This window comes from Mauremys reevesii, linkage group 3 (assembly GCF_016161935.1).
Source record: "Mauremys reevesii isolate NIE-2019 linkage group 3, ASM1616193v1, whole genome shotgun sequence".
NCBI lineage: Eukaryota > Metazoa > Chordata > Testudines > Geoemydidae > Mauremys > Mauremys reevesii.
This window is the reverse complement of record NC_052625.1, coordinates 68,230,755-68,374,933: the sequence shown is the minus strand read 5'-3', so window position 1 is coordinate 68,374,933 and position 144,179 is coordinate 68,230,755. Positions and strand designations below refer to the sequence as shown.

Genomic DNA, 144,179 nt, shown 5'->3' with positions numbered 1-144,179 from the left:
GGGAAAAGACAGACAGTTAAGATGGAGAGCCAGCAGGAGAAATCCTGAGCAACAAAATATGGGGAGGGAGGGCAGAAAGATTAAGAAACTTACCCAAGGTCATGAAGTACGTTACTGATTAAAATTCAGAAATTCCAAATTATCTGTGTAGATTCTTATTCAGCATCCATCACCATAGTATATTAGCACCTTCCACGATAATGAAGTGTCCCCAGAAAAGATATTTCATTCACTCCCTCATCAGCAATTGACAGTTCCAATGGAATGTAGCTGCCATAAGAGAATATGATCATATAGTCAAGTTGTCCCTTGGGTACCTTGGCCTGTACCATGGAGGGCTTTGAAGATGAGGACTGAAACTTTAAATGTGACATGGTACTTACTAGGAAGCCAGTGAAGATAAAGGTTCTAGGGAGACGTGCTCTTTTTTTTCCTCATTGTTGCTGAGCAGACAAACTAATGTTCTGAGCCAGCTATATCTTTAGGTGGGTGGTTTCATACCTGGTTAATCAAGATTGAAGGTCTATAGAAGAGGGTTTATTTTTCTTGGCTGTGGTATTTGGGTATCCAGAAGCTCGGAGGAGTCATGGTGAACACCAAAGTTCTGCCTTGTCTTAATGATCTGAGAACATATGTGCTCAACAGAGAGCAATATCACACAGGTGATGAGTTCTTCTAAGTCGGGGTGGGCAAACTTTTTGGCCTGAGGGCCACATTGGGGTTCCGAAACTGTATGGAGGGCCGAGTAGGGAAAGCGGTGCCTTCCCAAACAGCCTGGCCCCGTCCCACATCCCACCCCCTGACTGCCCCCCTCAGAACCCCGACCCATCCAAGCCCCCCTGCTCCTTATTCCCTGACCGCCTCCCCAACCCCTGCTCCCTGTCCCCTGACTGTCCCAACGCCTGTCCACACCCCCGCCCCCTGACAGGCCCCCTGGGACTCCCACACCTATCCAACTGCCCCCTGTCCCCTGAGTGCCCCCCCGGACCCCCAGTCCCCCACCCCCTTGCTCTGAGTGGCATGGTACCAGGACTGGCAGCCGTGCTGCCAAGCTGGAGTCAGCCACGCTGCCGCACAGTCTAGAGCACCAACACAGGCCGGCGGCTCTCGCAGCTGTGCTGCCCGGCAGGAGCTCACCGCCCAGAGCGCTGGCAGCATGGTGAGCTGAGGCTGTGGGGCAATAGCAGGGGAGGGGCCGGGGGCTAGCCTCCCCAGTCCAGAGCTCAAGGGCCGGGCAGGCAGGCCGCAGTTTGCCCACCTCTGTTCTAAGTTCCTCCCTCTCCCCATCACTATCAGCTCAGTCTTTCCAACACTCAGGTTCAGCCAGCTATGAACTATTTGAATGAAGAGGACTGGAGGCTGATTACAATGAGTTAAAGAAAAGGAAATCAATGCAGTGGTCATAAAACGGCCTTTTCAAGTCACTTAGAGGTGAAAGAAAGAAGGAGGGTTCTCGAGAAAAAGAAGCTGACCTATTTCCACAGGAAATGTATACACAGTGTAATGCTTATTCTCTTTCCTCTCACAGTATGAATTACTTTTTTATTATTTTGAATTCTGTTTATTGGAGAAGTTTTTCAGTCTTTACTTTTAACAATAACTCATTAAGACATCCCAGGCAACCACCCAAAGAAACAGATATGTATAGCAGCCTGGACAGATTTCTGTCTTTTAAATTTGTTACTCAATCTCCATTTAACTATAGAGGTTCATTTGTGTTTTGCATGATCAGTGCAAGTATGCTGTCTGGTACTGGAGTTCATTTGTACCAAGCTAAAATTAAATTTGATTTTAAATCCCTGGAAATCTTAGAGAGAAATAAAGTGAATGATTGTGCTATAGAACACACTGTAGACAAGCCTGGCCTACAGTACTGTTCCTCTAAAAAATGGCTTGTATTATTAAGCTTATTTTTTTGAAAATGCATAAAAGTGCCTACCAACCTCAGATTTTGCCAACTTGGCAGTGTCTAAAAGATGCCAAAAGTTATCTAGATGAAAATGTGATTGTCTCCTTTGTGTATGGTTCTGATTAGGGTGTAGTAAAATGTGTCTTATTTGAATGGATAAGTATTCAATCAAAGGCAAAATTTGAGATTCACAAAGTAAATACTGATTCATGATTTCTGGAACTCCCTTTTGATGTCAGTGGGGATCTGTGCCTGGGGGGACAGTAGAATACCAGAGCTGCAATTTCAGAGGAGAACATTGCTCTAAGACTTTGAGACCACACTTTTTAAAGGCCAGCTCTGATTTGGGGTGCCTGAGGTTTTTGAATGCCCAACCTCAGACATTGTAGCTGTGTTGGCGGCGGGGGGGTTGGGGGGGGACATCCAAAAAATGGAGGCACTCCACAGCAGAGACTGCTTTTGAAAATTTGTCCTAAAGTGACAGTTGTTGTGAACACTGTAATGTGCCTTAAAGGACAATCATTTTCAGATTATTTAATTCCATAGTCTGCACCCTCCAACAATAAAGCTCTTTACTTGGTCTGAGCTTTTATATTTATATTAACATTTTCTCCCCTATTATTTTAATAGTATATAGAGGTGATTAAATTATATAACATTAATAAATAACTTGATTGATTTAGCCCATTTTTCTATTCTCAAACGGTTCCTCATTTCTGCAAATGTTTGTGATTTGAAAATATACACTGAATATTCTGTGCAAATATATATCAACCTATGAGGTGTTCCGGAACTGTTCACACAGGCTATTGGTGGTGTCTGATTGGTTACCTTAGTCTCATGATATTGTTTCTGATTGAGGATTTGATGATGTCTTCAACCTTAAAAACAGGAAAATAAAGCATCACACACATTTGATAATAAATAGTCCTGATCACAGGTGAACAGCGTTTTTGCATGTGAATGTAAGGTTTTTATGTAAACAACAGCAGTTGCCTCCCACACTTCATGAAAACAAAGCCCTGTGCAAGTGTCAAAATGAACAAACTTCTTGGGCCAGATTCTCAGGTGGTGTAAATAAAGTACAGCAAGTTATATCAGCTGTGAATCTGGTTCATGATCTTTCCAGGTGCATAGGCTAATTCTGTCTTGACAAATGAGTGACCCTGCCTATCAATTCTTCCAGCCTCATTCAATGAAACAAAAATGCACCACAGGCATCAATATTTCTTCAACCTTGTAGGAACACATAGCTTTCTTCATGCTCCACAGTATGGGTGTACCTGGGTCAGGATTTGGCCTTTTTTTTAAAAAAAAATTATTTATTTGCTGTGTACAACACTATTCACTAAATAAAAAAAAGTGATATTTTTGCTCTTATGTTGGCTCTGCAAATCTGCTTGCAAACCACACTAACTATTCATGAGTATTTTTGGTATTTGGAAACTTTAACAGAATATCAAAAGTGAACAAATGAATTATGTAGGAAGTATATAATGATGTTATTCTGTATTTGAGCTTCCTCTCACACATATGCTGTAAGTAGAATACGTTTTCTACCTCATGTATATGTATTTGAAATGGAGTACATGTATTTGACAAAATTGTGACCAGTTTCAAGGCTTTGCAAATTGACAAATCCTAAACACTAATGACAAGCCAAACTGAAGCTGTATCATTTGCAAATATTCACAATATTTCCCCTAGCATTCAACAGCACTAGTATCTATTCAGTGTTGGCGACCTAATAGACATACTTCCCTAACTTTTCTCTGTGGAATCAGCCCCAAATTATGCAATATTTTCACATGAACCAGGAGCGCACAACCCAGAAAGCCATTAGAAATACTGAAAACTTTATATTTTTGCCATATTGTGTGGCTTTGTTTTAGCACCATCTGATGCAGTTTCAACTTTCAAATCCTATGTACAAAAATAAGGAGGTCTTGATTTTTGGCTACATTAATTTGCACTTTTACAGAGTAAAGTTTTGGATTTGGAATTCTAACTCCTAGATGATGCCTGTTTAAGCCAGATGAGGAACTATTGAAGAAAAAAAATCAAATATTTAAAATTATACTCTGAAGAGGGGTGAGGGGGAAAAGCAGCAATAGCTTCTGCAAATCCTGTTATTTATTATGTAAATCATTAGGCAAAACTGCTTACTGGCCTAACCCCATCGTTACACCAGGAATGAATTTTGCCCATTAAATTTTAATAAGCTTTAGTCATAGTTTAAGAAATCGAAGCACTAAATGGGGATGACATCACTGACATGTTTTCTGTCAGCAATTAGTGTATTGTGTTAGAACTGTTTGAGGATTCTGCAGCTGTGTAGCACACACTCAAATTCTTTGTACAAACAAAATAGTGGGGGATTTGGATGATCAAGAATGACAGAGCCAGGCTCTTTTAATCAGGATAAGGGAGAAGGAGAAACAGAAAAATGTAGCTGAGTGGCAGTCTGGTTTTGTACTGTGCTCAATAACTTAAGCAGGTTAGATAGTACAAAAGCATTTGAATCAAGCCCTTTATAACACATGGGAGATACAGTCCCAGTTTTCTTACAGTGTTTAGCCATTGCAAATTTAACATGGGATGGAAGTACAAATTAACTAAATGCATATTTTGTTGTTTGCAAAAGCAAAGTTGCAAATTTTTAACCTGCAGTAATTCAATCACCAGTTTATTTCATTTTATTACTTAGGAACATTTACCACGTATAGTCAAAACACTGTTTTGCCTAACAGGAACAAATGCAGTATGCAGAACAATTTTAAGGAAGGAAAGTAAAGGAATACCAAACTGAATACAAACTATTTCAAATCAGTTCCTGCTTTCTTATTCATGAAGATTTACAGATTATATTATGCATGTTCATACAATGTTTTCATTAAATACAAAGTAATAATGTGGCAAAGAAAGAAGCAAACAGAGCTGGATGTTCGCCCGAGGGACTGGTTTAGAAATGTTCTGTTAATCTTATTCATGTGTTTGCTAAATATCTCTCAGTTGTAGGCTGACCAGATCTTTTTCTCTTTTCTGTAGAAGATGGGGCACCTTTTTTACCGCCATCATGGGACAAAAGACACAGAGATTTGGGTCTTCAGAGAAGGAGAGAGGCACTTGTCATTGGGGGTTGTTTACTTATGGCCTTCTCCCCACCCCCCTGGATCATCCATTGTCCTTCCAACCTCCCTGTCGCACAATCTTAGGATACTCCATACTTCTTGCTCCCACTCGCTGCGGCCTCTGCCATATCTCCCACTAATCGTCCTCCCTATCGTTAAAGATTGATCTAAATTATGCCAAGTTTAATTAATGTTCCTGTTTATTTATACTTAATGTGGCTTTTCACAAGTAACATTCCATTTATTCTGTGAATTAGAAGAGACTCCTGAACTTGACTTCGCAGCATCCATCTCTAGAATTTGTTTTGAGAGCAAATTAAAAAGGAGGGAAATTTTAGTAAGTAAGGTATCCTCATACACCAGATTAGATAGCTCTAGCCAAATATCTTGAGACAAGCAAAATGCCACCTTCTGAGCTGGTTAAAAATATTCCAGCCTAAAAAGAAAAGACTCCTCTGGATGTACCTGTAGAAAATTACCATTAGCAAAACAGGAAACAAAACCAGATACGTGTATTTTAGGAACTTTTCAAATTTACAACTATCAAAATAATGTTTATGTAAACAGCTTTTTTTGTTTCCAAAGACTTCATGATATGAAGGGCTAGTCCGAAAACAATGGTGACCTCCTTGAGGCAATACAAAGTCCAAAACTACACCCTCTCGGTTTGGTACTGCCCTCCAGGAGAACCTTGGGAATTTTGTAGTTTAATGTATGGGGATGTTGAGACTAGCTTTGCTAGAGTCTGCATTTTGAAAGAAATCCCCTTTGCTGACAATCATCTCATAGTCTTTCAGAATGTTCAAGTGAAAAATTGAGCCCCCATAAAAAAGTTTTAGAGGTTTTACAATTAAAATGAATCAGAAATCTTCAGAGTTCCTAGATAGATACCTTGAATGTGGAATGTATCCAATGTCCTGTTAGGTTTCCATTTTTCACCACTTCTGGAGCCTGACCGTATAGTTTACTGGACTTCTTGCTATAGTGCTAGGCAGGAATCCCTGTTCTAAGTTTAAGTAAGCAGCTGATCATTTAATTGAACAACTTATTGAGGATGATTGTGTCTCCTGTAAAGCCTCTGTGAAAAACTGAGCAGCTTATTAACATAAGCCTTCCCATGTGGGGAAGGGATTCAAGATCTTGGTTATAGGGATCTGTCTGTTCTCACCTGATGTCATTTTAAAGGTGTAGCTGAAGAACTTATTCACAGATGTATAAATGCCAATAGGAAATAGTATGGGTGAATATTCCTATCCTTAACAAAGGAATTTCCAGTGGATAAATTCTGTATCTTTGAAAATGTTCTATATAAATAATATTTAAAGGGGAAAAGCATATTTGACTGTGTGGTATTTAGGAAACCAGAGAAATGTTGGTATTCTGTGAAGGGGGGAAGCATAATAAAGGAAAATAGAGAATTTTCAGCCTGAATCAGTAACTTCATGATGAAACAGAGATTTTTGAGTGATACCAAATCACTCTTTTAGTGTCCCTCTTACCATCTTTTAAGCCAAACTTTCAGCACTATTGGCTGGCTGATATTTGCTTATTTTGCATTTTTTAGCATTACACTCTACAGAGCACCACTTAATACGAGGAAGTCAAATTTATTATAGTTAGCAAACGTTTTAGGAGATGGAACAGAAAAGTGATTTAAAAGGAGTAAACATTTTAGTAGAGAAGGTGTTTTTAGTTTGTGTGTGTTTGTTTTTAACTTTACTATCCAGTTGTAGAATAGAAAAAAAAATAGAGGATTAAGTTAAAAAAAGAATAACTGCCAGTTTTTTCTCTTCCTGTATTAACACAATATATCAAAGGTTTAAACCATTTCAGAAACTATACAACTACTAGTGGAAGAGAATAATATGAAAGCATTAGTTAGCACTGAAGTGCCTGCATATTTGTTAGCTTTTAGAATGACAGGTAATGGCTTGAGTGATTGTCCATGTCTATAATGTCACATGCAAATGACGTGACTAGTAATAAGTCAGACTTTGGGAAGTTTGGCACTGGATGTGAACTTCATGGCACAGGCTCAATTCTAGACATGACAGATTCTATGGCCATGATATGACCCTTGCAAAACTGAAAACAACAACTTACTAAACATCATGATCCCAGCAGAGAAAGCTACTAAAAATCTGGTAACTCATGCCACTTTTGAGCATCAAAGACTCTTTTTTATGAGGGATCTTCTCTAATGGAAAGAAAGGACACACAGTACCTAATGAGCTAAACTGGGCAGCACTGGCCCATGCTGAAGGCAGTGCAGATCAAGGAGAAGCTTGGAGGGAGACTGCTCTGCAGAGAACTCTAGAGCACAATGGGTGTGTTGTACAACTGGCACTGTCCTTTTGTAGGTTAGCTTAAGACACCAAATGAGAAAAGAAAAAAAGATACAAAGGGGATGAGGCACCTCTGGCTCTCAAGCCATAAAGCACCTTCTTGAATTACAAGGATTTACAAGTTGAAATTTTCAAGCAGACAAATGCAGTCTCTATCTAAGTTCTAATGCTGCACTTATCACCATAGCCTGGTGGTACCTGAATGAACAGGTGATTATCTCTATATTTCCATCCTGATACTCAAACTATTAAAGTCTCCCACCCTCCTCAGGTGTTTTTACAGAAGAAGCAGCTAAGAGTATTCTCAGACTGTGGCCCATCTAAATGCTAACCTGGTAACCAGGACCAAACATATTTATTAGAGCTGGGCAGGAAATGGGTTTCCTGTCCCGTAAAAATTTCGGAAATATGGAAACATTTTCCCATCCAAAATTTGGACAAAAAGTCAAAATCTCAAATTTTCACAAATCAAAAATCTGAAAAAAAAATCAGTTTGAGTCAATCACAATGTTTTCTTTCAATTTTGATATTTTTAAATTTAAATTGTGTATATGATGACCTTCAATTTCAAAATGAAAAGTTGTTTTGAACCTAGAAGCCAGAATTTTTCATTTTGGAAATGTCAAATCAAAATGTTTGTCAATCTCTGGACTTTTAAAAAAAATGTTGAGTCAAAAAAAATCATCTAAACCAAACTTTTTCTGCAAATAATTTTGGTTGTGACAGTTCAGAATTTTCTGATGTAACATTCCTGACCAGCTCTAAAAATTATCACGTATTAGAGAGAGACCAGTGACGGTAGCTAGAACTGGAAATCTGGGTAGGCCCCAACTTTTGGGGCGGGGTGGACAATGATGGAGGGTAAGGGGACGGAGGCACAGAAGGGATGGGGGCCCGTCTTCCCCCACCCCCTCCCGCTGGTGCTTACCACTCAGCAGGCACCAGAAGATGAGGCTGCCTGGGGCACACAGGCTTCAAGGCATGCCCATCGGGCAGAGTGGGGTGGGGCTCGAGCTCCACCTGCCCCTTCCAACCATGGCTTGATGTCTGGCCACCCGCCCAGCCGCATCCCTCTGTCCTGCCAGTGCTGCACACTGCTGCCTCAGTCTCTGGGCCCTGCTCATGCCCAGCCCAGTCATGTACCTAGGCACCTTGCCCAGCTCTGCTCTGGCCCCAGCGCTAGCCACGCCCAGACCCACCCCCATGAGGCACACCCCTGGCCTAGGATGACTCATGCCCTCCCAGCCTGTGGATTCGGGGGGCTCCGGCCCTGTCCTCTCTCTGGCTCAGCTTTAGATGGGCCTGGATGCTAAGTGGGTGGGCAGGCCCACCCGTGGCTATGCCCCTGAGAGGGACTCAGAGCTTTTTCTTTTAAGGCATCCACTTGCTGCCAGTTGAACTGTAATTTACAATAGCTCTTACAATTTATTCATCCCAGCCTGAATTTATATATCTGCAATGTCAAAAAGAGCACTGAGCAATGTACACTCTGAGTATAAAATCCAAGCTCAGCCTTTTATAGAGTCAGATACCTAAACAGGCCTGACAAATTGCCAGGTCCCACCTCCAAATATGCAGCCAGGAGTAGGTATAAAGATTGACAGATCAGCTGACAAGCATTAAGAATGCGGTTGTACCTGGCACACATTATAACATTTGACAACAGTTGGCACACTGTAATATCCATCACTGTGAACTAATGCAGCTTAAAAAGGGTAACATATTTATACATGCATAACTTTCTTGTTTTCAAACCAAATCTTTCAAAACATATCACATGTACTTGTCCTCATCTAAGATTAGCTGCACAACAAGTCTGAAGTGTTAAAACAAGCTTTGTTTGAGTTCTGGGAAAGCATATCCAGGCCCACAATGCTTTTAACAAAGCAGAAAAGTTTGCTGCTGCTTAGCTCAAAGCTAGATTGCCTGATTGTCTTGAAACTTTCCCAGAAATATTCACCTGTGCTTTGTGACTCAGCATTAGAAATTTTCAGCCTCAAAGGAATTTTAATGGGAATGTTATGAGGGGTGAAAAACAGAATTTAAAATGGAATAGCTCCTGCAGTTTTAATTACGGATTCACAACTGCAACTCCATAATTACGAGTCTCATCTAGTATTCTGCTTTCTTTCAATGCTTTACTTTACATTATATGCATGTTTTCAGTTCAGAGTAAGGACACTGTGTTTCTAAAGGCTGTTTACCCCTTCTCAATAATTGCAGAACGGTACTTACATATCTTCAAATACACATGCTGTGGCCATGAAGTTGTCATATACTGAAGAGTCCAGTTCAGTTACTCTTTAGCTTGCATAAAATTAGCTTGGACATCTCACTAGACAGGCATGATATTTGTCATAATTATGTGACCAAAAATGATGATAAAATACTTCTGTAGACAAACAAAATAACATTTATCACTGATCGCCATCTCAACTATTTGGCTGGAATGAATTTCGGCAGTTTTGCGTGCATGTTTGTTTGCAAGAAATGTTCTCCTTAACTATTTTCAAACAATAAAGAAATTCCTTCAGGTGCTGGTGATTCTGTTACTGATTTTATGGTTGGGTACATGCTAGCCTTAGTTTGATTTGTTCTACCAAATTAGCTTTATGTCTCTTAACTGCAACAACTTAGATACGTTTTTACTTTCCTCCTGATGATTTTTTCAAGCTATACTTTTTATTACCTCTTATTCAGTTCTTCAAACCTTGAGTTTCATTTTACTTTTCTACCTTTTTTTTTTAAATAGCCTAAGGACTGGATTGTGATTTGGAATACACACTCATGCAAAGGGAAGTGGGAAGCCCCCAATTTACACTTCTATGTGAACTACCCACTCCTTGGGTCTTGTTGAACAAGAATATAAGCAGAGCTACTTGCTTGCTTAATTCCTTAGGGTATGTCTACACTACCAGATTAGTTCGATTTAACTTAATTCAAATTTGTGGAATCGACCTTACAAAGTCGAATTTGTGTGTCCACACTAAGGACACTAATTCGACTTTGTGAGTCCACACTAACGGGGCAAGCATCGACATTGGAAGCGGTGCACTGTGGGAAGCTATCCCACAGTTCCCGCAGTCCCCGCTGCCCATTTGAATTCTGGGATTTCCCCACAATGCATGCTGGGGGGAAAAATGTGTTGAGGGTGGTCTTGGGTAATTGTCATCATTCAACGTGCTTTCAGACATCTCAAGGGGAGATGGAGGAGCTTACTGACTCACTCGGATCTCAGCGAAACCAATATCCCCATTGTTATTGCAGCTTGCTGTGTGCTCCACAATCTCTGTGAGAGCAAGGGGGAGATCTTTATGGCGGGATGGGAGGTTGAGGCAAATCGCCTGGCTGCTGATTACGCTCAGCCAGAAAGCCGTGCAATTAGAAGAGCCCAGCGGGAAGCGCTGTGCATCCGGGAGGCTTTGAAAGCTAGGTTCCTCAGGGAGCAGGGTAACCTGTGACTGTTCAGTTTCTTTACAGAGAAGCTGAACCTGCCCCTGCTTCAGTTACTGTTGACTTTCTTCTGCGGTTACATACCCCGTTCACCATGTTTCCCCCCTTCCAACACATGTTTAAAAATAAAGTTAATGGAACATTGTTAATTAACAACGTTTTCTTTATTAATGAATTCGCGTTAAAGGGTTGAAACAGGGACGCAAACTGTGGTGGGTAGGGTGTGCAGTGATGTTAACACCGCTTCTACACTCAAGGAATGACAGGCTCCTGCTCCTAGAGCGGTCTGCAGTGCCGGACTGGTTGTTTCAATGGAGCCGGCCATCCCTCCTTTTCAGGACTCTGTGTGCGGGGGCTATGTGACCTTGTGGCGGGGGAGGATGGTTACAGATTCTCCTGCTGCGTGGCTCTGTGGTCCGGGACAAAGACCGCTGCGTAAGTTCTGTAACCGCCCTCCCATGCCACAAAGTCACGTACCCCCCCACCCACACAGAACATGGAAAACACCTCCCAGACTGACCAGGGTGCCTACTGACTGCACTGTGTGTGTGACCTGCTGTTGATCCTGCCCCCATGTCTGTACCCTGGTAAAGGTGACTGTCCTATGCAATTAACAACCCCCTTCCCCCCCTCCCCCCTTCACAGACAGTCTTCTGTAGAAAAACTTGACGGAAATAGTAATTAACAGCAAACTACTTTTAATAATCAACTACACAGTTAGGGGATGAAACTGGGATTGGGGCTTCGGTGAGCCAGGAAGGGAAGGACTTCTCAACATTTAGGGAATGAGAGCCTTCTTGTATTTGTGCATTCTGCAGGGGTGCAGTGACAGTTTTCACGGCCCCTGTCGCCCCTCCTTCTTGTTACTTTGGGTGAGGGGGGTTTGGGACTTTGTGGCGGGGGAGGGCGGTTGCAGATACAGTGCAGGGGGGCTCTGTCCTCCTGGCTGCGGTCCTGCAGAACATCCACAAGGCGCCGGAGCGTGTAAAATTTTCCCTGGGCATTTCCTGTGTGGCTGGTCAGAACATCCAAACTCGGACTGCTGTCCAGAGCGTCAACAGAGTGGTGCACTGTGGGATAGCTCCCGGGGCTACTAAGGTCGATTTCCGTCCACACATAGCCTAATTCAACATAGCCATGTCGAATTTAGCGCTACTCCCCTCGTCGGGGAGGAGTACAGAATTCGAACTAAAGAGCCCTCTTGGTCGAACTAATTAGCTTCCTGGTGTGGACGGGTGCATGGTTAAGTCAAATTAACACTGCTAAATTTGACATAAACTCCTAGTGTAGACCAGGCCTTATTGGAGCAGGCAGACATGGAGTGGGCAAAGCCATGGCTCTAGTCATCTACTCATTGATCAGAGCAGCTGAGCCATGGGGAAGAGGGCATAGTGATTTACTGCAGGTATAGGCCAGCAGTAAATTACTATCCCCCTAGAAGTAAGGAAGAAACAGGGGAGGAATTACAAATCACAGGTTTGTCTCTGATTCACAATCCCGCTCTGCATAGCTCCCAGGGCAGTTTTCACACCAACTCTTCCTCAGGAATCTGCCAAAAGTTAAAATCCTAGTCATAAAGCCATAGTTTATTTTCACATAGCTAATCAATTTTTTCTTAAGAAAACGTAAAGGAAAAGATAAGATGTTTCCTCTTTTTGAAGAGCTTCCCAAAGGAAAACACAATGTTATGTGTAATGAAGTGGACTTTTAAATCTGCAAATCTCAAAGTCTGACTGAGCTGTTAATAAACCCACCCACAAGCCAATTAGAAATCACATAAAAGTAGGTCAGAGGTAGGCAAAGTTGTTATATTTTTATTTGTTTCCCAGTGTCATTCACATCATTTTTCAAGGAAATAACTAACCCTACTCACAGCCAATCCCCTCTAGAACTACCTATGTGGATAATTAAATTTGGTTCATTTTAATAGAATGCTGCATGTTTCAGAAATATGGGGAAAGCTGAGACTTGCAATCAGCACATATATGACAAGATGTGTACTGAAAGACATGGAAGCTAAGTGGGATTCATTTGACATGTGAGGAAACTGCATCACCAAAAACATCATAAAATGGGAAGTGTGAAGTGAATTCATGCAGGAAAGAAATCCAAATAAAGAAGCCATTTCAATAGTAATCATTCCCTAAGTCACCTTGCTTTTTATGTTCACTGCTCCTCCATTCATTTTCTCTCTTCCTTTGGTATTTTCTCTTCTTCAAAAAGTAGAGAAGAGCCTGATTTGGCCACCCATAGTCATCCTGAATAGCATCTTATTGCACAAGTGAGCCCACTGAACCCAGCTTCACTACTCATGGAAAAGGAGTGACAAAAATCTGGCTCAAATGAGGTGCCTTATTCGGAAGAAATGTTCTGTGGACTTCACACTAGACCATATATCTAATTTCTGCACCTGACTGAGCTATTCACCATGCTCAGACTGAGTTGCAGAAATACAATTTTTTAAAGATACTTCCTCCAATGAGCCAAAAGGAGACCAGAGTGTAACAACCAAATCTGTCCCCGCTGAATATAAATCCTGACTGACATAAGCCCCATATTTTGCTTTATTCAGCTTTGGAAGCTATTGTTGGGTTTTTTAAGTTAATCCTGCTCTTTTGCTGGAGTAATAATGACATATTATCCCCTTAACCTTATGCATGGATACACTTCACAAAGGGAATCCTGCCATTGTAATTAAAATTGATCCACCTACTAGTTCTTTTGCATGCCTACACTCTTTCCCATCTGTTAGGGGGGAATTATGCCCACTTACAAGGTAGAAAGCCAGTTTCAACTGGGCATTAAAGCCAACCAAAGATAAGCTTAGAAATAAATCCTCCAGAACTCAGCAAGTGCCATATTTTCTGCCAGTAGGACCTTCTGTTTGCAAACAGTGCCAGTCAGAGCCAAACGTTTCATTACATAGGATTATATCTGTAGTCACCGTGTGGGCATTATACAATGAACAAATACCTTTCTTCTGGCTCTAGTTTTCTTATCAGTCCAAGCACTTGGACTTGTACTTTTTAAAAAAAGAGAAATCATGGCATATTACCATCATTAGTAATATTTATTGTTTTGGTAATTCCCATTATATGCTAGACCCTTTCCAATTTCTATTAATCCAGTATTTCCTTGATGGTCTCCCTCAGTGAATCTGAGCATACCAACTAAAGAAGGCTCGCAGCTTGGCCACCCTCTCCTCGGTAAATCATAATTGTTCTGTGCATGTCTCATATCTCTTGGGGAAGATTCAGGAAGATAACAAAATAGACCCCGAAAAAGTTAGTTTTATGTAATGCCTTCATGGAGTGTGATCAGTTTAGGTTCTGGCCCCTAGAAGAATGCACAATGAAGGTGGAGGGAAGGTTGCAGAAGTCTTCCCTTCTATGCTTGCAGGCCAGATCTGACAGTTTTCTCAGAAGCCTTCTCATAGGCCACTTCAGGATAGTGGAATGAACTCCTGCACTGCCTCAAGAACTTCCTAAAAGCTCCCAATTTCCACTCAAAGAGCTTTTGCTAGGACAGTGTATGCATAAAATCCCACACGATTTCTCCCTAGGGAGAGGAAAGGGCGTGGGGGGGGTGTGGAAATAGAATCACATGAGACAGATGCTAGTCACCTTGTTTAATTTTCTTCTGGAAGGTGTTCAGATACAGTGGTGATGAGGGAAGTATAAGAACCTGAATAAAATAGAACAGGCTCACAGACCCTGCTCTCAGGGCATTGCTGGGACTACTCCCTTCTGCTTTCCTCAATGCCCACAACACTCCAAAGGGAACACAAAGCAGGGTGGAAGAGGTGGGGCCAGAGATCTATACAATGACCAAAATGGTCTACGTAGCATTACTATTTGCTATGGACACTTCCAACAGAGTGCATCCTGGGGTTACCTCAAAGCAGTGCATTTTGGCACCACCTATTTATTGTGGGTTGTGGCTACATGGTATGATCTACCCCGTTCAAGCAATTGGAACAATTATCAGCAACAATTTAAAACCTATTGTATCGACACTCTAACACAGGGGTTGGCAACCTTTCAGAAGTGGTGTGCCAAGTCTTCATTTATTCACTCTAATTTAAGGTTTCACGTGTCAGTAATACATTTTAATGTTTTTAGAAGGTCTCTTTCTAGAAGTCTATAATATATAACTCAACTATTGTTGCATGTAAAATAAATAAGGTTTTTTAAATGTTGAAGAAGCTTCATTTAAAATTAAAATAAAATGCAGAGCCCCCCGGACCGGTGGCCAGGATCCAGACAGTGTGAGTACCACTGAAAATCAGCTCACATGCTGCCTTCGGCACACGTGCCATTGCATCCTTCATACTGCCATATTAAAAGCGGATATGTTAGTGTGTTCCTATGGTTTGAGCCCAAATTTTAATATGGAATTTCTGGCCCAGAAGCAAGAGTGCTCCCAACTAAATCATATTATGAGACCAGACAATGGGTCAAATTTTCAAAAACACCTAATTAAGTTAGGTCCTAAATCCTATTTTCAAAAGTGACTTAACAGCACTTAATACCACTTGACTTATGATCCAAAGTGGCTAAGTACCTAAGGCCTGGTCTATACTTAAAACTTATACTAACATGGCTATGTTGATTAGGGGTGTGAATTTTTACCAAGATAACTCTGCTAATATAAGCCCTAGCTTACACACAATTATACTGGCATAAAAGTGCTTTTGCCAGTATAGTTTATGCCTTTTGGGAACTGGTGTAAATTATGACGGGCGAAGCACTTTTATGCTAGTATAAACTGCATCTACCATAGGAAGATTTGTCAGTATAGCTGTGCTAACAAAATTTTTCTAATGCAGACAAGGCTTAAGTCACTTTTGAAAATGAGACGTCACTTAAGCACTTTTGAAAATTTTATTCCATGAGATTAATTGCCTTTGACTAGTTGTGTCTTCAACATCCTCTAATCTCATGTTACCTGAGCAAAACTATCTTTTGAAACTAGTATGATCCTTAATGAGCAAGGATATAGCAGGACACTCAGACTTTGCTTTCAGGTTCCCTACAATTATCTCTTTTTAAAAATTAATTATTTATTACTTGTAGTGCCTATACGCTCCAGTTAGGTATCAGGGCCACATTATATCAGTTACCATGCTCAGACATAACGAATGAGCACAAACGTGCTGTGCTCACACTCATTTTAAAAAGTGGTTAGTGCTATAAAATGCCCTCTAGCCATTCCCAACTGGCAGATCTGGCAGCAGGCCTCCCACAGAGAATTTGGCCCTACATTTGAAGCAATTGAATACATAATTTAATTAATTAATAATTGATTATTTTTACCACTTCAAATAATTATTTATTAAATTGCTTCAAATTTAAGGCCAGATTCTCTGGAAGACAGGGTAATGTCAAGGCGGTTATGGTTCCTGGATTCAGATCGGTTTTGCTCCACTCTCACCCATGTGGTTTTTAAAGCAGCCTAAGGGCCATCCTCCAGTGGGGTATGGACATAGGTGCTGGAACTAAGGGTGCTGGGGGTGTTGCCGCATGCCCTGGCTTGAAGTGGTTTCCATCATATACAAGGTTTACAGTTTGGTTCAATGGCTCTCAGCACCGCCACTATACAAATTGTTCCAGTGCCCCTGAGTATGGGCTGAGGAGCATGTTTAATAGTTCAAATTGCATTTCTAAGTATGTGAGAGTGTCAGTAGCTAGTGCAGTATGACCCTCATTAGGGCCTCTAATAGATATAATTGTAAGGGGCAAGTGTTTTCAACATTTTCTTATCAGGTGTCCTGAGTTGACTGGTGATTGAAGCAAGGAGAAGATTGCTGCATTGAGGCAGCCATGATACCATAGAGAGGAGAGGCTTTGAGTTCCCAGAACTGTTTGCTGTAATGAAAGGCAAACATTTGGCAAACATTCTTGCCTGCATATTTATACCTGCCTCTGGAAATTTCCATTACATGTGTCTGACAAAGTGGGTATTCACCCACGAAAGCTTATGCTCCAATACATCTGTTAGTCTATAAGGTGCCACAGGACTCTTTGTTGCTTTTTACAGATCCAGACTAACACGGCTACCCCTCTGATATTTGGCTTCGAGAGACCCATTTCAGTAGATGGCAGATGGACCCCTTGGTTCCAAATTGAAAGGATTTAATGGAAGGGCTTTAAAACAGGAAGTGTGTATGGGAAGACTGAGTGTTTTCCCTTTTTACCGGCCCTTCCTGAGGTAAACACACCCATTGATTTCAATTCAAGTTTTTCTTGAGTAAGGACTGAGTAACAACTAAAAATGTGTTCACGTTTTTAACTGCATTTGACAATGATCATGTGTCTACAACTTCCCTTGGAGGTTTTCTTCATTTCCTGGTTGCTCTTACAGATTACATGGGGTGAAATCCTAAGAAAATGTTGAACATCTCTTAGGATTTGGCCCATATTTTTCTCCTAATATTTAATCTATTTTTCCTGCTGCAATTTAATCCCATTACTTCTTGCTCTGATTATTACTTCCTATGTGAATGACTTTGCAGTTATCCTTATTGAATCCCATTTAATTGATTTCAGACCATTTCTCTAATGTATGATGATTAGACTGCACTTTAATCTTATTCTCCCAAGAATTTACAGTCCTTCCCTGCTTTGTGTCATCTCCAGATATGATTAGCATACGCTATACTCCATCCTCCAAGTCATTAATGAAAATATTCAATTGTATAAGGCATGTGGGATGCCCTGCAGTGAGGTAGAATGGACAACGAGATAGAGAACCACCAAAATAGAATCTGTGTCAACAGCTACAAAATGAGGAAGTCAGAAAATGGATCTGATATCTGAAGCATGTTCCTGAGCCTCTAGACATGATTCATCAAAGGAATAACAAGGAAGTGTTGTTGATTTCTTCCTGCTTGTAATCTATCCACTTTTAATTAGAGATAGTTGCACTCTTTGTGAATGTTCAGATCAGAATCTGGAAACAAACTTTTCAGCTTGGGCCTATCTCAGCTTTTTGTATCAATGTAAACTGTTATAACACAGCCATTTCTCGCACGAGGGGTGGGGGGTAGCTGAAATCAGTCATTGTTTAAAAGCATAAAGAAAATAGTTCAGGTAAAGCTTCAGTCTCTCTGGGAGTAAATGTAGAAAGTATCTCAAAGAGTGTATCCTATCAATGCATCTGGGTTCTATTTTTTAAAAAAACGCTAGCAGAAGCCAGTTGAAATAGTTAATTAAATAAAATGGTCCACTTTACAGGATAATTGCAGTTTCTAAAGAAATAGTTACTTTGGCCCAGATTCTCAAAGGTATTTAGACTCCTAACTTCCATTGATTTAAGTGGAAGTTAGAAATCTAAATACCTCTGAGGATTTGAGCCTTTGAGATCAATTGTACCAATTATAAAATTTCAAAAAATGGCTCCAGTGATCATTGTATCTGAATTGCTACTGAAAAATCAAATCTTGATTATTTTAAACAAATTAATCTAGAAAACCAGTAATTAGAACTGGATTTATTTATTAAAATAAAAAACCTCATAAATAACATACTAAAATTTTAAAAAGCACAGCACAAAGTCTCCCCTTTAATACAATCTTTTCTATCAAGTTACAGGTGAGGAGAACAACACTATGGTATTTGCAGGAATTTCCATCTCAAAGCTGCCAAACTATTGATCCACTGAAATTAACAAAATACAATAGCCTCAAAATAGTACCAACCAATAAATATTATTTGACCACATAACCTTAGATATGTGTTGTTGAACATGAACACAAAAAATAGTAATGGAGATAGGTTAAAAAAAAAATCAAGAAAAAACTGCATGTTTTCTTGGTATGGGTCTGTGTCCAGCAAAAGTACTAAATTCTAAGGGTGAGGTTGTCCCTGATGCAGCCCCACCTGGGCTCCCATTCATTATGTGTCACCCCTAGGGAAGCTTGTGGGGGGATTTTCTATCAGGGATATACTCCCCTCTTGCTCTTGCTGCCCCAGAACTGCTCAGGGTCCAGAGAAAATATGACCCTAAATCGGAGATGACGTTTTTGTCAGATGACTCCACATCTTAGTAACTTGTGGGTTGCTGTCATCAGTACTAGTGAAAATGCCAGGCAGTTGATGCCTGTGTACTTGTAATAATTCCTATGTATCTCACTGATGACTCATTGATTATAGTCAAGATCCATCAAAGATATTCAGCATTGTATTAAGTGCTTGTAGGTCTTATGAAGACATGTTTCTGTGCAACAGTCAGTGTCTGCCTTGTGTTTGACAATTCCAATCCCTGATCAGCGTTGCATTTCCGCTTTAACTTTCTGAAACCAAGGTTCAGTATAACAATCAGCAAATATATTGTTTAGCAGCAAGGCGAATGAAGACTCACCATGATTCTTTTAGGGCATGGCAGGTGAAAGCACTGGAGTCTGAAAAGAAAGCTCTGATGCTGGACACTATAGCAAGAAGAATGTATCTGTGCATTGACAATAGCACTGAATTAAAATGAAACAAACAAGGCCAATCAAACATTATCAGACCGGCAGCCACAGAGAGCCTTAGGAAATGGTGAGCCACCAGTGGCAGAGTGATGTTTATTTCTTGTTCTTCAGTGCCACACAGTGTATGGAAACTGAGCTGCTTTATACACAAAGATCTTGGCAGCAACAATGTGAGCCCCCTGTGGTTTCAAGGTTTCTCTTTTCTATCAAAGTTTTACTTAGGGAACATTGTAGGTTCCTCCTTCTTCTGCATCAATGTTCCTCAGATTCTCTCCACAAACACATACACATCGGTTCTGGATTCTAGATACCTATTCTGGCATTCTCCCTTCCCATCTGCGTTTAGTATGACTGCACCACCACCTATAGCAAGCAGGGTGTTAGGCAGTAAGGGGAATGGAATTGAATGGCTTTATAAGGGCCTACGGTTATTTAGCATCACCCCTCAATAATTAAGTGCTTTCCACCAGACATCCTTCTACTGTGGGTAAGTGCTGCATTCTACTTTGGGCTGAGGCATAGTCATCTAATGCGCACCTCTGAAACCAGCCGAAGGTGAAAATTTTCCACAATCTGATAGAAACGCACATGGATGTTCTAGACTTATTTGTGAGAGTCGTTTTCCAAATTCAGAGGAAGACTTAATCCAAACCCATGAAGAACAGCATAGGAGATTTAACTACCAGGCCTCGTTTGAAGCAAAGACACATGGTATGATTTTTGTTGCTGCTGTGGAGAAACACATTAGACCCTTTGGGAGATTTGCTATATCTAGTGACCCATCCAATCAGCTTCCATGAAACTCTTGCATGGGCTGTCTATTTGCCACTGCATACAGAGTCAACTGGAACAAATGTTAGTTTTATGAATACAGGGTGTGCTTGATGGGGAGGATTGTTATAGTTGTGTTCCTTCAACCAGCTACACAGAGTAACCATGAAACAGAAAAAAAGAACTAAAACCATATTTCGCATCTTAGTCTGTTCTCCACTTGAGTTCATTTTAAAGCTGCAAATGTTTGGGTAAATATATCTGGCATACAGACCTAAGGAACCAAGAATGAGCTTAATAAATGTTCCCAGACAAAAGAGTTCATTAAGATGAAGTTAAGGCTGCAAGTGCATATTAGTAACTCAAGAGTATAAATCCGTACAAAAACATTATTTGGGTTGAAATCTCTTTGGGGCAGGGGTTATCTCTATGTAATGTTTGTACAGTACCTATCATAATGGGGCTTGTTCCTGTGGGCACTACTACAACTGATTAATAATACTTAAAAATAAATGTTTCAGTAATTGAAAAACCATTAGAGAGCCAACACCTTAACTCTGCCTTCATAAAGACACTAGCCTCCCATCTTCCCTTCTTTGCAGGTGGAGCATCCACAAATTGCACCCAGGGACAGTGGCCTTTTTCATTTGTTTCACATACATCTGACAAAGTTGTATGATGGTTTGTCACCACACTAATCTTTGCTCTTTTCATGTCAGTGCTGTAAGGTCATGATCTGGGAAGTTTGCACATGGACATATGTTATCTTTGTATCTAATGCTACTTGGATAATTGACTGGCGTATGAGATCACGGGGTCCAATTCTGCAGATGGCATAGAACCTCTCAGGATCAGGCCCTTACTAAGTGGTTGGAATGATCATCTTCATTGTGCCCATGAGCCATTTAGGATTTTTACAATTAAGCAAGGAATTGTTGTGGAATGTATCTGATCATAAAGAAGACTGGACTTGGAATAACTGGTGTATGGTTAAGAATAAAGCATTCTGGTTTTTTTTGGTTCCCTGTTTAAATGAAAATATTTGTTATGGATGACGAAGATACATTTATAAATCCTGAGAAAATCATAGAAGTAGAGTAATTCAGCTTTGGCCCTAAACCTAACCTACTTGTTTTGGGACTGATGTTTGAAACTGATATTTGAGGATTTAGTAGGGAGGATACAAAAATCAGGTTTACAATGGAAAGTTGCATACAAGTGGATACTGCCACTCCAGAGTAATGGAGACATTTTTCTTCCCACTCCCAAATACTCAAGCCTCACCCACAAGTTGTATGTGATACTTTGCAGTGATTCAGAGACTCGGTGGCATGTATTTTTGTCCTCTCTTTATTGCAAGCCTGATTTACAAAATTCAGGAACTGTACATGCTTGAGAAACTGAGCTTAAAAGTTCAACACTCAGACAAATTGGGACTGCAGCTCCAGTCATTCTGTATGCATGGCTAGAGGAGAACAAAAGCAGAATAGAAAAGGCATTACTTAGTTAAATGTTTTTGCACATTGGACTTGAAATATAGGTGACCTCTAGTGCAATATTCAATATCAAATGAAGTTGGCCTAAATATCATTTCAGATTTTCTATGGGTGTCTGTATGAATAGCTCTCTCCTCATGAAAAGCAAAAGCAAACCAAGTGAAAGCTGTCTAGTGATAAGTAAAGCAGGTGATAATGTTCCACATACCCAAGGAGAATGAGTTCAATTCATGGCTCATTCTTAATCTCATGGACTAGAAGTGGTACAGTATGTACAACGTACAGCTGACATGCATTCCAGAAGGAGAAGGTATTTGACTAACTCATCAGGCAATTCCAACCAAAAGGGTTAGCACATAAAAAATAAATTCTGGATTCCTTTGTGTAACAAATATTGATACTCTTTTAGGTCACAGAAGGAGTAATCAAGGGGATCTTAAAGTTTTCTCACTTCCATCACAGATTTTAAAAAGGCAATATATTCCTTTAACAGTGCTGGTCAACATGTCAAATTTTAATTTTACCTCTTGTACTCCCATTGATAAATTTTAATCCTCTGTTAATCAAGGACGACACCTGGCTGAGCTCCTAGTGTGAAACTGTGACTGAAATAACGAGGAGTCCTTGTGACACCTTAGAGACTAACAAATTTATTTGGGCATAAGCTTTCATGGGCTAAAACTCACTTCCCACAAAAGCTTATGCCCAAATAAATTTGTTAGTCTCTAAGGTGCCACAAGGACTCCTCGTTGTTTTTGCTGATACAGACTAACACAACTACCACTCTGAAACCTGTGACTGAAATGTTAGTTGGATACAAGAAAGGTGTTAAAGGGAATCATGAGCCAGGACTAGAACATAGTCAAAAGGTTTTGAGTGCTAGCAAAAAGACCTGCACGATCAAATTTACTTTGCTTTCGTGAAGTTTCTCTGTCCAGCTGGTCTGGGAAAGGTATTATTGTGAATATCTCTCACGTTTGGTACTAGGGCAGAAGTATATGATCCATGACATCAAGGAAGGGACATCTTAATTAAATGCTAATATATATTGTAAAATAATGACTTCATCTTAACAACTATTTTAACCATAACCAACCTAGTTGCCAGGTACACTTAATATTCCTGCACAAGCCCCTTATAGAAAAAGTCCTATTAATTTAATATGGATCAAAAGGATTCTATAGAAACCAAATTATTCTAATGACTTACATAATTTAACAGAGCACAAGATCCTTTTGTAGTTTGTCTGGGTATTTTTTAAACTATCATAGAATTCAACATCAGGGATATAATTTTCTATCATATTATATAAAATACCACATAAAGCTATTATTTTCTCTTATACAGCTCTTCCAACTATTAACATCAAAGGCTTTACAAAGGAGAGTTAGCACGAGGAAACTGAGGCATACAGAGGCAGAGGATTCCCTACGGTCACCCAGCAGATCCTCAAAGTAGTCAGCAATAGAATCAAGGTTTTCTTGTGACTTCTTGTCCACCTGACCTTGCTATCTTTTTGTGAGAGGCCAGGTCACACTGGAAGTTCTGACAGTCAGAGGGGAGCACCAGTAAAATCAGTGCCTGGTTAACCATAATGGAAGTTATTAGGCAGCTTTTATTAAACTTCTTTTCCCATATAAATAAAGTCTAGGAACATATGAGGACATTTTTCAAAGAGTCCATTTTCATGCTTTTGAAGGTTGGCTATTGTCAGAAAAGAGAATATGTAAAAACTGGCACTTTCTTACCCAAGAGATTTGCTTTTTGTGCATATTCAGAGCCATATCTGCTTATCATAAGGACAGCCACATGTCTTCATTTCCTCTTACTCTTATTGGCAGTGCAGAATCAATACAGTTATGGGAGCATAAAGTAGATTATTTTGTGGTTTATAAATCAGCAGAATTATTAGAGTGTGCAGCTGTAGCCTATCTCACCTCACAGCGTACAGCTGTGCACCTCAATTGAACCTTTAAGTACATAGTGCATCATAGCTGGGTGATGGTTCACAAGCCAGGAAGAACACAGCTTGACTTCCATTCCAAATTCCATTAAGAACATAAAATAAATACTTGAGAAAAATCAAAAGGCAAGGGGAAAGATCCTGAAGATGTTTACTTGTGATTCAAGGAAAAGCATCCATTTCTCCTTCCTGAACTCTGCTACGCACCACACATCAACCACTAAAACAAAAAGTAACAAAAATGTTAAAGCAAAACAAAATCAAAAATAAGAAAGCTATGCAGAGGGACTTTGGTAACCGATTGATAATCTCAGTGTGGTGGCACGTTCAGACAACACAGATGGTCACAACCCTTTAGTTTAATTATCTGTTCAGTGTACTCCCATTGTAGTTTTCCCCAAGATGTATTAAGCTAATACAAAATAGTTACAGTTTTTATAGGGGGCACAAATCACCCCAAAATTAAACTGAGTAAAATGCATTCAAGCAATTTGTGATGGTGGGTGTGCAAAACTTAAATCTGTGTACTACAGTACCTGACATATCAACTCAAAGCTACTTTGTCAGCAAATGCTGTTACTTTGGCTGTGGATGGTAAAGCCCCAACTGAGCTGTCTTGTTTATGTAGGATTTAAGATGTATGCAGTCGCTAGACTGAGCTGCCTGGGTAAACGTTGATGGTAAGTATAGGGTGGTGGTGGGTGATGTCAGGTAGTCTGTTGTTTATCCTTTCTTTGAACCAAAAGTGTTTGAAGGTTAACGTTATTGAAGGAACTAGATGGTGGTGAAGAAGGGAGCATTTAAGGTTGTTTAAGGTGACTTCAGAGTACCATACTTCCCAGCATTCGGTTTTTTAAAAGTGTTCTACCTTACCATAAATGTCCAGATTTTCCACTTAAGGAGATTACATTTGAAAACAGGGCAGCATAATCTATTGACAGTGGAACCAGAATAATATCATCCCAAACTAGCATGCCATCTGAATATGAATTTCCAGCTCTTTTTAGCGATTGTATGGTTGCATTTATATGCACATTTCAAGAAAAATGGACTTTATCACCTCTGCTCCATTTATAAATTACCCATTTTTCTCTCTTTCCTGGCCTGTCTTTCAGCATAGTAGATTCAGCCATATACTCCTTGACCATATAAATCCTCCTTCCTGATGGGCTTATATTTTCTGGTTACTATTGACTCTTTAACCACTCTGAAATCCAGAGGGTCTTTGCCAAAATCCACTGAGGAAACAGTTTTTAATTACATTTTTGCATTGTTCAGGCCTATTGTAAAGCTTCCATAGTTTGGGAGCCATTAACTTGTGATGGAATCCACTCCTTTAGACTCCTCCATTTGCTCTGTTGACGGTAAAACTATTAGTTGAGTCCCCACGTCCTGCCAACTTATAATAAAAAGGACATGTTTGCTCTCTGCTATCAATAAGATAAAATGTCAGCTGTGTGGGTCTACTTTCATCTGGAAACATTTCCCAGAATACCATGTTATACGAAAAAACATTATAGCACAAAATTCTTTACACAATTCATAATCCACATACGCTCCTCTTTCAAACACACACATATAAACACCCTCTGAGGATCTCAGCCATCCAAGGACAAAGTAATGCTGCATCCTTATGGTATATCTTGCCTGCCAGAGAAGATAATTGTAGCGTGCAGAAGGGCTGTGCTGTTACTGATGCACATCTGCACATTCCTCCCCACCCCAAGTAATGCAATTCCCTACACTGTTAGTGGGGGCTTTATAAATGAGTAGGGCTGTTAGAGAGGAGACAAAGAAGAAGGGACATACTAGAGGTATACAAAATAATGAGTGGAAATGAGAAGGGAGGGCTTTCTAGTTACACAAGAAAAAAGGGGACATTCTGAAATATCTGATACGGGTCATTGTCCGACACGAGAGTAGCCTAGACCAGAGCATTCCTGTGAACCGCTATGGCAATGCCTATGTTTGCTTCATGTAATCACTGTATGGTTATTTCTCCATAACCACATTGTAAAGATGCAAATCGCTCGACTCTGACTGACTACTATAATTACTTTGCTCTGACTGCCTCCTATTCTGAGAATTTGCAAACCAGCAACAAAGGCAACACTTCAGCTTCTCAATCCCTTCCTCTAAGACAGAGCAACTCCAAGATTCACATTAAAGCATGGTGATGGGGGAGGGGGGACAAGCTGTCAAACTGCAGAAAGGGAAATCGATAATAAATAAATAAATTCTTTGAATTTCTTCCTTCCCAAGGAAGGCTCTTGTCCCCACAATAACTCATTATATAATATGCAGGAGGTGGGCGGGTTGTTATTATTATATGGTGCCTCAAGTATATTAATTCTTTCCAAGCCTGCAATGACTTACACATGTGGTTAAAATAACATACTGTGATTAATCCTGTTGTTTTCACCGGGACTAGTTACAGTGTCTAAAGTTAAGCACATGCATGAAACTTTGATGGATCGGGTCATATTTTTCATTGGGAATTATTTATCTGATTAATTAAGGCCTTTTTTTCTGTCCACAAATCTTGAACAGACAGGCTGGGATGTTTACAAGCATGCTCATTGTTTTCTATTTTCCAATATATATTGTGCAAACAAATTTTGGCTGTGGTTTGTGTTCCCTGGTCTTTGCTCATGACAAATATTTGGATTCCAAAGAAGTACATTATCATTTCTGGTCCTTGACTGAATGGCAATAAACATGATACACAGACATCATCCCTTTTTCTGTTTGAAAATTATCTACATACATTCATAATTTTTCAATGACTCTATTGTGTTAATAATAAAAAAGGTGCTTTTTTCCAAAATCACCAAGTCTGCATTATCTGTGAGAATAGCCTCATGGATATTTATTTGTGCTAGTATTCACAACACATTTGATTTCAGAAAGCATTCCTGTGACTAAAATTCCCTCAGCTGGATGCTCACAAATAAAGAGGTGGTAAATACTGTGTAAGTGAATTGGCAGATTGTATTCACAAGAATATTCATGTCCCTTAGGCAAACTGCACTCCCTTGTGCCCAGTAGATAAGCTGTGCAAAGGGGACAGGTTTCACTCCTGGAGAGGACAGGCAGTGGTACCTTGCCATCCATTGGAGTCTGTAAACTGGGCGGGGTGGGGTGGGGTGGGGTGCTGAGAGGCAGAAGCATTAAATTAGAGCTGCAGTTCCACAAGAGACTCACTGGTGGAGGCTGTCTCAAATCTTATGCTGAAACATCTCATCTGCCAGCCCACCTGGTATTGCCCAGTTCCTGGCCTAACCAGTCTGCTCCTGGTCCACTGGCTTTTGCTGCTTCATCCATCCCTCCAGAATTTCTGTCACAGGGGTCTATAGCCTAGGTCCTGCCACTGATGGACTCTAGCCACTAATCCAATTAGTCCACACAAGTTCCCTATAAGATAAGCATTATTAACACATTTTGTAGATAGGGAAATTGATTATGTGCAGTCAAATACTTTTCCTAAGGCCACAGACAAGGTGTCAGTGCCAGGAATAAGAAATCAAGATTTACTAATGCTCATTCCCATATTTAAACCACTAGCCCAAGTGTCAGAATGGATAGAAAAAGGAAAGAACAAAAATCAAAACAAGTACAACTACTGTTTGTATCAGTAACAACATACCTATTGGAAACACAGACCAGACTATGAGCTGATGTGAATCAACATCACTCCACTGATGTTAAGGATTTAAACCAGTTGAGTATCTGACCCACAATGTTCAAAGTTAAGGTATGATTATCTTCCTATGCCCTTTGATTCTCACCTTTGACATTCCAGATTTTGCCTTGGGCATTCCACAGGGCACCAAATCTAGATGGAAACACAACCTTTATTAGTTTAAGCCCTTTCTTCAAGAATACACATTTCATATCATTTTAATAAGTGACCCAAAATCAGAATCTCCCAAGACTTGACTGGCATAAAACATCTAGAATTGGCAAAAGTCTTCTGCGCCCACGTACCTGAAGAACTACTGCAAATACACCTGAGATACATTTGATGTAAATCAGCTTGTGGACAGCTTGTGCGTGGGAGGGGGCGAGAACAGTTGAGTTATTTATTTATAATACTGACGGAAGCTGCAAAAAGTCCATTCTCATGTTACGGGCTTTTCAAAAGAAAGCCTATCAAATAGGATATAGCTTAAGAACACAGTGTACAACAGAGCATCCTAAGATCTGCTCACAAATCAGTCTAAAGACTGGTTGTGCACAGAACATGAAATGGCACCCTCCTCCCCCCCAGCAATGACTAATATATATGTATTCTGAGGTTACTTATACACGTGAAAGCTGGACTAGCTTGACAATTAGAAGCAGGCTTTCAGAGACAGCCCACCCCCAGGGAACCTCCAGTGTTCTCTCTCTTCCATGAATCACCAAACTCCTGAGGAAGTCTCTCCTCCTCGTATGATACTGGCCTGTGAGCATAGGGCCAGGTTATTGCATTATGATGCAGACCTGTGGCAGGGGACCCCAGTGGATAAGCATGTTGGGGTGACTACATGGTGCACTTTTTTAGGATGCTTTCCATGCAAGGGTCCAGTACCCATTAGATGGAGCAGAAGAGGAAGTAGCCTCATCTCATTCTCTCTTTTCCCCCATTTCTGCCGTAGCCATTGCTAGTCTGCTGCAAGGGTGTAGGGATATTAAAGAGGGTACTAATTGTGATTTCCCCCAAGTGACAGTGACCCCCCCAGTTTCACCAAGTGCAGAGGTCTTTTAGTTCTTCTGTTGGGGCTTGTGGGCTCCTGTCTGCAGAAAACACTGATTGTATCTGTCCCGTGAAAGATACTCTATTACTATGTACATAAGAACGGCTGTACCGGGTCAGACCAAAGGTACATCTAGCCCAGTATCTGTCTACCAACAGTGGCCAATGCCAGGTGCCCCAGAGGGAATGAACCTAACAGGCAATGATCAAGTGATCTCTCTCCTGCCATCCATCTCCATCCTCTGACGAACAGAGGCTAGGGACACCATTCTTACCCATCCTGGCTAATAGCCATTTATGGACTTAGCCACCATGAATTTATCCAGTTCCCTTTTAAACATTGTTATAGTCCTAGCCTTCACAACATCCTCAGGTAAGAAGTTCCACAAGTTGACTGTGCGCTGCGTGAAGAAGAACTTCCTTTTATTTGTTTTAAACCTGCTGCCTATTAATTTCATTTGGTGACCCCTAGTTCTTGTATTATGGGAATAAGTAAATAACTTTTCCTTATCCACTTTCTCAACATCACTCATGATTTTATATACCTCGGTCATATCCCCCCTTAGTCTTCTCTTTTCCAAGCTGAAGAGTCCTAGCCTCTTTAATCTTTCCTCATATGGGACCCTCTCCAAACCCCTAATCATTTTAGTGGCCCTTTTCTGAACCTTTTCTAGTGCTAGAATATCTTTTTTAAGGTGAGGAGACCACATCTGTACACAGTATTCGAGATGTGGGCGTACCATGGATTTATATAAGGGCAATAATATATTCTCAGTCTTATTCTCTATCCCCTTTTTAATGATTCCTAACATCCTGTTTGCTTTTTTGACCGCCTGTGCACACTGCGTGGACATCTTCACAGAACTATCCGTGATGACTCCAAGATCTTTTTCCTGACTCATTGTAGCTAAATTAGCCCCCATCATATTGTATGTATAGTTGGGGTTATTTTTTCCAATGTGCATTACTTTACATTTATCCACATTAAATTTCAGTTGCCATTTTGTTGCCCAATCACTTAGTTTTGTGAGATCTTTTTGAAGTTCTTCACAATCTGCTTTGGTCTTAACTATCTTGAGTAGTTTAGTATCATCTGCAAACTTTGCCACCTCACTGTTTACCCCTTTCTCCAGATCATTTATGAATAAATAAATTAAATAGGATTGGTCCGAGGACTGACCCTTGGGGAACACCACTAGTTACCCCTCTCCTTTCTGAGAATTTACCATTAATTCCTACCCTTTGTTCCCTGTCTTTTAACCAGTTCTCAATCCATGAAAGGACCTTCCCTTTTATCCCATGACAGCTTAATTTACGTAAGAGCCTTTGGTGAGGGACCTTGTCAAAGGCTTTCTGGAAATCTAAGTACACTATGTCCACCGGATCCTCCTTGTCCACATGTTTGTTGACCCCTTCAAAGAACTCTAATAGATTAGTAAGACACGATTTCCCTTTACAGAAACCATGTTGACTATTGCTCAACAGTTTATGTTTTTCTATGTGTCTGACAATTTTATTCTTAACTATTGTTTCAACTAATTTGCCCGGTACCGACGTTAGCCTTAACGGTCTGTAATTGCCGGGATCACCTCTAGAGCCCTTTTTAAATATTGGCGTTACATTAGCTAACTTCCAGTCATTGGGTACCGAAGCCGATTTAAAGGACAGGTTACAAACCTTGGTTAATAGTTCCGCAACTTCACATTTGAGTTCTTTCGGAACTCTTGGGTGAATGCCATCTGGTCCCGGTGACTTGTTAATGTTGAGTTTATCAATTAATTCCAAAACCTCCTCTAGTGACACTTCAATCTGTGACTGTTCCTCAGATTTGTCACCTACAAAAGCCAGCTCAGGTTTGGGAATCTTCCTAACATCCTCAGCCGTGAAGACTGAAGCAAATAATCCATTTAGTTTCTCCGCAATGAGTTTATCGTCTTTAAGCGCTCCTTTTGTATTTTGATCATCAAGGGGCCCCACTGGTTGTTTAGCAGGCTTCCTGCTTCTGATTTACTTAAAAAACATTTTGTTATTACCTTTGGAGTTTTTGGCTAGCCGTTCTTCAAACTCCTCTTTGGCTTTTCTTATTACACTCTTGCACTTAAGTTGGCAGTGTTTGTGCTCCTTTCTATTTGCCTCACTAGGATTTGACTTCCACTTTTTAAAGGAAGTCCTTTTATCTCTCACTACTTCTTTTACATGGTTGTTAAGCCACGGTGGCTCTTTTTTAGTTCTTTTACTGTTTTTCTTAATTTGGGGTATACATTGAAGTTGGGCCTCTATTATGGTGTCTTTAAAAAGGGCCCATGCAGCTTGCAGGGATTTCACTTTAGTCACTGTACCTTTTAACTTTTGTTTAACTAACCTCCTCATTTTTGTATAGTTCCCTCCTTTTGAAATTAAATACCACAGTGTTGGGCTGTTGAGGTGTTCTTCCCACCACAGGGATGTTGAATGCTATTGTATTATGGTCACTATTTCCAAGCGGTCCTGCTATAGTTACATCTTGGACCAGCTCCTGCGCGCCACTCAGGATTAAATCTAGAGTTGCCTCTCCCCTTGTGGGTTCCCATACCAGCTGCTCCATGAAGCAGTCATTTACAGTATCGAGAAATTTTATCTCTGCATTTCGTCCTGAAGTGAAATGTTCCCAGTCAATATGGGGATAATTGAAATCCCCCACTATTATTGGGTTCTTAATTTTGATAGCCTCTCTAATTTCCCTTAGCATTTCATCATCACTATTACTGTCCTGGTCAGGTGGTCGATAATAGATCCCTAATGTTATATTTTTATTAGAGCATGTAAAACTTACAAACAGGTTAATTGACTTTGTTCTTGAAGTAAACACTATGCTAGCCTTAAGATGTAATTGATACAATGTAAACAAACAGACTCCCACCCTCTGTGATTACAGGGCCGGGAATCTCATAGGAATTAACACACACCGCAAAAGTGGTGGAGACAGTAAATTAAAATATGGTTAAGATATGGAATGTATGTTGCTGAATGTTTGATGCACGTGAATGGTTAGGGAGGTGCCAGCCTGGAAAGGATCCATTGGCCGAAGACTGTGTCAAGTGGACCACCAGACAACCCCCGGAGGATAAACTGGGATCCACCCCAAACACCTGGAAGGAATGTGCCACTTTAGACAGTGTGGAGCCACCAGGAATGTGACAGCTCCCATAGACTAACATAAGAATTAATTCCTATAAAAATGGACTCTAAAGACTGAGGACTTTGAGTCTCTGGTTCTGCTGCCAACCTCCAGGAGAATCAGGTGCATCTGACACAGACTCGTCTCCATCCTCATGACCAAGATACCTGGCCAGTAACTTGGCATGAGCAACTTCTAGGCTGGTAACTATAACACCTATACAGAACTTGAATGAATGATTGTGTGAATGTATATATATATATATATATATATATATATATATATATATATATATATATATATATATATATATATGTGTGTGTGTGTGTGTGTGTGTGTGTGTATAAGAAATAAGTAGTGATAGGAATAAGTAGTAAAACAACATTGTTTGCTTTTATCTTTTGCCTTATTATTATATTTACAATAAATGTGGTATCTTTGCCTTATCCCTCTTAATAAGATCCTGATGGTTTTTATTATATTGGTATAACAAGAGCTGTCCTTCACACACCTTTTGTGGCTGGCTCCTTGTGAAGTTGTGAAAGGAATGAGGAAGTCTTCTTGGACTCTCAGTTCCTCTTGTGTTACTGGGCTGGACCAGACCCAAAATGACCCTCACAGTAAAAATTAATGACCCTCGGACCCAAATAACAAATCCCACCCTCACTGGTAGTCTGGCTCAGCCTAAAGTTGTGCCATACCATAGGTAAGGAAGTGCTGATTAAGAACTTATTTCCTGAAAAGACCTCTCTGTAAAATGATCTGCATAACAGTACTGCTCAGAGAACCTGTTTGTATTCTTCCCAGCGGATTCACTTCTGCGCATCTCTGAATAGGAATGGATGATTACTGGTATTGGTTACCTTGCCTTTTAATTAAATGAAAAGCCAAATAAAGAAAAGAAAGGGAGGGAAGAGAGATTAGAAGATGCAATAAAAAGTTTAGTTTTAACCTGGAGTGAATTTGGCCCACTGGATTTCGGATGGCGGCAGAACTTTTAGACATGTCAGAAATACAGTTTAGAATGTGAGATTGCCTGGAAAGCGTAGTAAGTGAACCGGAATAGAACATACACCATGACAAATGGCTCATCTCACCATCTGGAAGGAGACTCTTTCCCCAGCCCCTCCATATGCCACATCACGCTAATGCATACTCTATCCCATTTGGAGAGGTTTCCATTGGGCGACTGCCCATCACCTGTTGTAAACAGCTGCATACAAGTCCCAGGAAGCTTCCAAAGTTCTCTTGGCTGGCTTGCCTTGATAAACAACCTTGGACAATATCTGTTTAGGTTGCAAACTCAGGGTAATACACATAGAACCTCTCAAAAAGCTGCTTTGATCAGCATCCAGTCTTGTGGTCCATACACTGCCCAGAATGCAGATACCTCAGTGGAGTCAAAATGGAAATTCTTATATAGACCAGTAATAGAAGAGAGCTCAATTAACAGCATAGTCATCTGCCAGCCAAAGTGGCCAACTTCTGGTTCAGCCTTCAGTTACATTGCTTCGCCTCTCCATTTGTCATAAGGTAGTAAATGTAAGTCCACACCTTGTAGAAGCCCAGCCTTATAAAAATCATTTATAACTAAGTTATTCAGTGAATTTATCCTAATTTTTTATCACAAAATAGCCAAAGAAGATCTTGATTTCCTAGAATCTACGCATCATTGAAATCTCTTCAATAAATGTTTTCTATTTCTTTTTCACTCTCACGATTGATTGTGAATATTTTTAATACAAGCTGTTTTGCTTAGTTGCAACTGGATAGACAAGTCATGGTATTGTTTCTTTTTCCTGTTTGGAGGATCATGCAAGAATTTCTGGTGCAAATTCTTGTGGATGTGAATTTAAAATTCAATTCTCTGAATAGTCCTGTGGAATTTTGAGATTCTTTTTCTGCATGTGATCTCTCAAGGGTTCACAGGAGCTCACAAGGGGGCAAGCATAGCTGGAGATAATTAAATTAAAATTCACATCAGTATTAGCAGAAACTTTTGTGTGCTATTCATCTTCTCTGCCTGGTATGTACTAATGATGGGCAAACCTAAAAAGGTAAAGAAGCTTGGGTTTAAATTTTATATAATTACCCAATACTTACCTGAGCAACAAAGGCATTTCGGGACTGCACCCGGAGCCTTCAGCTCCCATACCTGGTGTTTTGTCCTTTTTTGGGAGCGGGACTAATAGCTGACTGGTATAGTAGTAGTAGCAGTGATATAGGATCTGATTCTGGCCCAGATGTACTATTTTATAGGATTAGCAAGGGTGGCCTACTGCATGCTGGGCCATGGGACTCAGTTCCTCTCTCTCATTCAGTGATACTTTTCCTCTTAATAATACTACTAGAAAATCAGAATACCGGACTGAGATTCAGGAGACTTGGGTTCTATTCCTGGATCTGCTACTGACCTGCTGGGTGACCTTGGGCAAGATACTTCACCTCTCTTTGCCTCAATTTTCCAATCTACCAAAAAGAGATAATGATACTGAACTCCTTTGAAATCTACTGAAGCTATATGTTAGATATTATTACTACTTATATGTCCAAAACACAGTACATATATTATCCAATTACTACCCACAACACAACTGTGAGGCATGTGGATAAGTAAGTGTTGTAAGTATTATTAGCCTCATTTTATCAAGGGGAACCCTAAGAGAGAAAAGTAAATAATTTGCTGAAGGTTACGTGCTGAGTCAGTGATAAAGCCAGGATTTAGAATTCAACACCTCCTGACTCCCAAGCCTATGCTCATTTCTTCAGACAAGGCTGCCTTCCCACTTTTTTTTTAATATGAAACATACAGCATGGGAATGTGCAAGACATCTTTTCCTCCTTTCCTTTCTGAGACAATATTCATGTTTCAACATGTAAAAAGCACTCTTACTCACTGAGGACTACATACATGCCAAATCTGAAATACATCTGCTGCATCTAAACAAAAAAGGACATTTTTTTCCTTAGCAGATGAAGAATGTTTTAATTTACAATATGCCAGGATAACTCAAAAATAGCAGAACAGTTTTTGATGAAACTTGACAGTTACATGCTTTTATGAGTTGATATTTCAGGCCTAAAACTAAGGCTCTTCAATGACTAGAAAAAGGAGTTTAGAATGAAAGTGTAGAACTGCTGTGATGCTAGAGTGCATTGCTAATTGTCGTTTAATCACTGACACATTATTGCTACAGCTCAGAGATGTAGCACAATATACTGTACTTATGTGGTAAGAACCTTTTGTCACTTGGTGACAGTATAGATGAATGGAGGATTATTCAATGGATTACATTAATCTTTATTATACCAGAAAAAAAGAAGATTCATAAAAGAGGAAGAGGAAGAATGTGAGAGAATGATAGGGAAAGAATTTTTCCAAAATTTTACAATGGTTTCAAATAATTGTCTCATATTTCATATTCTTTCCCATATACCTTCCTTTCACCTTTACAAGACTGAAGGCCTGATCCAAAGCCCATTGAAATCAACAGAAAGATTCCTATTTACTTCTATGGCTTTAGAACAGGCCCTAAATGATGGTTGTTTCCTCACTCTTCAGCACTTTTCTCGTTTTTCTCCTTTGTTCTCCATACAAAGAGAAAATGCAATTGGGTTTGTGCATCGTAGGGCTTTACCCTCCTATTCTATTCTGTTTAATTCTATTCAGGTTCTTATACACCCTCATCAACAAGTATCTGAACATCCTCCATGTTGCTCCTCTTATGAGTCATTCAATAGTTATTAATGCTTAATGGCAGCTAAAAGATTGGATGTGAGACCAAAGACAGTGTGCCACAAACATCAGATTTTGCTCAAGAGAGAAACCTGATGACCTCTACTATTTCTCTTTTTATTTTCACTGTGCAGGCCAGGAACCCATTCATTTTTATTTAATGTATATGATGATGACTTAGAGTAAAACAGTACAAAACAATGAAAAATTCTTCCCTAGGAGTATTTGCTTGAGACAGCAAATAATGTGTTAGCACTAGAATTTCCTTAAAGAAAGGTCTTTAAACTTATAATGAGTTCCTTTTCAATTTGGGCGCAAAATACACCAGTTCAAATTGCAGGCAAATATCTTTTATTAGGTTTCCCCTAAGACTGCCTGAACATAGCGCCCTGAGGTCTTTCATACTGACTTTCAGGCTGTCCTTCGGTGCTAGTAAAAACATTTAAAATTTAAAAGAGGAAAAATCATTTGTACATTTTGCAAGATGAGGAAAGAAATCCTACTTGGTGTGATTTGCTATAACGACATATTTATCAGAAGCTGTTCATTTTCTCTGCTGCAGAACTGCTCTTTGATGGCATTAATCTACAGTAATGATTACAGGGAAGTAATTCAAAGCTGTTCAGAGGGAAAGATGGCATGAGGCTTTCCTTCTATTTGCTGAAGGCTATGTCAGATCCTTCAATAAATTTAGACTTTTAGAGGGAAAAATATGGTGCATGTACTGGTGTATGTTTACAGGAAGCTGGAAACTTAAAGCAATGAGAAAAGTGCTGTGATTTCATAAGAAAAATTACATATTTTATTACTGTTGCTACTATAAATTCCAGGAAGAAAATCTTTAATGGATGGTTTGGGAATCAAGTATCTCTGAAATTTTAGAGATTTTTTTTTAAAGTCTAGACCAAAATATGTTTTTTGTGAAATTATTCTAAGATGAATCACATATTACTAGGCAGTTAATGATTCATAATATTGTGGGTGACTTGAAATACTTTTTTTTGCTGAGTCTGACCAAAATAAGAAGAGCGTGTCAGAACCTTGGAAAAAACAGAGAAAACATGTTTCACAAAATACAGTATAGACTGATATTTTAGATACATATAATGTGCTGTATAATGAGTGTTAAGAAAACTGCAGGGTGCCTCAAGCATGGTATCTTACTATTGGAAAGATTCCCATACCCCTCTCCTAGTTAATTTTAGATATTTGATAGCTCCTGAGTGCCAGAGCTATGTTGTCCTAATTTTTAAGTTTAGACCAGGTCTTATGTTCCCACTGTGGGATATTTACACCCACTTTAAGGCCCTTTATGTACTCCTAGAGCCGTGTAAAGTACCTTAGTGTAAATGAGAATCAGGCCCTTTGTATTGGTCCTTTCTTTAGCTGATGTTTTCCTTAATCTGGATGTAAAAAATCAACAAGACTGAAAAAAATGCAAGGCCTGATTTTCAGAGGAGCTGATCACCCACAGCTCCAACTGGTGCTAGTGAATGGAGGGTTTTAAAAGTACCCAGCATAGATATAACTCTGCTCCTGTGGAGTTTTACTATTAACTTCCAGGAGGGCAGAGTTAAGCGAAATCAGAGGGCTTTTGAAAATTCCACTGATGGGAATCAAGGGTGCTCAGCACCTTTGAGAATCAAACCTGAAGGTTTTCCTCCTTGTGTAAGGGAAAATACAACCCCAAAAAGATGTGAGAATGAAGATGGGATTGAAAAATAACAAAGCGCTCAGAGGAAGTGAGAAGCAATGGAAAAATGTTCTGTTAAAAAAGAAGAAAAAGATAAATGGTAAAATACCCATTTACAGAAATATATAAAGTTTCTAGTTTAATGAGGAGAAGGAAGAATCTGAAGCCTATTTTCAGAGGCTGGGTACTGGATACTCTTGAAGATTGTGGCAAGATCTTTTATTTCTGATCAATGTAGTGGTAAAATTGATATTTGCTGTACATAGAAAATAGAACAGCACCACAGCTGGTTAGTTACGTAAGTACATACACCACGCCAGGAAACTGTAAGAAGAAAGCGGCAGAAAGTAGTAGGATGTGTGTTTTGACTGGACCAGTGCTTAAAATAAAACATAGAACCATTATAATTGTCTGAAGTCTATGTTGTTCACAGAGTTGAACAGAACATTACGCTAATAATAATATCATCTAACTCTTTTATAGCATTTTTCATCAGGTCTCAAAGCACTTTACAAAGGAGGTCAGTATCATTATCCCCATTTTACAGATGGGGAAACTGATGCACAGGACTTGAAGTAATTTGGCAAAGGCCAGCCAGTAGACCAGTGGCAGAAGCGGCAATAGAATCCAGTTCTCTTGAATCCCAGTTCAGTGCTCTACACACAAGGTTATAGAGCCTATTAAACATGTTGGCTTTAGCTTTAGAGTGTATAGGCTCACTCTCAGTTTGTCTTATACTCCTTAAACTCATGCTTCGGGACCAGCGGACCCTCTGCAGGCAAGCCACCGAAGGCAGCCTGCCTGCCGTGCTTGGGGCGGCAAAATGCCTAGAGCTGCCCCTGGACACATTGGCCAGCGTGGCCAGGGCTCTGAGGTGGCAGTGAACACTCTCTCATGTGCGTGGCTGGCTGGTTCTTGCTCACATACTCAGGGTCTATTTGCTCACCATATGAAGGATTGGGAAGGAATTTTCCCCTAGGTCAGATTGGCAGTGACCTTGTGGCGGGGTTGCCTTCCTCTGTAGCATGTGGGTGTAGGTCAATTGTCAGGATTATCTGGGTATATCTCACTTAATTATTTCCCTGCCATTGTGGGGCCTTTGAGCACTGCTGCACCATGGTCCCTCCTGTTCTCTGTCTGTGGCGCATAATAGTTTAGTCTCCTGTGGGCTGTAATACTTTGGTCTAATATCGGTTGTTGGGTTTAGTGTGCGGGTGCTGAGTGGATGTTGGTGCCTGTGATATACAGGAGGTCAGACTAGATGATCTAGTGGTCCCATCTGCTATGATTCTATAACACAATTCAGTCCTCCATACTCGGGATGACTACAAACGTTTCATTCATGTGTTTCATAGATGAGCTTGTCCTGTCCTGCATTGAAACAGCTCATGTGGTTATTTTGTAAAGCCTCCTTGTTTGAAAATGTTGTGGATGTAAAATAAACAGATTTTGTTTCCTAATTCATGTGTTGGGGTTAAAATGCAGGGGGAAACTTCCCTCTCAGACATATGTGCAGGAAATAGACAGAATCTTGCCCTATACAAAATACCAATGAGACTTCCTGAACACAGGAGGCTGGGAAGCCTCAACTCTGACAGTGACAGTAGATGGAAGCAAGGACCTGACCATGTCCTTTCTCTGCCATTTGTCAGGCCTATGTTGGTGCTGGAGGGAATAGGGGAGGGCTGCACTTAGGGTTGCTAACCCTCCAGGATTGCTCTGGAGTCTCCAGGTATAGTAGTAGTAGTAGTTAACAAATTCAGAAGAGTTTAGGTTTTTAGTACTATAAAAGAAGTAGTTAACATCTTTTTAAAAAAATGGACACCAGAACTGGACACGGTATACCAGTAATGCTCTCATTAATATTGAATACAGTGGTAATAACTTCTCCTTCTCCTATTCCCCTTCTTACACATCCAAGTTCACATATGCTCTTTTAGCCACCATACTGCGCTATGAGCTCATGTTCGGTGGGTTATCCACCACAATACCTAAGTCCTTTTCTAAATCCATGCTTTCCAAAATATAGACCCCCATCCTATATGTGTGACCTGCATTATTGGTTCCTAAATTTATGATCTGGCATTTAGCTTGAACAAACATGCTGTTTAAAAGAGCACAGCTTATAAATACTTTATGTTTAGGATTTTCAAAGGGGCCTACAGGGTATAGATGCCCAACTTCCACTGAAAACCAAATGGAGTTTGGTGTCTAACTCCTTTAGATCCTTTGGAAAATACTGGCATAAGTCACCAGCTTTTCTTAAATATATTGCTGTAGCTCCACTGTTGGAGAATTCAGGGGTGAAAGACTTAACTCAATTTTTTTTCCAGCCACACAAATGAGAGGTAGGTGGTGGCAGTGCACCATGGCTTAACATAGGAGTTAGACCCTACCTTCATTATTTAAGAACCTGATTCTACACATCTTACACTAAGTAGCACTTAGTCTCATGAGTTTTCCCACTAACATCAGTGGAACTGTTCACAAGAGTAGGTACTATTTGCTAAGCCTTTCAGAATCAGGACCTAAGGTAGGAAAGGGGAGTCAAGATTGTCAGTCCTAAAACCTTGAAGTTCTAACTCATGTGGCTGGGACCCATTGAATTGCTGCCCCACTGAGGTCCCCTTTCAACACAATTTTATTAAACCACAGAGAATGGGTTGTTGGGTTTGTTTTTTTTTTATATCGCAACTATTTCACAGAAGACCTAGGGTCTGATTCTCCTCCCAGAACAAATCAGAAATAACGCTATTTAAGTTAATGGAATTATATTAATACAGGATGATGTAAGTTGGGCCTGAAGTCTGGAATCTTGGAACAAACTACAAGGTTTGGAGCATGTATATTTTCCCACAGTGAATTTTATTTTACAAATATCCACCCAGATTTTGTTATTCATATTTGTAGTTGATAGTTCTTTACCCTGAAGTATTTACACAGAATGTTTCTCCCATACAATACTGGAGCTTTCTGATTTTATATATGTTTACTCAATTGTTGCTAGTGGATATCTTCATAGTAGGTCAGCTTTTCTTCAGCGTTCTTTCATTCATAGAGCAGACAACGAGCCAAACATTGATTGGCCTGCTCAAGTCAATATTATGTATTCTGAATTAAAACACGAGATACTAAGAGAAAAATGTTTCCTCAAGGTTTCCAGGTTTTTAAAAAAAGAACATCGGAGTAGATCTTTCTAAATGCTGACTGCTACAAATATTTTATCAATGAGTGTGCAATGTTAAACACTCTTTGGAAAAATGGTGACTCTGTAGAACTTCAGCTTACCCCAATTTGTAGCAGTCACATCATTGATCTCAAAAACAATTAGAAAGAAAAATTGGCAAGCAATCCTCTCCAATTATTTGTATCTAAGGTGTATAATAAAATGTAACATGAGGTAAATTAAAGGTGTCAGGAAAAGAATATATATACAGATAGTGAGAAATGAGAGCATTTCAAAAGGCAATAAGCTGTTTAAAATTCCCACCCTATTAAAGTCGCACTTGGATTTAGAGTGTGTGACTAAAAAGACAATATATATGAATCAGTACTATTTTAACTATTTTTGTTTAAAAATTTTGAACACTGTGGAACTCATACGACAAAATTAAGGTCTTCAGTTCTACACAGCGTATAGGCTAAAGATCAGCAGATGCTCTTCCAAAAAACATTGGCATTACTGCAAATGAAATATACCTCTGCAGGAGGGAGGGGTGTTTGGCTGGTTAATCCTCATAATCACTCTCCACCCCATATGTCCCCAGCTTCAAAACAAAATCTCCCCAGCATGCTGGAGGATAGAGCCCAAATAGAGCAAGTATTAGAGCAGTGGCAAATAATGAAGAGAGCAGGTTACTGATACAGAGCAATCTAGATTGTTTGGTAAACTGAGTGTTTGGAATATATGCCATGCTTTGGGTGTCAGCTACACCAGTAGTCATCCTGGACAACCTCTTATTGCTAGCAAATATCTCTAGCTAGTCTAGTAAATAAAGGTATTCCAAAATCCAATGGCTGGAAGTTGAAACTAGACAAATTTAAACTAGAAATAAGGTGTAATTTTTTAACAGTGAGGATAATTAACCATTGGAGCAATTTACCTAGGATTGTGATGGATTCTCCTTCACAGGCAATTTTTAAATCAAGATTGGATGTTTTTCTGAAAGATAGCTCATACAAGAATTAATTCAAAGATGTCGTATGGCCTGTGTTATACAGGAGTTCAGACTAGATTATCACAATGGTTCCTTCTGGCCTTGTAATCTATGAATGAGATTGTTAAAATAATGATTTGCTTCTCAAGGACAGAAAGGAATGGTGCTAGGCGCATTTTTTAAATGCAGGGGCAGCAGGGGGTTGCTTGTTTGTTTTGTTGTAATCAGCCAGAATATTTTCAGCCTTTTGTGAATTCACCATTGAATGGCGGGTGCTAGAGACCCCTACCTACCAGATCAATGAAGAGGAGTGGCACAAGAGCTGCAAACATCAGAAACGGTGTTAGGAGCTTAACCTTTAGCAACCAGATACCGCTGTGGACAATATTTGTGAACTTTGTACACCATGTACATTGTACATGGTTCTGAAAAATGGGAAATATAATATATCCATCCTGGGAGCGTACAGCTACCTATATGATATACATGTGCAGTGCAAGCAGGATATATTGTATTGCATCTCAGATTGTTCTACCCTACCAGCTAATTGTCCTAATCTTTCAGAGCTGATCAGACAATTACATTTTCTTGCAAAACTTTATAGTTTTGTAAAAAAGTTCATTTGTATTGGGGGGGAGGAGTTTAAAATGAGATTTTTTTTTACCACCTCAAGTATGGTTTTATTTTTCAATATGTGATTACCACTTATTCATATGCTCTGATTTACTTTACTTATTTGCTGTTCTTCTTAATGCATGTTTTTTTAATCCAAGTCTATTAATTTTACTGTATTTACACTATAATTATTCTTAGTTGTATCATGAACTTTCCAACTCTGGGAATTAGTGATAATTACAAATATCAAAAGACATAACTACAGTGTAATTACACTGTTATTGCAATATAACTATACTATTCTTGTACAATATGACCCATACATTATAGGTGATAAAAGGAGAGATAAGGTTGGAGCAGAGGCCACTAGAGGCAAAGAGGTGGAGCCAGAGGAGGCTGTGAAGTGGGATTTGGGTTTGTCACAGTCTGGGAGATAGGAGTGGGAAAACGTGGGAGGGAGAAAAAGGTGGAGTTGGCAGAAGTACGATGAGGAGTAGACCATAGGGGAAAGGTGTGGGGAAGTAGGAGAGGGAGGCAGAAGGAATGCAGGGGAGTGGTGTGGTGGTAGTCAAAGGGAGTAATAGCAGGCTATGGAATGTATACAGGTAGGAAGTCAGTTAGGTGGCAAATGAGGCAGGCAACTGCATAATTAAACTGTTAAACAAGCCCACAAATTAGAAGTTGCTAAAAAGGAAAATACTAGATTAAATGAATGAATAATTGAGTAAGTAAAGTGAGCAACAAGAATATCAGTTTAAGTAGGCAAAGAATCACTTAAGCCATGAAATGAGCCAATTACATAGGGAAAGAAACAACTGAGCAATTAATTAATTGATCCAGCAGACAGGTAAAAGATCAGCAGTTGTATCAGTCAGAGTCAGTTAAGCTATCTAACACATCAATCATGGATGGGGAGACAGATGAGTGTGCAAATTAATTAATAAATTAATCAAGCAGGAGATCAGCAATGAGGCGCAAGGTAATCAGTTGAATGGGGAACGATAAGCGGCCATAGCGTTAGCAAACTGAGACCACCGGACACCTAGCAACTTCAGCATTTTAGGGCTGAAAAGTGACCCCTGAATTTGAGTGCCTCAGTAGTTGGATGACCAGTCTAAGGCACCTAAGGCCTGATTTTAAAGGGTGCTAAGAACTCACAGCCCTCACTTGAATTGGATGTGTAGTAATAAGATATTACATGTCATACAAAATGGCAAATCTTGCCAGCCTAAGTTAGTTTATTTCTCTGATTGCATAACAAGTTCAGGGGATAAAGGGACAAACCATCTGATGATGACACATGACATTTTAGCAGGTAAACTAGAGAAATGTGGATTAGATTAAACTATTGAACTGGCACTCCCCTATTTAACATACTCATTCTGTCTTCCATGAGTTCCTCTAGGATATGAGTAGACAGACTGACCACAATTCTGAATTCAGATCCTGTTCACATCAAAATATCCATTATCCCTAGACTAATGCAATATACACATTCATATATTCTATCCTGTTGTCTTCTCTTTATCTTTAGAAAAAAATCTCATTGTTGCCAATCAGAGTTCAGCATGCAAGCAGAATAGGGTCAAGATTTTAAGTAACTAGCCAGCTGGTCTGCACGTGGACCATCCTTTAACAAAGACAGACCATTAATTTAACCAAGTAATTTTTTGAAGATAGAGAATTGTTTTTTTGGAGGCAATGGCAAAGTTTGCTCTATCAGCATACCTGTTCTACTCCACTTTGTGCCCAGTTAAAGTTCTGCTTTGGACACTAGCATGCTGGAAAGAATAGGGGGAAGGGAACAGATGGTCATTGAAAAGCATGACTTCCTTTGCTGCTGTAGCCTGGGTTTATCAGAAGGAACAGACAGCAGCAATATAGGAAGTTGTGCTTGGTAGCTAGTTGCTCAGGGAGGCAAGAAAGCTAATGAAGGGCAGAATAGGATTTGCAGGCAGTAGGATTATGCTCCTTTATTGGTAGATAAAGTCACATCCCTCACTGAACTCAAATAGTAAAAAGGCATTTTCTCTGGCAAGAATGTTAAACTTGTTCATTTTAGAGCACTGAACGTCCCTTGATCACTTCTTGAAAAAAGACGATGACTAGGAAAACGTGCATGTTTTTGTAAATTAATGTCATGCTTGATACATTCTCACAACTGATAAATAGATAAATTGGAGAGAGTTCACAGAAGAGCCAGGAGGATGAGTAAAGGATTAGAAAACATGCCTTGGAGCAATAGACACAAGGAGCTCAATCTTTTTAGCTTAACAAAGAGAAGGTTAAGGAGTGACTTGATTACAGTGTATAAGTAACTATTTGGGGAACAAATTTTTGATAATGAGCTCTTCTATTTAGTAGGAAAAGGTATAACATAATCCAAAGGCTGGAATTTGAAGTGAGACAAATTCATATTGGAAATAAGGTGTAAATTTTTAACAGTGAGAGTAATTAACCATCCAGTAGGAACCATTTACCAAGGGCTGTGGTGGATTCTCCATCACTTACCATTTTTAAAACAAGATTGGATTTTTTTTCTAAAAACTATGCTCTAGGGATTATTTTGGGGAAGTTCTATAGCCTGTGCTATACTGGAGATCAGACTAGATCAGGGATCGGCAACCTTTGGCACGTGGCCTGTCAGGGAAATACGCTGGCGGGCTGGGCTGGTTTGTTTACCTGCAGCATCTGCAGGTTCGGCCAATCGCAGCTCCCACTGGCCACGGTTCGCCATTCCAGGACAATGGAGGTTGCGGGAAGTAGCGCGGGCTGAGGGATGTGCTAGATGCTGCTTCCAACAGCCCCCATTGGTCTGGAATGGTGAACCATGGCCAGTGGGAGCTGCAGTCAGCCGAACCTGCAGACGCTGCAGGTAAACAAACCGTCCCGGCCCACCAGCCGATTTCCCTGACGGGCCACATGCCAAAGGTTGCCGGTCCCTGGACTAGATAATCACAATGGTATTGTCTGGCCTTGGCATCTATGAGACTTGGACAGAATGAATTTTCAAAAGCTGTCCCAAACTGAACCTCTGAGGGCTTGTGAATGTAAAATGGGACATGACACACATTAGTGCCAGTTATATATTCCCAAATACATACTTATACACACAACTGCAGGTGTTTGTGCACACAGACTGGGGCATTCTCTGAATTTGTAGGTGTTATCTTTAGGAGGTCTTTGATATTTGGGTCTTTTGTGCTCAGTTTGTAAGGGTTAAACAGTAGCTTCAATTAATCATACTATATCATTTTCAAGAGACAGAAATGGATAATCCCATAAATCTGCTGGCAAAACTCGACAATTGTGCTCACAGATGAGCTTTTACATATTAAAAACAGGTAATTATTCAGGCATATGGTTAGCTGGATATGCAGTCACCCCATCTCTGTGTACATGAAATAGACAACTTGTGCAAACATATGGTGGGGCGTTGGCATGCAACCAATGCATTTGTGGGGGATACATCCATTGCTTCCTCTTGTGACCATAAATTTTCTCTGGTTTTAAATTGTTTGGTATTAACATTTTTGTCTGTTGGCAATCAAAAAAGGCAAGATTCCTCCATCATTACCCACATTAACTGGTACCTTACACCATGAGTAGTTTCATTAATTTTAATGGGATTACTTGCACAAGAAGATACTGTTCATTGTATATATGGATGGTGGAGTCTAGCTCAGTGATAGGAGCACTTCAGATATCTGGCATTATCAGCACAGCATATTTATCATGTTTTCATTAATTCACATGTTCTGATTACTTGTGTAAATGAAGAGTAGCTATGTAGAGACTATGTAGAGTGTAGCTATGTATGTGGACAAATATATTGGGGAAAATTATATTGGTTTCTTTCAAATCTTAAACTAGAAATTCTTGATTAAATGAGTAGCTGAATTAGATGCTTTTGATGACCTCCTGTAGCATTTGAAAAAATTAAATACAATAAGATTTAACATACAGCAACAATAAAATAAACAGAGCAATAAAAAACTGTCATTAATTTCAAACTTACATTTATGAAATTTGATGTTAGCTACAATTGACAGAAGAGAGAATAATGAACTACGACAATAAAGAGTTCCAGTAGAGCTATGGGAGGGTGGCAAAATAATTTGCAGGCGTCTCAGGAATTCCAGTCACACAATATACAAATATTGTGTTTTCCGTGAATTTCTGTAAATTACTAGATATAATATTGTTTAAAAATGAAACAAAGTCTACCAATGTCATATTGGGAAAAAAAAAACATATAGCAGCAATTGTCTCCAAAGATTTCAAGAAAAAGGGCTGGAAATGGGGAAATAACTAGTGTTGCATTTTATTATAGAAATAAGCCACCACAGGGAAAACCTTCTCAAACTTCTGATGATGCATCATTCTGCCTCATGCCTTCAGCCATGGAAGACGTGCACCAGTCACCTCCTAATGCATTCCCTGGATGTGGATTACTGCTACTAAGGCATGGCTCACCAATGTTACATTCTATTTTACTTTAGTTTAACTGTATATTTTTTAAAATAGTGGAGGGTTTATTTTATGTATCTTCCTTCTATGAAAAATAGTTCCTACATGAAGGTAAAGAGAAAAATAGGAAAATGATTCTACCCACTTTTCTCTACACATTTGAACATACTTATTGTTTAATTTTTTCTAACATCTTTTTAAGGTTCCTTGAATTATTTGAACCCCTTTTCCCTGGTTGTTTCTCCCAGAAACCTGGTTGCATTTTCATGTGGGGAGAGAAAGGATGGTCCAGTGTTTAGGCTGCTAGCATGGGACTTAGGATATCTGAGTTCGTATGCCTGCTCCACCAAGACTTCCTGTGTGTGTGCTGGGTCCAGTTACCTAGTTTCCCTATGAGACAGTTCCCATTTATAAAAAAGAAGAGTCATAGATTAAGGCAGAAAGTGACCATTTTGATAACCTAGTCTGACCTCCTGTATAACATAGGACTTCCGTGAATTAATTCTTGTTTGAACTAGAATATACATTTAAAAAAACAAACAAACATCCGCTCTTGATTTATAAATTGCTAGTCAGGGAGCATCCATCCCTACCTTTGGTAAATTGTTCCAGTGGTCAAGTACCGTCCCTGTTAAAAATGTGCCCCTTGTTTCTAGTCTGAATTTGTCTAGCATCATCTTCCAGCCATTAGCTTTCAGTATACTTTCATCTGCTAGATAATAGTACTTTCCTACCTCGCCGGGATGTTGTGATGATAAATACATTATAGTTGTGAGGTGCTCAAATACTATGGTGATGGGGGCCAAAAAAATAAAGGGTCTAAGCTAGCTAATGGCTGTTTGTTTCATAACAACTGCTTTCAGTTCTCTTACTATGATACAGATACAACATTAACCAGTTCAGAATTGAACTTCAAGCACATATGGATGTTCCTAATTTCACTCACATGAATAGTCCATTGAGCTTACATGAATAAAGTTAAATTCAGTCTTGAAGGATGGACGTCTTCATTTTTACTGTAGAAAGTAAGTCTAAAATGACTGAAGGGTAACAAAATGTTGGTGAAAGGGCTGCTCTTTTATCTCCCCTTTCAAGATGGCATTTTCATTGCTCCCATTGCCTAGTCTGTTTCTATCATTTTTCCTTTTCCCCCCACTCCATCCCTGTTTTCACCTCCTATTTAATATAATTGGACTAAAGATAGTTGGTCTTGTTTTTCTGTGATGTGGTCCCAGCTGTGAATCAGTGGGAGTTCAAAGAGGCCGATAAACTATTATATTATTTACTTAAAATGTGAAAAATGCAAACAACTATCACATCATATACTTATGTAGATGGAAAAATAGAATACAGTATCACCATAGGCAAGAAGAAAGTGTTTAGCTCAGACCTTAAAAGCAATATATATATATAAATAAATAAATAAAAAATACTGCTTTCAAAAAGGCATGTCAATGAGAAAAATAAACCCCAAAGCTCTGAATACTTAGGTGGACAGTGGAAACTGCAATGCAAATAATAATTAAAAAAAATGAAAGTGCTGTTGAAGCAAAAATGTTGGAGATCTACCAAGGTAAATAATGGAGTGAAAAGATTAATATTGAAACAGGTGAAGAAAAACAGGTGTTTGGGTAACTGCAAGTAAAGTTTAAAGAGCACAGAGTTGGACTGTTTATAGGAATATGGGACAGAGAACTCCTCTTACACTTCTGTATGTGTTACCCAGATCATGGGTCCAGGCATCTGCTTACTGCTTACTGCCTCTGAGTCACATTGCCTCTGGTGCTACTCATGAGGTGGTGCAGCTTTATGCATCAACCTTTGTTAACCTAAGAAATAAGAACATCCGGGATAGACCAATGGTCCATATAGCCCAGTATCCTGTCTTCTGACAGTGGCTTCAGAGGGAATAAAGAGAACAGGACAATTTTTTTTGAGGGATCCATCCCTTGTCATTCAGTTCCAGCTTCTGGCAGTTGGAGGTTTAGGGACATCCAGAGCATGATGGTGTATCTCTGACCATCTTAGCTAATAGCTGTTGATGGACCTATTCTCCATGAATTTATCTAATTCTTTTTTGAATCCAGTTATTCTTTTGGACTTCACAACATCCCATGGCCCCTAGTGCTTGTGTTATGTGACAGGATAAATAACACTTCCCTATTCACTTTCTCCATGCCATTCATGACTGTAAAGACCTCTACCATATCCATTTTTAGTTGTCTCCTTTCTAAGGTGAATGGTCCCAGTCTTTTTAATCTCTTCTCATAAGGACACTGTTCCATACCCCAAATTATTTTTGTTGTCCTTCCCTATACCTTTTCCTATTCTAATGTATGCTTTCTGAGGCCTGGTCTACACTAGGGGGCGGGGCTGATGTAAGATACGCAACTTCAGCTACGGGAATAGCGTAGCTGAAGTCGAAGTATCTTATTTCGCCTTACCTCCCATCCTCACGGCGCGGGATCGACGGCCGCGGCTCCCCCTGTTGACTCCACTACCGCCGCTCACCCTGGTGGAGTTCCGGAGTCGACGAGAGCGTGTTCAGGGATCGATATATCGCATCTAGATGAGACGCAATATATCGATCCCTTATAAACCGATCGCTACCCACCGATCCGGCGGGTAGTGTAGACATACCCTGAGATAAAGCGACCAGAACTACATTCAGTATTCAAGTTGGAGGGGCACAATGGATTTATAGAGTGGCAGTATGATATTTTTTGTTCTATCACTTTCCTAATGGTACCTAATATTATTTTAGCTTTTTTGACGGCCGCTGCACATTGAGCAGATGTTTTCAGAGAACTAGCCATGATGACTCCAACATCTCTTTTTTGAGGGGTTATGGCTATTCTATGTATAGTTTCTATGTGTAGCTGAGATTATGTTTTCCAATGTGCATTACTTTGCACTTATTAGCACTGAATTTCATCTTCCATTTTGTTGCCCAGTCACCCAGTCAGTGAGATCCCCTTGTAACTCCTTGCAGTCAGCTTTGGACTTAACTATTTTGAGTAGTTTTGTATTGCCTGCAAATTTTCCTACCTCACGGTTTACCTCTTTTTCCAGATCATTTATGAATATGTTGAATAGCACAGGTGCCAGCACAAATCCTTGGGAAACCCCACTGTTTACTTCTCTCCACTGTGAAAACTGACCATTTATTCCTACCCTTTCTTTCCTGTCTTTTAACCAGTTACTGATCCATGAAAGGACCTTCTCCCTTATTCCATGACTGTGGCTTTCTGAAAGTCAACTAGACCACCCTTGTTGGGGCTTGTTGACCCTCTCAAAGACTTCTAATAGATTGGTGAGACATGATTTCCCTTTACAGAAGCCATGTTGACTCTTCCCCAACATATTGTGTTTATCTATGTGTCTGATAATTCTGTCCTTTACTATTGTTTCAACCAATTCACCTGTAATTGCCAGGATCACTAGCTTTAATGTTTGTGCACAGTTCATGAACAAAAAAGAAATAACAGGCAAAAATTGAGTAAGTTATTCATTGTGGATTATTTACTCCCCTCTTCTGAATGCAAGCCAAGAAGTAAACATGTTTTCATAGTAACCTGAAACAAAACAAGTTGCATAAATGAATTCATTCTGTTTCCAAACAGATTTCAGCTTTATGCTTCCAAGATGTAGTCTAGTTAAAATATCACCTCATTTAAAATTACCCTTGAATATTTTATGTCAATTTTGACAATCCATTTCTGTAAAAAATGCTATAACTGTGTGCATTACATTGCTTTAGCTAGATAAATATCACTGTAACCTTTGTTGCACTTATAGTGCATGTACAGCAGTATTTGTTGGAATAGCAATAAATTAGAAAACCTGGCCTAGTTACAGACAGAACAGCTTGTTTAAGAGTTTACTTCAATTTCTTCCTTTTTTTTCTTTTTTTGGGGGGGCTCTAGCTATTACAAATTATTAATTGATGGGAATTTATGTTAGCCTTACCTTTCAGTTTTGACAGAATATTTAAGCCACTAAAATTATAAATGACTTTTTAACAGGATTGGGGATTTTTGTTTTGTTTTTGTTTTTTTGCTTTGATTATGAGCCAAGATTTCATACAGAACTAATGTTGTTTCTTTTTCCCAATAACAAAATCATGCCTTCTATTATGCTACCAGCTGCACCAGACACACTTTCCCCATTTTTATCCTCCAAACACTTTCTACTGTCCTGTCAAACCATCACTAAGACCCAACTCTTTAAGCATACTTTCCTCCCTACAACTCCTCATTAAAAATCTCAACCTTCTCCTATATCTTGTGCTGAGTTTGTTTGTCATGATGTACTTAAGTACGGTAATCTCTTCATGCCAAGGAACAAGCTTGTTATGCAAAAGTATTGATTATATTTATAGGGCTATGAACATTTATTTTAATAACTGATAGTTATAATAATTAAAGAGTGGGGTGATAAACTGTATTATTTCCCTAACCCATTTTTATTACAAGTGTAGAAATAATTGGAATAACAGAAAAGCATCATTTAGGAAGATGACATTTCTTAAAGTACAACTAAAACAGCAGATATCAAAAATGGTCTTTTCAGATCCTACAGTCTGTTGGACCAATGCTCCCTTGCACCTAAATGTGCCAAGAGTACGTTCATGAATTTGTGGATCACTAGTCAGAACCCCTGCATGGTGGAGAACATGGTCACAGTTGCAATAAAAGTCATGGGCAGTATTAGTCTTTGCATTGGCTGTGAAATTTTCTCCCAAGGCATGTGGTGAAAAAGTTCCATTGCTTGACATATTTACAACTACACTAGACAAAATATTAGTAAAGGTACAATTGGGAACAATCAAGCACTGATTGGTAGAGGGACTAGAAATCTCAATAGGTTCTTTCCCTCTGTAATTTCCTTAATTGTATTATGCTAACATATTAGATGTAACGCTCTTATCATAATGCAACTCATAGTCATAATTCTTTGCATGCATGAGACTGAGTGAGGGGCTCTGCAAACAACAAAGAAGAAGAAATACCCATGCACAAAACATACTGGTGTGTCTTGTAATTCTAGAAGACACTAATACGTCCTTGCAATTATTAAAAATTATAATTCATATTTTTAAAAGAACATAAAAAGTTGCTTTGAATTGTTTTCTTAAAAGAAAATATATAGTTCCCCAACAATAAGAACTGATAGATAGGCATTGAAAAATAAAATTAAGTTCTAAGTACCTTACATAAAACATGATAAAAACAGATAAAAATATGAAGAGCACATAAAATGTATAATATCAAATAAATGTGCCATGCCGAAGACTTTCTAAAATAAAAAGATTTTTAAATTCAATTTAAAATGGGCTAACTCCAAGGTCCCTCAAAGGTCATCAGAATAGTTCAGAAATGAAAGTAATGAAACTCGTATTTAAACATCAGTACTGAAATATAAACTGGAATATGAACTTACACTTATTTTAACTTCTAATTCATATAGATTTTTTTTCTTTTTTCCTCATTTATGTTCTTTCTTGATAGCTGAAGCCATTCTCTGACTCCTCTTCCTATAATTCCTGCTCCATTAAATACCTGTCTCCCGGCAACACTGCATTTTCTCTTTCACTTCAGCCGGGAACATTTTAAAGCTGTATTTTACATTAAGAAAATGGAATCATACTTTTCTGACTTTTTCTTAATATGTAGAATTGGGCCCTAACCACATTTAAGATCTTGTTCAAAACTCTTGGCACTGCTTATGGACATTACTTCTGAAATAGAAAAAAAAATGTGGGTGCGTGGGTGGGTGGGGGGCAGGATTTTAAAAAGCCAACCTAAGGCCACCTGTTATTTTGGAATCCATACAACACTTCCTGGGTTCTGACTATGTTAGATTCATTTGGTTGCAGTTGTCTGGCTTTTCCAATTAAAATTTCTGTGGAACAATTCATTGCTCAGAGTACTTAAAGGAAGAAACACCACCAGGCTGATCATTTGCACAGCGTAATATACAGTAATGATAACTTGAGGGTGCTTCCTGTTTGCAAGGAAATTACTATATATTTATTTATTCTTTCCTCGGAGCTTCTCAGTGCATCCTGCCTTCTCAATGTCATTTAGACTATAAGCTATTCAGGGCAGGAATATATCCTCATTGTTCATGTTGTAGTCCTTCTCTCTGATGCAGAATACATCTGGTGCTCCCCTTGGGAGCAGCTCCACACATTCCCCAGGGCTGTGCCTTGAGGGTTTTATGTAGCCTTCAATAGATATTTCCTAATAACTATCATGAATATGCAAATATCCTTACACTGATTCAATACCATCATCTCTCTGCTCTGAATGGCTCCAGTACTTAGAATTTCCAAGCAGTCTGCTAGCAGAATTTTCCAAAATGCACAAAGAAAAGACAAAATGCCAAAAGCAAAGAAAATGAGGCTTTCATCCAACCATCTCATTATGTCCATATTACACTCAGAGAAACTAAGATATAGAGCGGATAAGCGACTTCCCTGAGGTCACAGAGTGATTCACAGATAGTTATGATTAGGTCCCAGGTCCCCTCAGTCCTGTTCCCTTGCTTTAAGCACCCCCATGATCATATTACCTTCCACGTCTAATGATTAATGAGAAGGCACCTTAGAGCTCTCTGAGGTCTGATTCCTTCCCTGCTCTGTTCCTGGGGCACCACAGCTGTGTACTGCCATTTTCATGGGACAGATTTTATGTGGACATACCAGTGCTAAGAAAGTAGCCATGGTTTATCCATACATGATATGTTACAAGTTCAATTGTGTTGCTATAAAGGAATCTGGAAGACAAAAGAATATGTTGGGGTGGATTTGGGGAATCCCGCATGCATAACCACAATCCAATACCAGCTTTTTTCAAAACAGAGATGTCATTGGATTTATCAAATTTGCCTTACAGACTTAGTAAAGTTTTCATTACTGTTCCTTTTGATTTGCTTGTGGCTTTTTTATGAACTAGATCTGAAAAAAATATTAACACTTACATAACTTAAACATTCTATGACACCATCATCCATCCCTCATAATTTCTGCCCATAAGCAAATGCATGTTTTTGTAGATTAAACTTAGCTTTTTCCTCAACTTTTATTTACAGATGATTTATGTGAGAACTTAATAAAATATTTAATCCAAAATGAGTCAGTAGAACAGCAAAATTGAGAATTTAAACCCAAAGCAATCAGGAAATTCAAGGTAAGGTTCCCACAGCAACATAATAGCAACACTGTCCTCAGCATGATTCCTTTGCAGCTCTGAGAATTATCAGTTATCTGCAGTGTGAATGTTCATTATAAACTGATGCAAGCTCAGCTCAGTAAGGTCATAGACTCTGATATTCAGCTGCATTCCAGTCCCTTTGCCACTCCAGTGGCACAAAGGGGCCAGAAATCGGTTGGATGTTCCCATTGGGAGTACCCCCAATGTAGGAGATTCCCTGTTGGTATAAAGTTATGGACTGACCCTATGCCAACTCCCACTTGCAGCCTCTGAAGAAAGGAAAGGGGAGTTTTGGATGTGGTTGGAATGTTTTGTGCTCTGCGTATTCTGGGCTCTCAGGTGATTCCTTGAGATGCGCCTAAGATATAAATTAGAACAGACCTATGGAAAACTGCCATCTAATAGCAAAAGCAGATAACGAGCTAATACTATTACTTCTACATGGTTTATTACATCTTTGAGTTGTGCATACACAACTATTGCACACAGTTAGCCTATGTAAGAACATGGTCATTTGACTGTTACCCTTCCATTTGTTTGTTTCACCCATCAGTTGTGTCTTTAGATTGTAAGTAGAGCTAGTCAAAAAAGATTTCTTTTTGTGCAGAAAGTTTTAATGAAAGTGAAAAAAAGTTTTCATCTAAATTTTTTTGCAGAAAATGTCGATTTTTGACAGAAATTTGAATATCAAAATGTTTCAGCCAAAACACAAGATTTTGTCCAAAAATGAAATATTTTGATTTTGGAAATTCTCTCACAGTGTGTCATGAGAGTTGTAGTTCAAGTGCCTCATGCTCCTGTTCTCCACTATTGGCTAGGCTCTTTGTTTGGGCTATATCACCCATGATGGACTACCATCTCCCCTTTTTAATAGGGGAGGCAGTGTGTCATGGGAGGCCCTGGCTATGGTGCATCATGGGAGATGTAGTCAGGCCAGCAAGCCTGGCCTGTAGAGGACAATGTGGACATGAGGCAACTGAAGTACAACTCCTCTGGGGCACTTATTAGAATGAGAATGAATCAACTTTTTCCAGGTAATGTCAGCTTGGATTCACCACGCTGTCTACCACCTGAAATATTTCTGATGGATGTGATTTTGGGGGTGCTAGAGTACAGGAGAAGAAAGCCTTAATTTCCCTATTACATATAGTATAGGATTTGAAGTTTTTCCTTTGCTAATATTTTTCAGTCCCAGAATGAAATAACTACCATTGACACCTTATCCTCTGCCCAATAGGTTACAACTTCAATTGAAAGGGTTTCATTGGAAAGGAACAGTAATCCTACACTGCTTAGACACTTTTAGAAACATCCCTGCAGATTGAGCCAATTTGTTATAACGCTGACTAGGAGGAGATGCAGAATTGCACTGTCCTAGGATATGCTCATGGAGAGATATGGCCTAAAAACTATGCTCTACAGTGAACAGGGGAGACTGTGACTCACTCTGACCTTCAGGCTGGGTGAATAACTAGGAGAAACCTCCTTGGGCCCTTCCCCATGTAGCACCAGGGCCAGTTTCCCCTCCCCACTCCAATATTTTATCTGTTGCAGTCCATATACATCCCAAGGTTGCTTGTAAGGATAATGTATAGAAGAGTGTGCTTAGGTATTATTGTATCAGTGGGGGTGGACAACATATGGTCTCAATCAATGTTAGTTAATCTTAGTCCTAAAAACAGTTGTGGTTTAAATAATTTTTCTAGCTGTTTTTTTCCCAGAGAGGTTTATAGATTTTTTTAAGTAATTACAGCAATAGTTATATCAAACAAATTTTTTACAAGATAATCTCAATTTCCTTTAATATTTTCTTGGGAATCACTATGGGTAATATAGAAAATAGATAACTGAGTTTAGTTGCTGTTACTATTTTGACAGCCTGAACCCTTCCCCAAAGTGACAGATTTAATTTCTCACACATGGCTATACTGTTTTTAAATTGAATAATAAGTGGTGTAATATTGTTTCTTGCCACAGCATCAAACCCATTATTTAGCAATATATTCAAACTATTTCATCTGAGTTGATAGCCATTAAAATGTCAAAGCCAAATAGATCCTCAGCTGATGTAAATTGACATATCTCCACTGAAGTCAAAGCTGGCTCACACCAGCTGAGTATCTGGCCTGCAATATTGTTAATGTTCTTTCTTACTTCTCACCAAATTTATTGTAATTTTCTTATTGGTAATATGGGTTGAGTGCATAGAATAGAACTATGAATTCATTATGTGCCCAGTCCTGCAATTCTTTGAGCTGAGTAATTTCTGCAACAAGCAAAGTGTCATCATCAATTTAAACTGTAGACAATAGAAGATGAGGGTGTTCTGCCCCTCTCAAGGGATGCTCAGTGGTTCAAAAGATTTGGGCCTCATAAGCAACCTTAATTCATGCAATTGCCAAGGACCCATTTACAGCTAATTCTAGAGGATCTAGTGCTAGAATAAATCAGAAAAGGGAGAGGGGACATCTCTGATGAATGTATCATTTCAACACATATTTGTGGAGTAATACAGCATTATACTATACTATTGCTCTCAAGCAACACAAAATAATTTAATTCTCTTGAGAAATAATGGACTTATATTAAAATACTCTAATACTTGCTGTTTACATGACTGAATAGCTTCTCTGCATCCAATGACATGGTAGAGAGGTCATTTCTAACTAACTACATGAAGAGACCACTATTTTAAGGTGATGAGGACTCCATTAATGAGCTGCAGAAGCCTCTTGATAACAGAAATATTTGGTTTCCTTAGTACAGATGCTCATCTTCAGTTTTCCAAAAAAGAGTTTCTAACCCTATCCTATTCCTTACAAATATAATCTTGAAAAATCTGAGACATACCACTGTAACCGATAGCTAAATTTAAAAGGAACAAGCAGCTGGGCTCTATTTCTACACAGGAGGCAGGCAGGATGAGGCTGCATCTCTAGAACTGTCTAACCAACCCACCCCAAATTCCTCAGCCCAGTCCTGCATCTAATACTGTGATTGATAATGGATAGTGACAGGATTCAATTACATTTGTGGAGAAGCATTGGCTCTGCTGCTGCCTTTTCACACTGCAAGAACTGCCCGCCTGCCCCCAGAACTCAGTAGGTATTCACTCCCTGAACTCTGCCAATGGAAGACATAGCTAGAAGTTGTTTTCCAAGCTAATCCCAAACTGTTGAGGCCAGCTCTGCTTGTTAAAATCTTCAACCCTGGCTGTTCACTCAGGCAGATTCTATGCCATAGGTGAGCTTGCTATTCCTGCAGCCACAGCAGCTGCAGCAAGGGGTACTCCTCTCCTGAATCTTCCATTGATGCCTCCTGCAGTGTACAAGGGACACATCTTGTAGAGGCCCCCCCACCCCCCACTGCCTTCTCCACCAGTTCATGAGAAGAAAAGAGAGTGGAGGTGAAGCCAAGCTGCTGTTGGGCTGTGTGAGTATCCTGCAGCTACTCTAATCCGCCCTCTCTTCCCTTGGGGAGGTGGAAGTATGATGGTTTAGAGGGGTAGAAATGAAAGGGATGATAAATATGCATGTAGAGGTGAAAAGATTGATGGATTGAAAAGGAGAAGATTAGAGTGTGGAATTGCTTGATTTTTATTTTATTTTATTGGAGGGGAGAATACTTTACCCAGGGAGTATTGTCTCAGTAACTGAGATGAAAAATTGTTGAAGGTATCCTATACTAAAATGTTGGCAGCACAAAACTGGAGCACCCCTGAGAAAGCCTGGGCATCCCTGACTGCTACTGATGCTGGGGAGATTAGGGATGGGTACTCATCATACTCTAAGGATGTGATGAGCACCTTACAGCATCAGATTTTAAATCAAGACTTCTTGTGTTACCACAATGCAGCTCTTCCTTTACCGGATCTCATCGCACTTCAATAAATCTCATATCAGCTTGATATATTAGTGGGGAATTAAGTTTGCCAGTCTGCTTTCTAATGTTTTGTAGAAATGTGCTGAATGTTCTAGTCATGCTCATGTCATACATAATGCTATATAAGACCAGCAAGAAACAGAGGATATGCTGGCTTTTATGCAATTTGATAATTGAACATTCACCCCTAAGAAAATCCAGTCTGTCATATTGAACACTGGGAAAATATTGCAAGAGCATTTAAGAATGTGAGATTTTCCTTGCCAGTTAGGAACACAGCATAGCCATGGCCCAGACAAATTCTCTATGTTAGCCAAATGAACAATTTAAAAATATTTTTCATTTATATTCACTCACATTTAAAAAAAATTTGCTTGAGCAAAGTTCACATCTCTTTTGTGTTATGTTTGCTTGAGCTGAGTTCATCTCTCTTTTTGTATTATGTTCCCACAAATATTTTAACAAATGATCCTATGGGCCGAAACGATTGCTTAAACATTGATGTTTAAGGCCCTGAGCCCAACAAAGACTTATGCATAGGCTTAATTTTATTAACTGTGAGTAGTCTCATTATCAAGGAACTACCCGTAGTTCATAAAGTTAAACCCATGCATAAATCTTTCCAGAGTCTGAGATTATTACAGAATATTCTGTAACTATCAGAGAATTTTTAACATGTAAATGTGTGCATTTGCACTGGAAACCTAATTTTAGGACTTATCCCCACCCAGTCAGGAAAAAATGTATACAAGGTGTCCTTGGTAAACAATCAAAATAACTGAAGAAGCTTCAAATTCTGCATATTCACAATGAATTGCAGAGAACAATGATCTGCAGTAATTATTTTATGAGTTATTTTGAACAAGTCAAGCTGAGAAAACCTGAGTAATCTGTTTGTGGACAATTAATGAACAGAAAAAGAAGTAAAATTGTTGAATAAATTAGTTGTTCTATAGGATGTACCTGGCTTATCTCATAATATGGTATGATTCTGTAGAAACGTATTCAGGTATATTGTGAAGTTACAGAGTTAGCATCTTCACTTATAAATGTAATTGAGCTGTGGACCTACCTGTTAGAAACTGCCTCTGTTTCTTCACCAATAAAAAGAAATAATATGATTTCCTTAACTCACCGGAGTTTGTGAGACTAATAAGACATTAGAGAGTTAATGGACAGGGACTGAAATGGGACCCAGGAAGCCTGAGTTCTGTTCCTGACTCTGCCACTAGCTTGCTGAGTGACCTTGGGTAAGTCACTTCTTCTCTCTGTGCTTTGGTTTTCCCCATCTGTCAAATGGGAATAATTAAACTGACTTCCTTTGTAAAGTGCTTTGAGACCTGCTGATGAAAAGTGCTGTGTCAGAGCAAGATATTATTATGAAGTGTTTTGAGATCATCGTATGATAGGTGCTATGTAAGTGCAAAGTATTCTTTTTTTGTGCTCTGAAAATAAGAAAATAATTGCCAGATGGAATGTTGAAATTGACTTTAGACATACTGGCTCTGTTGTGGGGCATTCAGGCATATAGAGCTCCAGTGTTTCAAGAGCAACTACTGTACCAACACAATTTCGTGAAAACTGTTGGGGTTTAGTGAAAATAAATGTTCTCGCCCATAATCATTTTTGGAAACCAAACTAGTCTCCAATATTGATGCTATCATTAACCAATGCCTTGCTTGTCAAAGCAATTTCTATGTGCCAGCAATTGCTCTCTTCTACCGCTGCATGTGGTCTGCTTTCCCTTTGGCAAATAGGTTGTTATGGAAAAAGTTAATCAGGTTTTAGAGCTCACAGCCGCTTATTTGCAATGGCCTGAGGTGGTGCAGATGTCAAGCAACACAACTATTTCCAAAATAACACAAGTGTAAAAAAACCTCTCTACTGTGTGGAGACTGTCACAGCTGGTAGTTTTGATTATCAGTCCTCAGTTTACCTCTTGCAGGTAAATTTGGTGGAGCACATCAAATCTGCTACCAGCATTTACTGATGCTACAGGACAGATGGTATTAAATTTTAAAAGAGCATGACTGAAGGATAGGGGTGAAGGAAGAATGCTATATCTCTCTGATTCCATTTGTGCTTGGTTATCAGAATGTATGCTATTGTATTACCAGAAAAATTCTGCAGAGCCATTTTTTAAAAGATCAGCACATTCGCAGCTGTCAGTTCCTAAGCAAAATTTTACAGACCAAATGCAACATAAACAGATGCAATTAGAAGAGTTTGAGTCAGAGACTGGAGTACTTATCTGCAGGACTTTCTTCAGTAAACTAAGCTCTCTGAAGAATGGATGGGAGGAGACTGAGGAATTTGGCTACAAGGAAACAAAGAAAATCCTAAATTCACTGTGAATCAATAGGAAATAAATGGCATATTGATTGGTAGTAACTGGGAGGTGTGTTGATTTGTGTGGATCTGGTGTTGCTAGGAGTCTACTGAATCTGAATTGACAATGAGCTCTTCCTAAAAGGTGTTGGACTTCCTTCCCTCCCATTCACATCAATGGGAGGGAGCGCCACAATTTGCAGTACCCCACTGGATAAAGCCCCAGGTGCTCTGCTATTAAGTGTTCACTTGTTCAAAGCTCTGTGGGGTAAGGCCCATGTCATTTTATCTATTTTTACTTAGCACACTGAAGCCTTTGGGCATTGCCATCAGATAAACAATAATGCTAACAATAAAAAAGTATTGTCATGCCAGTTAGTGACAGGTGTACACTGGGAACAGGGCAGATACTCAACATCCCAGATACACACTCCTTGGCACACAGCTGGGGTGTCCTGCCTCTTGTACCCCTCAAGAGGGTGTAATATATTCCCTACTGCCTGGCTAGCCAACTCCTCTGTCTGGTGCATGGATAGGGGTGAGGCAATGGCCCTTCTTTCTGACCCTCTCCTTTTATTTTAAGGGTGCATGCAGAGAGGGACCAATCATGTTTAGCTGAGCATAAGGACTACAGTTGTGACCTGTTGCTGAACAGGGGATCTTCTCACCCTATCCACCTTGCACACCTGTACAGCAGCAAAGTACAGTCTGCCCCTCCTTGGAAGCTGTGCAAGGTGCAGAGAACAGAATTTACAACATTTGACAAGCTAGTTATCTTCAGAATTTATTTTTCCATTCCTTAAAGAGTCCCTAGGGAATTATATGCCTATGTTAATGTAACATTAAGGTTGATAAATCAAGCATTCAAATGTCAGGAAATGCAGATGTAAAGCGGAAAGCTCAACCTTTACTCTGCCTGTGTGCTTCCTCCTTAAAATATGGTCTCTCTTTATAGTCTTATAAATTATTTGTGAAATAATAGAACAGCTAATATAATACACAGGAATTTCCTATAAAACATTACAAACAGTAAGAATGTTACAGGGCACACTGTACAGTAGGAATACATAAAGAATGAGACACAATTCACAAACACAGTTGTGAATTCTGTGTCACATTTCTATTTGTCTGTGATCACACTCCCATTTTACTGCAAATGTTCATGGAAACAGCTTTTGGATCCCACTGATGTTAAGGAAGTGCTGTGCTTCCTGGGAATATGTGCAAATGACGATGTTCACACAATGTGAATATGGGTATTTGCAGTGGCGGATTAGCCACTGGGTCAACGGGGCCCAGGCCCAGGGTCCCCAGCCAATTGGGGGCCTCTGGAAAAATGGGCTCCCCTACGCCCTGACCTGCTCTGCCAGGCACTCCTGCCAGGGAGCAGGGGAAGCCCCCATGCCCTGACCCCACTCCCGGGCAGGAACATAGAGTGGGCAGGGGAAGCTCTCACACCCCGGTCCCAGTCCCATGAAAGAGTGCCGGGGAGAGTGGGCAGGCAGGGCAAGACCCCACGCCCGGATCCCATTTCCCCTCAGGAGCATGGGGGACAGGGCAGGACTGCAGGCAGAAAGGGTGGGGAGGGGCCCCCACTTGCTCTGGCCTAGGGCTCCACAAAAGCTTAATCCACCTTTGGGTAGTCATTATTCACACTGGAACTGCTCTCTACTGTAGATAGACTTCTCTCACCACAAGGGAAAGTAGGAGAAAACTCCTGTAGTTAAGACAAACTTTTAAGGCCTCCTATGCACTCAGAATAGCCCTGACTCAGCAGTTGCTATAGCTACATGGGCGTAGAACCCATTGTAGACAAGGATATGCAAAACGTCTGCACCATTTCAGTTTATTTACCTGAAGCAGAGTAAACCTCAATTGCTAAATTCCAGCTATTTCCAAGGCCGCAGGTAGAAAATATCAAGTCATTAGGTGGCAATGGGTCATTTATTTTATTGTCCCAACTTCAAACACCAGTGTCCCATTCTGACACTAGCCTTGCCTCTCTGCCAGGCAGTACCAGATGTCTGAGACCTTGCAGTTTGGCTTGCCACACAGAGTCCAGGTATGTGCAAAGTGTAACTGGTTTTATTTACATACATTCACATGCAGATGCTACTCTTGGAACAGAGAGAGTCAAACAGCAGCAAGCAGCCCTTTTGGGGGGGAATCTCAGCCCCAAACTAATGCCTGTTTCCCACCTCTGCCTCAAGATTTGACTGTAATCAGAAACTGTGGCAGAAAGCAAACTCTGCTGCTGTTCATGCAGCTCCCTGGCCCAGGACCACTGCCTCTACACAGAAACTTTCATGGTAAAAGCTAGTAACTACATAGTATGTCTTCCCAAGACTGAAGATTTGTTCACACACTGAGGAAAAAGTATTTGGAAGACTATGTGTAACTATGCCAGCCATAACAATATGATAGGATGAGAAGAGCAAATTGAATGAAGGGCACCTGTGAACAAGTTTGTTTGGAGATATTTTCAGACTGCAGTTCTAAAAAAAATAGTGCCCTAAGTTCCAGTGGAAGAGTTAGGATCCACACACAGTTGAGGCATGGGATATGGGTTATAAAAACCTCAGATTTGCCCCCAAAGTAATGGATAACCTGTGGAGCACAAACTTCTCAAAGTTTGCTGTCAGTCATAGATTATTGCTGTTATATATTTCAAAATCTGCACACTAATTCAAACAAACAGCCCAGCGTGACCTTTTCTAGAGTGTGGGCAATCTTCATTTCAGAAGAATTGCCAGACGTGCAATTTTCTCACATTCATATTTTGTGGAAATGAAAATACCTCCAACTTTAAATACTGAGACTCAAACCCTCTGGTCCCTTCTATAGGCATGCTCAATCCTCAAATGCAAAGGACTTGCTAGAGCTTTAATAAGGTGATTTTGCACCCTCAAGATTGCCACGGAGCAGCATGAAAGAGGGGTTTGTAGGCCAAGGGAAGTGGTAGAGGCGTAGTCTACACATAGTACTGATCCACAGCTACAAAACCTGTATAGGAAGTGTGTTGGGTGTGTACCCCACATCAGTTATGTCAGGGTTAATGAGGGCCTGAGATGCCAATTAGGGTACCTGGCATCACCTGTGAAAGGGAGGGCCAGGGCTAATTGAAAAGTCCAGCTGGGGAAGGGCTGGGACAGCAGTATAAAGCCAGGAGATTGAGCACCTAGGGGTTGTAGGGGAAAGTGGTTGTTGTCACTCCCAGGGGGGGTGAGGGAGGTTGTCAGGGACAAGGAGGATACCTAAGAGGCGAGTAAGTCCTGAGATCTTGCTCTGGTGTAAGGAGTCTGGCTAGAGAAGGGTGAAATAGTCACAGGGAGTAGAGTAAGCTCCAGTGGTAAACCCAGAAGTAGGCAAGAGAAGATAGGCTTAGTGGAAGGAGCTTAGAGAAACAGGAACAGGGAGTGAGGACCTAGATTGCTTGTTATAGGGTCCTTGGACTGGACCTCATGTATTGGGCAGGCTTGGGTTCCCCTATCAGCCAGTGTTCTAGTGGCACAGAGCCCTGAGCTCTGTATTATTCAATATAATCTGGAGATGGTATTTGGAGAGTGTTCCTGTCAGACTTCATAACCCCAGAAGGGGTGGATGAAATAGTGACCAGGACTGAGTTACCCAAAGAAAGACTTTTGCAGACCTAGCAGCAGGGGAGTATCCATGCAGTGAGAGCTATGTTCCCACACCTGGACATAAGGAGGAACTCTAGAGTGAATGGCAACCCAACCACAGAGTTAGTATTGGGCTGTGCTCATTACCCCTCCCTACCTTGTGCAATAGATGATACAGAGAACCTTGTCAGATGGGAGATTCCAGTTCCTACCCCACATACAATTCCAAGAGTTCACAGCCCATTTACACAAGCTGTGAGAATTTGGCCTTATCTTTGAATCTCATTCAAAAGGACAGGAAGGAGGACAGACTTAGATCACTTAACAATTGTATCTGTTTTGTTTACTGGAGTTCTTCCCAAGTGCACTAACTATACAGCAGTCAGGATATGGAGAGCATTCAAGTAATCTCTACTTTTGTTTTACTGTTCTTCAAGAGAAATATACTCCAGCTGATACCCTTGAGTTACCCCATCTAAATCTGAACATACCATGTTGGAAAGAAGTTGACTGGTCAAGGTTATTACCCATGATACCATCTGCTGAGATTTAGCAGGCTTCTCACAGCAATTTTCATCATGCAGGCAAGCATAGCATTATTATGTCTGTGACTGAGCACTTTTGAAATTTTGATAGCTTTCAGTCAGATGACTATCTCAGGACACAAAGAGACATTTTACAATTGTTCTACTGTGCTGTCAGCACAGCTGCATTTTTAAATAATGTATTTCAGCTTTAGCTGGAGATGTGACACACACAATACTTTATAGAAAGTAACTATGATAGTTGGCATATTTTTTTTCTGGGATCTCATCTTACACCTTGAGAAAAGGTGGGGTTTTTTTGTTAGTATTTGTAGTGAGCATGATTGTGTCCTTGTTGCGCATATCTATTCAGGAGCAGTTGCACAGAGTTAGTTTGTGCTTTTCTACTGTGCAGCTGCATAAGGCAATAGATGGGAATAAGGAGTCTTCTCTCCAGCCTTGAGTGGTTCCTGAAAAGCAAGGATACAAATGCAGCTGGGGCTTGAAGGGCAGGAGGGGTTTTACTTAAAATGCTTCCCTACTGGAGCAACTGGCCTGAAATCAGGCAAGAAGTAGGTAGAGCAAGAGCTCCCCTTTTCACTGACCAGTGGAATGGGCTGTCCATATGAATTGGCGGAGAGGATGCTTCACCCCAAAATATGGTACCTCAAATTGCTTTCCAATCTCCGCCCCCTACGCTGGTACAACCAGGACACACACTTTAATGAGGCCCAATGCTCATTTTGGGCACTATCTGTGGCAAAATTTAGCCCAGTGTGAGCAATTTATTGATAAGACTGGTTATTTTATCATAAACATATTGGCATATAATTTTGTTAACATTAAGTTCCTCTCCATTAAATATAATTCTTTAGGTATTAAATTATTTTAGACAGTTTTTCTTAACATGAACTGGAGTTAGCATTTACACTGTGATACACTGCAAATGACAGCCACTTAACGAACTCTTTTCCCCCCAAGAACTATATTTCTTACCAGTTAACTAACTTCAGAATTTGGGGGAATTATTATTTAATATTGTTTCCAATCAAAATGAATGAATTCAGTTTTTGCATTGGCAATGACATTAAATAACAGAGATAGAGGGCTCGATCCTGCTCCATTGAAATTAGTGGCAGAAATCCCATTCAGAGCAGGATTGGGATCATGGTTGAATTAATTTGTACGTTCATATAAATTATGGGTTAATATCTAAATATTGGGAAGGTCTGTCCACATATGCCTCAAAGGTCTGGATGTTTATAATGTATCAGTCACAGCTGTTATATAGTACCATATATTTTCATTATATATTACAATAGTTCCACTCAGAAATATTTGTAACATAGTATACTGTTCCCAACCCATCCAGTAAAAATAAATGCAATAATTAAGTTAAATTAAATCTTTTAGGTTTGTTTTGCAATTAGTAATGAGAAACCTACCATTTCGTCTTTCCTTGGATATGGAAGCCAAACTTTTAATGCTTGGCTGCTTAACGTTAGGCCTTAAATCTTTATTTAGGTACCTAAATAAGGGCTAAAATCTTTCATTTAGGCACAGACCAAAGTAACTGCCCTGACACAGGGTGAGGACTAGAACTATTGTTTCTCAGAAAAGAACACATGCCTCCCAGGACTCCCTTTTTCTGCTATGTAGAGTAATTTGCATCATCCCTTCCTAGGATGCAGCATGCTACCCAACCACCCTGAATGCATATGCTGGCAGAAACATAGGTCTGCCTACACATTGTCTCTCCAAACCCAGAAAGCTCTTGGGGAAAGCATCTAGAGCACTGTCCCTGGTCTATACCAAGTGCCTCGGCTGAAATTGTGCCCTGTCCTTATGTGAATCATGGTTTTTGTCCCTCCTACACTGCCACATAAGGACACTAGAAGAGATAAGCACTCATTGTTGCCATGAATTTAAACTGGAATGGTGAGTGCTTAACATTCCAGAATATCAGGCAACTCATTTAGGTACCTAAAGTCCAAGTTCTCACAGCCTCACTAATGCTGAGTACCGTGTGAAAGTCCCACTGAAATCTTTAGGCCATTTTCTCCCACCCTTTCTGATGTAGAATTATACCTTGAAGTCAAAGGGATAGTTTGTGGAATACCAAGTAATTTAACTATTTTAGGACTAGATAGTGCCTTCAGGCACAATCCTGAGCAAGGGGTGGTGCATAAGCCATTTCATCCCAGGAATAGCCTCAGGAGGAAACATCCTCCTTCCTGTTACTCCATGCTGCAGGGGAGGGTGGCAGTTATTTGCTGCTAGCCTGTATCAGCAGTAAATAATGATACATCCTGCCATGACTCAACTGCGCTGGCTAGGGTATTGCTCCATCCATACCTTGCCTTCCCTACCCACATGCCATAAGGGGAGGAGAAAAGAATGGATACACAGTACACACTCTTGCACACACAGACGCAAGATCCAGATAACCAAGCCAGGGAGGTAAGAGGGTTCTTACATCCCCTTTACTCCCTTGCATGGGCATGGAGTACAAACCACAGTCTAACCCTTATTTACGGTCAGCTTTGATGACTAAGATGAAAAAGCTGAAATGTAGCACAATTAAAGAACAAGTGCAGTCCATAATCCCATCATATGAGTGATCTGAAGAAATGCTACTAATAAAACCATAAGATTAAATAAATTTTCATGGCAGTATTGAATGTCCTCATACAACTCTTAATATGTTGCTGCAACTGGAAAAAAGTTTAATATTTTTTAAATATGTTTAAAATCCCTTATGTTTCCAGAAAGATAAAAATGAGTTAGAGCTCTCCATAACAGAGGCAGAAATATCCGAGACAATAAAGTGTTTAAATTCCAATAAAGCTCCAGATGAAGTTGGTTTCCTGCTGAGCTTTATAAAATATTTCAGCCTCAGCTGATTCCAATTTTTTTCAAAAGATATTTAGAGATGCTGAGGGGAATGGGACCTTTTTTTTGCTATTATCAGACATAGCTATTACCTTGTTCCTAAAATGCTAGCAATGCTTTACAATATACCAGATACCGTTTTTTCCTTTAAAAAATTCAGTGGCCTTTATAACAAAATATTGTTACCACAGTTCCCTGCAGAGAATGACTTCAGCCTATGAAACATGAAAAGGTTGTCCACTTTACCAACATTTTATATTAGCCCTTTGCCATAGCTACTGGAAGCAAAAATGAGACAAACGGTATAAAAATGGGTGTGAAATAACATAAAGCAATACATTATAATAGTTGTGATCAAACCCCAGATACTAACCTCTCTGCACTTTAGAGAGGTTATCAAAATCAGGACAGGCAGTTTGTTGAAGGCTGATTGGAAAATGTTCCTCCCCTGCGCAAGCAGTGGAGAATGTTTAGTTTAGACATTTTAAGTTCTTGGATGAAAAGTTGACATTTTCTGTAGAAACCAGATACTTCTCATGAAAAAAGTAGCTCAGTCAAAAACAGAATTTTCCTTCAAAAAACAGTTTGAGCATAAAATTCTCAGCCCTAACTTTGTAGCTCAAGATCATCTCTATTTTATTTACTGTTCCATCTCACACATTTCATTGCAAAATATATATGTATATTTACCACAGTAGTCAGTTCTACTGGGTGCTATTTGGGAGGGATAGCTCAGTGGTTTGAGCATTGGCTTGCTAAACCCAGGGTTGTGAGCTCAATCCCTGAGGGGGGTATTTAGGGGTCTGGGGCAAAAATCTATCTAGGGATTGGTCCCCTTTTGAGCAGCAGGTTGGACTAGATAACCTCCTGAGGTCCCTTCCAACCCTGATTTCTATGATTCAAAAGTATGGATGAAGACTTAACTTTCAAAAACCAGTTCCCATGGGTACTAATGTATCTAACCCTTGCACACAGCTCTTGACAGACATTTGGACATAGGGATCACACTGAAAAGGACTTCTCTGATCATCTTTATTTTCAAAGGTGGGAAAAGAATATGGCATCTTTCTGAAAGATGCTACAGGTTAAAGTTAGTTACTGTTAATAGAAGTGGTAGTTAGAATAATTAAGTAGAACCCCAAGTATTCCACAATTGTGCAGCTGCATAATTTGCTACAAAATGCAATCCTTGTCTTAGAATTATGATCCAGAATTTAAACTAAAGGTAAGATCTTCAACCAGCATAAATTAGGGTACCTCTGTGGACTCCAGCTGAACTACATACGCTGAGGCTCTAGTCCTCTCATTCCAATAGTTTGAATTTTCTGTGTACTCAAAGTATGTAGAGACCTGATCCTTTTCATAAAAGTGTGTCACATCTATCACTTCATATTTCAACATAATATATGTTTATACCTTCCCCAAGGACTGCACCTCAGTGTAATGGGAAGGCTTGTGTGCTCCGTGACTGGGAGAGCTGTGTTTACAGGAGTATAACTGGTGGGGCCACCCATGCCATAGGGGTCGAAGAGTAGGAGCGAGACCAAAGACAGTCCATCTGGTAGGAGGTTGAGAGTTGGCTAACAACCCACTCCTGTTTTAAAAAAAAAAAAAAAAAAAAAGCTACAGAAACCTACACGACTGCTCAGCTCAACATACTCAACTCACCTAGACCTAGAAGAGCCATGATGAAACAAAGTGGCCAAACCTATAAGGAAGCTATTCTCCTGATGAATTTGCTCTCTCCTAGATCTGTAACTAAAATCAATGTGTGGACTCTGTATGAATCTGGTAAAATGATAAAAGAAATGGACAGATATAAACTAGATATACTAGGCCTAGTGAAGTGAGATGGATAACTTCTGGACAAATAATTTTGTCATCTGGATGCATTCTGCTATATTCTGGGCTATCAAATCCCAGTGATGTACATAGTATCAGACCCACACTATCTCTATCAAGAAGGGCAGTTAAAAGCTTGATATAATGAGCAGCAGTTTCAGAAAGGATTGTAACAACACGATTTACATCAGAGTTCCAGAAAGTGTCCATTATTCAATGCTTTGATCTAACAAATCAAGCAAGCCAAGAGGAAAAAGAAAACTTCTGAGAACTGCTACAGAGAACAGTAGACAAGGTCCCAAAAATGGATGTCCTCTCACTGATTGGAGACATGAATGCTAAAGTAGCAAATAACAATAGGGGAGTAATTATGGAGAAATAAGGCATTAGTGAATTGAATAAATATGGTGAAATGTTTCCTGATTTTTTTTGAATGATTGCCTGGTTATTGGAGGAACTATTTTTCCTCTTTGTGTGAGTCAAAAGATAACTTGAAGGTCACCAGATCACAGAGCAGGGAACAAAATTGATGACATTACAATTTGGCGCAACTGGAAAAGAACTTTACAGGATGTATGTAGCTGAAATAGGGCCAATGGAAGAAAGAACCATTCATTATTGGTAGCTAAATTGAGAATAAAAATAAGAACAAGAAAACAAACCAAATAACAGAGGTGCCCACATATAACATCACCAAGTTAAAATAGATGACAACACAACGAGAGTTTTTAGAATTGCGCTAGCAAACAGCTAACAGGTGCTTGAAGATGAAAATGATGAAATAGGAGAAAGCAAATGGGAATGTTTAAAGGAAACTCTCTCAAAAAACTGAGAAGAAGTGATGGGATTGAGGAGGAAACACAATGAATGGTTGTTTAAGGATACATGTTTAAGGCTAAACAAAATTGTATACCTTGTGCTCCATGATCTATCTCCACTAGCTTGGGAGAACTTGGCTATCCAAAGGGGGCAGAGATGGGCAAGAAGAATGTGATGCCATGAATTTGCCTCTTGTTCTATACTGGCTGCCTGCATGAAGGATAGTAAGCCACATTCCGTACAAGAGGTATAGTAGTGGCACTCAGTCTTTGCACATCCAGGAAATTCTGGAGGCAGATGCTGGCTGCTGTTCTCCCTACAGTGGTGTGACTTGACACTACTCCAGACTCAGAGCTGTGTCAAAATGGCACAATCCAAGTCGTAGCTATGGTATCAGAAGTGATACCTAGCAAGATGTTCATAGGGAAATAAGATAGACTGTCACCATGTGCAGAATCAAGTGACCATTGGGAAGCACAAAGTACCATCTAATCCCAATAAAGAGAAACGGTGCACCCAATCTGACAGATATATTTAGAGAGAAAGGAGAGACAATTTTTATTCCAATGTCCGCAATACTAGGGAGCACAAGAAAGATATTTACTCATATTATCAGGAATCATAAAACGTGTCATCAAAAGGTATAAGGAAATATGTGCCTTACTCGGTGAGAAAGGAGAGAGAGCATAGATGACAATATAGTATGTAGAAACATGCTACGAGAATAAGAATGGACACTTGACAAATGGACACAGTTGATGAAACCCAAATATAATGTATAGTCCTGGCCACGGAGGATCTTACCTATCTCTGCCAGACATTTGAGGGTTTTGTCTTCTTTTACGCTTACGTAACATTTGTATAGCTTGTAATGCCAATAAAGTCTCACTGCATTGATTTAAGCTCCAAATGGATAATTGGATCAAAGTCGATAGCTGGAGTGAAAGTATGTATGTGTGTGTGATGGAACAAAGATCAACATTCTAAAGGATGACATCAGCAAGGTGGCCCACCAGTGTATGTAGGGCTCTTGTGTGCTTTAAAATAGAAAGGAACGGAGAAGGTAACTGAAAACATGATTCAGTGCAAGTAAGTTGTTTGTTTACAACTTGAAAAAAAATCATGGTGGAATTTAGTTTAAGGACCTGGAACTCAAACTGAGGGTTTCTTTGAAGGAGCTGGATAGTCCCAGTATTCAGGAAGCCTACAGAAAGTGGTATCCTACCTGCTGCTCAATCAGTCTGCTGATCTCAAAAGAAAGCAGTGAGATGACATGTGGCTGAGAGAACCAGCTACAGCTACAGTATATTACAGTCACGGTGTCCAGAGTAGTTCTGAGATGGAGAGACTTAAGCTAGGTAAGAGAAGATGGGTGAGCATTAGGGTGGTCTCCAGCTGTCTGGGGAAGGGAGGCTCTTCCAACAGTTCCAAGTAGGGCCTGGTGTGGAGTGTCTAGGATAGGATACATACTTGTCACTTTTCTCTTACACTAACTTGCCTTCTTTTTCACTGTAGTCTCACTACCTCACCTACCAGGTTAAGTGTGAACTGATAACCAAAAGGGTTATACTCATATATTCTCATACATGGTGATTTTAATGTCTCTGGATGTCTTTTCTAAAGATTATCTCTCTCTCTGTCCCCTCGACTTTTACAAATTTTTCTCTCTGTTTCTCAGCCAAATCATTTATTGGTCATTGCTTAGACCATGTTTTCTCTCATGACTTTCTTCCTCTCTCTGATTCTGATTCTCCTCTTCAGCTGGCTTACCACTATTTCAAAACATTTTCTCGTCCCTCCATCCCCTGTGCAGCAATTCACAGTCACAACAATTATAGCTCCTGTCATAAATAAACAGATAGTTAAGGGTTAAGGTCTCTTTTACCTGTAAAGGGTTAACATGCAGTACCTGATGACCACCTGACCAGAGGACCAATCAGAAACAAGATAATTTCAAATCTCTGTGGAGGGAAGCCTTTGTCTGTGTTCTTTGTTGGAGCTCTCTTTGGATTTAAGAGAGGTCAGTGATGTCTCCAAGTTCTTCTGGAGTAGTTTCTACTATTTAATAGTAAGTATTCATTAGAAAGGCGGATTAGTTTTTTGAGTTGCTTTCTATATTTGCAATTGTGTGTTTGCTAAAGGAAATTCTTTATTCCTGTTTGCTGACATTGCTTTTACTGAGAAAGGGGGAGGGGGAATTCTCTCCAGAGATTGATAAGTTTAGACCCTGTGTATTGTTCCAGCTTGGTATCACAGAGACAGTTACTTTCTTTTTATTCTTTAATAAATTCTTTTCTTTTCTTTGGACTTGGTTAATTCCTTCTTTTGTGGAGATTCAAGGGAAGGGGAGGGGGAGGTGAGTCCCTCTTTGTGTTGAGTCAAGGATTTGACTCGGTGTAATCTCTCCAAAGCAGGCTGGAGAGAGGGAAGGGGGGAGGGGAACTGGCTGTTTCTCTCTCTCTGGTGAGATTCAAGGTGTTTGAATCTGTGTTCCCCAGGGGAAGTTTTTGGGGGAACAGGGAGTGTGTCAGACACCTAAAAACTGACTGGTGGCAGCGAGAACCAGATCTAAACTAGGATTTTAGTTTAGAGGGAAACCAAGGCAGGTCCCCACTTTGGAACCCAACAGCTCTAAGTGGGGGTGAGACCTATGGCAGCTCCCGAGATTTATACTTCAAGAATCCTGTCTAGAGCTGTTAAAATAACTGATTTTTTTTTCTGGCAATTTTGAAAAATTTAAAAAGAATGTGTTTTGGGTTGATCTGGAAATGAATTTTTTTTCTAAAATTTTGGCAAATCAAAATTCTGGAAAAAAATCATTTCAGGTCAAAGGATATATTCCTTTTCAATGTTGAGCATTTTAAATTACTTTAATTTTTTTAAAAATAAATTTAAATGAAATTTACTGAGTACAGTACATGCTGTTGGCTGCAGGTGACTGGCAAACAAAGTGACCCAGCACAGTTCTGGGCAGTAGTCCCTGTTCTAATGTGATGACTGGGTGGTACCATGCTGCTTAGGGTCATGGACCCATGCGAGATCATTATTTGTTGCCAACTCCAACAGTTGTTTACCATGTGCAGTTGCATAACCCCACTCGCTATGATGATTATTAAAGTCACCAGCTTACACTGCCGGATGCTTAAGCCTTGGGAAAACTTGTGGACCCTATGTTTCACCCAGAGGCTTATATGCATTTGTGATATGAAACCCACTCATTGTGCAAAAGGGTTTAGATTCAATATGGATAGCATCACTGTACGTGGCTCGGCCATGTTTCACATGGAAATCATAACTAAACAGATTGAAACCAATGATCTTAAACTGACGTGCTTCATTCAACATGATGTGAATTTCTTGTAGACAAATAGTCAGTTGGAACTTCCTTTGCCAGAACACCAGTAAGTTCCCACTTGGCAGCAGACATCCCTTCAATATTCATCTGTAAGACTTTTAGTGCCAGACCACTGGCTAGAAAATCATTGTCTGAAACCTTTTTGACCGGTTGACTGAGATTCGTGGTAATCGAAATTCAATCTGCTAGTTGGATTGGATTGTCCATTTCTCCAGGTCGTAGACAAGCTGCCACTGGATACTTACAAGGGACTCATCATGAATACTGATCCATTTTCCACATAGTGAACATCGTCCACTGTTGATTCAGATGGTAATGGGTCTTCCAATTATAAGGAGCGTACTGAAGCCTAGATGGAACTTCTGCAAGGCAGATTGGGACTCTTTTAGAGTACTTAAAACAGATAATTATAACCATCCCATTAAACATTATCTCTGTGGAAGATGCATTCCATACTGAGGCAGTATGAGCAGTCAGGTGATCCAGAGATTGCGGACCATCTTATAGAATCATTGGATGCTGCTCACTGGGCTTGATGGGAGGAAGTGACAGTGGCACTTGACTTTACGCGATCAAGCTGGAAGAGCTGGAGCGTAATTCTTTGACTAGGTACAGCTCAATGTCCATGTGCACAAAGCAGGCCAGCAGTTACTCCAAATCAGATTGCCAGTCATCTGTTTGAAGGTCATCAAAGCTCCTGTTGACAGAGTTGTAAAATGACAGGTACATGATGAGTGGCTGCTTTTCCTAAGAAGTAATCCAGCCGATAGTAAGATGGAGTCATTCAACTAGTCTGGAATTGTATAAAGAGCTGAATGATTTAAAAAAGGGTACAACTCCCATATATGATAGAATTGCACCTTAATTTATGAAACATCTGGGTCCAACTTAGGAATGGCTTGTTTGGTTTTTCAGCAGAATTCTGTGGAAATCCAAACTGCTTAAAAGCCGGCACCAAGAGTAGGTCATTGCCTTGCTGAAACCTGGGAAAGAGCCACACTTGCCTTCAATCTACAGACCAATTTAACTTCTAAGTGTCTGTTTTAAGGTGCTTGAGCATCTAATTTCACAAAGAATTTCACCAACTGTGGAAGGCATCCTGGCAAGCTGGTTTTCACCATGGTCGTAGTAAATGTGATCAAGTGCTGGCACTTACAACATTCATCAAAAATGGATTCCAACATAAGCTGAAGACTGGTTCAGGTTTTTCTTGATCTGACTGTGGCATACGATACGGTTTGGCACATAGTCCTTTTGGTGAAATTGTCTAGAACTATGCCAGGTTGGTTTGTATGGTGCAATGGCTCTGTTTCTGAGAAATTGCTATTTCCATGTGCATATTGGTGATAGAACAAGTGCTTGGAAGCACCAGAAGAACAGCTTTCTGCAAGGATCAGTTATCTCCAACATTATTCAACTTATATTTGAATGACCTAACATATACCAAGTCTCGCAAGTTTGTTTATGCTGATGACAACATGCCTCAGCACTCAGTCACACTTTGACATATTTGAGAATGTTTTGAATGCAGATATGGTGGCTATGGCTGATTATTGTCATTGGTGGTGCCTCATACCAAGTGGAAGTAAGACTGTATCCAGTGTCTTCCACTTATATCATGCACAAGCAGGTAGAGAGCTGAATATAGTTCTCAGTGGTCAGCGAATAAAGCATGATTCATATTCAGTCTATCTAGGCGTCATGTTGAATAGAACTTCACATATCATGGCCATCTTACAAAGACAGTGACTAAGGTCAAAACTGTCCAGAACAACTTGGGCATCAATGCCCAAACATTACGCACTTCAGCCTTGGCACTCTGTTATTCAGCAGTGGAGTACTGTGGTCCAATATGGGCTCACTCTTCTTACACAAGGATGATCAATGTACACCTTAATTCCACGATGCGTATTATTTCAGGCACACTTAAATCTACTCCTCTACCATGGTTACCAGTTCTCTGAAATATTGCTCCACCCAGTATTAGCAGAGAGGAAAGAATAGCAAAGCTGTGATCAAGTTGCATGATATTCTATATCTACTGTTAATTAAAGGCTTGTTTAATCCATCACATAGTCATCTGCTCTCACAGTGCCCGTTGTGGATAAGTTTACCTGATGAGAGATTTATGGTGGAAGATGCTTGGTGAATTTCATGGTCTGCAGAGAAAATGACAAATAATTCTCTCATCTCAATCCCCACTCAACGTCAACCAGGCTTGATTTACCGCAATGCCTTCTCAGCTGGTTTCATACCAGACATGGAATTTGTGCTGCAACAGAATTTCAGTGGTGTTTTAGCGACAGTCCACTATGTCAATGTGGGCAGCCACAAACCAAGACACATATTGTTGAGGACTGAAAAATGACTCAACTTGCTGAAGGTCTTTGTGCTTTGAACATTGTTGCTAAGAACACTGTGACTTGGCTTGACCAGATTGCATACGCCAAATAATAAATAATAATGAAATTTAGAAGCAAAAAAAAATATTTAAGTGAAAAAACATTTTGACTTTTTCAGAATTTTGTTTTGTTGACATGAATGTGTGAAATGTTTGGGTGTTGCCATTTGCATTTTTTGACAAAAAAGCTTCAGACACAAATTTTCACCTAGCTTTATTCCTGAGTTTCCTGCTGTTTTTCACTTCAGTTTGAGTGCAGTACTCTCCATTCTTTTTTAATTCTCTTCACTCTTCACTTGATTTGACCGTTCCTCTTATCATCTTACATTTTGCTGGTCCTAACATTTCTCAGCCCTGTCTCTCTTCTTTTACTCATGTCACTTGTCCTTGCATTTGTGTTACAAAGCAACACTGGAAATAGTCCAAGCTGTCCTCTGCCTTACACTTTAAATCCTTCTTGACATACTTTACCACAAACTTTTTTCCTATTAAGCAGTACTGCTGTACCTATCTTATCAAATCTAGTAGTTCTAATTCTCACAAACTTTCCTCTACTTCTTATTAACCGTCCTTATTCACTTCCACCCTCCATCTTCTCTGCTAAATATTTTGCCTCATACTCGAGTGTTTAAGTCCATACATACTAGTACCTTATTTTAATTCCTTCATCTTTTCTATATCTACTGCTGGGCTTCTTGGAGGAACATGAAGCAATTAACACTTAAGTTTGTATCAAACTTCCAATCTATGATGTTTGAGTGGGTTAGTATAGCACACTTGTAAAATGTGTGTCAGATTCCCCTCTAGTGAATACTCCACAAAGAAGATGCTAGCCTACTTCACCTGCCAGCAACATTAGCTCAAGTGATAGTGGTTTGCTTTGGTTCTGTATTCTCCCACTCCTAATGGTCTTTGGTAGTAGTCATATTAGCAATTACTGGAAACAAGTCTGTCTACCCCTAATTTAGAGTAATATCAGAAAAAGTCCTTTGATTAATATTGCTAACTAGGTGATCTTGCTCTGTGGCTTTTCTTATTGTTAGCTCTAGTCTAGAATATATTCACATCTGTAAGAACTACTGTGGCCAACATTAAGAAGTTAGAATGTTCCATGTTACCACACAATTTTATCTGAGATACCATAGTTTACCACGGCTCTTAGAAGAGGAAATAATTGTAATATCTTAGATCCTACTGTGCATTAGCTGTTAGTGAATGCCAATTTGTTTGAAAAGAGAATGACTCTAGATGGGTTTCTTAGAGTGAAATGCATGGTTTGAGCTAAGATTATCCCATATTAATCAAAAATTAATATGGGAAAAAAGCTTCAGTTTTAAAGTGTTTAAAATATAAGAATATGAGACAGTAAATAACATAGTGGGGGTTTTATTGTCATTTAAAACTCTGCATAACATGATTGATTCATATTCTTCTTCTTATTATTCTCTCCCTGTGGAGCATAAGGCGCCAACCACTCTCCTCCATTCATTTTGTTCTTGAGCGAGACAGAAGAGTTCATCCCACTTCATTCCCATACCTTTCATTTCCTCTTCAATGGTCCTTCGCCACGTCCCCAATGGTCTACCTCTCCTCCTTCTTCCTTGTGGTGTCCATCGTAGGGCAATACGAGGGTGTCTATCAGCATCCATTCTCAACACATGCCCCAGCCACCTCCATCTTCATTGTTTGGCTTCATCCACTATATTGTTGATGCCCGTTAATCGGCTCACTTCAACATTGGTGATACGCTGCAGCCAATGTATGTTAAGAATTCGCCTAAGACACCTTCCTTCAAAGCCCCGAAGCCGACTTTCTATCTTCTTGTTGGTCCTACATGTGTCCGCCGCATAGAGCAACACAAAGCAGACGTTCGACCTATAGATCTCTACCTTGGTTTTCATTTGCAAGATGGTTGACCTCCAAATATTCTGAAGTCTATAGAATGCATTTGCTGCAAGACCGATTCTGGTAGATATCTCCTTCTGAATATTGCCATCAGCCGATATGTAACTACCAAGATATTTGAAGTCGTTCACCTCCTCCAATTCTACATCACATAACACTGTCTTCGTCAAGCTGGCTGTTTTTACTTTCATTATTTTGCTCTTACTGGCATGGATATTAAGTCCTACGCACCTTGCTACTCTACCTACTCTATCAGTCTTCTCTTGGAGGTCCGTCTGAGAGCTCGAAATCAGGGTGATATCATCCGCAAAGTCACAGTCTTCAATATGACCAGAGGGTCCCCATGTGATCCCTCTTGGCCTATCTTCAGTGGCTTTCCGCATCACCCAATCTATGACCACAAGAAATAGGATGGGCGAAATAATGCACCCTTGTCTAACTCCCGTTCTCACATGGAACCACTCGCTCTGCTGTCCTTCATGGCGAACACAACACTTATTGCCGGCATACATATCTTTGAAGATGTTAATCACTTTCGAAGGGAATCCATATATTTTTAAGATATTCCAGAGAGATGGATGGTGGACGCTATCAAATGCCTTCTCAAAGTCGAGGTAATTAATAAACAGTGGCGAGTTCCATTCAAGAGATTGTTCCATTATCGTACGTAGTACAAATATCTGATCAACGCATCCTCTCCCACTCCTAAATCCTGTTTGTTCTTCCCTCAGGATCTCTTTTACTGCTTGTCTTATTCTCTGTAACAGAACTCTGCAGAAAACCTTCCCGAGCACTGATAGCAAGTTTATACCTCTCCAATTACCACACAAAGACAAATCACCCTTCTTTGGTAATTTCACGATGATACCTTTCTTCCATGCTTCAGGTACCTTCTCTTCTTCCCACACCTTGTTGAATAGCTCCTTTAGAATCCCGGCACTCGTATTCAGGTCGGCTTTTAGCATTTCTGCGGTGATTCTATCTTCACCTGGTGCCTTGTTTGCTTTTGTCTGTCTAATAGCCTCTTCTATCTCTCGCTCTATGATAGGCCCACATTCTACCTCCATCTGAAAACTCTTTTCCTCTATTTCAACTACCTCTTCATGATTTGATCTATTTAAAGTCTCTCTAAAATGCTCTGCCCATTGATTGATTTGTTCTTTCTCTTCTATCAATATTTCCCATTCTTTCCTCTAACCGCTGTTGACCTATTGCTGAACCCTCCTGTCAAAGTCCTCGTGATTCTATACACAGTTCTTGTGTCGCCCTGCGCGGCTGCTGACTGTGCCTCTCTTGACAGACTGGTTATATAATCCCTTTTGTCTTTTCGGGCACTTCTCTTCACAGCCTTGTTTTTCTCCCTATATTCTTTGTTCGCAGCTTTCTGTTGTTCATCCCTTCCAGTTAGCATGCGTAGTTTTGCTGTCTTCCTCTCCTCAATGAGTTTCCATGTGTGATCTGAAATCCATACTTTCCGCTCTCTTCTCTTGTAGCCAAGCACTTTCTTGCTGATCTCTACATATGCCTTCTCAACATTGTCACAAAAAGTGTTTATATCACCAGTTCGCAAGTCATTTAGAAGTTGAAACTTTTTCGAGAGCTCCAATATGAACTGTGCCTTTACCGGCGGTTCTTCCAATTTCCTTGAGTCGAAAATTTGTTGCCCATAAACTTTCTTCATCTTTCTCAGTTTTATCTGAAGCTTGCTCAATACAAGATGATGGTCACCACCTACATCTGCACTTCTTAATACTCTAGTATCCAGCAGTGACCCTCTCCACTTCCGATTGATTGCAATGTGATCAATTTGGTTCCTGGTTTTCCCATCCGGTGACATCCACGTCAGCTTGTGTATTGTCTTATGTTGGAAGATTGTTCCACCTATCACCATTGATTCATATACATCAACAATATTGGATCTGAAGGAAATTTCACGATTCCTACTTTTTTTATAATTTCAGTTTTTATTTCAATAATCAATACCGTTAGAAAAGTAATTAACACATCAATTACATACCAAGCAAAATAGATGGAGGACAGATAGATATTTGGTTACCTTTTATTCAATACTCAAAGTACATTCGCCTGCAAAATAAACAGTTGTAATGCTGTTCACTCTGTAATATGGTAACATCCAGTTAAATAGAAACCTCAATGACTATATTACTGTGTAATGTCTCTTTAAACAAAAGCGAACTGTTGTAATTACTGTTTCATTTCTGATATCTACATGGCAAGGATTTGTAAACTTGTTAAAACTTCCTAAATAAATAGTTTAAAAAAACCGAACAGGTTATTTGTTATTATTATCCCTCAGCATTACATCATAGGGACTTTTTTTAACAAATAGCTTCAGAACATATAAGATCTTTAAGCATCAAAAGGGGAAAGCTACTGTCTAAAATTTATCCCCATGTGTCACCAATAAATCCTGACCAAGAACTGACTCTGTAGATTTGGGCAGTCAGGAGTTTTTGTTAAACCCTCTGTAGAATTCCTGCTCTCATGCACTCAAATGCACTCATTCTCCTTTGACTTTCCTTAAAATTCTCAGTGCCTACGAGCACTAACTTCTGGAGATCACTAATTGGGATATCTTGCACTCCTAACATGTTCTTGAGCTGTTCCTTCATACCCTTAGGGATCTCTCTAAATGCTCCAATAATCACAGGCATTGTCTGTCTAGTTTTCCATAACTATTCCACTTTGTGTCATGGTTCTTTATACTTTGCTATCTTCTCTTGTTTCTTTTTTTATGTTTGTCTGTTGGTATGGCAATATGAGTTAACATGGTCTTGTTTGTCTTCTTTTCTACAACAATTTTGTCCAGACCATTTGCTTGCCCTGTTTGGTGTGTGATAATTGCCAGATCCCATTAAATCTTAGCCTCTTCATTTTCTGGAGCGCTTTCAACTTGGTGGTCATAATACTTCATGGTTCATTTAAATCCGTACTTTCCACAAAGGCTCCAGTGCAGACATTTAGCAAACTCATTGTGTCTGTTCAGATATGCTCTCGCAGCCAGGCTCCTGCAGGCATTCAACACATGCTCTGTCATCTCTTCCTTTTTGGAAAAAACATTCTGCAGTTCAGGGAGCAGGTCTGTTGGTCAATTTTGTTTCAAACACAATTAAGCTTTAAGGACTGCTCTTGTGCAATCATAATGAGGTTTGAGGTATCCTTCTATAAGCCATGAGTTTGTTAATCTTCTATCACTAATAGATTCAATCTCTCTCCACCACTGTCCATGCATTGTTTTCTGTGTAAATCTTTCTAGTCTTTCTTTGATTTGCTTTCTTTCTCTTATGCTTTCTTGGGCTGGCATGTATCCTTGGTCATCACTTGTTATTGCAACCAGATGATTTTTTACCCTGGCTGACTCCTGGTGTATTTTGATGTTATATTCTTCATTGTCAATTGACAGATAATAGGCCTTTTCCTCCATCAGATCATTGGGTGTACATCCTTGACATTCATTACTCTGTGCATCACCAGGAGCTTTCTTGTTTGGACATCAATTTTTTTCTTCTCCTCTTTATTCCACTTGATCACTCCAGCAGTGTAATATACGGCTATTGCCCCGTGTTAATGGTTCAGATAGCTTTGAGTTGAGTTTTGTCCTTGGAGAAAGAGGAGGAGTTGTTGTTGTTATAATAATAATCTAGAATTCCCGGCTGAGATTGGGATCCATTGTGCTAGGTGTCATGCAAAGTCATAGTAAGAGACACCCCTGTTTCAAGGATATTACAATCTAAATAAAAAGAGGGAGAAATGGTGAGGGGGAACAGGAAGGATTATTCTCCCAGTTTTACAGATGGGGATCTGGGACTCAGATATATTAAGTGACTCATTGAAGGTCAGACAGGAAGTCTGAGGCATGTGCCAGACTTTGAACCCAGATTTCTAGTGCCCTAGACCAGTATGTTAACCATAAGGACATTTTCCTCCATTACTGGGACATTAGTTCAGGAAAATGTAATCTTTCCAAGAATATAGGAAATGTCTTGAGAAATAGTAATATATGTAACCTTTGACCACAGGCTGATAGTCATAGTAAGAATGTAAATGTAAAACTTTTCTGACATATTCCTAAAAATGTTTAGATCCTGTTTTAAACAACTACATTTTGTCAGTATTCAGAAGATTTTGCATTTGCTTCCCTTTTAATGGGTGCCAATCTGATCTCCTACAATACCCACTGCTGTTTCTTACTAGTTATATCTACCATGCGTGTGAGAGTTTTGCAGACTACAGAAAGAAATATATTTGAAGAAAATAGTTTATTTTTTCTCCCTGACCTACCTTGGTCAACAGAAAATAAGAACTGAAAGTGTTTTAGTACAGAGACCAGAGCTCTGGAAAATTAATGCTGATACTGCAGTGTTCTTCTAACAAAGGGGTTACAATTCTCTTTCAAGAGAATGATACATCTAAGAATTTTCTGAATGCAGATTCTCTAAGGCAACCCCTCATCAGCATGGCATAAAGATGGACATGGAAGACAGTCTCAGACTAGTTTAGATTTACTAAGTGACTGAAGGGCTTCTTAGTTTTCAGGAGAAGAAGTTATTTAATTTAAGTTGGCAATTTGTTGTCTTTTGGGATGTATAAAATATTTATTCTTTTATTTGAAATTTTACATTATTTGTATTGTTTTGTTGTCTCTTTTATTAACATATCTTAAGTCAAATTGTTTTTGCTATTTGATACTTCTGGTGCAGGCTTACACTCATTGAAAATCTATGCTTCTTTAGAATACAGCACTCTCTATATTTCCAGCCATAATGTTTTAAAATAACAGAGATTATAATGGTGATTAATCTCTATCATTGTAAAACACTTAACCCATTTTTGCCAATCCAGCATCAGTTTCCATGGAAACAGCAGCCAGAAGCAGAGGATATAGAATGATTTTTTTTGTAGATAGTAGCTATATCTTCCACTACATCTGCAAAGTCCCCTTTTTCCTAGACATCATCTATAGATTTTAGGATCCAGGAGGATTCAACAGTCTACGGTATTTTTCATTAACTTTAATTTTCGCCTATTTTGTTGGATTTTTTTAAATAAAATTCATAACTGATGCAAGGTGACCAGAGTGACAGTCCTGGATGTTGACATGCTCTATTAGTTCACAGATTAGGTGGCTGTTGGGTTAGTAGAGTTAAACTGAGGTCCAGTGAAACGTATAGGTACTGTAATTTACCAGATACAGTATAGGCACATACTGTGGCTACATCTATGCTGCACACCACTGGTGGTGGCGTGTAGTGTACATGTAGCTATAAACTGCAGTGCAAAGCAGGTTGCATCCACACTGCAGTGTGTAGCTACATTGTGTCAGAGAAAGGCTCTGGCAATGGGGAGACAGCAGGGAAAAGCTTCAGCAGTTCCTGCTACTGGAGACTTTCACTGCGATGAGGAAAGGCTCTGGCAGGGGGGGAAAGCAGAGGGGAAAGGTACCAGCAGCAGAGAGATGCCAGAGTTTTACCTTGTAGCAGAGGAAGCTAAGAGTCTTTCCCCACTTCCTGCCCCTCCGCCCCACTCCCCCCCCCCCCCAACCACTGCCAGAGCCTTTCTCTGCAGAGGGGAAGGGCTGTAGAGGGGAGGAGCTGACAGAGCTGTTCTCCACTAGGGAAGTCTCTTCCTGAGGAGGGGAAGCCTCCAGCAGCATGGAGGCAGTGGGACACTACCCTGCTAAAAATAACGGAGTAGATAGGGAGGCATAGCTTGGACAAGTAGAGAATGTACCCTTCAGGCATGCCTTTACCTTACTTGCCTAAGCCATGCCTGACCGGCTACACTGCTATTTATAAGCCTGCTGGGGGAGCTATGCAGGTGAGCACTCTACAGGCTGCTGAGAGAAACATGCAGGGTAGACGTACCTTTTGGGAAAAGGAAGGAGTCAACTTTGGAAATGACCCCTTTGGGGATAGGAGAGTTGTAGAAAGCTTATTGTTGTCCCGAGTTATATCTCTCCTTAGCTGCTTAGCAGAGTACACAGTTTCAGTGCTTTACCTTCAATCACCACCACCATCCTAGTCTTCCCATCCCCTTACGAATGGGAGCTGCATGGAATGGAGGGCAGGATTAGAAGCAGGGCAGATTAAGCACAGGACAGGAAAAGGAACCCTTTGGTAATGTCACAGCAGTCTTCTTTCCATTTGACTATTATTTTTAGCCATTTTCAGTCCCTGCTGTGTGTCATCTCCCCTCTCTGAGCCATGCTGCAGAAGCCAGGAGAGGCTGAAGGATCCACTCCAGCAGTGACACAAACACAATGACATGTTCCTTTGCAGCAGAGAGGTGAGTGACTTACAGTGATGATCAGAAAGTTCAGGGAATTAAATTAAGTGGCTGTGTCACAGAGATGGGCAAGGAGATGGGTTCAGAGACATGAATGTTTGCACGGTGCTTAGAGTGTCAGACCTATTGTGTTTTTATTTGCAGTTTGCTTTTTAAAAGAAGTTTCACTTTTAGGTTTTTCATAAATTCTAAGTTCAGAAGCAACCATTATGATCATCTAATCTGGCGTCCTGTATAACATAGGCTATAGAATACCCCCCAAAAAATAATTCCTAGAGTGTAGCTTTTAGAAAACTTGGAATGTATCACTTTTAATAAATGTTAGTTTCCTTCTGTGCAGACCCTCTTTCCTAACTATGATGAATGGGGCATTTTCTTCAGGTTCAGAATAGGCCCATATGATTCAGAGTACATGACAATGATTTGTGCCAACACACGGCAAAGACATGCTTTGTTCCTCCCACACCCACTTCCCCCCACCTCAGTCCACAAATATCCAAATTCCAGCGAATACACCAGAGGGATGGGGAAAGTGAAATGTGTTCAGAATGCACTGGTAGTTTTAACAGAAGCAGAAATCACACCACAGAAAATGGGTAGGTAACCATCTGTATGGCTTGGTTCATATACAGAACAAGGAAGCACAATTAAAGTAAGAGTAAAAGCATCAGACACTGAACAGTAATTCAAAGGCCCCGCCTCCAACAAACCTTGACTGTTTTCACCCTTGGGTGTAGTCATGCATAATAGTCAATAAACGCTGTTATCTCTGCTGCCAGTCAACAGTGAGAAGAAAGAATTCTGAATGCCCTCTCAACCCCTGAAGAAGGTGTTCTGAAGGTTGTTTAATACTGATTGAGTTCTCACAATAATATAATCTTGTAAACACGTGTTAACATTAACACAAAAGCATTGTGCAATGATGGCAATACAACTGGGTTGACAACCTGACATCCTCCACCCACAGTCCTAGTCCTAAGGTGTTAACCCTGTGGAAGTGTCCTGCCATAATTGTCTGTGATGAAGCCATAGTTACAGAAAAAAATAGCTAATTATATAGTTACAGAAACGTCAGCTACAAGGGAAGAAAACACTCACAAAGGTATGTTGGCACACATACCTCTTATGCTTTTCCTGCAGCTGCATCAGGTGCGATGGTGTACCTTGGCACGGAAATCACCCTCTGCCTCCTGCTGTTCTAGAATGTGTGTACATATGGCATTTCAGCTTTCCCTTGCCCACCAAGACCCAGGACCAGTATGCACATGAGTGGGATCCAGCTGTCTGTACAGGTTTTGCAAACCAGTTCCATCCTGTGCCCACTCTGTATGGAAGTATTCCCCTTTTCCTTCACAAACATTGGAGGGGTGGGGGGCACAGCAGGCCACAATTATCCAAATAGCATTGATTTCATTTGCATCCAGATGGATATGTAGGCATTGCCAGTGAGTTTTCAGCTGCTCAGATGCACATTCCATGATCATTCTGCAGCTCCTCAGTTTGTAATTGAATTCCCTTTTTCCTGAGTCATTCAAGTTAAAGTGAGTACAGTTTCATGAGCCAAGTTAGGAGTGGATAACCAGGGTCCCTAAAAATAATTGTTAGCAGAGACACACAGTAGAGAACCATATCATTTCTGGGGAATAAAGTTACTTCTTCTTCCCCTCAAGTACAGTCTTGATCTCCTCAACATCCTAGCATCATGAACCTTTCCAGTTTTCCAGTACGTGTTCATGAACCTGCCTGTAGGGTCCTCTAAGCCTCACTCAGAATCAGTGAATAGTAACCTTTTTTGGTTCACATACTCCCCGCTTTTGGTGGGCAAAGTACTTGGATGTGGATGCCAACACAGTTCAGAAACCCCATCCTCTGAAATCCAGCTATAATTTCCAGTCCTTTGGTTATGGCAACAACTTGTGAGCAGATGACTGTATTAATTGTCTTGCAAACCTGTACAATCCCAACCGCAACAGTGGATTTCCCAACCCTGAACTAATTTGCAACTGACTGGTAGGTGTAAAGTGTTGCCGGCTTCCACAGGGCAATAGTCATCTGCTTCTGCACCAGCGTGGACTTCCTGAATCAAGTGTTCTGGTACTAGAGGGTTGGGGCAACCTCCTCATACAGCTCCATGAAGATCTGTTTCCTCATTTGGAAATTCTGAAGCTACCACTCATCATCCCAGTTTTCCAAAATGATGTGCTCCCACCTCACCATGCTGGTTCTCCTGGACCAGAAGGAGTGGTCCATCCCCTGGCATATCTGTTTCATGGGACTAGAGTGGATTATCATTCACTCTCACACTCAGCTGTCTTTGGTGTATCAAAAGGATCTGCCCTGTTTCTGTTCAGTATCTCGCCAGTCACCTACTACACTGCATAAACCTTTGTCCCTCAAGAAGGAGCAGAACCACATCATCATACACTTGTTCCTTATCTTACACCCAATTTGGCAGAAGGGAGAGCTAAGTGGTAACTGCCATTGGCAAATGTGTGAACGCAGCAGATGGTATCAACAACACACAGCAACACCGTTCCTAGAGTGTCTACTGTGATGCACAGAACTCTGGGATACCACCCACGAAATGATAGTGCTAATATCATGTACCAAAAAGAGGCAGTGCGGACACAGTTATACACATGTACACAGCATATACCCATGTCCAGCACATAATATGTAGACACTTAACAGTGGTATGGGGTACATGCAGGAGCATGTTCACAGTCTACTACCTGAGTATGTCCAAAAGCATAGACAGAGGATACTTTTAATAACATTCAGTTACAAGGCTGGATATTATTAGAAACATAACAAAATTGATTTATATTTGTGCTATAGTATAATTAGAATGAGGTTTGCAGCATTACTAAAGATATATGGGTGCTAGTTTGAAAATATATGAAATATCCTTTCTATTACCATGCTTAAGTGCGTTATAAGTTGCTTAAAGTACAGATGAGTCCATATGTATAACTAGTACAACTATGATTTTTATATAGGTGTGGGAAAGCAGCTATTAAGATGTTAGAAATAAAATGCACTGTATTAAACAAGTTGGTTGGCTATATTTGTCTTTGCATCTCTAAGTGAATCTAGTTTTGAAACATTCCTTGATTTATAACACAACTAGATAAGAAGTGAATTCATAGAGGGAATTAATTTAACCTCGTTTTTTCTGTTCTAAAGTTGTCCATGAAAAGACTGTGATTTTCACTAATTTGTTTCCCACAAGAAACTGTTTGATAAATGTTTTGTGGGAACAAGTTTCACTCTATGGATTACACAAATTGTGTTCCTTAAAGTAATAGGTATCTGCAATTTTCAATAGTAGGGCTGTGTGATTGATCATGTAAGTCACATGGTATTGTTCCTGTTCTGTAACTGAGTGACTTATTATCCAAATAATGAATCAGCTCCTTCTAAGAAGAGGAGTGACTAAGTCACTGGGGTTTTTGCTTCTCTCATAGAGAGGCTGAGCACTTTAAGGAGATAATAGGAGATAAGCAGTCCTAGCTAGGGAATCTTAGGAAACTTTAAAACTTTTACCTTTTCTCTTTTCTGCAAAAAGAGATTTATGGGTCTGATCCAAAGCTCACTGAAGTCAATGGGTGCTATTATTTTTATTATTAATATTTATTATTTGTATGATGGTCGTGGGAAGGGACCCCAGTTGTAGATCAAGGCCCCATTGTGCTAACTGCTGGACAAATATATAGACATTTCCTCCCCTCAAGACCTTATGACTTTCCATTGACTTCACCATGCAGCAGCTCAGGCCCCGTATTTGGCTATGTATGTTGACCCTAGATTTAAAAGTAGCTGGGTTCTTTCATGGCTGGGGGAAAAGGGAAAGATGTAAAATATTGGAAGCAAGAATTATTGGCTGTTTACCAGATTTTATATTCAATTTTCAGTTTTCAGATTCCCACCCAATGATTTGTTTGTTAGCTGAGCGTACATCTTTGCAAAATATGCTTTGTGACCACATGCTTGGTACTCTTTTATTTGTTTAAGTGCCAAGGCTGGGTTGGGATCTGTTGAGTCATGTGTTCTATCCCCCCATATATATGAAATTTTTTTTTCAAGAACCAATTAAGGTTGCAGAGTGACAACAATGTGCTCACCAGTCATAGTACTTATAACATCAGCTCTGGAATTGAGCCATACAAGGAATTTGACATCGCAGCTATTGGCCCAAAACATGCTGTACATTCTGTCATGTAACTGCAACATCAAAGACTTCCATGCAAGAGCATTATAATTTGTCTACATAAATGTACATTTTACAATACCACCGATTCCTTCTTCCTGACTGTGGGAGAGAGACATAAATCACCGGAAGGAAAGACTAATTGACACAGTAGCTGAGTGTCTTCAAGAGGGTCATGATTCAAACACCAAGTGGTTTTGTGCTGCTCAGAGAAGTGCAGCAACAGCACCTGAAAGTGGCAGTTCAGAAATGGGTGGGTTGTGCAAGACAGCCTCAAGGATACCTCCAAGCTCTGGGAAGATTCAGCTTAAGCTGAATAGATACTGTAATGTTCAGTATAATAAGCATTAAGATGTCAGGTTGATTGGAGACATGGCACAGCACTTCTATTAACTGCATGAACACTCTGTTCAGACTATCAAGTATCAGAGGGGTAGCCGTGTTAGTCTGGATCTGTAAAAGCAGCAAAGAGTCTTGTGGCACCTTATAGACTAACACGTTTTGGAGCATGAGCTTTCGTGGGTGAATACCCACTTCGTCGGATGCATGTAGTGGAAATCTCCAGGGGCAGGTATATATAAGCAAGCAAGAAGCAAGCTAGAGATAATGAGGTTAGTTCAATCAGGGAGGATGAGGCCCTCTTCTAGCAGCTGAGGTGTGAAAACCAAGGGAGGAGAAACTGGTTTTGTAGTTGTCAAGCCATTCACAGTCTTTGTTTAATCCTGAGCTGATGGTGTCAAATTTGCAGATGAACTGAAGCTCAGCAGTTTCTCTTTGAAGTCTGGTCCTGAAGTTTTTTTGCTGCAGGATGGCCACCTTAAGATCTGCTATGGTGTGGCCAGGGAGGTTGAAGTGTTCAGACTGAGTCTCCTCAAGTTTCTGGAAACATCTTGGTCACACTGAGCATTCTCAGAGGTTTCTCCAGCCACTAGCATAATCACACCCATATTGGCATTTATATCTACTCCTTAGCACAGTCATTCTCACAGACATAACAGGATGCCAATTCTTATATTCTCCCCTTTTTAATCACTTTAATTTCCCTACAACATATAACTTCCCTGTAAGCTATAAGTAGTAAAGACATTTTGAAATGTTCATTAAAAATTCATATACAAAGATATATATGCCTTAGTTGAGAAACTGCCGACAAGCTAATTGGTACCAAATTTGATGAGGGGTTGTACGATGAGACTACCTGGTCACCATTTACTAGACCAAGCCCAAGTAATTTTACAGAGACTACTGAACAGAATTGATTATAATGATTTTTAATCACAACCAGCCTGGGACAGATTTGAGTTAGTGACAAAAGGTTCTATATCCTCTTACCAATCCTCAGAGAAATCCAGACCCACAAATCTAATTTTAACTGTACTAAAAGAAGTCAAAATATGATTTTCTTCTACAATAGCTAAATACTTCACACAGGATACCTCAGTGGTAGGAACAATCTCCAGTTCTTTCTTTCACAATTTCTTTCACAATTCTCATTGCATAAATATGGGAATACCCTTAAAAAGCAACACACTTTCCTCCTTTTAAAATGTTTATTGTGGTAGGGTATAAATATCTTGCTTAGCTATGGATACTGGGACTGTTTCTGCAATCCTTACTGATGTTTAGTAGCACTCACTCATGTGAAGATTTCCACTGGTTTCAGGGGAACTAAGGCGCTACTCAAAGTAAATAAATAAATAACGATGGCAGAACCAGATCCTTTAAGAAAAGGAAATGCTGCAATGAAATAGAATATTGCAGTGCAGAATATTTTAAGGGTCTTCTCTCTACATTTATCCAAGCAATAACTACAAGAATCTGGCATATTAATATTTGCACAGCTTGGTTTTTTTAAATAAGAAAAGGGTTATTTTCATTAAAATAAACCTAAATATTGATGAAAATACCATATATGATCAAATTTGATAACAATCAAATGAGATGTAGAATATGAATTTAAAAGGAACATTTCAAAAAATGTACAATCTTGCTTTTTTGATAATCATTAAATTTACAATTTTTGCTATGATATGCAAGGACATTTTTTATTGTGTTCTGCCTGCTGCTGTAGGTTAGATACACAAATAGATTTACATGAAATGAACTTTTAAAAATGCATTTAGAGTATTAAAGCTTATATTCACTTGAATTTTGCTGATGGTGACTCTACACTTTTATGTAAGTTCTTTTGTTTACATGAAACCCTACCCTAATTTCTTTCAATTCTTGTGTTTAAAATTGGAGATATTACTTGATAAGAATTTCAGAATTCTGATTTTTTTATTCTTTAGTATTTATGTTTAAAATTCTAACAATGGACAAGGAGATAAATCTCTGATGGCTGGAAACTGGTGTTGCAATATTTTACATAGATTTAAACAGAGGGGTCTCCATTATGAACTTTATAAAAACTATACACCAAAACCTAATGCCAAGTTATAAACAATTCTATCAGATGATACTGATTCATCATCTCTGTTCTCTAGTGATTTTTGAGAAGTAAAATACATACTCTGTGGGCCTATTTGCCCACCCTTTCCCATTCCCACATCCCCACCAGGATATCTGAAAATTCATGGGGATAGAGAGGAGGAACTCGCCACGTGAGTCACATCATTATTTTCATCCTAGTTGGTCTGTTGAGAAGACCAGGATTTACCACTCTCACCCCCATGTATTGGACTGCGGGGTCAGCACACTAACCCTGCAGAAACAACACAGAATGGAATTTTAATGAGAGGTCAGGTGTTACCAGATTTGCTTGTTACTTTGGGGTACGCTCATTTATTAGGGTTACTCTTCGGGAGTGGTGGGGGGTTGCTGTAATTCTGTCAATGTACTGCTTCTGTCACTTGTGTTCTCATAAGGAGCTCTACTTCCTCTTCTGCAAGTTCCCTTCCAATGGAACTGTCCTGCAGGATCTAGGTTCCCCAGGGATGGGTTCCTCCAGCCCCAGAATCAGATGAACACACACACATTAACAGAGCACATCTGAGTGGACCAGGTCAATCAGCACTCCCAAGCTAACTTCTTATATGTTCTTGGATTCAGCAGGCTGGGTCAAACAGCACTTCCAAGCTGCCCCACTCATATGCCATGGGCACCGCACCTGAATAGAGTACGCCAGAGCAGACTGGGTCGAGCAGCACTTCCAAGCTGACACCCTCCTATGCCACAGGTTCAGCAACCAGTATCGCTGGGCCTTTGTGACAGCCCTTTGTGCAGCTGTGGTGCAACACAGACGATGACACACATTGTCGAGGAATGCCTGCTGACTAGGTTCAGCAGCGGCCTACAAGAACTGCATCATGCCACTGAAGATGCCATTGCTTGGCTAAGCGACTATGCACATGCTAAATAAATAGTGACTAGAAACAGAAGTAGAGATCAGAATGGCCATCTGGTGCAAACAGCTTCCTGATTCCTTCCATATTGCAAAGTATGGCCTGCAGACAAAAAAAGTAAAACTGCAGGCTGAGTGGCAATGCTGTTTTTGTCCTAATAGATTACAAACAGTGATGAACACAACCTTTTCTTCAAACCGACACACACCATAGCCTCTGCTGTTAAAGCTTAAAATAAATAGGTACTTACTTTGGAAACCCCAAAACCCAGTACATTAACTCCTCAACTGCTACAATAAAGCTGTTTTATATACAATTAAATGATTCCTATAGGATATGAGAAACAATTACAGTAGGGATATGGTGTATGACTATAATAATTCTATCTGCTATTGTAAGGCTAGCATGACTTGAAAAACAAATTGACGGTTGAAGATCTTCTGAAAACTTCTACTCACTGGTTGTTAAACTATTGCCTACAGATTCCGGGTGGTGTACAAAGTGTTGACTGATTGCCTAGCACTGTTTTCTCTTCCTTGTTTTTAGCTGCTTGTATAGACACCAAGGCTCATTGTGCTGAAGAGACAGACCCCTGTAAACAAAGACAAAGAGGGCATGTAGCAACTTCTGTTAGGGGCTGCTACTATATAAAAAAAGGAAAAGTGGACCAGAATCATATTTAACTAGTGGATCTTATATAGATTCATAAATTACAAAGTCAGAAGGGACCGTTGTGATCATCTAGTCTGACCTCCTGCATAACATCCCTGCATTAATTTTCCCTGAAAAACATCCAAACTTGATTTAAAAATTTCCAGTGATAGCAAATCTACCACAACCCTTTGGAAAATTGCTCCACTGGCCAAGTACCCTCACTATTAAACATTTTCACATGATTTCTAGCCTAAATTAAGTTCAGCTTGCAGCTGTTGGATCTTATTATATGCTTGTCTGCTAGACTGAAAAGGTATTATCAGATTTCTGTTTCCCATGTAGTTACTTATAGACTGTGATCAAGTAACCCCTTAAATTTCTCTTTGATAGCTAAACAGATTCTATTCCTTGTGTTTGTCACTATAAGCATGTTTTCCAATCCTTTAATCATTCTTGCGGCTCTTCTCTGAACCCTCTCAAGTTTTCAACATCAAAATTAGACACAGTATTCCATTAGTGGTCACACCACTGCCAGATTGAAAGGTAATATGACCACACTATTCCAACCCTTGTTTATCCATCCAAGGACTGCATTAGCCATTTTGGCCACAGCATTCCACTGGGAGTCTCTAGTTCAACGTGTCACTTAATGAAAGAAAAGACCCAACTTTGGCAGGCACAGCAAAATAAACTGGTTTGTTCATGAGCAAGGGGAAGACAAAATATATGACTATCAATGTCCCAAAAGCAACCAGTTCTCAGAAAAACACTAGAAGAAGTAAGGAAGAGAGATGTGCAATGACGGTTACATGATGCTAGAGGTTAAGCAATGAATATCAAAAGCAGGTCACCAGCAGGCCCCCACGGCACGGCATCCTGGGGGAGCAGAGGGGGGGGCGGTGGAGCTCCGGCCGCGCCTGCGGGCTCATGCCTGCGGCAGCCGGGGCGGGGCCGGCGGACCTGCGCGGCCTGCGCTGCGTCGCGTCGCGTCTCGGTTCGCTTGAGGCTCCGCGCGCATGCGCGCGCGCGGCGGGCGGGTCCCCGCTCCGTCCGGGCTCGGTGGACCTGCCGCATGCGCGGCTCCAGCAAATGCCGCCCTCCCCTCCCAGGCGGCGGGAAGAGGGGACCCCGCCGGCCGGGGGGGGGGAAGGGCGGCGCAGCGCTCCGCGCTGCTTGGGGCAGCGTGATTTGTAGAGCCGCCCCTGAAAGCAGGAAACAGCTTTCTTAAACTTGGAAAGATTTGGAAAGGTAGCATGATAGGTACTGTTTCTGCCTTTATGGAGCAGAGTCATGGGAATCTACAAAAGAAATTGATAAGGAGATCAGCTCATTCCAAAGTAAATGACTGAACAAAATATTCAGAGTCCATTGAAAAGAGTTACTAGCAATATCAAAAATTCTAAGCAGAGCAAATTGACCTAAAGCATCAAACATGGTAAGAAGAAGATGATGGACATATTTAGGACATGCTTTAAGGATGCCACCAATACCACTTCCATGTCAAGTGATAATATGGATACCACCTTGGAAGAGAAAAAGAGGGGATGACCTAGGGAAAACATAGCACACAACAATAGAAAAAGAGGACAGATCCATCAGCATGACACTCACAAGCCTGAACAGACCAGCAAAAAAACAAAATATATGATGGAAACTGGTGGACACCCTACACACCTGAGGCATGGGAGGATAAAGAAAGAAGATTTAATAAATGTGTTAAGCACCAACAGTGTGCTTAGTGCTGCACCGTACACACAATATGGACCATCCCTTCCTCAACTTCTTGCAGTCTACACAAATAAACATTGTGATTTGACTCTATTCAAACAAATAAACTCATTGTATTAAAGATCAATTAAGCCTCATACGTATATAGCTAATATTATTTTTCCCTGGGAACAACTGTTGAAATGGCCACAAGAAGGTTATGCAGTTCTAAATGGGAAGGGAAGCTGGTCCCTGAAGTCATCTCTCTAACTTCTGAGTTAGAGACTTGGAGCCTGACACTGCCCTTGTTTATACTTGTATAACTCAGTTGGCATCAGCAAGATTGCACAGGTGTAAATGAAGTCACAATTTGGCCTCTATTTATACACAGCCAAAGATTATTTGCTATCATGAGACTATATAGCGTGGGCAGTGCTGCCCCAGGAGCAGACCAGGGACTGAATTGTGACTCAGACTGACAGTTAAGTCACTGCTTCTCCTCTGCTCCATGGGGAAGCAAGCTGTGTTAATGCTATGTATGTCACAGCTAACTTCTTCCTTTGCCTCGACTCAGCTGCTCTGGCCAGCACAATGAGAGGCGGCATGGAGCCAAGGCTCCACCCACGCCTTGTCTCCATCTACTTGCCATGGAGCCATACTGGCAGCTCTGTGGAACCTGCTCTCTCTTACATATGGACTAGTGAGTCATATAAGGGAGCTCACGAATGAGCCTTTAGGGAGTAATAGACTAAGTTCCAGCCATCTGCTCTTTGGCTTGTCAGGTTTTAAGCTCTTTCAGAAAAGCTACGATATAATATATAAAACGATGTGTTTTTATAAGAAAATTTATAAAATCTATCTTTTTAAAAGCTGCTTTTTAAAAATCCCGCCAATACTCTTGGCTTTGGCTAGTCCTTTTTCTTTTATCTTGGTGAATCCTGCCTTGCTGGAATTCATTAATAGCCCAAAACGTAATCAGAAATAACCCAGAGAGAAGAAAAAAAAACAATTAAAACTGAAGTGAATTTGCATCTCTAACTCATGCCAATTGCATCGTCTAATTTCAGGTTAAATTAAGTGTACATTACTGTTAGTGCTCAGTAACAGAAACTATTAAGCAGCTCAGCTACAGATTCCACACACATACACACACATTTTTGCAGATTAATTTAATTATCATGCTTTATTAAAAATGAGCAAGTAATTAAAACCTACATGAAAGGTGAATCTTTATGTCCTTCATACTCCGTTTACATTTTGCTCAGAATAAGGGTCATGGAATGATCAAAGGTGCCTCAATTTTCTAATTTCTGTTTCTGTTTTTAAAACTACCTGGCATCAGTTTTATAATAGCTCATAGCTCATATCTGACAGGATCAATTAAGCAACAGATTTTTTTCAGGCTTAGTTAGTTCCTGTATTTATTAGTAATGTATGTTTTCATTACTTTAATTGCTTTATTTTCAACTTTAATGTATTGATTTAATATTTTAATGCAATGATTCATAATTATGACATTAATTTATAACAAAAGATGAAAACATAAAAAATATAAAATATTTGGCTTAGAGCAGCCTTTTGATCTCTAATTAACCTTAGCTTGGCAAGACACAAAACAGAAGCAGAAAATACAAGAGCAGTAAATTCCGCCTTCATCATAAGCCATGTTTTACATCTAGAGTGAGTGATTTAGAGACAACTGAAAATATATACCTAATATTCCCACTTTTTCTCTAGAAAATATCCAACACCTTGTTCTGTGGCCTCCAATTCAGAAAAAAAAAACCTGTTCAGGAAGTACATACTTAACTTAAGTGCATGCTTAAATCCTACGAGGAATCCCATCAATGGGACTTAAGCATGTGCTTAATTGCTTTCCTGAATGGGGACCTGTGTCATAAGAGAATGAAAAGTTACAAGAAGGGAGACATTTATTGGTGCATCACAGGAATTATTAGGATAATCATTAATGGTTTCATTCTCTTTGCAAAGCCTAGAATCCTTTCCTCATGACAGCAATGACTCCACCATTTCCACTCAGTCATTAGGATGGACAATTTATATTAGTCTCAGAATCTAACAGATTTTCAACCTGCAAGCCTAACTGCCTCTGATACACTGACATCTAACAGAGAACATGGTGGGATTGAAGTAGGAAGGAAGATCTCCTTGCATCAAGAGCATATGATACCATAGGAGTATCCATATTTTTCCCCCATAGATCCCTTTCTATATTTGTGTTTGTGCTCCAGTGCTATTGAACAACTCCCCAGACATACATACACACACAAATGTAGGGAGAGAGAGTTCAGTGCCTCCCTAAGCCATGGACAGCAAAAATGAATGAAGCATTTCATTTAAACTAAAATGTATTCCCCAAAATAGGTTGGGATACATCTACTAAATATACAGCCAGTTAAGTGGATCCTAAAGTATATAAATTCTGTACTGGTAATAGATAAACAAGACAAAAAAGAAAGAACAAACCTATATATTCATTAATTATAGTACAGTATAGCATAATATAATATATATTGCCCAGTAAGAGTTCAAAAAATAGTGACAGCAGAAGAAAGGAAGGTTTCATCATTAGTTCAGATATCACTTTTGCCAGTAGGACGTGGGGCTAATAGAGTAGGTCTGCCTTCTCCAATAACGGTGCCATCAGCAGTTTCACCCTGAGCTGTCAGATGTTATAGAATCATAGGATTAGAAGGGACCTCAAGAGTCATCTAATCTATCCACTTGCCAACATGCCAGATTTATTGCATCTAAACCATCCAAGATAAGTAGCCAGCCTCTTTTTGAAGGTCTCCAGGAGATTCCATGACTTCCCTGGGCAGTTTGTTCCATTGTCCTACTGTTCTTACAGTTAGGAAGTTGCATCACTTCTGCTGATGGGCTGGAGTTAAAGAAAGGAGCACGGCCTCCCTAGCAGCAATGGCAGAGGAGGAAGGGTGGTTTCACCCAAGATCCCCATCTTTGCCAGGGGTGCTGGTGGATTGGTGATTGCTGAAGGGAGTCAGTAGTCCCCAGTAGCAACCTAATTGTTTTAATTTTTTTAATTGAATGCATAGTTTGGCTATTTCCTTTCCTTTGACATGATACATTTTGACCAGATCTCACCATATTCATGCTGAAATAAGGTGGAGTTTGCTTGCTGTGCTATTGTTGCAGGGTTTGTCTCAAGTATCTTCTATATTTTAAATTGTTTAAAGCAACAAAGAGTCCTGTGGCACCTTAAAGACTAACAGATGTATTGGAGCATAAGCTTTCGTGGATGAATGCCCACCCACAAAAGCTTATGCTCCAGTACATCTGTTAGTCTTTAAGGTGCCACAGGACTCGTTGTTGCTTTTTACAGATCCAGACTAACACGGCTACCCCTCTGATATTTAAATTGTTTATTCACTTATTAATGTGTTCATTGTGTTGGAGTTATGGGCTAAATTAAATTGACCACAAAGCTCTGTTGTACCGTGTTCAGAAGGATATTATTGGGAGTGCATGCTAGAAGGAACTAGTATTTGGTGCATAGTACTATACATTCTGGTTCAGGGTTGAGACTATGGGTATGTCTAACTTCTTGCTGGAAGTGTCACTCACTGATCAAGCTAGTATGCTAAAAATAGCAGAGTGGCTGTGGCAGTTGGGCAGCAGCTCAGACTAGCCACCTGAGTACGTACCTAGGATCCCAGGTAGGATGTAGTCAAGTGTATATATATCCTTAGAGACTATCTTGCCAATTAGGGAACCAAGAGAAGGTGAAACTTTCAGAACTTTCTGATACTGTTGAAAAGAGGGAACCTACAGTAACTCCTGTTCTGGCTTCTAGTTTGGGGGTTTCTCCATGCTCCTCTTGAACAAATCTTGGTGGTTATCTTCTTACCATTTCCTCGTCTCTATTTTCTGGAGGTATTGATGGGATTGTGGACTCATGGAAGAAGAATAGGCTGTGGTTTTCTGTGCTGGGTAAGACTGTGATTCACTAAAAATATCTATTCTACTCTACATAGGTCCTCATACCATGTTCATCACCATAGTATCTGCATGCCTTATCTGGCCCCAACCTCAGAGAACACCCAACCAGCCCATGCTTTTTAGGGTCTCTTTTACTCCTGGCAGCTTATCTGGTTTCTGTGTTATGCCGCTCTTAGTGAGCTAACTGCTACAAACAATATGATACAACATGGGAGCAAGCTCTAACCATGGATAGTCAATAGGAAAGAGCACTGGGGTGGCTCTAGGTATTTTGCTGCCCCAAGCACGCGGACCAGCGGACCCTCCGCAGGCATGCCGCTGAAGGCAACCTGCCTGCCACCCTCGCAGTGACCAGCAGAGCACCCCCCGTGGCTTGCCGCCCCAGGCACGCGCTTGGCATGCTGGTGCCTGGAGCTGCCCCTGAACAGCACACTCCACATTGAAAATGGCTATTCCATCATTTTCAGCCCTCTCCATAATATATTATTTGAGCACTATCTGTAGTGCTTGTCCCTTCCCCTACCCCAAATATACAGGAACATAGACTGAAAAAAGCTGTTTTTTTCATTGGCTAGTTGAGTAGTTTGATTATGTTATAATCATATTTAATTCCCCTACAAAACACAAGAATGACTTAGTCATATCATCATATTATGCTATTTACATTATAGGTGTCCATATTCTGTAGTTTAAATTGTTAAGAAGAAAAGAGAAACAAAATTGAAAACCCTGCCCCTCCCCCTGCTTTTTTTTCAATACTATTGAGGTGGCAGAGCCTCTTTGAAATTCTCCTTTCATTATGAATATTAATGTAGGTGTTTTTCCTAATGATGTAGCCTTTTGAATTCAAAGAGTGTTCAAAGAGATCCAGATTCCTGCAATGCACAATGGCCAGACAGGCTGGGGGATATGTAATTTTCAAGCAAAGATTTCTACTGGGATTTCCTCTCTTCTGTTTCTCTCTGTGGGGGTAGTTAGCTGGGCAGGCTGTATCCTTTTCTCTCAACATTGAATATTGGATGTTTTTGTGGGAGAAAATAAAGAGACTTTAAACATTTCTTCTGCTCTTGGCTTCCAGGGCTGCCTACTGTGTCCCTTGCACTCTCCTCCTGACTCCTTATCTGCTTACACTCTCCACCTGACACCATGTTCACTTTGGTTCCTAGGAACTGCCATTTCCAAAGGCACTGGAACAATTTTTATAGTGAGGATGCTGAGAGCCATTGAACCGAAGTGTAAACCCTGTCTATCAGTGGTCCCCAATGTGGTGCCCGTGGGCACCATGGCGCCCACTGGGGCATTTACGTGTGCCCGCCTAATGCCCAGCAGGGGAGACAAGCCGCGGCCCCGTGCCTGACGGGGACAGAGAACTCCAGGGCTGCAGGCTGTGGGCGCCGGTGTTCTCGGTCCCTGGCAGGTGCGGGGCCGTGGCTTAAGCCAGAGAGAAGGCACAGCCCCGCGCCTGCTGGGGACAGAGAACTCTGGGGCTGCAGGCACCGGTGTTCTCTGTGCTCACGGCTTCTCTCTGGCTTCTCTCTTCTCTGGTTTCATATATTATGTTATATTAAATATGATGTTTTTCATATTATTTAATGTACAAATACAAAATAAGCCTTGAAAAACTGTTGGCGCCCACCACACTCTTCTGAAAACATGAATGTGCTACTGGCCACAAAAAGGTTGGGGACCACTGCTGTATATAATGGAAACTACCCCCAACATCCCTAGGTCCAGCAACTATGGATATCTCCAAGGTAAGCTGCATCCTGCAAGAGACCAAGCTCCCTCCCTGCCCCTGCAGTGGCTGTCTTTATTTCTTTTTATGGTTTTGTTCTGGTTTATGAAATCTAATGATTTTATTTGTATAGCCAGTTTCGCATTGGCAAGTGCATTGTACAGAGCCTTATCCCAAGCCCGTTGAAGTCAATGTAAACACACACTGACTACAATAGTCTTTGGGTTAGACCCATACAGAGGAATAAAACTCTAAGAGGGTTTAACCTTCTGTAGGGTCTAGATTTAATTCTGAGTTCCCCATTTTGTTATGTGTGCAAGGGTTTTCCCTGCAAGGTGGAGTGTTTTCATAGGGTATCCTTCTGTCATAGACCCAGACAAGAAAATGTCCTCTGGGAAAGGTCATCAGAGAGCCTTGATTATTATCTGTGGTTTGTTTGAAATAATTAATAGGTAGGTGCCTTTCTGTCCCGTCACAAACACCCTACTCAGTCTGACATTTGTTTCCATATGTTCTTTGATGCCATTTTGCTTAATCAAAATACATTAGGAGCTGGATTCAATGCCCAGAGAAATCAATGGAAATTCAGACCTCAATAGGCTTTGGATCAGAACCTACCTGCTTTTGCACCAAAGATTTCTAAACTTCAGAAGGCAATTGAATGCCTTCTGGTTACACTGCACTCTGTTTCTTTAACTCAAGAGACTATGAGAACACAAATGGGTCTTAAAGGTGCATCTCTTGCTATTATTAAAAAATATCTTATTACAAAGAAATACAATTATTATTAAATAATTTTAAAAGTAGACATTTTTTACTATTGGGCATACCAAAGCGCTCAGGGGAGTCTTGCCCCTGTGGTTGGAATACATTTTCTTCTAAAATTTTATTTGAGGAAGCCAGTCCTGTACTAATGCAGGTAGAAGGATTCTTATTTTTTTGTTAAAAATTCTGTAACTGAAGTGATGATGGAAAGGTCTTCTGAATCAGCTTGTACACTCATTATATTTATTTTCTCCATATAGAAAGAGAGTAGTTTACCATCTGTAAAACAAAAAAAGATAGCTACCCAATGCATGAAGATAAATATATATATATTCCTCTTTGATCATTCTAGGAAAACTTAGTTACTGAAGTGTACAGTATTTTGACATTCTGAAATATGAGCTTTAAAGTATCAAAGCTAAGGAATTTTTGTTTTATTCCGCAAAACATTGTATTCTAGTATGATCCCTTTTAATTTGATGAACCCAGTTGCCTTCTTTTAATCTAACACTCCAGTCTCCCATGATCAGTGGGAAGAACTGAAATATGAATTTACTACTGGATGATGTGACATCCTAAGAACTTTTGCTTACCAGAGTTTAGTAAATTGTCATGTTTATTATGACCCAGTAATTGAATTGCCTACAGAGATGCTATCACATGACATTCAATAATAGCAATCACTTTAGAAAAGTGATTTCCAGTCAGATATAGTTTTGTATAATGCCTATTTTTGTTTCTGTTTTCTGTTTTTATTGTTATTGTTTATTATGGGTAAGATTTTCAGATATGGTTAGTAATTTGGTGTTCTTCAGTTTTTTGGTTGCTTACTTGAAACATGTTAAATGGAACTGATTCTCAGCCGGAGGGCGCTCCGCATTTTCCGCCAATCAGGCTGTGATGTGGCATACAGACCCCACACTGGCTGGGAAAGAGTAATTGAGAGCCTGTGGGCTTAATCAGCCCTACCCCGTTACACCTGCAAGAGGTGTCAAGGCAGGACAGAGGAGTTAAAAGAGGAAAAGCCTATCTCACTAGTGGCTGACTGGGAAAAGGAGTGGACCTCTTGTGCTAGCTTCCTGAAAACAGCCCTGGCCGGGGCCAGAGGAAACCTAGGGACTGCCTGGAGGAAGGCTGGGCTGAGGACAGGGGCTATCCTGAGACTTCTAGATATCAGAGACTCCCTGGGGAAGGTAGGCCTGGTGCAGGACCTCTACATTTGCTTTGTTCCTTGTATCTAATCTATATTCCATTTGGGATCTATGGAGGAGTGTGCCAAGGAATAGGCTGTGAAAAAGCCCTAGAGACTGAACTGTTAACTAGAGATTTCCTGGGCTGGCACTCAGAAGAGTAGCTGGCTTCCTCCACTGGCCCACCAAGGGCAGCAGTGTGCAGACCCTCAGAGATACGGGCTGGAAGACCGCTAAAGCCTGAGGTCAGGCTGAAGACCTGGTGTGAAGCCCATGGACTATTGTGGCCCTGGACTCAGTTTACCTTGGAAGGGATGGAATTAGATATGACTTGACTGGAGGGCTGAGTCATGAGAAGCAGGCCACTGTAGGGTCAGAGTAGCTGTTTGAAGGGGGTATTAGAGGAGAGGACCTTGCTATGCCCATGTCCAGCCATGAGGGGACATGTAGGTGGTGAGTTACACTTTTATACAGGCCCTTTGCAGTGCCTCAAGTTGGCCACCCAAAATCACTAGTCACTTATGAAAATCTTGGACTAGTTGTTTAGTCCCAGCATTGTGTCTTGTTCTGGACAACACACAAATAAAAGTAGTCTTTGTATACTTATAGTGTAAAGTGCAGACACCAAATCACCAGAAATAGCATTAATTTAAAATATTGTGGGGGGGGGTTGTTTAGTAGGTTTTTTTTTTACCATTTGTTATCATCATCTCCTATTTCCTATATAATGTTGGCATGAAAAGTTTACTAGACTGAACTGGGTGAATTGTTACGATATTGCCAACTCTCTCGATTTTTATTGTAAGTCTTGCAATATTTGGTGTTTTTTCTTAAAACCCCTGAGCTCTTGGAGTCATATGAATACATGAGAATCTCAGCTTTCTTTTACTTAAAATGAAAAAAAAATGTTTCTAGCTCTCATGGTTGCATAGATAAGCTTGAAAACATGATCCCTAACAGCTCCCATGTCAAAATCCAAAACTTACTATTTTAAAAAAATTCCATGATTTTTAAACTAATTTCATTTTTTCAAGACCTGAAGGATACATGCATAAAAAGACTTAAGTGCCTATCTGCCACTTTAGGTGCCTTAATCCCAGAATGAAGCCTCACTGAGATTCATAAAACCCCACTTAGCTGCCCCTGAACCCTCCCACATGCTTGTGCATGCTCTCTCTCTCTCTCTCTCTCTCTCTCTCTCTCTCTGGCTCAATACTGAAGCTGTTTTACTGTGGGTAAATTTTGAAAAAATCATTGGTCAGAGAGAGCAAGCATGAGAATGCCTCTGTAGCCTAGGGATTAGTGCGGTGAAGCGAGAGACTCAGGATCCAGTCCCCCCTGCTCTAATGACTTTAAAAAAAATTATTCATGCAAAGTAGAATGGCTTTGACAGGAGGGACCGAGGGAGCCCCATATTAGAATATCACAAAGCCCAGGGATTAGGGCACTCATTTGAGAAGTAGCAAATGCCAGTTTAAATCCCTTCTTCCCATCCTGGTGGAAAGCCCTAAACCAGGGGTCTCCTACATCCCAGGTGAGTAACCTAACCCCGGGCTAAAAGCTATGAAGGAGCTCCCACTCTTGTGAAAACAGCATAAGCACCTAATTCCAGCAGCAGGTTTGCATCTGAGACTACCAAGCAGTCAGATGCCCCTCCCTGCTGCCTGGACTTAGGTGCCTATCTCTGACAGAGGATCAGGACTTAGTGCACGCCCCCTTTTCTTGTCATCTCCCATTGGCTATCTTAGGTAAGGATCCACTTAGTGGGCTTTTGAGAGTCCCATTCTGAGATGCCTATCTCTCCCTTTTCATCATATAAGGAGCCTAGGTGCTAAACTCAGGCTTTGTGAATCCCAGGGATTTTCTAGGCACCTAAAAGTTAGGTGTGGTGATGCTCAGCATCACCGCACCGAAGTTTCATTGTGATCCTAGCTGTGACCCATGATTTTTGAAAGTTTGGGGTTCATGATACTAGTGTTGGTCCCACAAAGGAAAGGCATCTTCAGGAGTAAAGTAAGGCCAGGGCATACTGGAATTGAAAGGCAAAAGGTGCTATAAGGACGCCATTCCGGTTTGCAGTGAATTACTACCGCACTCAGGTGGTTCTAGAAGTGTTATACACTTAGGTAGATATATACGTTTTTAAACTTTTATAAATAAAATGAAAAGAAAAAGAAGAATAATCCCAGGCATAAGAATAGTAGCTCTGTATATAAATCCCCATGGTTCAGTTTGAAGATAAACCTTTCCACCAGGGCCGGCTTTAGGCCTATTCCACCAATTCCCCCAAATCGGTCCCCACGCCCAGTGAGAATCCCTTCCCTGGCTAGAGGCGCCTTTTTAATTTTTACTCACCTGGCGGCGCTCCAGGTCTTCGGCGGCACTTCGGCGGCGGGTCCTTCAGTGCCGCTGAAGACCTGGAGCGAATGAGGGCCTGCCACCGAAGTGCCACCGAAGACTCGGAGCACCATCCAGTGAGTACAAGCCCCACGTGTTTTTTTACATGTGGTTTTTTTTTAAGTCATCCCTGCCGGGGCCCCATAAAAACTGTTCGAATTGGGCCCCACACTTTCTAAAGCCGGCCCTGCTTTCCACATTCAGTCAACACTTCTCCCTCTTACTGTGTTATTCTTTCTGACACAATCACTGTTCTGGGCTTACACTCTGCCTTTTCCCCATCTCTGTAGAAATAAAAATTAATTAATGTGAACAAAAGCACTTTACTGTACAGAAAAGAAGTGCAACTAGCTCTGAACACTTGGAGTTCCTGTTTCGTTGCAGATATTTGATTAGAATCTCAGCAATGGGGTTTGTAGTTTTAATGCTACAATAATTTGGCACTGAAAATTTTTCAGATGACCTAGAGGTGTAAGGGAAAAAGCTCTTGACACAACATGATGGAAAGGATATCGGCTCTAAAGATAGGGCAACCTGAAACTTTGGAATAGAAATGGCAGTTAGGTCAAACAACTCATCAATCATAGCTATTCTAATCATAGCTGTGATGCACTTGCATCCGGAATTTGGTACAACTACCGAGGATAAATGTGGGCTGATCATGTATTTCATTTTTCTCCTTTGGAATGTTCCCCATGGATCACTGCCTATAGAACAATTTGATTTATGATACCATTCAGGAAAGCTCTTAAGCACATGCTTAAAGTTAAGCACATGTTTTAGTAAGTTGCTGATTGGGGGCATAAATCATCGTGTTCTGTAGGTGTTAACGAGGTTATGTGCTTTGCTAAAAAGCCTAAGGTGCCATAGGCATGGGGAACAAAGGCCATTGAAGAAGGGGAAATGATAGAAGTATTTATGACTGACATAGCAGAAGTAAAAAACTCTAAAAGTTACCTAAAGAGAGAGCGAGAGAGAGTGTGTGTGTGTGTGTGTTGGGGGCTTTCAACATGTTATCTGTGGATTTACCAGGGCTAGAGGCCAGCGCTATAATGGAAATCTGGGACTTCTCCTTTTCTATTAGAATACAGCTCCTGTTTCTATTCCTGATGGGTCATAAGGTCTTGCAATTTAAAACCTATCACTTGTCCAAGACTAAATATTGCTTCTCCTGGGCTTCAGCTTGGGGTTCTAGATACTAGTGTTGGCTAGTTTAAGACTCTAAAATATTTCTGAAATAGTTTTTCTGTAAAATATTAGTCATATAAAGAACATGTGATGTTGTGGAGTAACCAGATGGCTATACTGATGCTGATTCATGTTGACCTGCATAATTCAACTTCACCACTACTGAGGACTAGAGCCTTTCCAATCTTATCTTCATTTTCTTTATCATTGTGAAGCTAAGACAAGTATCCATATGGATCCACTTCGTGCAGTGCTTTCTAAAATTGATAAATTCATTTGTTTTATCCAAATCACGTCCTGTAAGGTTTGTCTTTGCAGTTTCTCAGCAAAAGGAAAATCCACAGTGTAGACTGATAAGTTTTTCCCCAAAATAGAATTCCTAAAGTAATCTACTATTGATCTTCTATAGTTCAGTGGTATATACCAATAAATTCCTAGTATCTGATGCACTGAGACCACTTCCTCATTCATTCTGGCTATTGCCACTATCACTAAGAGATGCCTCGCATGAGGACCCGTTTCAAGATTGATTTTAGTGCATACAGGACAACAGAATCTCATTTGCCAGTCTAGTTCTGGAATGTAGATCATGCCATGTCAACATCCAGACTGTAATAAAAAACATCTGTGTAAAGATGTTCACAATAACCTAAATATGCATTTTAGAAATAACTGTGCTATCAAGGAACTGCTAAATGCTTTAAGGCTGTGAACCCCAGTCTTGCTACTTTCACTGTACATTAATAAAGCATAACAAATAAAAAAAATAGGTCATCCACCTTTAATATTCCCATGTAGTTCACTTAGGAGCTAGTTGATCATATCACAATGTGCTTTGCTTTTGTATCAAGTTACAAAACAACAATAAATTTGATAGCTATTTTCACTAGGGAAAAATGTCTCCAGACAATTTATGTAAAATGCAATGTTTGTTACAGATAAAGTGCAAATAAAAATGCCATCTCAATCTGTTCTACTGGTCCAAATTTTCTTAGCATGATTAACCTTTTAATTATCACAGCTGATAGTCTAATGCATTGGTTTTACCTTGAGTTCATTGATTCCTCAGTAATATCTGTGTGGGAGATAGCTCAGTGGTTTGAGCATTGGCCTACTAAACCCAGAGGTTTTGAGTTCAATCCTTGAGGGGGCCATCTGGGGCAAAATCAGTACTTGGACCTGCTAGTGAAGGCAGGGGGCTGGACTTGATGACCCTTTGGGGTCCCTTCCAGTTCTCTGAGACAGGTATATCTCCATATATATATATATATAATCTGTGATACAAAATGATGCACCATTTGATTACCAAAAGCAGCCTTTCCAGAAGGCATACTTCTGGAAATTGTATTCCAGTCTCAGTGAAACTTCATTTCAGGTTATGTAACATCATTCCCCTATACTATCATTTTATGGTCCAATAAAAATTGCAATTGTAAATATTAGAATCTGGAATGGTTAAAAAAAAAGATGTTTCTTAAAACCCTCAAACCTTTTTTCATTCTCAGGGACTATTTTCAAAACCACAATTTTTAACAAAGCAGCCCTTGAGTTCCAAATGCCTGGGGGGAGTTCTAGTTTAACTCCAGCCTGGGCACGTCAGTGACCCAAAAACCACCTAATTGACTCACTAGTATTTTTCAGACTTCCAGAAGAAAAAAGTAGGATCTGGAAGTGAGAGGAGTGTGGCCTGAAAATATTTCCCCTATTGGAGGTCTGGACTTGAGTAAAAAACTTTCTAGGCCACTGCTTCAATTGGCTTTCTGTCTAGGCACAACATGTAATTGTGGAGATTTTGGGTTCCTTTATTCTCGGTGATAATTACGAATACAGTTTGCAACTACTACTATACTCAATAATATAATCACTAGTTTTATCCTCACTCAAATTGTTTTTGAGAGCATCCTTATATTCAGCTGTCAGTATTAGAGACAATGAATTAATGATGGCTAGGTTGACAGTAGTAACAAAGTCTCAACTCCCTACTTTCCCCTACATCTTTACAGTAGAATCTTAGAGTCTGTCAGAATCCCCATTAAGCCACAAGTCTTGGATCTGTATATAAACATCTCAAAAGTACTAGAGGCAGCCAGATGGCCTGAGCTGTGGAATTTAGATCCAAATTCATTCAGATCCAGGCTTTTGATTTGGGTCCGACTCTGCTTGAAATTTCCTGCCCTTTGGTATGCTGTGGGTTCTTAGACAGTCCAGATTCCAATGTGCACTACAGCATATGAGATTCAGTGTACAGGTGCTGGATCTTAACCCATTTGAAAAATAAGAGTGGGATCCTGAGATTAGAGAGAGAGATTGGGGATAAGGGTACATACAGCCTCCCCATAGAAACTCCTGCTGTCAGGAAAGGAGTAAATCGACCCAAAACTCCTGCAAGCAAAGGGAGAGGGCTGCTAAGCCTCCCTGAAGAACATTTGGTGAAGCACCCAAGTTTGCATAAAAAGTAGGAGATGGAGAAGGAGAAGAAGAGAACCTTAAAGGGGATCCTTCAAAGATTTGGACAGTTTAGTTTTCAAGGCTATCCAAATGTTTCTCCAAGCTAATTAGACAGGGCTTTTTTTTTCTTTTTCATCATGGAGTTACTAGGCATGAATGATGTATGGATCCTCAGAGATCACACAATGTTTTTATGCGGACAACATATACCTATAAGCTTATTAACATTGTCTGACCCTTTTCAGGTGTTTATTTTTTAATGTGCAGGTTGGTACCTTTCCACTGAAAATGACTGTCACTTTTTCACTTGCTGTTGAATTATGATTCAAAATCAGGTTTCATCTTCTCATTCTCAGAGTTCCAATGCCACTTTTTGACCCTAAGTTCCTTTGGATTCTCTCCTGCACTGCCTGAATTGAGAGAGATGTTAACAGCTACACCAGACTGGGGGTGTCTGCCAGCTCTGCAGACTAAGGATGGTCAAATCATAATAATGCATTTGACATATAGCATAAATACCAGCCACATTCTACCATTTGAATATCAATCGTCCAATATCCAACTGACAGCTATTCTGGAGTATGCACCAAAAGAGATTGAGGCATTAGAGGTAGGAGTTCAAGACACATTTCCAAGTCTAACAAATGTATTACAGCTAGTGAGTGGCTGGATTTAAATTGACAATCTTGTGACCTATGTGACTCAAGCAGCGACAGACTGGTTGGGTGACAGGCGATGCTATGCTAAAAGTACAGGCCACTCTGACCCCCTTTCAACCAATAGTGAGGGGTGATATATTAAATATGTCATATATTAAATATATATTTTATTTTAGAAATGCTTAAACAGACCTCTCTAGAGCTAAACTTTAAATCCAAGCCCAAAGAACTAGATCTACAAAAAGACTTCACTGGGTCAGAGAAAGAGTGAATGAGAGTGATTCCATAGCCTGGGTCTTTGGGCACACACAGTCGAAATGGAAGACCTGCAGGGCCGGTGCAAGGACGTTTCGCCTAGGGCGCGAAACTTCCACCTTGCGCCACCTCCCCACCCAGCTAACCCCACCTTCCCATGGCAGCTAACCCGGCCCCCCACCTGGGGATCCCGCCACCCCCCTGCCCGGTGAGTCCTCCCCCCACAGCAGCTACCCATCCTCTGTGGCAGCTAACCTCGCCTGGGGAGATTCCCTCCCTCCCCCATGGCAGCTAACCCCACCGGGGGAGACACACACCCCCGCGGAAGCTAACCCCACCTGGGGAGACTCCCCTCTGTGGCAGCTAACCATGCCTGGGGAGCCCACCCCAGCTCAGCCTCCTCCACTGAGCATGCCGGTGCTGCTCTAATTCTCCTCCCCTCCCAGGCTTGTGGCACCGATTGGAGGAGACTTAGAGCAGGGGCTGTGTGCTCAGTGAAGGAGGCAGAGTGGAGGTGATCTGGGGTGGGAAGCGGTTCCCCTGTGCCCCACCCCATTACTGCAGGTGGCCCTTTCCGCACCACCCCGCCCCAGCTCATCTCCACTCCACCTCCTTGCCTGAGCGGGCTTTTAGGCGCCCCCAACCACTAGGCGCCCCAGGTAGCCGCTTAGTTTGCCTAAATGATTGCACCAGCCCTGGAGACCTGGGTTCCAGTCCCTGCTCAAAGGACTATTTATTTATGCAGAGTGGAACAGTTTCAGCATAAAGGATTAAGACACCCACCCGGTCAGGGCATTCTTGTGGAATGCAGGAGATCTGCATGCATAGACAACTCATACCTCCTAATACTAGGAGGTGCAATCTAAAGGGGAGGATACCTGACCGCCACACGTATCTCCTCTGCCCAAGGATCACCCCGCCTTCCATCCAGTCCGCAGCCACTGCGCTCTCCTTTCCCCACCAGAGTTACCTGCAGGCGGGCGGTTCTGTCCTTCTGCTGCACCTCTCACCCCTGGCATGTTCGGCCCCTGTCCCTGGCAGCCGGACCCAGGCAGGGAGTGGAGGTGGGGGGGATGGAGCAGCTTCTCACGCTGGCTGAAGGTAGCTGCTCCGTGTTGCTGATTTGTGCAGTGCGGCAGCTGCCTGAGAGAGAACCTGGCTGCTGCCACTGCCTCTCCAGCTGGTCTCTTGCAGGCAGCTGCTGCGCTACACAGAGCAGCAACATGGAGCAGCCAGTGTGAGAAATGGCTGGTCTGGCCCCCTCTTCTCCCTGCCCAGGCCCGGCTGCCAGGGAGAGGGGACAAGCCCCTCTTCTCCCCTCTCCCCCGGCAGATGGGCTGGGCACTTCACCCTGCATGCACCCCTGCCCAGGCATTGCCTATGCCTGCATGCTAGTGCTTGCTCCAGACAGGGATTTGAACACAGATCTTGCACTTCCCAGGTGAGTGCTCTAATCTTTGGGCTACTAGCTATAATGGCGGGGAGGGTCTCTTTCCCTTGCCCTCTGGCTTTACATGAGGGAGGAGTGACTTGACCTGGCTTTGGTGCCTAACTCCAGGGAAGGTTCACAGCCATGAATCGCAGCCAGAGATAGGCACCGCCGTCTGACCCAGAGGGTATCTTTCAGGGAGCGACTTGGGCCACATTCCTCTACACAGCATTTCCTACTGGCTAGTTTTGGCCAGTCCTCACTCAACATGTTGGCTTCTGAGAATCCCTATTCTTAAGTGCCTAACTCTCTCCGTTCATTGTATGGGGAATCTGAGCACCTAATTTAAGAGTAAGGATTATACTAGATAGTAGCATGCCTGAAGGTGTTACAACCCTTGTTAACTCCCTTTGTGGATCTAGCCCAAATTTATTATGTTATAATGAGCGAAACCAGAAACCCTGGTTCCAAATGTTCCTGAACTTGTTTAAACTCTGGCTATAAATCCAAACTCACTCAATTTGGGTGGTTTGGGTTTGTTTTTTGGATCCAACTCACTTCGGAGATATATATTACAAACTCGGTTTCAAAGGAAGAATGCAGGGTTTTTGTTTGGGTCTATCTCTGATTTTCAAACATATATAAAACTGCCCCATATTAATTCAGCAACATCTTTTGCAAAAGCATGCCATAATTTTAAGACATAGGACCCCCAATTGTGCTTAGGTCCATTCCTATACAGCAAAGTACACTTGACTGTCAGAAGCTGGGACTGGACAACAGGGGTGTATCACTTGATAATTGCCCAGTTCTGTTCATCCCTCTGAAGAATCTGGCACTGGCCACTGTTAGAAGACAGGATACTGGGATAGATGGATCATTGGCCTGACCCAGTATGGCCATTTTATGTCAATGGGATATTCCTAAGCATTTTGCTGAACAGAGATGGATTACTGTATCAGGGCTTAGAGGAATAGCTGATGTAAATGATCTAGATATACCTAAGAGTAAATACAAAACCAGCATCAATATTGCAAAGAATAAAGAGCATGCCCAACTAAAGAGAGTAAACTAGTGGTCATCTGTATATTCACAAACAATGGTATGACCGAAGAAAAAAATGGCACATTTATTGACAAAAATATTGATGAATCACTGAGCTGGTTGCATATTAGGGAAAATAAATACTTCATGAAAGACTCAACGTAGAATATTCCTGGTTTTGATCTCCCATGAAGTTCATGGGCAACCCTAAACCACATCCGCACAAACCATGGCAGATGCAGATACTTGCTGCACAAATGGAAAATTAAGGGCTCCACAGTGTGCGACTGTGGTCACCCAGAACAGACCATGGAACATATAGCAACTCAGTGCCCAATTAACAAATACGAAGGAGGCATCACAGCAATACACTCTGCTACTCCAGACGCAATTATCTGGCTTAACCGTCTAAATGTAAAATTATAGTTGTTGCTCTACATTTACAAAGACGAAGATTAGAGAAAATGATTGACCAATATTTTTTTGCCAAGAAATATAGTAAATTCACTTTGGTGTATTTTCTGGCTTCTCTATTTTTGTTGTTCATGAGTATTTAAATGATCACTAGTTTGCTCTATTTTTTCTAGCCTAGTCACCATAATTTGGTATTAAATTAAATATAGTACCTGCATATCTTCAGGTTTTGTGTGCAGCTTAGTAGCATCCTGAAATCTTGCAAAATATTGTTTCTAGGCTGTCCACTCTGAAGGTTTGTCAAAGATGAAGTTCTCTGGGGCACTGAAGAGTGGCATGCTGATGAGATCCTGCAATCTTTGTTGCTTTGTTCCTTGTGTTTACAAACAGTGTTGCTGTTTTACTTCTGTTCCATTCTTAGTTTACTCCTGACACCATGTCATGCACTTCTGCACCAGAACAGTATAATAGAGTTTAGTATTCCATTATTCTAATGGTCTCTATACACTGTTCTGTGGATAATTTGGGGGTTGTTTTAAAGATCCAAATCATTACATCTTACTCAATGAAACTAAAGTTAATAATGTATGCCATCATTTGAAATGGACTTCTTATAATTCCTTATGTGGTTTACAGCTTTTGTTTCCATTACACTGGTCTACAATTTTTGAGAAGTTGTCTGCTTCAGAGATAAAATGTGCTATTTATTATGTATTTTGATGTGCTGAATTCAAATATGACAATTAAAACAACTGATTGGCTACTGTTTCTAACATATTTAAATTTTTGCATTTTATGTCTGTGTATATTGTGTAGATAGTAGAGTTTTAATCATAAATTGTAAACCTAGGTCTTTTCATGTGTTTATGGTTGCGTTACATGATAATATTTCACCTGTCCTGTTTATGTAACACTTTAAAAATCAGCAAAGGGGTTATATAAATAAAATTTATTATGAAACAAAAGGCAAAAAACTATTATGTACATAGTTTAGTCCTATTCAGTGTCTACTCGGCGCTTCTTGGCTTGTCTCTTGTATTCATTAAATGGAGCAACTCTTGTCACTGTCCAGCAATAGTCTGCAAGCATTGATGGGCTCCATTTGCCCTGATAGCGTTTCTCCATTGTTGCAATGTCCTGGTGAAATTGCTCGCCGTGCTTGTCGCTCACTGCTCCGCAGTTCAGTGGAAAAAAATCTAGATAAGAGTGCAAAAAATGTATCTTTAGTGACATGTTGCAACCAAGGCTTTTGTATGCCTTGAGGAGGTTTTCCACCAACAACCTGTAGTTGTCTGCCTTGTTGTTTCCGAGAAAATTTATTGCCACTAACTGGAAGGCTTTCCATGCCGTCTTTTCCTTGCCACGCAGTGCATGGTCAAATGCATCATCTCGAAGAAGTTCACGAATCTGAGGACCAACAAAGACACCTTCCTTTATCTTAGCTTCACTTAACCTTGGAAATTTTCCACAGAGGTACTTGAAAGCTGCTTGTGTTTTGTCAATGGCCTTGACAAAGTTCTTCATCAAACCCAGCTTGATGTGTAAAGGTGGTAACAAAATCTTCCTTGATTCAACAAGTGGTGGATGCTGAACACTTTTCCTCCCAGGCTCCAATGATTGTCGGAGTGGCCAATCTTTCTTGATGTAGTGGGAATCTCTTGCACGACTATCCCATTCACAGAGAAAACAGCAGTACTTTGTGTATCCAGTCTGCAGACCAAGCAAGAGAGCAACAACCTTCAAATTGCCACAAAGCTGCCACTGATGTTGGTCATAGTTTATGCACCTCAAAAGTTGTTTCATGTTGTCATAGGTTTCCTTCATATGGACTGCATGACCAACTGGAATTGATGGCAAAACATTGCCATTATGCAGTAAAACAGCTTTAAGACTCATCTTCGATGAATCAATGAACAGTCTCCACTCATCTGGATCGTGAACGATGTTGAGGGCTGCCATCACACCATCGATGTTGTTGCAGGCTACAAGATCACTTTCCATGAAGAAGAATGGGACAAGATCCTTTTGACGGTCACGGAACATGGAAACCCTAACATCACCTGCCAGGAGATTCCACTGCTGTAGTCTGGAGCCCAACAGCTCTGCCTTACTCTTGGATAGTTCCAAATCCCTGACAAGGTCATTCAGTTCACCTTGTGTTATGAGGTGTGGTTCAGAGGAGGAGGATGGGAGAAAATGTGGGTCCTGTGACATTGATGGTTCAGGACCAGAAGTTTCATCCTCTTCCTCTTCCGACTCAAGTGAGAATGATTCTGGTGCATCAGGAACCGGCAGTCCTTCTCCGTGGGGTACTGGGCGTATAGCTGATGGAATGTTTGGATAATGCACAGTCCACTTTTTCTTCTTTGACACACCTTTCCCAACTGGAGGCACCATGCAGAAGTAACAATTGCTGGTATGATCTGTTGGCTCTCTCCAAATCATTGGCACTGCAAAAGGCATAGATTTCCTTTTCCTGTTCAACCACTGGCGAAGATTTGGTGCACAAGTGTTGCAGCATATGTGTGGGGCCCACCTCTTGTCCTGATCTCCAATTTTGCAGCCAAAAGAAAGGTGATAGGCTTTCTTAACCATAGTGGTTATACTGCACTTTTGTGATGCAAAGTCACTTCACCACAAACATAGCAGAAGTTATCTGCACTGTTCACACAAGTACGAGGCATCTCTGCTCACTTTGGCTAAACAGAAATGTGTCCCTTTGCAAAATCAAACACTGACAAATAAGAGAGCACGACACTGTATGATTTCTAGAGCTGATATAGGGCAATTTGTTCAGCAGAGTGATGTAAGCTTCGTTATGATTGTATCATCCATGACTTCTAGGAATAACATGATGCAATTCATATCATGTATGACACAATACCAGCTTCAGATTGCATCATTCATTGTTTTGCCTAAAAAGCAAGTACTGTCCAAACCCAGTCATAGATTTATTCATAGATCCAGTCAAAGATGTATTTTAGTCATTTCTGGTTCAAATTGAGATCCCGTCCCTTTATAACTCACTTATCCTCCGCCATTCTCAAGTCAAGGGTCGTATATACTGACCCAATAGCATAACTTGAAAACTAGAGCCAATCAACAATTTTAAGCATCATTTTCATTCTCAGTGACCCAGAATTAGTAAAGTTTGACTACATTTATTTCAGAAGCATTTTGGCTGTAGAGCAGTGTTACCTGTTAGAATAAAGACAACTGGCAAAATACAATTAAAGCTCTTCCTAATCAGTTTGTTCATCTAGACTATCAGCTAACATCATATTCAGACAAGATAAACAGGCAATTACCACAGAGAACACGTGCTAAACACAGTTATAATTAATAATGAATGAAACTGAGTTCACAACTACTTAAATTCAATAGTTATTAATTATCATGTGGCTCCAAGCTATTTGTGTGTAGTGTATAATTTACAGGTCAGCATGATTTCAGCTGTATTCCCTAAGCCTCTGGTGCAATCTTTTGCATAACTTTAAACTTCCATATGTCAGCTGTGAGAGTTCATCTGGCATCAGCCCTGACTCTTTCCATTGTATTACAAAAAATGCAATATTTTATTTATGTGAAAGAAATTATAACTCTTGCATACCAGCATACAGCAAATGCCGGAAATATAGCACACAACAGACTTAAAACTGGTTAGCAGAGCTATTTTTGTCACCTGATGTTTATAATCAGCATCCAGTTGCACAATAAGCAATGTGAAAGAAGCCAGCAATAGCGTACATACTGTACACATTTTAAATTATTCAGAGGTCTGTTTTCATCACAAAGTGGCTTTACCAGCCAGTCTCCAATAATTTAAACTCTTATTAACTTCATCATCACCCCATGGGAAAATTAGATACACTGTATAACAGAAAAGAAAATACCTTTCATATTAAAGGTCACAAATGCCTATTTAAATTGTTCAGAAGACATTGTTTCTGGGGAAAACCGCATCAGTGTGCTCCTGCATACCCAGTGATGTTAGCCATGATCTCTCCTGTTAAGATGACCTAATTAATGATGATAAATCATGCCAGAAATGTCCATGGTAACTACTAAAGACCATATAATAACCTATCTGTTGTAGAAATCCACTGATGACCATGACAGTTTGCCTTTAATTCAAATGTACATCTTCTGCCCAAAGTAATATATACAATCAAATGCTGCCTTTTGGGAAATGCACGTGTTCAACTAAAACATGTCATTGGATCGTTGGTCCTCTTGTAGTGTACCACAGATAAAAGGTCATCTGGTTGTCATCATCAACTCTGGTCAATTAGGGTTCATTTGCTTAGAGTAATAATGGTGTGTATGGATGTGGATGTTTGAGTAGGTGATGTATGTCAATTTCTTATGGCTTTATTCTGTATTTCCTGATCTTTGTGGTTTGAGTTGGATATTATTTGCTGTTAGTGACTTTACTGTGCTTTAACAAAGTTTTTGTATGTTTGAATTTCCTTGGGGGGGGGGGGTTATACAAAAACTGAAAGTGTAAAAAAGATGCAGAGGCTAATTCTAAGCATCAAAACTGTCAATAAAGGAAACTGAGTTCTTTCACATATTCTCTGCTTGCAAGTCTGTGTCTGCTAACTATCTCCAGGGTGAAGTTGGATCCTGAGGGTCTGGGAGGAGTGTATCTCTGAAGGCTATTCTAAATTAAAGCCAGTTGCACCCATTACAGCAGATGAGGAAAATACCAATGCACATGGAAGTCCTGGTCACACTGCTTGGCCACACATAGCAGGGATAATTAAGGCGTTGTTATGGAGTAGCTGTGAAATAAGGAGCTGTTAATCCTCCCTTCAGTGGATAAATCTCTCATGGCTACTAATACCAGAATTAGTTCCAGCAGTGCAGTGCAAAGTTGCTCAAATTCAGGAGAGAACCCAGGCCTAAATTTTGAAATTGTAGATTTATTAAACATTTATTTTAAGCTATTAAAGTCTATCACTGTGCTCATTTTTCAGTGAATAGCAGCCACTTAGATCATACATACAAATATGAGTACAGCAAACTTGTAGCAATGGCTGTGGTGATAACTAACTCTGAGTGGCGGTGGGAGACAACTAATTCATGTATTTGAGAGACAGAGAAATAGCATCTAAATAATATAGCTTGGGGCATGATTTATTTTCCACATGATGAAAAAATGCAGGCAAAGCTCCTGCCATTACTTTTGAAAGTCATCGGCGAGATTGGTCTTTGAAGGCATGTTGTTGATGAGGTAGGTATGAGCTATTCAGAAATAAGGTTCACTGTTACATAGTTTGAATTGAGATGGGACACCGCATACTCTTTTGTTTCATAATGAATGAAACTGCTACCTGCCCACATCAATGGGTGGAAAATTTGTTGGGGCCAGAGGTGATTGGGACAGCTCCAGTAGAAAGGAGGAGGAGATCACTGGCTGGAGGACACAAAGGGACCCTCGCCTTCAGAGAGTCTGTCCATTCATTGGCCAGTGGAGGAGGAGGGAAGTTGATTGGTCTTATCCTCCCTCTTCACTAATTTAAATTCTGGCCCAGGCCATCTGGAGCTTCTTTTCATTTTATTTCCGCACCCCGCTCCTTCCTTTCTCAACACAATGGTAGTTTTGGGGCTGTATCTTGCAAATGCCACAGGTCTGACAGTTAGCATGTTTAGGGGTCAGGAAGAAATTTTTCTTCCAGTTGGGGCCAGATTGGCAGAGGCCTGGTGAGTTTTTCACCTTCCTCACATCATCTTAGATTACAGGTAGGTTAATTAGGAGTATAATTAACTAATTTGTGGTAGTATTTGGTAAAGATGTTAGTTCACTGCAACTTGCAGTCTATGTCCAGTGTGGTTAAAAGGAATGGTTCCCAGTCGTTAATGACCTAGAATTTTACTAATGGGCTTTGAACTCATGGGATAGGGGGATACCCTGTAGCCTTCACAGGCTAAGGTCCCCCTTCAATGCCCTCTATTTCCGTCATGAGGGGAGAGCAGAAAGGGAAGTGGTAGGACTCAGAAGAGCAAGCTCAATCCTATGGGGAGGCTGATGAGTACCTGTCCCAAGTTATGGGTTATATGGTAGGTCAGGTGCCCTGTAATCTCCATACTCGAACCACTTAAAATGCCTGGTAGATGAGTAGGGGTAAAAGGGCAGAGCACCCTCCTGTGTTAAGTTTAATGAAGTTGCAGTCTGTTACTTAAAAATATATCCCTGTATTTGTCTTCATTCACCACTGTGGCCACCTCATACAGGAACACAGAAATATATATAGTGCAGAGGGAGGGGTGAATCAAAGTACACAGGAATTGCCATACTGAATAAGACCCATTAGCCATCTAGTTTAGCAAATAAAATGGCCCTAGCACCATAGCTTAATTTTGCTTTTAATGTGCTTAGTCTTTATCACAGCTATGAAGGAAATGTGTTGCTCTCGTCCACTATAAAAAGTGATGCAGTAAGAGTGATATAACTTTTGTCTCGTGTCCGTTTCAGCAGCCTTTAAGATAGAAACCTAAATATTGCAGCTGGAGAGAGAACCATTGGTCAATGCAGTCTAGATGCATGTTATTTATCAGGGGCAGTGTCCTGGGGTTGCTGGCCCCTTTAGAGGGAGACCAAGACCAGGCTACTTGTGACAGCTAATTTAAGAGGAACGAGCCTATCTAGGCAATCAATTTAATAACAGCCTGTTAGGGCTGAGCTTCAGGGAGGTGCTCACAGAGAAAGAAACATTCCCCTAAGAGAGGAGCTCCCATAGACCACAAGCCCTGAGGAGGAGGGCTGTGCAACCCCTGAGCCCAAGGGCAGAGACTTTATTTCATGTTTATTTGTATTTAATAAAGTAGAACCCCACCAACGGAATTTTGCCTTACACCCTTTCAGACTGTGGGAGTTCTTAAGGGGCCAGGAGCAAAGGGAAACTGAGCCTGGGAGTGCCGGTAGCACCACACTAGATCACCAGAGAGCAGGATAGAAAAGGTGTGTGTGTGCATGCACGCACACACACACATACCAAATGCAGTCACCACAGTGGAATACTTTTATTTGCAGGAGTGTGCAAAAATACCATTTATTTGTCTTTCAGTGAGAGACACTGAAAGACTCTCTTCGCCTCTTGAAACAAATCTGTGCAGTATAAAATGTTATTAAAAGCTTTGCAGATAACAACAGTAATTCAGAAATATCTCTTCTTTAAGTCTGTCAAGTCTTTCTACTTAAATGTTACAACCTATTTACCCATCTGTGGAACTGAGAATTTTGAAGTGATCAGTCTCAAGACATCCTAATGTCCTCCCAGGTGCATATCAGTCATATTGGTCAGGTCGTATTTATCATCCTTACAGTTCTGAAATTACTATCCCATGGTACAGTTGTTTTCACAATTTTACTTGACAAAAATGGCATTTATTATTTCTATTTGTCCTTAGGTCTTTTTTTTTTCTTCAGTGTAGCTCTTTATTTGTTACTGTTAGGTTCTGCTTTTGTGAAATGCTCCTAAATTTTAGCCATTAAATAAAAACATAATAGTAGTGTTGTTACTTGAAACACAATATAAACTTTCCCTTCAATTTCAGTCTATATAGGATCACATCCACTTTGAGTTCCAGGTTCTCATGAACCTGAAATCTCATGGCAAAACCCTGAGTCACACTTGTTTTCTCATTGAAACTATATAAGATCATGCATTTTTTCCCCCAAATCATCAGTCAACTCAGGTTCACTTGAAATTTGGCTCTGGTTTGTTCAAAAGTTATGTGAGGTGAAACCTTGGTCTCACTGAAGTCAACGGGAGTTTTGTCGTTGACTGCAAAGAAGTCAAGATTTCATCCATAAAGCTTAGTGAATCTTTTGTTGAATATGGTGTGCGTTTCGGGTTTGTAATAAAACTTAGCCTCAGATGAGTTGTAAGTCATTTAAAGTTTCATTTTGAATATTTGACAGAAATCAGCAACTTTTTAGATCTGGTGGAAATTTTTCAAGTTTTCATAACTGTCTAGGCACTTTTTCCCAAATTATCAAAAAAAATTCATGGAAAAATGCTCACCATTTTTTCAAGCAATGCATCGATGAACTCATCTCAGTTATAGTCAAGTAAAAGCAATAAACATTGAAATAAAAGAGAGGATAGAACTTCAGCCTTTAAATGGTCACAAAGACAGGCTGAGGATGTTGTTACCCCAACACAGGGCATTCAGTAGTTTGTTACAGGTTTGTAGGTCTCAGTCAGCATGTTTAAATACCATTTATAATCCTTGTAGCTGAACCACCTCCGATCTACTCTTACAGAAATCTTTTTTTGGACTGTGGTTAGGCCATTGAACCTATAGACCATTTCATTTTAAACCTTTTACATGTAGGCCTATCCATTAGTGTCTTTCACAATAGAGGAATGTCCAATTCTCAGCCAAAGAATCTTTCTGTTATCTTCCCTCTCGTCTACACACTGTGCCTGCACCTCCACCTCCTCTTTCTCACTAGTGAATGTATTACCAAAGCAGCCTCCACGCTAGATGTAGTCTAGAGCAGTGGTTCTCAAACTTTTTTCATTTGCTGACTCCAACAAATTTTTATACGGTGGTGGGGACCTCTTTGGAAATTTTAGACATAGTTCTGTGGACCACAGGTTGAAAGCCACAATTCTAGGGTAACAGCAACCGTTCACGGACCACTTAGATATAGTCTACTGACCCCCAGGGGTCAGCAGACCACAGGTTGAGTATCTCTGGTCTAGAGGTAACTGGCATTTATTCACTTTCATAACCACTATTCTCCTCACATTTGTGATACAAGAAAAGTTTTTCTGTCACAAAAATGGTAAAAGTGCCAGCATCACTGAACAGCACAGAGAGTAACACACTCAGAAGTGGACAGCTGCTTTGCGGTGGCTTAACTCCAGGGCCGCCCAGTGGGGGGGGGGCAAGTGGGGCAATTTGCCCCAGGCCCCGGGCCTCACAGAGGCCCCCACAAGAATATAGTATTCTATAGTATTGTAACTTTTTTTTATGGAACAGGCCCCCGAAATTGCTTTGCCCCAGGCCCTCTGAATCCTCTGGGCAGCCCTGCTTAGCTCGGTGCTGTTCAGAAAAGGAAAGGCTTATCCTTGTTCAAACAGGCCACCAAAGTCATCCGGGTCAAAATCAGGATCAGTCCTAGAGTGACTTTTGGAATCTTTCCTGTTACATATGGAAATAAAGGGTACGAGGAGTAGGGAGAAAAGTCTGAATGGCAGCACACTAAGAGGTCTGCATGCTTGTCTCCAAAATGCACTTTCCTATTAACTGTAATGGGCTTTGAGTTAGGATGGAGATTTTTGGTGATCTCTTTGTACCTGAAAGTGTTCATGGATTCATTTGGAAAATTAGCAAGCCTTCAGTGATACCTTATAAACAGGAAAAATGTTGATGAAAACTGTGAAAAGAAACTGGCAAGTTTTCCACAGTTATGCATAAGCAGATCGTATGGAAATAAATAAACTCTTTTTGTATTAATACAAATATCTGTATCAGTCTCTGTGTAGTCCTCTGGAGGGAGATATGGACTCATTCAAAAAAAAAGTACTATGCCAAAGTTATATGAGTAAGAAAGAGCTACTTCAGCCTGGGAAATGTAATAGTTACTAGTATTGCTGCTACTATTCACTATTCATCTAGTGCCAACAATGTGCTACATGCTTTACAGTCCAGTATGAACTTAAGATCCCTGCCACAGGACCTTCAGCACTAAATAAACATAGTGTATTTGGAGTTATTACTATAAATTAACTAAAATTAACTTAATAAATTAAATTGCAATACATTCCCCAGGAGGAAATGAAGATCTCTAGAGGTCCCTAAATCACAGTGGAACACCAACCCGGGGGTGTCAACCCTGTAGAATTCTGAGGTCTGAAGACTTTTTTTTCTTGTTAAGATTGTTGACAATTTATAAAGAAATGAACCAAATGAGCCAGTCAAGGGAGGCTAATTTTACCTATAAATGCTGATACAAGGATTTTAACAAGTATATCAGCTGGTAGTGTTCAAAAGAGTATTTGTATAGGATGAAATTTACTAAGATATGAATATCTTGACAAAGCTCTCTTCATGGCTTATCTCCCTCCTTTCCCTTTATGGCATACGAGCTGTCCAGGGGGTGTCCAAACCTCCTACTTTTACAATTCACAGTTTGCATGTGGATCTCAATGCCACTGAATATTGTTGAGACCAGGTGCTTGGCAGGATTTAAAAAAGGATTGGACGTGTATACAGATAGGCATATTTAGAGTTACAGCAGTAAATATTTTTTGAAAAACCAAACAAGCATTTTGGTATGGATATAAACCCTCAGGCATCAGAGCATAAACAATTGTTTACTACTGGGGGGCAGGGCTGCCCATTGTATTGTTTTGTGAACCTTCCTCTGAGACATCAAGGTGCTGCCTTCTATCAGTGATAGAATACTAAGGTGGGGAGGCAGTGGTCTGATCCAATATGTCTGGTTTTTAACCTGTGATCCGCAGACCCCTGGGGGTTCGCAGACTATGTCTCAGTTTTCCAAAGGGAGCTGCACCTCCATTCAAAATTTTCTAGGGGTCTGCAAATGAAAAAAGGTTGAAAACCACTGCAATAAGGCAATTCCTATGTTTTGACCTAACATGGAGGGAGGCTCCATCCTGGATGCAAATAGGCACTCAGATCTCATGGGGACGAAGACCATATGAAAATCATAGATAACATTGACTGGTCTACAGGAAGGAGACCACTAAGTGTTGGATGATGAAGGAGCTGCTAAATCTAGCTTTACACAGATCAAGTGGTCATGCTCCATCCTACATAGGAGGTGCTGAGAGAACGCAGCTGCTATTCCAGCCCTGTAGCTTGACAATGGGTTGGATGCCATCCCTACCAATTCCTGCTGTTGAGTACCCTGCAAACAATCCAATTCATTCCGGATGAGAGTGGAGTGATAATACTAGAAGGCTTTGTCATCCGATATATAGGGCTGAGATAACTCATTACCTGACAGCCTTCTGCTTTATATAACAAAAAAGGCTTTTGATCAGGTTCAATGGTTTTATTTCCTCTCAGCCCTTTATATGCTTGCTTTTGGACCAACTTGCATTAGTTATTTGAGATTAAGCTAAAAAACACACTTACCCTTGTGTATTTGCAACTAATTTTAACCAACCATTTAATCAAATTTGACAACATAATTTAATTTTAATTATTCTAGGTAAATATGGTGTAGTGTGGTATGGATTTTTAGTGTTGACAAGCCACTTGCAGAGAGTTCTGAAAACAAGGTCAATATATCAGGATATTGGTATTCTAAAATGGTATTGCTATGTTATCTTCTGCTATTGGTTGTGCAAGGAAGATAACATATTATTATGTCTTTCCTATATGTCTCAGAGTGACTCAGATAATGTGATAGAACCTGGATAGAAAGACAGCTATAGAGGTTGCACTTAAAACATTTATTTGGTTTTAAAAGATTCCTCTAGTCTGTGAGAGTCCCTATACTTTAAATAGGCAATGTGGCTAAAATTGATGGTCTCTGTCTGATCAGTAGAAAAAAATTTAAGTGCACCCATTGTAGGTAGGTGGATGGAGTCCAGAATGGAAAACCATATTACTCCACTCACATAGATGCTCTTGCAAACAATACCAAACATCCTGTTAAGTTAACCACAGATGACATATCAGGATCAGAAGCAAGTGCGAGTTCCTGGAAATGGCTCACATAATGTCAAATTCAATTCCATTGCTTTGGCTGTTACATATATATAATATATATTACTCTAGCTTCCCCAGTGAAAAAGTGGCACATAAAACTTTGAGAAGTTTTATGTATGTATATAAATATTTGTAGTAACTCACTTGGTTTGAGAATGTCACTTTCACTGTCAATTGTACATAGTCATTACTGAAATGTAGATATAGCTAAATTGCTGTACTATGCAGCTGCTCATGTATTTTCTCTAATGGCCCAAGCGGTATAGGCAAGAAGGTTAAATTTCCATTTCACAATATAACATTGTGGAAGAGAAATGTTAGCTGAGGCAATACATTCTTTTGTTTTGGTCTTTTTTTTGTTTTGTTTTTTGTTACAGAGAGCTGGAGATTTAACCTTGCTGCTTATGATGTTTGGCCATTAGAACAAACACGAGTAACAGCATAATGTAGCAATTTGAATATATCTATACTTCAGTAATGACTTTGTACAATAAATAATGAAAACTACATTCTTATAAACTAAATAACGCCATGTTCTTTCTCATTTTCTTTATAACCCAGGTATATGATTGACAGAAAATGTTCATTGCTCATGTGTCATCTCAGTGTAGACTTAGTATTTACACATTTATTGTGTACAGGGACATAACCTCCCAAACTGCTTCTCCTCTGCATTGGGGGTGTTGATGGAATAATATATACAGATATATTTGTAACAAAAAATACTATTTCATACATTATGGAGCATTCTGGCACCATCGTTAAAGCGAGCTCTGTTTTGCACTTAAAGCAAGGATTCAGTCTCTGTTATGAAAAATACTTTGTGACTTATCTAAACTTAATGCACTAAATCTTTGACTACAGAATGAATTTTCTGAGGATTTACAGGTAAATCCATTAACTAATTCATGAGTAAAAATGAATTTAAAAATAGGTCCTTTAAGAAAAATGTATTCTATCCATGTTTTCTTTGTCCTGAATGATCTTAAAAACAAAATCACACAGATTCTCTAAATTTTCCATACAGTTAAAATTAATTGAATTTTTGTATATAGCTTACATTTGAAGATATTATTCATAATGAACCTAAGTTATTAATGATTAGCTCCAATTATTAGGATCATATACATTATAGATAAGGTGATATCAACATCTCATGTAATTTTTAAATGATGTCATTTTTACATCACAGGTAACTCAGCCAATTACCATGCCTCTACAGCCAATTTACATGCAACAGTTCTACTACTTGTGATGAGTCAGTGTTACGAAGGAGATTAGATGCATCGTGAGTTCTTATTGGTAGAGTACTTGCCCTGACAATCACTGCTCTTCAAAGATTCCATGGCTGCATGCTAGCTTGGACCTCAGTTCTTGAAGGCTCCCCATGGCACTGTTCCCACAGGTCCCCTGCACATCAAGGCAGCGCTGCCTGGTGATCTGAGGCAAGAGCACAAAGGGAACCCCTAAAGTGCAAAGCTATTGGACTCTGGGATTGGGCTCCCCTCCCACCCCTTTTTTTACATACCACCAGTCTCACTTACACAGTCCTTTAAACCAATAAATCAATGCAGATTAAGAACAAAATTCACTAGCATGCTTTAGCTGCTTTTCACAGCTCTGTTGATGCTCTGTAGAGCTGGTGGAAATTTTTCGCAGGTTTTTTTTTTCATAGACAAAAATTATTTTTCGTCCAAACAAAAATCTTTTCACAAAAATTGGTGACTCTCAATTTTTTTTTATTTTTGTGAAATCTTCCATGATTTTTCCCCCTAGATTTTGAAAGTTACTTTGGAAAACAATTGTCAAAATGTTTCTTTAACCATATTCATATTGAAAATGTTTTTTGTTTAATAAACAATTTAAAAATGTTTTTGGTTTTAAAAAAAGAGTAAAAAATTCTGTTGTAGTGCAGAAAATTTCATAAAAATAGAGAAAATGAGTCAGTTTTGAACACTGCAAACTGGAAACAACTTTGAAATTTCAGGAAGTTCCAGGACATTGTTTTTCTGTTGTTGTTTTTTTTCAATCAGGTCTAGTGCCAACCAACAAAGTAATGCAAACAAAGTGTCAAGCCAGCAGTGTCCAGTTACATATCTATCTTTCTCTCATTACTGTACATTTGCCATAGTTATAAAAATACTTACATGCAGTGAATAAAGCAAGAAAAACTTACAGTACTAATAAATTCTGGTAATGCAATGCTCCTTCCCACATATATCAGAAAGACATCCCAAATACATGATAAAGCATACTGCAACCGTGAGTGCAGAAAACTCGTGCATCTTTTAACAGCTATTTATTTGAATTACAAAAGGTTATTTAAAGATGGATTCATGGTGTTTACAATTAAGAACATAGGTGTATATTCATATTGTACAGTTTCATGTATACCAGGTGGTTATTCAAGTAGCTGCATTTAAATACAAAGTTGTTTAGTGCCAGTTAATATATAACTTGGATACATACTTGAAAGTGTGACTCTGTATTTCAGATTTAAAAGTACATTATTGCTGAGTATTACTAACAAATAGTAGGGGTGCTTGGTGTAGTGCAGAAAAATATCTTGAGTCAAGGCCCTGTGTTCTCTGTGTCAAACTGGAACTAAATTCTGTGCCACATTTCTAGGTTCTATGAGACTTGGGAGTAGTGGACTAGAAATTCTGTGGCAACCCCACTAAAAATGTTAAATTATATAGTTTTAATTAATTAAATAGAGAAATGAATATACATGCAGTACGTTAGAGCTATGTTGTTCCCTTTTGATACTAAATTCAATATATTTTACTGGGTCGCGACATTTTCATTTTTGATACATCGAAGGTTTGTAGATTGCTAACATATAATTGCATTCTAGAAATTGGGGAACACTGGAAGTTTGGCCAGCTAAGTAGGGAGCTGATGGGGCTTTTGGCACCTGGGAAGCCATGAGAAGCAGTTTTGGATTGTAGAATAAGCACATTCACTCAATTTTTCTGCTAAGTGAAATAATTTAAATGCCACCATTAGTAACTATCATCTTTACATTTCTGATTTAACAATCCATTGAAATGAATGGGGCAGATCACAAGACTCAGAGTTATTGCTTCCTGTTATCTGCAGACTCATTAAGACAATACTGCATTGGTTACCCTTAATTCACATTTTCAAGGTTATCTTGCAACTATAAGCGCTAGGGACATAAATTTTTTATGAAAGCTTGTATTCTGAAGCACAGTTCTCCAGGGAGAAGTGGAATCTACAGCCCAAGTGGCAGAGGGTCACGTGATATAATTTCTGCCATTGCTTTCAATAGCATTACAGGAGTCAGTGTTAAAGCAGAAGCTCTGCTTACCCATTGTCTTATCCACCAAAATGTCGCTTGTCTCAATTGTTCCTAGCTGAACTAATCATACTATGTCATTTGTTTACTAATAGTCTAAGAATCTCAGGTTGGGGACTGCTGATTTAGACCAAAGAAATGAAAACTGTAAGCAAAAAATACATCACAATAAGAAAGCTGAAAGGTTCCTTTAATAACAGATACCTGCCAGAGCACAGCCCCAGAAATATTATGACAACTTGCTCTTTTCAAAGCATGTTGAAAACTGATTTGCTCTGCCATTTTTCAAAGAAATGAGTATGTCAATCACTCCCCAGTTAGCTAACATAATCATAAAGCTCATATTCAAAGTATATTAACATAAAAGATTCTTAAACACTAAACAGAATGAAAACTCCTCAAATGTGAATTTAGAAGAAAATTCCTTCACGATATTTGCCCAAAATGGGCTTGATTCTGATCTAAATTTTACCCTGGTGTAACTTTATTGAATTCAGAGGAGTTTGTTCATGAATCACTTAGGAATAAAACCATTACTCATGAGCCACTCAAGTTATCAAGTTATTTGTGAATAACTCACCTAGATAATTACTCATAATTATGTTCTAAAATACAAACTTTGTGAAAAAATAAAATTATTCAACCCCTTCCTTCCTCTTTTGACATGCTCATCATTTTTGGTTTGGTTTGGTTTTAAAAAACTTGCCTTATGTTCTGAAACTCACCTTAGTCAGCCAACAGGTAAATTTTAAGAGAAATGCTTTAAGCTATTTTTGAATTATGAGAGGCTGAAAAATTACAGTTCTCCCTGTGTTTAAACAAACAAACAAACAAACAAACATTGCCACACCTAGGAATGTTTTACTGAGGACTTTTAAGCAGAACTGTCCACCAAGATCAACATGGAGCTCTGTTTAAAAGTCCATGACGGGGTACATTTTATTATTTCATTACTCAGAAATGGCTGAACTGTAATACTGGAAGTGTACCATGCAAATTGTCCTGGATAAGGAAGCAGGCCTTTGCTAAGTCTGAAAACCATCTATTAGAAATAACAAAAAACAAGTTATGAATGTTTGAAAATTGCACACCAAGCATGCCTGGTGGAAAATTTCACCACAGCTGAGAGTGTACAGTTCTATAGAGATGGACTTCACTTGACTGTGGAACTCTAAACATTTTGGATATGAAAAAGTAGTGAGTCTTTCTTCTTCCCATACAATTCCTGTTCATTTTTCTGCCTTTCCCTTCTGTCCTGAGCTATTACTTATCTCCCCATGGCTTAAAGAGATGGAGCTATTGAGCCTGCAATGATAGCCAAGAGTAGCATGGAGGCATGTCCAGTAAACCACAGAAGTCCTGTTGTTTTGGACTGGCCATTAAGTTCATGTGACACTGTCATCATGGACAGAGACTTTAAGAGTTTTCTTTTCAATAAACAATTTTTTCTTGTTAGACATATAAAAATGTCAAATTTTCAACATACCTTAACACGGCCTCAATTTTTTCACATTTAATTTTTCATGCACCCTCAAAGATACTTAAACAGATAAGCATCTGATTTACAGATTCAGTCAGGTACTTGAATGTACAAGTGATAGTGTCGAATCTGACGCTTGCCACTGCTATCCTTTGGTACTCTGCCTCAAAGAGTACAAAAAATGTAATTGAGCACATCTTGGGATGTATGCTAAGCAATTTTAGCAATGTGACTATGTTTAAACTCTGACACTTTATAGTTGTGCAGTGTTTGGAACTATTTAAGTGTCTAGCTCGGAGTTTGGCTTCCCTACCCTCCTCTATATTACAGGAAACTTAATTCTAAAGTTGTTCTGTTACAATATTTGGTTGATCCTTTGTGTCTGTGCATCTGATTCAAAATCAGTTGCTGCATGTTCATTTTATAGGTGAAACTTTGAACCAATTTATGCCTCATTCTAGGATTAAAGGGATGATATCTTTCACATTATATGTAGTTCTGTGGACAAAATAAGACCCATAAATAAAAATAGGTGTGATGGACTGGATCACAGAAACCCCCTTGGGAACTGCCAACTGATGTGCCAAGCTATTTCTGCCCCTGCTTTCCTGCCCTAGCAGCTTGGGACTTCAGTGCCCTGCCTGGTTTGAGCCAGACCCACTAGCCTGCTGCAAACCCAGACCCAGGTCTGAACCAAGTCCCCTAACAGCTACAGGCTTAAACTGAAAGAAGTGTTCCTGTCTTTAACACTCAGATGCCCAACTCCCAATGGGGTCCAAACACCAAATAAATCCGTTTTACCCTGTATAAAGCTTATACAGGGTAAACTCATAAATTGTTTGCCCTCTATAACGCTGATAGAGAGATATGCACAGCTGTTTGCCCCCCCCCCCAGGTATTAATACATACTCTGGGTTAATTAATAAGTAAAAAGTGATTTTATTAAATACAGAAAGTAGGATTCAAGTGGTTCCAAATAGTAACAGATAGAACAAAGTGAATTACCAAGCCAAATAAAATAGAACATGCAAGTCTATGTCTAATACAATAAGAAAAGTGAATACAGATAACAACCTCACCCTCATTTAACTTAGAAAAATTCAAGCTAAAGAATTGGAGGATGTTGGGCAGGGCAGGGAAGAATCCAAAACAATTATTCAAGTGGAGGAGGAACTCTGGGAGACAGGGATGTAGAAAGAAAGATATGAATGACAGTGGACAGTAAGTGTTTGATTCATTGTCTGTTAAAGATAATGGAAAGATTACCATTGGCTTTAGTGAGCTCTGGGTTAGGCTTTAAATAAGACATGAGTTTGCAATTGAATGTGACAAACCTAAAAACCATCCCCATATTGAACTTTATACATAGAATAGGGATGTAACAGCTCCTTACGTTATGGCTCTGTTATGACTGACCTGGGAATTTTTAGTCATACCTGGGCACTATAATAAAAGAAAAATGATGATAATATAGAAGGAGATCAGAGAAGAGTAACAAAAATTATTAAGGATATGGAGGATTGGCTCATAAGGAAAAGTGTTAATTGAATACACCAAGCTTAGCTATAACATAACTATGGGGAAAATATGTCCAGCTAAAAGAATTTGAAAGGTGTAAATATTACGGCAGGAGTAGACATTTTTTCAATAGTACAGAGGAGAAATGGTACAAAAATAGCAATGTGAAATCTAGGATGAGTATGAAGAAAATTTCTGCCATGTAAGGCTGTGGAACAGCCTCCCAATGGAAGAAATGGAAACCCCACTTTTTGGCAAATTTAAAATTAGACTTGACAAAACCTTAGTGAAGAATCTTGCATTGAAAGAGAAAGGACCTAAACACCTGACCTAAAATCCATTCGAAATAATGGGCATCTTTCTTTGTTATCCATAACATTGGGAGCTAACACTGGATTTGAAGAAACAACAGTGTTAACGATCCCGATCGTTATTTTGTCAGTTGTACTGATATCTGATATGGGACAGATTTTGTCACATGCCCAGGGACAGATTTTCAAGTGCTCAGCTCTCAGCAGTTCTGACTGACATTTATGGCCAGATCTTCAAACCTCAGCAGTCAACATGACGAGCTCTTTTGAAAAGCTGGTCCCTTATTTTGATGCCTAAATGAGAATTGAGCTTTTCTGAAAATGTGGCCGTTAGCTAATGTTTAAAGGGACAGATAAATTTGTGAGAGGCAAAATGGTACTAAAGGAACTTCTAACACTTGGGACAGTGAGGTACAATATATTGAGTATTTCCATACACCTCTATTCCCCCAGCCTAAGTACCTTCCTTCTGTCCCTACTACTGCTACATCAATCTATGGATGTGACAAAATCATTATCAGGACTGCAGATACAGACAATATGATTATTTCAGTGACTATTGTATCTGAAAGTGATGAGCTCTTGATTATTTTGGGCTGCAGGAAGAATGACGGGTACTTTGTGGCTTATAAAATAGCTGCAACCTGAGGCAAAGTAAAGGGCAAAGCTCTCACAGTTGTCATGTTTTAACAGGATGTGACAAAGTCTTGGCATGTACTGGGGGATGCAAAGGAGATGGCATGGGAAACATGGAATGTCTACCTTGCACTCACAGGAACCCCTTTTTGTCTTGTCATCACCAACAGCTGAATACTTGCCTGAAGGAAATTGAGTCATTTGTAGAAGGCATTAGAGCACTTGGCAGTATCCCTGCATGGTAGATATCTGAAAATATCCAATATCCAATAATTATTCCACTAATCCCACTAGCTTTGCACCAACATATAGTGAGAGAAACACTACAGATCATGCTGGGTAAATCTGGAAACTAACTCCTGTCCCAGAAACAGAACTTCCAAGTCTACAGAGCTAGGAATGGAGGAAGGAATCAGCTGAGTGGAAGCCATTATGTAAAATTATTTCATCAGGGAAGGTGTCCTATTACAAAGCTTTCCTTTGTAGATGTCAGAAGGCACCCAGAGGATGCTGCAAATACATCAAGGCCAATTTCAAGCACATAGAGCTATGCTGCTCTTCAAGCAGCTGTATACCAGGAAGGCTAGATAGTAGCCTGGTGTGCAGATTCATTCTTGTAGGTTCACTGAGTCTGACATTATGAATGGAGTTTGTGGGTGTATTTAATGATCACTAGCGTATGAGTTAGATACATACAATGGACCAGATTCTCCACTTTGTCTGAGATCTGAATTGAAGTGTGGAGGGGGGAAGGAGGGTAAGGTGCAAAAGAAAATCTCTCAGGAGATGTAGTACACAATCTGTCCCTCCGTGTTTACAATTAATTAGTGATGATGTTAATTTACTTTTCCTCAGAAATGTTTTCCTTCATCCTAGGGAGTTAACTCATTGGGGCATGACTGACACATTATGTCTTTCTACACCAGCATTTGAAATCGGCTTTGAACAAACATTTTAAAGGGTATGTAATCAAAGGCTCTGATTCTGCATAGACAAACAGATAGATAGCTAGATTCTCCTATCCCTTATGACTGATATTTCAGCAGGTGTTCAAAATGGATCAAGAGAGCCAAGAGGACATGCTTTGTAGTGGGAGACCAGACAATAAGACCCGGTCTAAACCTGAAACTTAGGCTGACCTAGCTATGTTGCACAGGGATATGAAAAATTCACATCACTGAGAGACATAGTTAAGCCAACTTAAGTCCCAGTGTAGACACAGCTAGGTTGAAAGAAGAATTCTTCCATTTACCTAGCTATTGCATCTCAAGGGGGTGGATTTACTACAGCAATGCAAATCCTCCTCCTCCATCCTCCAGTCTTTGTAGCAAGTGTCTGTTACAGAGTTATGGCAGCACAGTTGCAGTGCAGTAGCTGTGCTGCTGCAGTGCTTAAGAGTAGACACCCCAAAGGAGGAGAACACTCCCTTTTCAGGCTGGTAACTTGACCAACTTGATGGTGCTGAAGAGTCAGCAGGTGTTAGCTCAGGGCAGCTGCAGCAAGATTTGCTGGATTTTTTAAAACAAATGCATCATTTGTCTGTGGTGCAATTGCCCAGGACAGACAGACGTGAGTGACAAGTATAACAGTACCATGAGACAATGCAAGAGGTTGATTCCTTTTCTTGCAGAGATCAGGGCTCTTTCTCAATTCTTACAAGAAGCAGGCTTCAAATCTCAGATTTATTAAATGCACTTAGGGCCTAATTCACCATTCCTTTGCGCCAGTTTTACACTGCTGTCACCTTACTGACATCAGGGATCCAAAGAGTCTAGAGCAGGGATCAGAACTTGAGCACTGTGTACACAACCGATTTGTCTTTCATGGCTATAAAAATGTGCCCTTTTCCCCTCTGTAAACTATATGTAGAGAACTGCTTTTTTATGATTTAGATTAAAATAACAGTTTGATCAAGAAATCTAAAGCTGTGTCCAGAGAGAAAATTTGGAATTTATGTCTGGACCAGAAGGTATTGATAGCAAATTATAGGAGAGAGAGGAAATGGAAGTGAATATGTGGTCAGGAAGGTACTAGAAGCAACTAGGTACTTGGTAGAGGTACAAGAAGAGATAATAAAGAAACTTATTGACCATCTGTTACAAGGAGAAAAAGGTTCAGAAAGGTTAAAAGGCACTGAAATTGAAGCTGATGACAATGTAATTACTGAAAATGAAAATGGTTATGATTTTTATTGGCCTGGAGAAGAATTACATGAAAATTTTACTGCAGCTGGTGAATCTCAAAACACAGCTGAGGAACAAAAGAGAGAGCAGCTGCCAAATGACCTTCCTGACAGCTACAGTACATTAAGCTACAGTGGAAGCACAGACTTTCCAATAGACTAAGCTTGTTGGATTGGCATTATCCTTGACTTTTAACCCTAATGACATTTTTCAAACTGGGGAGGGTCCATGGAAGTAGAACAATCATTTTGTTTTTTTAATTTGGAACAAAAAAAAGTAAAGATATTTTATTTCCCCACCCTTTTCTCTCCATTTCCCTCAGATGTCCCCAGTTCCTGGCTGCAGCAAAGGCCAGGTAATGTTTGCCAGGAAGTGGAAGCTGACAGCACCAAAGGCATTCAGAAGCTGCTAGTACATTCTGGTGAACAAGACACTGGCATGGGTGTCATGAGACCTGGGGTCTAATGCTGGCTTATCACTTATGTATGACCTTGGTCAAGTTACTTCTTAACGCCTGTTGCCTCTCCTACCATTTGCCTGTCTTGTCTATTTAGACTGTAGGCTCTTTGGGACAGAAACTGTGTGTGTGTGTGTGTATTTGTATAGTGCCTAGAAAAAATGGGGACCCAATTTCAGTTGGGGTCTTTAGGCACTACTGTATTATACACTATAATAATCTGTTGCCTGGTGTCCCCTCCTCCAAGATTGGGAGCCAAACACTAGTAAGGCTGGCAACCACATTGATTTCAATTAATTTAGGCCTGATTTATAGCAGTGTACGTGTGGAAAGAATCAGGCACTTAGAATTTTTTTCAGTGTTTAAGTTTATTGTTTTGCCTTAATCTAAAAGAAAAGACTTTGGATTTTAAAATGTTTTATCTTAGAAAAATATATAAATAGGGCTGGTTAAAGAATCTCTAAAGAAATATTTTCTTTTGGGTAAAAAAGGTTCTGTGTCAAAATCAATGTTTTCTGCAGGAAAAGATTTTCTGTGAGGAGACTAAACGAAACATTTCATTTTGGGTTCCTAAATCTCCTACAGCAATATATTTCGTATTTTTTATGTGCTTGTGGACTGATACAAAATCAGTTTTACTACAGGAAACTGAGCTGTAGTGAGAGAATTGCTTATATTTGTTAACAATACCTTTCCACCACACCTTGACTAAGTTTAATATAATAAAGTTGTAGTCTGTGTAAAGAAGGAAGACAATACTAGCGTCTATTCAACAGGATTATCTTGCATAACCAGATATATTATAATTTATTCTAGCAATTCTCGAGGGGAAAATCCTCCTCTTTTATTGAGGATTATTATAATTAAGAAGTGTCAGTGACAAATTGTCCTAGGTTAAACATCTAAAAACACATCCCCTTTCCAAATGCATTAATACCTGGTCATGCTGGACTCACAACTAGTGAAGCTCATAGTTTAATTATAAGATAACAGTCCAAAAATCTGCTTGTGTAAGCATGTGTTTCTATTAGAGAAGTGAAATCATTACAGAAAACAAGATGAAAAGTTAATGTTGCAAGTCACATTGTGTCTCTAAAACTGCATTAAAGTCAAGTTTATGCTGAGTGACCATCCATACTTAGTGAGGTGTTCATTATAAGTGCAACCTAGACATATACATTTATAGTTATCTTTTTGAAAAAAAGCAAAAGTTCATTGTTTTTAGACTATCATTTCTTCCTGTGAATACTGTTCTTGGCCTTAGGATAATTACCCCTTGCTTTGAATGGGACAGCCACAGGCACAATTTGACATATTCAGGAAACAATCAGATGTAAATGAAGAAAGGACAAAACATATTTTGATTAGCTTAGCAATCTTCTCTTTTTTGTCTCAGTTAATTATTGACAGTCTCAGTGTATGAAGTCTATTCATGTCTTTAAATTAACCAAGGCTGAAATTTTAGTGAGATTGGGAGAAGACAGCTCATTAACAGGAGGTCCTTTAGCTCCCATTTCCCAACAAGACTGCAGTCAACAATGGTACAACAGCTTGTGGGGATTTGGGTCCTCCATACTGAGGAGGCACCGTTCTCCCACTCCACTCTTTTGTTGGGTGCCTTCTTTTGACGTGCCCTGGGTGTAATCCAGACTGTGGAACCCCTGTGTCCCCTTTTCATCTCCTGGCCAGGCTGTCTCTTACACAGCTATGCCAGTGAACAGCAAACCCCTCCAGCATCTGTCCACTCAGCCATCAGCATGCAGATGCACACCCAGCAGTTACATGAAGGCTCTCCCAAGCCACTCATGAACTGCATACAAGGAGAAATTCCCCCAGCCTTGCACCCCAGAAACGTGGGTCTCACACTGCTCAAGACCTTCTTGATCAATGCAAGCTCATTAATTAGTTCGCCACTCCTTCAAAGGGTAGTAGACATGCCCCAGCTCCTGTAATCTGAGCAGTTCCTCCAAACACTTTAGACAAATTGACTGGTTTAGATTAAACATCAAAATAAGTTTATTAGCTGGAGAAAGATTGATTTTAAGTGATTAAGTGGTATTGGCATAGAAGGTTAGAGTTGGTTACAAAAGGAAATAAAATAGCAAAACCGCAATCTAAATCCTGAACTTTACCAGGCTAATAATTCTAAAAGCAAGAGGATTTTTCTCAGCCAAAACTTTACAGCAGCTCATGCTAAATGGAATGCATTCTAGTTAGGTCCAGCCCCTCCCAAAATCTCAGTGGAGATCTCTTTGTTTTCCAGATTATCTTGCTTCCTTGTGTAGAAATGTGGGGTGAAGAGACAGTGATGATGTTACTGTCCCTCATTTATACTTTTTCCCAGATGCGGAAAAAACCTTTGCTGTGTCATGGGTTAGGCAGACCCTGTAGTACACGTGCTCGAGCAACTGTCTGTTTACAGTTCCCCTGCTGGAGAATAGCCGATGATAGTCACTTAAGACTTGGCTGGGTGGTGGTCACTCTTTTGTTATCTCTGAGGATCTAGTCCAGGGGTCAGCAACCTTTAAGAAGTTGTGTGCCGAGTCATTTATTCACTCTGATTTAAGGTTTCGTGTGCCAGTAATACATTTTAATGTTTTTAGAAGATCTTTCTATAAGTCTACATACAACAATAGTTTAGTTATATATTATAAAGTAAATAAGGTTTTTAAAATGTTTAAGAAAATTAAATTAAAATGCAGAGCGCCCCGGACTGGTGGTCAGGACCCGGGTAGTGCGAGTGCCACTGAAAATCAGCTCGCGTGCCGCCTTCAGCACACGTGCCAGAGGTTGCCTACCCCTGATCTAGTCTGTGGGCATCTCCCAGACTCACAGAACATATAGCAAAATCTCATAACTTCATATTCAATGAAGATAAATAAATTTTAATAGGATATTGATGTTCAGCTGTTTGTAACTTTTCAAATGATATCTCACAAGGCATGCTTTGTACAAAACATATCATAATCATATAACAATAGTGAATATATGGGTACAGGCGGTTACATGGGGGTATATTATGTCACACTTCTGCAGCCAATACTGGTTTGGCTTGTCAGCCTGATCTTCTCTTGAAGCTTGATAACTGAAGTGAATAGCAAACCTCTCACTGACTTTAATGGTGCAGAATCAGGGTCTTGGTCTATTAGTCTGACCTTATGTGCTGAACCATCTATAGACTGTCTCAGTATAAAGTTGGGTTTTTCCAAAAGGGCTTTACCTCAGAAGGAAATAGCACCACAAGCTGTTTAATTCAAGAGTCAGGCAGAATCTGATCCTCAGACTGTAAGGTCCTTAATCTTTTCTTTATAACTGTGTGTGAAGTATGATGCACACTATTGGTGCTATACAAGTAATAACAAAGAGGCAAAGTATTAAATAAAAAAAAACTTTAATGTACAGGATGTGTTAAGCTTTATACAAAAAATTATACATCTAAAAGGTACGATTTAGGAAATGATGGTAAACCAGTAGAAAGAAGATAGTGTCTATAGGAAAAACAAAAATAATAATAAATAAGAAAGCCCATTGTCATTAAAACTCCCAAAGTGAATGATAAATCAGCCTCTGGTATGTCATTATATTGAATTCTTTGTTCCATATAAAATAGCTTTTTATTCAGCTTGAAAATCATTATTCTAAATTTCATAGAGATTTACCGCCATTTCTTAGAAAAACAACACTCAGAATGTATTCCCCTGACAAATGTGAAAACATTTCATGAAAGTAATCCGTTGCATATCTTCAACAAAAGGCCGTGGACACCTTCATCAAACATGGTATTTATATATTATTATAGTGAAATCATAATGATAAAAAATACATCAAAATGTCAGAAAGAGAAATAACCCTGATTTAGTATTGTCTGCCTTCTTTACACAGACTAAGACATGCCTTATTATATTAAACTTAGTCAAGGTGTGATTGAAAGGTATTGTTAAAAATATAAGCAATTCTCTGACTATAGCTGTTTCTTATAGAAAAACTGATTAGGTATCAGTCAACAACTATGTAAAAAGCAGAATGTATATTGCTACAGGAGAGTTAGGAACAAAGGGAATGGTTAGTTCAGATACTCAGTGAGTGTAAATCAGTATAATTCCACTGACTTCAATGGAACTACATTAATCTAATCAACTGAGGATCCGACCCATTATTTTTTATGGCAATGTGTCTCTCTCAGTATTTCTATTACTCTCTGTAATTAACTGGCTTTCTCTGAATGGGAGGCTAGATTCATTTGTAGTGGATCTCTGCGAGTGAAAATAGATTAATTCTGGGAGGGCTGTGAGTGTGTAGATTAATTCTGGAGAGTCTGTGTATGGATAGGTGTAGGTTAATTAATGGGATGGTCTCCGTGTATAAGAACATAAGAATGGCCATACTGGGTGTGGTGGGTTGTACAAATCCCTCATTAGACAGGAAGAAGCAACTCTGGCCATGCCCCCTCACCCATGACAAGCATAATGGGGCTGGAGGTGGGGTTTAAAAGGCAGCTAGACAGTTCAGTTGGGTGCTGGCAGGCCAGGGAGAAGGATGTGTTCTGGGAGCTCCAGGACAGGAACTCACACCAAGCCAGGAAATGGACAAACCACAGATCCAAGGGACCGGGACCAAAGCAGGAAGCCCAGAAGGCAGCACCCCACAGGGACAGATGGCAGATGGCTGAAATGTAGAGGGAGGTAGGAAGTGACCCAGGGAAGCTGTCTTGAGGCTGATACAAGGCCCTGCAGGGTAAGTGGAGCCGAATCAGGGTTACCAAGGCCCTGGGTCAGAGCCTGCTGGAGAGGGTGGACCTGGGTTCCCCTACGCTGTCCCCTGGAGTGTATCCACTTTACTTTGCAATTATCAACATTGAATTTCATCTGCTATTTTGTTGCCCAGTCACTCAGTTTATAAGATCCCTTTGTCCCTCTTTGCAGTCAATTTGGACTTAACTATTTTAAATAATTTTGTATCATCTCCAAACTTTGCCACCTTACTGTTGACCCCTTATATGTTTGCCCCCTGTGTATGTATTGGGTAAGTTGATTAGTAGAGATAGGTCTCTGTGTGTGTGCAGGCAGAACAACTCATTGGGAGGTAGAATTAGGAATTAGAGAACTTGGCAGCAGTGTAGGGGCTTTCAGCTCCTCTCTCTGGGTGTGGGTATGTGTTCCAACAGTAGAGGAGAGCTTGGCAGCTCCTACCCCACAGGGCTGGGGGCCCTTATGTCAGATTCTGGGTTCTAGGTGGTCAGGCCTGGTGGCTGGAGAAGTGATCAAAGCCAGACTTAGGGTTGGGATTGGGATGAGGGCAGCGCTGAAACCAACATCCAGGGACAGGTCATGTGTAAGAACCAGGGACAAGCCAAATCAGGATTGTAGTCAGAGTCAGGAAGCAGGCCAAAGGTCAAAGCTGGGTTAGTCAGTCCAAGGTCTGGGGTTCAGGAGACGAGTGCAGGGCTGGAGCAGGTCAGGAACAGAGCTGGAGCAGGGTCAGGGTTTGGCATGGACAAGGCTAAAGTGGGCTGGATCAAGGCTCAGGCAAGGGTAGGGGCAAGAATTGGAACTGAATCAAGAACAGGCTGGAAGCCTAGGGAGTTTGTAACACTCTCAGGCAGCAGGAGGGTTTCTGGCCCAGTAGTGTTGTTGTACAAACTAATTTGCAGCTCTGGGGCGCCAGTAAATACTTGTGCCTGGGGGTCATCTGACTTGGGCCCTGCTCAGGGATAGGTGGCTGCAGCATCCCTGAGTGATGAGTCACTGAAGGCTCTGTTGGAAGGGTAAGTCATGGCACCTATTATGTTCCTGAGGGAATGGGCAGGCACAAGCCCGTCCACATATAAAGGCCCCTCCCTCAGCCTAAGGAGAGGAGCTACAGGGCTCAAGTAATTTCAGGAGGCAACAAATGAGAAAGCAGGAATGGAGTGAGGGTCATAGGGTCAAAAGCAGGGGCCACCGAGCAGAGAACCCCAGACAGCACTCACTGCTCCTCGAAGATATCCAGGGAGCCAGTGGACTTGGCCCAGAGGAATTCTGCCCAGAGATATGACTTCAGGGAGGATCAGAAATAGGCCCCACAGTTGCAGAGCACTTTCTCCTGGTATGGCAGACAGCCACCTTGGCCAGTGCCAGGAGGAGGTTGACAAGGAGGTCTCATAACTTTTGTGGGGCCATGGATAGAGCATAGAGCGAGAGGTGCGGGGAGAAGTGCAGCCAGAACCTGAGGAGAAGGTTCTGGAGGAGCTGGAAAAGGGACTGGAACCTGGTGCCCTCGAGTTATATGTGCACCAGGGTCTCCCTCACATCGCAGGTGGGGCAAGTGCTGGGGAGGGAGTGAACTGCAACAGGTATATGTCTGTGCTCATGGCTCTGTGAAGGAGCTGCCAACTAATATCCCTGGCGGGTCAGGGGACCAGGGTAGAAAACAGACTGGCCCACTGGGGCTCCTGACCTTACAAAGATGGTAGGCCGTCTGGCCAGCTGGTGTCAGGGCAAGACATGTGAGTGAGGAAATGATGGGTATAGAGCATGAGGTAAGTCACAGCAGCTGAGTGAGCAGTCCTGGTCTTGCCTCACACCCTATACCATCAGCCCATCAGTGGCCAGCCCTCACTGTAGCTGTATTGCTTCAAATCTGAGTTGTATGCAGTGTTGTTCTAGCCACACTGATCCCAAGATGATATAGAGACAAGATGGGTGAGGTAATATATTTTATTGGACCAGCTTTGTTTAGTGAGAGAGACAAGCTTCTGAGCTTACACAGAACTCTTCTTCAGGTCTGGGAAAGGTACTCAGAGTGCAACAGCTAAATACAAGGTGGAACAGATTGTTTAGCATAAATAGTTAACACATTTCAAAGGAACAGTAATGGTGAAGTGGCCCATTAACAGCTCTGCAGTCATGGCCGAGTGGGGAGAGGAAAGAAAAAAGATGGGGGAAGGGGAGGATTTGGAGGGTTATAGATTATTTTAATAAGGCATAATTCCAGTGTCCCTATTCAGTCCATGATTTTTAGTGTCTAGCAAAATTATGAAGTTAAGCTCTCTGGCTGGTCTTTTGAAGGTGTTGTGCAGGTTTCCTTTGAAGATGAGGATGGAGAAGTCAGATATACAGTGATCGCTTTGTGAAAAGTGTTCACCTACAGGTCATGTGGAGTTTGTCTTTTATCACTTTTCTATGATAGCTAATTCAAGAGCATAGTGATTATCTTGTTCCACCCACATAGTTATTGGGGCATTTAGTGCACTGGGTAAGGTACATCACATGTTGTGACAGGCATGCGTAGGACCCACAGATCTTGAAAGGTGTGTTGTGGGAGGTGTTGATCACCATAGCAGTAGAGAAATGTCTACAGGTTTTGCATTGGTTGTTCTGTCAGGGTCTTGTGCCACTTTAAGTGGGTGTGTCCTAGCCTGTGAGGAGCTTGCCTCTGATGATGAGCTTGGAGATGTTGATGGGTTGTTTGAAGGCCAGCAGAGGGGGTTCTGGAAAGATTTCTTTCAGGATGAGGACCTGCTGAGTATGGGTTTTAATTGTTTAATGATACCCTGTATGGGTTCCAGTCCAGGAAGGTAGGTCACAACTAGGAAGGTGATTGTTATAGGTTTTTTTTTTTCCATATTGAAGCAGGTTCTCTCAAGGTATCTGGGTGGCTCATTCCATGATGTGATCTACTTCTCTGGTGGAGTGTCCTTGTTTGGTGAAGGTGCTTTTAAGTGTGTTAAAATGTATATCATATTTCTTATTGTGTTTGGGGTGGTTCTTTGATCCGAGAAGGTCTGTGTGGTGATCTGTGTGTTTTTTTGTATAGTTGTCTGTAGGGTTTCATTGTTGAAGCTGATATTGGTGTCCAGGAAGTTTAATACTGGAGTGGAAGTGTTCTAACAAGAGTTTAATGGATGAGTGGTGATTGTTGAAGTTGTGGTGGAAATCTATGAGGGAATTTAGGTAATTTTTCCAGAGTGATCCTGTAATAGTCCCTTGATATATGTGTTAACTCATTATGCAAAATGATCTGTTACACCATGTTTTTGGCTGTGACACTCCAAGTACATTCCCAGACTTGCAGAAGAGCTCTGTGCAAGCTCAGAAGCTTGTCTCTCTCACCAACTATTGGAAGTTGGTCCAATAGAAGATATTACCTTACTTGAAACCCTGAGGTAAGCTGCATTAGTGCAAATAGTGACTCTGCCTGCTACTGGCACAGGTTGCACTAGGCACAGCTATGTTGATGGCTGTAATAAGGGCAAATCTCCAATCTAAGCCAGGCCTAAATCAGTTCATACAGGTTAAAAATCCACTGTATTTTTGGCCTGCAGATGTTAACGGATATGCCTTCCTTGATTGCCCACAGTTATAGTTTAACAACCAGATTCCATTTTAGCTCATAGTGATTCATACCATATATCTATGGTGAAAATGTAAATATGAAAGTTAAATTTTGTGTTCAGTGCAAAATTTAAAGGACTTGGTCTTTGACTGTGTAAAAATGAGTGAAAAACACATTTGAACTCTCATCTGCTGTTCAATGAGGCAAAAAGGAACATAAAGTGACAAACCAATGGACCATCAGAAGGTCGAGCCTGGATCCCACGGTGACATCAAGACATATAAGAGGCACTAGGACCCATTTCACAGATCAGTGGAGAAGGCTTGTCAGTAGCTTGATGACTCACTCCTTCACTAGCTGAATAGCATGGAGGAACAAAAAGTATTTGTCAGTTTGGATTTCACACTACAAATGCATTTAGAGAATTGACAAGGGTCTAATTTATTCTGGAGTTTTTGCTGCTGCTGTTTGTCTTTGGGCTTTTATACGTGGTGAGGTAAGGTGCTCTATGGGTGGAGGGTTGATTTCTAAAGCACACTAATATGTTGACCATTAATTGTCTGTGTAGACTCTGCTGTTGCACTGATGTGCTTTAATGTAGTGCTGTTTCAAAAAGCACTATATTAAAGTGCACCAGCAGGGTCTACATGGAGCAATTAATGTGCACCATGTTAGTGTGTTAGAACTTGCACTCCCATAGAGCACATTACCCATCCCCCAACACGTAGCCAAGCATTCTGTTTTAAAACAAATCTCTGTTTTTTGTGCTTTGATGCAGTATCTGTATTGTACAACAGTCACCATGAGCTGATCTTGCATTCCTTGCCGATCGAAAATTCCCAGACTACTGAGAGCTGGAGGAAGGGGGAGCACTAGCATCACCAGCCAATTACAAGAGCCATAATCTTACTTAAGGGCATTACTGAGTGACAGGAACGGGCCCAAGATACCTGGTGGATACCTGGCAGTCCTCCGCGAGCCCAGTGGCATGACCGACACTGGCTCTGCCCCAAGCTCAGCAGTGGTCTGTGCTTCAGTGAATGGCAAACCCCAAAATCCATTTTTAGTGTGGATCTAAAGGTAATAAGGTAATAATTGGAGATATACCTATCTCCTAGAACTGGAAGGGACCTTGAAAGGTCATTGAGTCCAGCCCCCTGCCTTCACTAGCAGGACCAATTTTTGCCCCAGATCCCTAAGTGGCCTCCTCAAGGATTGAACTCATAACCCTGGGTTTAGCAGGCCAATGCTCAAACCACTGAGCTATCCCTCCCCCCTGTGAGTTTACTGTGATCTGTGAGTTTACTGCTCTGATTTACCAAAATATGGATTCTTAGTGAGGATCTTCTGGATTCTCTTCCTTAGTTCTTCCCATTGTGGAGGGCTGTTTCATTTGTTGCTAGCTGAAGTGTAGAGCTTTGCTTTTTGAAAATGGGAATGGGGAGATGTTATGAGGTGACTAAAGCAAGGCGTTAAAGTCAAGCACTCATCTTTCCCTATAGTCTTCATATAAAAAATGGGTAGAGGTGGGGGACACCAAGTACTATTGAAAGTCAAGACACTGAAAACTAACAATTAAATAATCTTGTATACAATATATAATTAACCTTGTGGAATTAAATGCTAAATGATATGATTAAGGACAAGAGCTTGTCTAGATTATATGGGTAATGAGAACATCCACAATAACGTTAGATAGGATAAAAAAAAAACTCTATGGGCTATCACCATAATTCTCCAGGCCATAAGCCAACCATTCCCTATTAAAGGTTAGGAAGAAACTTCTCCTCTAGGCAGGTTATTCCACAGCTGTCCATCACAGGGGGGTTTTTTGGGGTTTTTTTTTTTTTTTGCACTTTTCTCTGTGGTGTCTGGAAGTGGCCATTGCTGGAAACAGGATATTGAACAACTGATCTGAACAGGATGATGAAATGATATGACGGACAAGAGAGCTAAAGTGCTCATTTCTGAGATCCCTGCCAGTACTAAGAGCATATGTTTTCAAGATTAAATAAATCCTATGGCAGAATATATTTAATATCAGCAATGATAAAAATTTAAGGAATGGTATCACAGGATTTACCAATAAGTATTGCCCAGAAAGGCAGAGGATGGAGGATATTGACCATGCCCTTCCTACATGCGCTACAAAATATAACAACAGATCTCCAGTCTTCTATCCTGGGCCATTCGGCTAGCTGGGTTCCAGGTATAGCCCATTTTTGCTATCAACTTCCTCTCTGGTGCCTGTGTTGGCTGTTGGTTGCTGCTTGCGTAGTGTATGTCCTATCCCTCCTTCCCTTCTTCTTCTTCTTCTTCCAGTTGATGGGTCCTCTCCAAGAGGTGGATGTTACTGATGGTGTCTGGCCCTCTGGCTGGAGAATCCTTCTGAGGCAGCTATTAATGAAAGGTCTGATCTTCCTGGTGGTTGTTTTGGTTTTGGTTGTTGTCCTCAGCTCCCTCACAGTAGATGATTTCCACGTTTGGGTTGTTGAGAGTGAACAGTCGAATCCAGACAGCTCTCTGGAGCTCCAGATGTTCTTGAGCTGAGCTGTAGCTGGCTGCTCCCCTTACAATCTTACTTACTTTGATGATGTCTGCTGCTGTGCTGCCCTGCTGGATGATGATGCTAGTAGGTGAAGGACTGGACACTTCAGGGGGGCTTCTTCCATTCAGTGTGACTGTCGTGCTTGATGAATTGATCCTAAGGATCTTGGTCTTGTCCTTGTGGATGATGAGGAGGCCAACCTGTGATGACGGGCTGCCACACGTTGGTCTTCTCTTGCATCTGCTGTTAAGGTCGTCGCAAGTCAGGTCATCAAGCTGGGTCCACAATGACCATTGGATTCCATGACAACAGCATCCTTGTCTGACTTCGGTCCACACCTGGAAGCTGTTTGAGCCCTGCCTCATGGATCACTCAGTCAGTGTATGCGTCGTGTGAATTCTTGATCAGGTTGACCACCTTTGCTGGGATGCCAACCACGCTCCGAAATGCTTCTCATAGTCAGTCAAGTTGATGTACAACGAGAGTTTCTCTCACCACTGCTCGACCATGATGAGCATGATGCTGCTATCTGGTCCGGCATGATCTGTTCTGCCGAAACCTGCCTGTTCATCTCGTAGCTGTGTGGATGGCGCATCCTTTCATTCTCTCTAGAGAGGACTTGAAGACCTTCCCTCCCTGGCGACAGGAGTGTGATTTCCTCTATAGTTGCAGTTTTGTGAGGTCTCCTCTTCTTGGGATTTTGATGAGATATCCCTCTTTCAGTCAGCGGAATCACTTCTTCTTCCCATATTTTTTCCATCAGGTCTGCTTGGTCCAGCTCTGGGCCTCTGCTTTCAGTCTCTCGCCTCAGCGCCTCTCATCATGGTGATGGTTTTTCTGATCTTTTCTGATTCTTTTCTCTGGTTATTTGGTGGGTGGGAGGTGGTGGTTGGCTGGCTGGTGGGAGTTGGTGGTTGGGTGGTCTGGGTCTGTCTGTTCAGGTCCTCAAAGTGCTCTGTTTCCTCATCTCTGTCTCTAGTTCTCCTTTAGACTCTTTTCTTTGTCTGGTCTTTTCTTGTTTCTTGCTTGCTGAACTTCCACTGGCATCTAGTCGCAGAGTCTCATGGCTGTTTCATGTTACTCGCTGCTGCTG

General features: G+C 40.3%; 1 long non-coding RNA gene across 1 annotated transcript; it reads left to right on the top strand.

The window, feature by feature from the left end:
- The first annotated feature begins 70,223 nt into the window (after positions 1-70,223).
- Positions 70,224-132,298, top strand: LOC120400297. The gene is made up of 4 exons (XR_005595694.1): positions 70,224-70,320; positions 83,074-83,198; positions 130,462-130,546; positions 132,091-132,298. It is a non-coding gene; the product is annotated as an uncharacterized LOC120400297 (long non-coding RNA).
- Positions 132,299-144,179: the final 11,881 nt, after the last annotated feature.